General features: G+C 42.4%; 1 protein-coding gene across 1 annotated transcript; it reads right to left on the reverse strand.

The window, feature by feature from the left end:
• Window positions 1-33,611: 33,611 nt before the first annotated feature.
• Window positions 33,612-100,768, reverse strand: LOC117386890 (inactive ubiquitin carboxyl-terminal hydrolase 54-like). Its single transcript, XM_055229844.1, has 22 exons — window positions 100,735-100,768; window positions 100,571-100,689; window positions 93,106-93,198; window positions 87,597-87,731; window positions 85,523-85,636; window positions 84,297-84,379; window positions 76,744-76,746; window positions 74,797-74,902; window positions 72,193-72,339; window positions 66,437-66,586; window positions 63,354-63,543; window positions 61,277-61,460; window positions 60,470-60,496; window positions 59,077-59,262; window positions 57,388-57,729; window positions 56,418-56,569; window positions 55,387-55,545; window positions 46,074-46,221; window positions 39,062-39,717; window positions 36,853-36,971; window positions 36,071-36,202; window positions 33,612-33,770 (listed from the first exon to the last, which is right to left on the reverse strand). Exons 1-22 carry the CDS (start codon window positions 100,766-100,768, stop codon window positions 33,684-33,686), a joined length of 3,366 nt encoding a protein of 1,121 aa, XP_055085819.1. The 3' UTR covers window positions 33,612-33,683.
• Window positions 100,769-103,350: the final 2,582 nt, after the last annotated feature.

Genomic DNA, 103,350 nt, shown 5'->3' on the forward strand with positions numbered 1-103,350 from the left:
GAAGATGTATTTCCAGGACTTTGAGATGGACTTGTTAACACCATGATCGCCGCTGATGCTTTGACACTTCCATCACACGTCGTTGGGGCTGTAGGTCAAAGAGGAGTGAGGCTGAACAGTGTGAGAGTTTGAGCCTCTGGAATCACGTTGGTTCTCAAGCTGTGGTGTCGGTTAACGCAAGTACATGAATCTATACTTGAGTTCAAATTAAAGGCGCTGTGTCAGATTTTTTTTACAAAACACAACTCTCAGAGACCAAAGCTGCATCGTGCTGTCGGTAAAGCTAACAACAACTAGCATGCTGTGCACTTTCTGATTTGACAATATTAGGCTTTATAATTATATGCAGACAGCGCACAATGGACTTTTTTTTTTTTTTGTGATTAAAGTTCACAGTGGACTTATTTTGACATGAAGAGACTCATTTCAAAGACATGGAAACAAATTGGGTACAGGGGCTTTAAGGTTTGTTTTAGTTGTGAAATGTTTCTGGGTTGAGAATATTAGAAAGGTGAAATTCATAAATAATCTTGGTTTAGTTCTGGTTTAAATCTGGTTGAGTCCTGGTTTGCTTCTGTCTGAGTCCTGATTAAGTCCTGGTTGAGTCCTGATTAAGTCCTGGTTTAGACCTGGTTGAGTCCTGATTAAGACCTGGTTGAGTCCTGGTTGAGTCCTGCTTGAGTTCTGGTTTTAGTCCTGGTTTAGGTCTGGTTGAGTCCTGGTTGAGTCCTGGTTGAGTTCTGGTTTTAGTCCTGGTTTAGGTCTGGTTGAGTCCTGGTTGAGTCCTGGTTGAGTCCTGGTTGAGTCCTGCTTTAGTCCTGGTTTTAGTCCTGGTTTAGGTCTGGTTGAGTCCTGGTGGAGTCCTGGTTTACTTCAGGTTGAGTCCTGATTGAGTCCTGATTTAGTCCTTCTTTAGTTATGGTTTAGTCCTGGTTTAGTCCTGGTTTAGTCCTGGTTTAGGTCTGGTTGAGTTCTGGTTGAGTCCTGGTTTTAGTCCTGGTTTAGTTCTGGTTGAATTACAAAAACATGATGCCAAATGCTCTTAAATATTAATTGAATTTGTTCAGTTATTTTCTTAGAATCAACAGCAAAAAAAGAGGAGAAAAAAAAAAGCAAAGTAAAATTATATTAATTTGACAAGCGCTTGACCAGATTTGGAGAGTTTTTATTCATAACTTCCAGCTGCTTTTAAAAGTGAAATTCTGCCATCCCTAGCAACCCACAGACCAGGAGCTTCTGAGTTATGAATGGAACATGAGTTTCTTTATAATATCCTTCCAAGAAATCATCCAGGACGGAGGCTCCCTCAAGGAACAAAGCCAGACCTGAGACTACAGGAGCAGAAGGAGGTCAGACCCGAGACGACAGGAGCAGAAGGAGGTCAGATTTAACATAGATTATAACTACAGCAGACAAACGCACAACAGTTCATCTTTAACAAAAGTTGGATAAAATAATCATCTCCAAACTTTATAAAGTGATGGACCTGAGTGACCGGATCTGAACCAGCCTGGTCCATAATTCTGAGTGTTTTGTGCAGAATGAAATGTCACAGTTTAAATGTCTCCTCCTCAGAGATCTGGACTCTCTGTTTAAGCTCCGCCCCCTGGTTCAGACCATAATGATTTTTCACTGGAGGAACTTTCACTGTATCTGGATCTGACATGAACACTTCAGCTTCATTTCACCTCCACTTTATCAACTGTGGAGGAGGAGATGGACCAGTAGTAGTAGCAGTAGTAGTAGTAGTAGGACTTTGTAGTAGTCGGCATATACTTGAAGCTGTAGTGTCAGAATTGGTATCAGAACTGAAAGAGCTGGATCAGTGCTTCTTTATGTGACACAGTTTGTGGTTAAACATGTTTTTAAAGGTAACGGTCTCTAAAACAAAGCCCAAATCAGCTGTGAAGTTTCTAAAGTTCGTTTGTCTAATCTCTCTCGAACGAACTTAATTTCCATGGAAACAAGCAGCAATAAACAGCAGGGACAGCTGAATCAACTTTACTTTATCAAAGCTGGAGTTGAACTTGCAATCTTTAAGTTTGTGCGCCTATAACGCCCACTCCAAATACCTCATATATGTTTATTTATATGTTTATTTGTATGTTTCATTTTTACAGCTATAGGAACTGTTCTGTCACCCCAGGCCGCAGTTAACAATCTGTCCGTGTTAGAATGTTAGCGTGTTAGCGTGTTAGCATTTCATCCTCTGTAGATTCAAACGGACGCACTGCTCCAGGCACCACACGCCCAAGTCAAGACGCTCTTCTCTGCTCTGAAAATAACGTTTGAATTTACAAGAGCATATATTTACAGATTGTGTATGTATGTAGCTGGAGCAGTTTTTGCTGTTTTGATGTCATGTGTGCTCTTAAACCCTCATCTTAAAGCGTCCGTACTTGGTTTTTACTCTTATAAATGTGGAAAAAAAACAGAAGTAGTTCATTTTCAACAGTTTGCACTAGTCCAAAGTCAATCCCCATTTTTTTAACACATTCCTAGCATCCTAATTATTCACCATAATGATTTTACAACTTTTAAAATGCTTTATAATTAGATGCAGACAGCACTCAGCAGTCTCATTTTGACCCTTAGAGCTGCTTTTACAATAAACGCCTGTACTGAGGCAAGACACATCAAGTTTTGATCATGTTAAAATGTGCTTTTGATTCAGGATAGGACTCACATGTTCATACTACAGCAGCAGTGTTCTGGATGTACTGCAGCTGTCAGTGAGCAGGCCGCTACAGTAGTCTAACCTGCTGGAGACAAATGCATGGATAAGTCTCAGACAGTTTAGCTTTGATTTTTTTTTACATGTTTAGACGGTAAAAAGCTGCACATGTTTGATTTGGATGTTAAAGTTCAAGTCTGAGTCCATTATAACCCCTAGATTTTCAGCCTGATTTGAAGGTTTTAGAGAAACTGGAGGTGACTGCTGACACTTTCTCTATGTTTCTCTATGAAAGTTGTTTCACATCCACACACTGATCTGTTGGATGCAGTGGCAGAGTGAATCCACTGGTCCATATTCACCTGCTGCCAGCGAGACATAGATCTGAGTTGTGGTAGGACACATTATTGCTGTGTGTTAACTGACCTAACGGCAGCATGTAGAGATTGAACAACAGGGGTCCCAGGATTGACCCCTGGGGCACCCCACAGGTCAGGTTATCTGAGACACAGTTTCCAGTTTCAACAGTAGTAGTAGTAATTGTAGTAATAATAATAATAGCAGTTGTAGTAGTTGTTATAGAAATAGTTGTAGTAGTAGTTGTTGTAATAGTAGTAGTAGTAGTAGTAGTCGTTGCCATTGTCGTAGTTGTAGTATAGTATATTGTAGTGATTTATTCCTCCAGTTACACTCAAACCCAAAGCAGGTGCCGTCGCAGTAGTTTGTAAGTTCAATACTCCTGTGTAGTGCACTTAACCTAAAGTCTCTTTCATCGATTCTCCTCTTATCAATATTTCAAAATGGCTTCTTAAAAAGGTGAGTCCTTGAATCCAGTGGCCTTGATTCAGGTCTAATGCTTCCCCTAAAGATTTTTTGACTCGTTATTGACTAAAGGGAACCGCAAGTCCAGCACTGACCAGAGGAGATCGTTCTGACCCGCTCTGCCCCTCAGACTCACAGGACAAGGCAGAGATGCTGCTCTGAAACGGTGTAGAGTTTAATCGCACAGTTTCAGATGAAGCGAATAGACTGATTTAACTCTTTCCCTGTCCCCATGGCGATGTTTTTGCTTTGCCTTGATTGTTCTACTGTGTTGCATTAACCGAGTGACAGAAATATATATATTATCAATAAAAAACATATATAATTGGATAGATGCCATACTATGGGACATTCCAGTTTCATGGTGCACACGTGTCCTGCTTTTTTGCCAGTTTGATCCAGTTTTAGTCCTGATGTAGACCTGGTTTCGCTCTTTTCTAGTCCTGGTTTAGTTCTCAGTTAGTGTTATGATACTAAAATCTCAAACTCCATTTCGATACTAAGGAATAGACTCAATACCGATTCCGATTCCACAATGATAATAAAAAGACTGCCTCTTTCTGGGATAGTGCAGTTGTTTCCTTATAGTTCTCACATCTCTGCCTAATTTTTTCTACAGTTGAGTGCCTGGGATAGTGTCAAATAGTTTGTTTCCCATGATTCATAGTAGTGATGGTTCTTTCAGCTCTTTTATGGGATCCGAATTTCAAAGAACCGTTCAAAAGACAGATTCTTTTTATATTTATTTTATATTTATATGACAAAAACCAATGTGAGAACTCATTTTATCAACAAACTGATCACAGAGAGACACGGCCAAAGCTCAGACGTGTTTAAACTGTTTCAAACTGAGAGTGGGACTGAGTTATGCAGAGTCTGACTAAAACATGAACTGCAATAATAATAATTTAAAATCTAACTGTTATTATGATGTCAGCTATGTTTTTCTTGTGCATAAATGTCTCACTCGTGTCGGCTCCTCTGCTTCTGTGACGATTCTTGTGCTGGTTCGGGTTTAATCAGTGTAAAAACACATAAAAACTAGAAAGAAAAAGATTTGATTCTTTGACAAAATGAGATCACATTAAAGAACCGTTCAAAAGAGCCGTAGAGTCGTAACTAATGACAATGCTCCTGATTGGATGAAGGTGACCCAGTAGTTTTTGTATTTGTTATTACACAAGAAAACGCCATGTAAAATGAGTAGATTGTCGATTATATTTAGTCATTTACTTTTAAATTTTTAGTCTGATATTTTTGAATAACCGCAAGTTGGTACAGAGAAGTGGGCGGGGATAGGAAATAGGTGAAAACTGGAATTTTCTGAGCTCTCAAGCCTTGAACGCAGGATAATACAGGACTCTCAAACATGAATCAATGAAAATACAACATTGACATAGCACTAGAACGCTTTACATATGTCCCCTTTAAACGAATGGCTCTTTCCATTGTAGAGACGTGATCCCAGCCTATTCAAATGCAAACACTTCTATTGGCCTGAGATGTTTGCGAACCTGGACCACCATAAACCAATCTTCATAATTTATACTAGTGCTTATAAAAACATGCATAGTGAAAAGAGTCATTTGCATACATATAGTCTTACGTCTACCTTATAAAGTGGCACAGTGGGAGAAACCATCAAGGACAGGAAGTGCACGTGGATTTGTGGACAGCAGCAGCACATGTAATATTCATAGATTCATAGATGCATGTTTTTGTGTTTATTATCAGTGGTTTTAAAGGCACAGTATTTGATTTTTACACTACTTAATTACAGAAACAGTGAAGAAACAGGTGTGTTAGCTTCAGTGCAGTTAGCTCCTCCCTTCAGACAGATATAAGGCAGTGTCCAGCTGTAATCTGACCAGAACAATGAGCAGCCAAACGTCTTCACTCAGTAGAAATGTCCTTTTACTACGGCGCATACCTGGCCGACAGAGGGTTTACGCAGACGTCCTAATCAGATTATGAGAAAGACATGAGATTATAATATTTATAATGAATAAATGGGTTACCTTGAAGTGTTCATTTGTAGACGTCCTGGAGAGCGTTTAAGGACCAACTGTGGCACTAGTGAATTTATAATACAGAATCTATCAATGTTACACGACACTTCAGCCAGTTGGAATCATAGACTTTTGCTGCAGTGACTTCGGCTCCATCGACTCTGACTTCAGTTCACTTTTTATGTAAAAACTGTGGTCCCGCTCTCTGTAACTGCTGCTGTCAGACTCGTCATTTTGGTCTTAAAATCTTTGTATTAACCCGCTCTACATGATCCTGGGGTATTATTTCACTTTTGTGTCTGTAAATCAAGACATAAACGTTAATAACAGACGAGTGAGGTGATTTCTTTGACTGAGGTTGCTCCTATGTGGAATGTTCTAACGTCATTGTGTTGGCGTTCTCAGCGTCTATAATTGCCTTTGTTTCACTGTCTGATGTGGGTGTTACAGATGTGTGTGGAGTACATGATGGCAGCTGTGCATTAATTTAATTACGGCTCTGCAAATATGTGAAGTAAGATATACTGTATGGAATTCTGTAGCAAAGAAAACAAGGCAAATAACTCTATTTTTCTATGTTTTATTTTCAAATCCAAGTTGCTTTGTCGAAAAATATTTAGAACATTTGTACAGGAACTTTTTTTCTTTACTGTATAATTTCATATAGTGTACTTCATATATTTGATGTCTTCTGTGTGTAAATAAAATGTAGAAAGTGTTAAAAAATGTAAAAAAAAAAAAAAAAAAAAAAAAAGGCTCTAGGTTGGTAGTTTAAACCAGGAGTAAACACAACCAAAACACTTACACTGTTTATTCAATTACAGGTTTTTTTATTACCTTAAAAACATGTATTCTTACTATGAACAGACTCGCCTCTCCTCAGATCTCACCGGGAACTTCGCCTCGTGGCTTCACCTGCTTGTCTCCATGGAGATGGTTAAGCTGAATGCCATATTGTGGATCTCCATGGCGACAAACAGAACATAATTTACCTTTAATTATGTGAGAACAGCCTGTGAATGTTGACTGAAAATGCAGGAGATATTGTTGGCACAGAATGGCAGCCACAAATCTGTCAGTTAGCCCCAGGACAGCTGTGGCTAAGCTTCACGTGGAGTTTGAATGTATTTCAGTCCACTGTCGGCTTTTGTAAATGCATCAAAGTCATTTTGTTCTGATTTATTTGATTGAAAAGTTGAAGGAACTGTTGGAATCAGACGAGGTGATTTATTTCTTTTTTTCTGTGTTGGCGTAGCAACCTTCAGGTGAGTAAAGCTTCAAGAATGCTCAGATCCAATACTATTCCTTTGGAGGCTGTGTTCTGTTGTCTTTCTATTGTGCACCAGTGGTAAGTTGATTAAGGCAAGACAAGTTTATTTGTTGGTCAAGGCAAGACAAGTTTATTTGTTGGTCAAGGCAAGACAAGTTTATTTGTATAGAACAATTGGTTCACAAAGTAATTCAAAGTGCTTTACAGAATAAGAAATACATTAAAATCACAATACAACAAATCAAAATATAAATAGTCACCATAAAATGAACATTAAAGGAGAAAAGTGCAGAATAAAACCCTTTCAGTCACATGCACAGATAAACAGAACCGTTTGGAGCCTGAATTTAAACATTGTCAAAGTAGAGGCCTGTCTCACATCTTCAGGTTTTAGCTGCACAGAACTCAAAGGCTAATACCCAATGTTTAGTCCTGGTTTAGTCCTGGTTTAGTCCTGGTTTAGTCCTGGTTTAGTCCTGGTTTAGTCCTCAGAGTGTGAGATGGTTCATGTGGCTCTAACATGTGGGAGATGTTCTCTGGTGCTGGTCCATGGAGAGACTTGTTCACACAGAGCTGCTTTAAAGTCTATTCTCTGAGCCACAGGAGCCAGAGACCTGAGCCACAGGACACATGAGTGAAGTACTTCCTGGTTCTAGTCAGGACCCGAGCAGCAGTGTTCTGGATGTTCTGCAGCTGTCAGTGAGCAGACCGTTACAGTCGTCTAACCTACTGGAGACAAATGCATGGATAAGTCTCTCCAAGTCTGGTTTTGACAGTAAACCTTTGATTTTGACATGTTTTTAGATGGTAAAACGCAGCAGATGTTATTGATTTGATGCGGCTGTTAAAGTTCAGAAATATCAATATGTAAAATTTCCAGCAAAAATGCAGTTTTTGGATACAGTTTTGGAAATACATCATTTATATTTTACACATATAATAGTCCTATTGTGGTTGTGTCTCTATAGTTCTCATCTCTAACCCCTGAGAATCATTATGTTACACATTTTTTAAATTTTTTAGACCATATTCATCTAAAACGACTTAATAAAAGAAACAAGTCCACTGACTTCTGCATTAGAAAACTGGGGAGCTGACGTCGCCGTAAACGTCATCACAACAAAGCACCACATGCTGTTGGCGCCCCCTATGGATAACTGCACATCACACTAGCGAACAGCCCATTTTTTAAATTTGTACCAAAATGACTACGTGATGCTGCCAAATCTTACAAGTATCACCGATTAAGAAAATAAAACTGGAGAAGGAAATGCGTACGTCACAGTGGGCGTGTACACGTGGAGGTGAAAATGGGGGTAGATCTACAAAATGGCGTCTTGAAAATAGTCGATTAAAGATTACTCAAACATGAATCACTCCAAATACATTTTCAGAGGCTGGATGGGAAGTCCAGTTTACAGAATAGGTCTGATTTAATTGTTAGGTCAGTTCAAACTGTGTTGGAGCGAAGATAATGATCAACCATCTTCTTTCGAGACAGACTTTTACTTCATTTTTTTTTTCCTCTTGTGCTGTAACAAAATGATGTTGCCTTAGTCTGCTTCTTCATATTCTGTGCTATCGTACTGGTATCAGTATCGACGACTACAGTAAGGACAAGTGCCAGTCTCAGAACAACACTAATAATAATATTAAAATGTCAATGTCTGTAGCCCTCTAGTATTATTTTAAAGTGAGGTTTTGGCTCGAGTCTTCGAACACTTCACTCTTGTGATGACATAGAGTGCTTCTGCTCCCTGGGGTGAACATTTCGTCTCTATTGGACCTTTTTATTGCATGTCAGTCTGTGTAAAATCAAACATAATGGCTCTTTAAGGCTGGACGGGTATAATTTCAGCCGTGTCCTCCAAAACGAGTGAGGGCACATGCATTTTAAAGCTCTATAGTAACACACGATTGGTCCTCTTCCAATGTGGCTGTCTAAGGACTGTCAAAGGCAAAAGTCTGCTTCAGCTGAGATAAAAAGTTAGCAACATCACCACTGGAGCCTGGTTTGATAAAAAATGTATGTAATCAGCCAATTGGAAACACATCATATTGTTGAATAAATTAATTAAAGGGCCTGTACACATAGTCTGTATAAAGAAGTGGATTAAGTGAGTGTGACGTCACCCACAGCGTTCGACTCCAGTCAAATCAAGCTCATCGAGGCTAGAGCAGTTATAGGGGTCAATTTTGTGAATTTGAAGAGCCAATCCGGACGAGACTGATGAAGGTAACGCCCCTTCCCCCTGCACTGCTGGCTTTGCACAGAGTGACTGCGCAAACCTGTTGCTAACACTATGGGAGCGACCTTAAGGAAAGAAAGTGAAAAAAAGTGCCTGATTTGTCTATTATTAATGTTCATATCTTGATTTACAGACACAATAGTGAAATAAAAAACCCAGGATCATGTAGAGCGGGTTAATACGAACATTTAAAGACCAGAATGATGAGTCTGACAGCAGCAGTTACAGAGAGGTGACGATTTTTCAATGTAAAGTCAATTGGATTTGATGGAACAGGAAGCACACCCACAATTCCTTCCTATTTGTAGCGGGGCAGCTAGCGCGTTAGCTATGTCCACTTATATATACAGTCTATGCCTGTAGCCAGATTTTTGTCCATGTATTTGAGCAAAATGTGTCTTTCCCCAGTGTAGATGTTTTGTTAAAGCAGCTCTTGAGGTCAAAATATGTGTGTGCTGTGTTCACATTGCCTGCAGTAAGTCAGACCTGTTCCCAGTGCATGTTGGACTCCGCCAGGGCTGCCCTTTGTCACCGGTTCTGTTCATTATATTTATGGACAGAATTTCTAGGCGCAGCCAGGGGCCGGAGGGGGTCTGGTTTGGGAACCACAGGATTTCATCTCTGCTGTTTGCAGATGATGTTGTCCTGATGGCTTCTTCGAGCCAGGACCTGCAGCACTGGGGCGGTTTGCAGCCGGGTGTGAAGCAGCTGGGATGAGAATCAGCTCCTCCAAATCCGAGGCCATGGTTCTCGACCGGAAAAGGGTGGCTTACCCTCTCCGGGTGGGTGATAGTCTCTGCCGCAAGTGGAGGAGTTCAAGTATCTTGGGGCCTTGTTCACGAGTGAGGGAAGGATGGAGCGGGAGATTGACAGGCGGATCGGTGCAGCGTCTGCAGTGATGCAGTCGCTGTATGGCCCCAGATAAGCGGAAGAAAGATGGATGGATGTCTGCACCTAATTATAAAAAAATTTTCTTGTCAGAGAATCGGGAAGTTCACAATTAGCATGCTAGTTGTCCATCCAGCCATGCATTCACTCAGAATTCCCACGCCCCAGACACTTCCTCCAGCTCTTCCGGTGGGACCCCAAGGCGCTCCCAGGCCAGCTGAGAGACATAGTCCCTCCAGCGTGTCCATGCTTATTGTTTTAAGCATTCATGTGCTGTCAAACTCATCATGGTGAATCATTAGGATCCTTTGCATGCATAAGGTAAATGAGGAATAACTTTGCACCACTGTAAACTGTTAAGCATGAACTAGTTTTGTTTTAAAACAGTAAAAATCAGGCACAGCGACTTTAAATCCCAAACATCAGCGCAGTTACCTTTTTACTGATCTCTTCAAAATACTTTGTACGGCCTATTCCCTTGGCTTATGCTTTAGAGCTCTTTTTAGTGACTACAAAAATATCAAGATTCACTGTCCTTTCTACTACACAGATAAGAGACTTCCACCTTGTCTCCAGTGACCTTTCAGTAGTGCGTAACCATGACAACTACTCAACCGCCAAAAAAGTTCTTTAACATCGGTTAGAAACAAACCAGTCCTGCACCTGTATATGAGTGTGTTTTTCTTGTTCTTCTTGGGCTCTTTTAACCTGTGACTGCGTTTTTATTGTAAAAAGTCTGTTTTCTTCACAATATCTCAGGTGTGTCAAACCACAGACCGTACAAAGAGTGGACTGAGTGAGTGTGACGTCACCCACAGCGTTCGGCTCCAGTCAAACGAAGCTCATCGAGGCTAGAGCAGTTATAGGGGCCAATTTGGAGCAGAGGTCCATATTAGGAATTTTGACCACGAGTATCATTGCAACCAAAGAGCCAAAGAGCCGGAGCGAGGCTGTTGAAGGTAACGCCTCTTTCCGAACGCAACGCTGGTTTAGTAGGGAGCGAGCACGTAACGTAACGCTGCGAATCAAACCTGTTGCTAACGCTAACGGGAGCGACCTTGGGGAAAGAAGGACCTGATTTGTCTGTTATTTCGATTGCTGCTTAAGGCTGGATGGTTTAATTTCAGCGCTGTCCTCCATAAGAGAGTGAGGCCACATGCATTTCACAGCTCTATTAAGAATAAATGTCATAAGTGGCACTTTCTAAATCTCCACTTAGAGAAATAAAACTGATGAATAGGCCGAGTTCCAGTGCGGCCGTATACGACTCTCAAAGGCAAAACGTCTGTTCAGCTCAGATAAAAAGATTTCAGATTTCAACATCACCACTTGAGCCTGGTTTGATAACAACTTCTAATAAGCCAATTACATCCTTATACCGATGAATAGACTCCATGGAGCTGGATAGCCTCATTTCAATTATATCACACTGCGGAACTTTCCCCATGGAGACAGCGATGAACACACCTGGTGTGTTTCTTGGAAAGTGACGAGCAGGTGCTGAAGACCAAAATAAAAAGAGATCTGGCCTTTTATATAAATTGTGATTACATCATGAGAGCAGGACTTCACAAGAGCTTCACAACGTGCGTGTTCCTTATGTGAGTGGATTGTTGTCTACTGTTCCTATTCATTTCTTTGGGTAATTGGGGGTAATTTGTGTAATAGGCCGGACCCTTTGTCTCCCCCTGGTGCAAACTATAAACCTGGTTCCACCTCTACATTTTACTAAACCACACTTCCGGTATCACGTTTTTGGATTTTGGATTAAGTTTCGCCCACAGAATGTTTATATAAATGGACCTAGCCAACCTGTTAGCCAACCGCATTCCAAACAGGAAGTGATCATGGGCGTGCTTCCGACTCTGGCTCCAATTCACGTTCTATTGAAAAACTGTGGCCCCCCCTCTCTGTAACTGCTACTAAAATGTTCGTATTAACCCGCTCCACATGATCCTGGGGTTTTTATTTCACTGTTGTGTCTGTAAATCAAGATATGAATATTAATGAGAGAAATCAGGCACCTTCTTTCCAAGAGGTCCTCTCCCGGTTTGATTGACAGCGTTGCTATGATACTATAACTGCTCTAGCCTCGATGAGCTTCATTTGATAATCTTGTGTGAAATACTCCGTTGAAGGCTTTAAAACAGCTTTGTGGTCCTGTTGAACTTATTTGCTGTCAAGGTCAGGAGCCCCATGCAAAAAAATACAAAAACTGAGTGTGTGCTGCCTCTAATGGCCGCTGCAGTTTATAGTACTACATGACATCACACACGACTGTCCTGATTACAGCCAGGTGTTTCTGATTACAAACACCTGGCTGCAGGGGCGGAGTTTGAAGTGTGGATACTTGTTAGACCCATCACACTGTTCCTTATATGTCCAGACCCCGCCCCTCCTCCACCCTCACTCTCCCCTGTACACCTCCAGACCCCGCCCCTCCTCCACCCTCACTCTCCCCAGTACACCTCCAGACCCCGCCTCTCCTCCACCCTCACTCTCTTGTTTAGTCCTCCAGGTACTGCAGCTCTATTTGTAATGTATTTGTGGACGGACTTTAGGTTTTTAATCCCAGTTTCCCACTTTAAGCACAAGCTCTGCACTCTGTGCCCTCTGCTGCTCCCTGTAGTTCAGATCAGTGTTTAGTGGCACTTTAAACAAGATTTATAGAGATTTGAAGCTACAAAACAGTATAATCTCCAAACAATAGAGGTCATTTGGTTTCGGTTTACTGTTATTACTTCCAGGTCGTCACGCTCAAAACAAGGTTAAGACGTTTTTGTCCCATTTAAAAGGCTTTGACAGTTTAACGACTGTATCTGTTTAACCTTCATTGTAATGTGGAACAAATATGGATAATGGGCTACTGTTTCTGTCTCTGCTCACAAACAAAGCTGCTTTGAATATTTGACCTTACAGCAAAGTTTAAAAAGTCTTCAAAGCTATGCCATTCTCCCCATTTTGGACATTTGCAATCAGGATTTGAGCTAATGTCATACGGTGGAACATTCCAAAGCAATAACATCTCCATGGAGACGGGCAGGTGGCTAATCCCCAACAGTAAAATAGAGCACCAAGGTATGCTGGGTCTGATATTTTCCATCTTAAAAATGTGAAAAACAGAAGTAGTTTGGAGCGGTCCAGATTTACTGCCCACTTACCTCATGTGTTCCCAGTGTTTTCATTATTTACCATCATGAGTTTATAAGCATGTTTCTGGCATCAGAGCAGAGTTTACCGTCAAGAGATTAAAACACAGACAGCCAGCAGCAAAAGAGACTTGAACAACAACCTGTTTTGAACCATCTTGTTTAAAAGCATCATGGATCTATTAAAATAACTGTACAGGGTCTTGCTGCTTCGAGCTGTCTTGAGTTGAACTCGTGGCCACTCATTGGTACTACAACGAGAAAATCCCTCCTGCTCAGAAAGTATTTTTCTCATAGAGCGAAATATAATCACAAACTGCTCAAGTTCGGCTGACAGGCCCTGACAGGGCACCTTCAGCTTTCACTATGGTCCAATTTAATGGCGATTTTTACTTATTTTCAGATCAAAAACTTTTTCTCAGCTCAAAATCTGTCTGTTCTCTTCAAAAACTCTTTTTAATCGCTTTTTTTATGCTCTGTGTGCTCTAGATAATCTCAAGCTCTGATTGGTTAGAGCGGTCACGTGGAACGACATGAACAAGCTTGTGAGCGATATGAACGAGCCACAGGTTTAGAGCATGTTCAGAAGCTCCTGGAAGCACAAACATTACCATTTACCATTTATTATTTGTAATTTATTTATTATAAACCCTTTCCTCCTTCGCGGCTGCTCTCCTCCAAAGTCTCATGGGGGGAGCAACAGCAAATGGTCCATGGACAGGGCAGGGTGTACCTAGACCAGGGGTCGCCAACACGGTGCCCGTGGGCACCACGTCGCCCCGAGGACTACACGGGTGGCCCGCAGAAATCAATGAGCTGCATCTAAAATTAAATTTTATTCTGTTGCTATTTTTTCACCCTTGGATTTATAAACATTTAAAAATTACAATGTCTTAAAAATATGTTCATTATGCACAAAGTTTAGAAAAGTTAAGGTGAACTCTGACCTATTCAGTTCAAAGGTCAGTATTGTGCGTGTGACAAAACCAGTGCCCAGCCAGGGAGCGCTGTGAAGATACGCACTGAATGCAGTTTATGACCCCAAAAACATGGCAGAAAAATGATCACTTTCACAACAAATTTTATGACTGTAAAAGAAACCTGCGTGTGTCTCATCTGAGGGACGACTGAGGTGACAGCAAAGCGGCACAATGTGGAGGGACACTTCACTATGTGTCACAATAGCTCCATGCTAAGTACTCACAGAGACACGCACTATGGGCAGAAAAGGCCCTGAGCTAAAGGCAGCTTTGGGTAAACAAGTCTTTTTTCACGAGACCAGAGAAAAAGTCACAAAAAGCTTATTCAGAAGAGCGTATCACACTGTAGCCCTTCATATGACTCAGTGCACATGAAGTAGCTCTCAGCTTCAAAAAGGTCGCTGACCCCTGACCTAGACGCTAAAGGCTAAACTAGCGACATGTGGCACTGAGCACGGGCCACTGACTTCACTGGGCGGCCATGTTTAGGCTGGAGGATCCTTATTGTGCAGGCTTGAGGCTGACGGTTCAATTCTCAATCAGTCAGTGTTTCGTTGCTTTGAAGGTGCCATTGACAAACTGTTGTGGATGTGACGTAGCACAGACCAGCTCCTGTGTTCACCTCACATAAAAACACCAATGGAGCAGATGGAAATGCAACACAAAGGATTGAAATGGCACTGTGGGGGATAAGACTTCATCTGGCAACACAGCACGGCGTGAAAAACAGCACGAGAATCAGATCAGGAGGTCAAAATACAATGTTCAAGAGAGCGAAGTCATGGTTATAAACATTCAAACGAAAACAAACTGTTTGAAGCACAACGCAGATTTGGTCCGTAAAGGTTGAGCACCAGATAAGCCACCGTGGCCCTGCGTGTGACCCCAGCACTGATGCATTATGGGTAAAAGCTCATTCATAAAAGAGTGGAGTGTACCCCGCCAGCCTCAGACAAATGACTCATGCTTTTGATACCGTTTAATCAAATGACGAAATGAGCTACGTCAGATAGCAGATTAGCGCTGTGGAACAAAGGGGGTGGTTTGTGTGTTTAGATGCCACATTTGATTCGCAATTATTAGAAAGTATTTTTAATTTATTTGTTAATGTTTACTAAAATAAAAGTATTACAATTTGATAAATACGTCAAACATTAAACATGCACGACATAACTTTTTTTGATAAACGGTTAGCCACTTGTTGGTTTCCATGGAGATGTTGCTTTGCCTCCTTCAGTGTGGCATTAAATATACAGGCCAATTTATCGCCACGGAGACAAACAGGTAATGCCACCGGGACAAGTTACAGATCAGGTCTGCGAAGAGGCGACCCCACTCACAGTACAAATGCATTTTTAAAGTTATTTCAGAGCACTAAAAGCACTGTTAGTGAAAGTAAAGTAATAACATCTCCATGGAAACAAGCAGGTTCCCTCCAATAGAAAAAGTTCACAATGCTTCTTTAAATGTTGTCTGAGTTTGAGAACACTACAAAATATCTGTTTGGGATTAAACTTCTCAACTTGGGCTGCCTTTTCCCTCCATTTCTCTGTTCACTTCAGCTCATTCTGTCATATCCTCCACCAAAAAAGTTGCGCAATGTAGCTTTAAATATTAAATGGCCCATATTACACCATTCTCTGATCTCTGTTCTAATGTTTTCTCATCACAAACAGACCTGGAGTTGTGTTTTGTTTCATTCACACATGTTTAACACACAAATCCTGCATATTCAGGCTGAGTTCTTCTCTCAGAACACTCAAAACACTCTGTTCCACCTTGTGATGTCATCATGTGGTAATACAGGAAGTGCTCTATTGTGTTTTTAAACTCCATACACCTTCACTATAATCATTTGGATGATTTCAGCTCTGGGATTGCCAATCTCTACTGAACTAAAGGTAAAAGGAGCTGTTAACGTGAAAACTACCACTTCATGACATCACAAGGTGGAACAGAGCATTTTGAGCTTTGGAGATGTAGACAGACTAACAGGAGGAGGTAACAGCATTAGAACAGTCCATTTTGTTTAATATGGGTTTAAAATACTCAAATCTTCCCTTTCCTCTTCCCTTTTCCTCTCTCCACCTCTGTCTGTGTTGACATTAAATGCAAATGTCTCTGTATTCGCCAGTGGCAACGTTTGATTGGATCAATCTCACGTTGGATTATTAATACTCTGTCCGTGTGTGTCTTTGTGTGTGTGTCCGCAGGTGTCCTGTGGAGTGGCAGGATACAGCTAAGCCCCGGGCCGAAAGAAGAAAACGACACAAGAAAAGAGGCGGTAAGGCAAGTTTATTTGTATAGTGCAATTCGTGCACGAGTACAAGTCATTCAAGGTGTTTTACAGAATACGAAAGACATTGAAATTGCAATACAACAAATCAAAACATAAATAATCATCATAAAATGAACATTAAAAGCAAAGAGGCAGAATAGTTCAGTCCTGGTTTAGTCCTGGTTTAGTCCCAGTTTAGGGCGGGTCCCTGAAGTCCTCAGAGTGTGAGATGGTCCATGTGGCTCTAACATGTGGGAGATGTACTTTGGTGCTGGTCCATGGAGAGACTTGTTTACAAGCCGAACTTTTGATTTTTGACATGTTTTTTAGATGGTAAAAAGCTGCAGATGTTTGATTTGATGGAGTTAAAGTTCAAGTCTGAGTCCATTATTACCTCTAGATTTCTAGCCTGATTCAAATGTTTTAAAGAGAGAGACTGGAGGTGACTGCTGAGACTTTCTCTATGTTTCTGTGGACCAAAGATGATCACTTCAGTCTTGTCTGAGTTTAGCTGGAGAAAGTTGTTTTTTATCCACACACTGATCTGTTGGATGCAGTGCCAGAGTGAATCCACTGGTCCAGATTCACCTGCTGCCAGTGAGACATAGATCTAAGTGTCATCTGCAGAGTTGTTGTAGGACAGATTATTGCTGCATATTAACTGGCCTAATGACAGAATGTAGAGATTGAACAATAGGGGTCCCAGGATTCAGGCGGATGTCATGTTGAGCAGTCTCAGTGCTGCGGTGGGGTCTAAAATCTGAGTGAAAAACTCCATAGGAGATGTTCATTTGGAGACAACAAGCTGTTGGTAAACTACTTTTTAACAGACTCGGTAATTATTCAATACTGTTGCATCAAGACTGCTCTTCTTTAGGAGAGGCTTGATAACTGCAGTTTTCAAAGCTCTTGGGAATGTTCCAGATTGAAGTGACATGTTAACTATGCACGTGAGTGATGACAGCAAACTGTTGAGCACAGACTCAACAGTTTGCTGTCAGAAGTTTAGTGGGTAACACATGGAGGCAGCATGTACATGAACTCAGACTGGTGACAATCTCTGGGACAGTTTTGTCAGTTACAGGTGCAAAGTGAGTCAGCTCTAAGTGTCTAGGTGGGGCCTGGGGTGTTATTCGTGTAATGGAATTTTTTCATGGCATTTTTAATGCCCTGAACCTTGTCATTAAAGAATACTGCAAACTCATTGCACTTAAATGTGGAAATGAGTTCTAACGGCAGCTGAGTTGAAGCGTTGGTTAATCTGTTTACTGTTGCAAACAGGACACTAGGAGGTAGGAGATAAGGAGACATGATTGTAATTGTATAGCACCCAGGATGAGCCATATTGATTGGGATCTATCGTATGAACTGTTTAAGGCCCACCCCTCTGTCCTTAAGCCTGTTTGATTGGTGGCTACTCTATAGATACAGCAGCTTTGACCAAGAAATAATTCTCCCATAATGTCCCATGTATTTTTGTGAATTCAAATCATGCTTCAAGTTTTTTTTGTTTAAATCAGACTTATTCTTCAAACTGTTCTTTTCAGATCTTTAACCACGTTCTAGTTGTTTCTTCTCATTGAGCCTCTGAAGTTGTGTTTGGAGTGATTCATGTTTGAGTAATCTTTAATCGACTATTTTCAAGACGCCATTTTGTCGATCCACTCACACGCCCACTGTGATGTACGCACTTCCTTCTCCAGTTTTATTTTCTTAATTGGTGATACTCATAGGATTCGGCAGCATTGCGTAGTCATTTTGGTACAAATGTAAAATAAATGGGCTACTCGCTAGTTTGATGTGCAGTTATCCATAGGGGGCACTGACAGCATGCAGTGCTCTGTTGTGACGTTTACAGCGGCGTCAGGTCCATTTGGCACAGCAGTTTTCTAACACAGGCTTGTGAACTAAGTTAGTGTGACGTCACCCACAGCATTCAGCTCCAGTCAAATGAAGCACATCGAGGCTAGAGCCGTTATAGAGGCCAATTTAAAGCTGAGTTCTATATTTAAAATTGTGACCCTGAGTATCATAGCAACCAAAGAGCCAATCCGGATTGAGGCTGTTGATAGAAACGCCCCTTCCCGCCTGCAGCGCTGGTTTAGCAGGGAGCAGGCACTTAGTAACACTGTCAATCTGTTGCTAACGTGTCTGATTTATCTGTTATTAATGTTAATTTCTTGATTCACAGACACAATAGTGAAATTAAACCCCAGGATCAAGTAGAGCGGATTAATACGAACATTTTAAGACCAAAATGACGAGTCTGACAGCAGCAGTTACAGAGAGAGGAGCCACAGTTGAAGCGTGCATGATCACTTATTTAAAACATGGCAGCTAGCAGGTTAGCTATGTCCATTTATACATACAGTCTATGGTTGTTTAGATGAATATAGTGATTTAAAATGTGCATATCATAACATAATGATCCACCGGTGTCATAGATGTCACTATAGAGCGACACAAGCATAATGGGGCTGATTTAAAGGTTCTAAATAGAAAGATCACACTATAGCTCAGATGAGTCTCCATGGAGATAGATGAGTTTATGCTATTACACAGTGGGTGACGCTCGTATTGGGGATGTAATGAGAAAGAAAAAAACATACAGGTATTGAAACCGATACGACGCCATCTTTGATTCATCTCCAGGTCTTATTATACTTCCATTATACACACTGACGCAAACCTGGAACAGCTGTTTATGTAACCTCAACATTTGGCCTGGTTTGGTCCTGATGTAGACTGGGACTGTGTCTGAATGTCTGTGCCAGCCTCTGACCCCTTCCACAGCCCCTGACCACTGACCCCTCGTTCACTCCACAGCCCCTGACCCCTCATTTATTCCTCAACCCCTGACCCCTCGTTCACTCCACAGCCCCTGACTCCTGACCTCTCACTCACTCCACAGCCCCTGACCACAGATCCCTCACTCACTACACAGCCCCTGACCACACACAGCTCACTACACTCAGGTCATGTGACTCAGGTCATGTGACTCTGGGTGAGGGTGAAAAAAAGTCTAGTCTAAACTCTGATAAATGTTGATTTGTGTCATAAATAATAATCAGATTGGACCGGCACACGTCTTTATGGACTAATAATAATCAAACAAGTTTACGTCAAACTGGATCTCACATAAACAGATTGGAGTATTCAGCTTTTTGTCTGAGATGTGGAAATTATAACTTGAGCTAAAGAGGCTAATGCTAACAGGTTTACACAGTAACGGTTTATTTAAAGTGTTTTATTCATAATCAGGATCCTCAGTGAGATAAACCAGTGCTTCTGTCTGCTTCATTCAGTCATGTTGTGTCCAGTTAAAGACCTGTCTCTGTCCACTGGAGTTTTTCCAACTCTCCCAATGCATTGTGGTCTATATTGACCTGTTGAGTGACCAGCGCTGGACACTACTTTTCAAGGTGTGGCAAATTTTGAGTGCACTACTTCTTCACTCAATGGACTTCAGACATTCAGACACCACTAAAAATGGCGTGACCCATAAATAGCGCCCCCTGGATGGAAGAGAGTGGACTTTCGGACACAGACTTGATTTGGTCCTGTTCTAGTCCTGGTTTGGTCTGGGCCAGGTTTAGTCCCAGTCCTGATGTAGTCTGTGCGCAGCCTGACACTTTAATGTAGCTGTCCTCTGATTGGCTGGAGGCTGTCATGAGACTGACACAAAGCAATGAATTCTGGGTAAATGAATTCTGGGTAAAATGGCCGACAGCATCTGACACCTCACTCACGTCAGAAGAAGATGTATAACTTTGGTCTCACAGGGGACAGTTTGAACATTAGGAGGAAAAAAAACACAAAAACAAAACCAGAAATCAATCAAAGAAGATGAAAAAATCACAATTTAAAAGAAATAACACTAATTTTGTGTGTTATGGAGAAATACCATAGTCTGTATAAAGAAATGAACTAAGTGAGTGTGACGTCACCACAGCGTTCAGCTCACCTACGAGTATCATAGCAACCAAAGAGCCAATCCGGTGCGAGGCTGTTAAAGTTAAAGCCCCTTCCCGCTGGTTTGGCAGGAAGTGAGCGCTTAGCAATCAAACCTGTTGCTAACGCTGCCAGGAGTGACCTCAGAGAAAGAAGACGCCTGATTTGTGTGTTATTAATGTTCATATCTTGATTTACAGACACAAAAGTGAAAGAAAAACACCAGGATCATGTAGAGCGGATGGACGGAGAGAGAGAGAGGATGATGGATGGAGAGAGACAAATGAAAGAGGAAGAGACTGGGAGAAAAACAAATGGAGGGAAAGAGAAGGGTCTAGCCTAAAGGAAGATGAGAGCGTTTAGAAAAAGTGAAAAATCTGTGCTCCAAGACACACACACACACAAACGTATACAGTATTACAGACTGTATATATAAATGGACATAGCTAACCTGCTAGCCGCCGCGTTCCAAATAGGAAGTGATCATGGGCGCGCTTCCGGTTCCATTGACTCTGGCTTCAATTCACTTTCTATTGAAAAACTGTGCCCCTCTCTCTGTAACTGCTGCTGTCAGACTCGTCATTTTGGTCTTAAAATGTTCGTATTAATCCGCTCTACATGATCCTGGGGTTTTTATTTCACTATTGTGTCTGTAGATTAAGATATGAACATTAATAACAGACAAATCAGGCGCCTTCATACCTCCGCTTTAACTCTACAGAGAGCGTAGTCGTTGTCATCTCAAACTGTGGGAGAGTGAGGAGACTGAAGATATTAATTAGACTGAGGCCTGGTCCATTACAGTGATAGATTAGAGCTTAATGTTCCTGTATGGGCCCAGTACTCTTCTCCTCCACCTCTTCCTTCTCCTCTTCCTCCTCCTCCTCCTCCTCTTCCTCCACCTCCTCCTGTTCCTCCTCTTCCTCACACTAGAATAGAGACGCCGTTAAGAGGTTTTAAAGACACTGATTTTATTTAGAATTTATTCATTTTAAACAGTTTCCAAATGTACTCCTCACTCACTTTATGCATTCAGAGCATCCCAATGATTCACCATGATGAGTTTATAAGCACTGTGTAACTTTTCTGGCAGTAAACGTATCTATTTCCATGGAGAAAACCAGGTGACGCCATCAGGCCAAGTTACAGTACATGTCAGATCTGTGGAGACGGGTCCCTGTTTTTAATGTTGTTTTGTTTTTGTTTTTTGTTTTTTTACCCATACATCCATTTTCTTCTGCTCATCTCGGGAGCAGCAGTCTTCCCTCACCCCAGACACTTCCTCCAGCTCCACCGTTGGGACCCCAAGGCGCTCCCAGGCCAGACGAGAGATGTACATCCTCAACGAAAACACGTGAAAGTGAATAAATGCAGGATGGACTGTTTCAATGCTAATCCAGACTAAGCAATAACATCATGGAGTTCAACAGGCGAAGTTACAGGTCAGATCAGTGGAGAGGCGAGTTCACGGACAGTTAGAATGTTGATCAAGCAATACGTAAATAGAAATAAAAATGCCTGTTTTGAAATAATGCAGAATGAAGAGCGTTAATGCTACGCTGTGGAACGTTCCAGACACAGTTATAACATGTAAAGAAGCAGGTAGTGGACTCTTTCACCAGAAAAGTTACACAGTGCCCCTTTAACTTTCCACAACGCAAAAATGTCCCGTAATGTTTTATTTTATCATCATCCACCAATACATCTGTTTTCTTTAAAGGTTTTGTTTCATTCACACATGTTTAACACACAAACCCTACATATTTAGGCTGAGTTTTTCTCTCAAACTGAAAACACTCTGTTCCACCTTGTGAAGAATTTCCGATCTCTACTGAACTAAAGGTAAAAGGAGCTGTTAACTTGAAAACTACCACTTCATGACATCACAAGGTGGAACAAAGCGTTTTGAGCTTTGGAGATGTAGACAGATTAATAAAGTGTTACGCAAACATGTGTGAATGAAACAAAACACAACTCCAGGTCTGTTTTTGATGAGTTAACAGCATTATAACATGACTTAAAGCTGCACAAGAGTCAATTTTGTGTAATACAGGAGCTTTAATATCAAATGTCTCCACGGCGACCAAACCGATCTGACATGTAAAACAATCTGAGAAAAGCCTTTTGTTCAACGCCTTTTTGAGTAATATCCATTCAGAGCTTCATGTGAGTCAATGAACGGCAGACGGAGACGCTTTGTGATGAACGAGAGTCGGATGAATGGACAGAGGGGCATGTCCGAGTTGCCATGACGACAGGTATCTGGAGTGATGTCATTCATATTTTGTACATAGCTTCAGACGTTGTGTAGTGTCCAGAGTCCTGAGATTATAAATTGTTCTTTTTGTGAGTGTTTAGTATCTTCAGGTTCTGCCTTAAACTCACCCTGAATATTTGAAGTACACAACTACCACAGATATGTACTTTATTAGACCAAATGTACTTGTACTTCACTGCAGTAGTATTTGCAGTACTGTACTCATTTTTTCCATGTGTTTGAGCAAAACATTTCTCTTTGTCTGTTCCGTCTCTTTCCTCTCTTTCTCTGCCCCTCCTTTCTCTCTATCAGTTCCCTCTCTCCCCCTTTCTCTCTCTCTGTTCCCTCACTCTCTCATCCCTCACTCTTTATCTCCTCTTTCTCTGTTCCCTCTCTCTGCCCCTTCCCTCCTTCTCTCTTTCTCCGTTCCCCCTTTCTCTCTCTCTCTGCCCCATCTCTCTCTCTCTCTCTGTCCCTCACCCTCTTCATCTCTTCTCTTTTCTGTTCCCTCTCTCTCTGCTCCTTCCCCCCTTCTCTCTTTCTCTGTTCCCCCTCTCTCTCTCTCTCTCTGCCCCTATCTCTCTCTCTCTCTCTCTGTCCCTCACCCTCTTCATCTCTTCTCTTTTCTGTTCCCTCTCTCTGTTTGTCCCCTCCCCTCTCTTTCTCTTTACTCATCTCTTCTCCTTCTCTCCCTCTTCTTCTCTCATTCCTTTGGACCACTACAAACTGTTCTAGTAAATCAGGTACAACTTTTAAGTGTAGTGAAAAGTACTTCTACAATTGCTACTACAAGTCCTACTACAAGTACTACTACAAGTAGTACTACAATTGCTACTACATTGGGGACAGTACAGGCGATAGTCCCAGAAGTGAAAGTATTTACTGTATTACAGCAAATAGTTTTGCCTTCAGTTATTAAGAGCAAAGCCTTTTTTATTCAGGCTCCTATTCCCGCCTTCTTCTTCTCTATCCCTCCTCTGTATGTGTGTCTCTCTCTAACTGTATCTCTTTCTCTCTCTGTCTCTGCCTCTCTCTCATCTTCCTTTCTATCCCTCCACTGTCTCTCTCTCTCTCTCTCCTCCTTGACTCTCTCTCTCTCTCTCTGTCTCTCTCTCTAACTGTATCTCTCATCCTCCTCTCCATCTCCCCTCTATCTGTCTGTCTCTCTCTTTCTTTCTCTTTCATCTTCCTCTCTCTCTCTCTCTCATCTTCCTCTCTCTTCCTCCATAAATATTGTGATTTAAAATGTGTAAATTATAACATAATGATCCACAGGGGTCAGAGATGAGAACTATAGAGACACAAGCACAGTAGGGCTGATTTAAAGATGTATGTAACTTTTTCTTGCTGGAATGTTCCACAGTATGGCATTAAACTTCTAAACACCTTGTAAATCATGCAAACCTTTAGTGAGCGGTCTCCTCTCCGCAGATCTGACCTGGTAATTGGACTCATGCCATCCTCTGCTTGTTTCTGTGGAACTGAATAAGTTTAATGCCTCATTGTTGAACATTCTACGCAACAACGCAACAACATCTCCATGGAAACAAAGCAGGTGGTTGACCCTCCGTTAGAAAAGTTACACAGTGCACCTTTAATTCCTCCTCAGATGTGTAAACAGCGTGTGAATCGTGTCTGTATAGTGTTTGATTCATGGTAAACACTTTCATTCATCCCGTTAGCCACTTGACACAGTTTCCATTATTAGCTCGATTAGCTTAACGTGCTAATTATAGCCACTTAGCATTCGATGTGTTTGAGCCTCCAACAAAAATTAAATCGTGGCTCAACTTGATGAAACAAAAGCTCCAAAAATAGCTCCGAATGATTCCGAGCTCCGTCACGTTGGGATGCAGTTGGAGTTTAAAAATACTCCTGTTTGCTATTCTCACCCGTGGTCTCCCCGAGCCCCCCGCTCTGTCCCCCGCTTCTCCTCCCGCTCTTCCTCCCGCTCTCCTCTTCATCGCAGCCTATTTTTAGCTCGGCGTGACTCTCGGTCGTGAGCGTCTGTCTGACACGAGCGCACGTGCAGACCGCCGCACGTGCTGCAGCCGGTCGCCGTGACGATGGTGGTGCCGCCGTAACCCGGGGTAACTGCCTGAATGGGAAGTGAGGGGCGGAGAGAGAGAGGAGAGACAGAGAGGATGTGAATGATGGGAGGAAGTGTACAAGTTATGAATTAAAATGGCAGGTTTTCATGTCAACTTGAATATTACTCTTTTTTGGGAGGTTTTTGGGGTTTTTTGGAAGTACTTTTGGCCATGTTAGTTACACTACACGTTCTGTCACATTGCAGCTGATTACATCAATATTACCAGAGGAGTGAAGCTAACTAGAGGCACTGCTCTGTCTGAAGCTCTGTTAGACTTTAATCTGAGTTTTGTTTTAACACAATCTGACCATAAAGAACTGAATTGCCTGAACTACAACAGATGAGCTGATTTGTGCTGTTAAACAAGTCTGTCGCAAATAACAGTACAGTCACAAGCTCCTAGCATTAGCCAACAGTTTTTTCTCCTAAACAGGACCATGAGCTCTCAGATTGATCACAGGCTCCTGAAAATGTGCTGTTTAAATCGACGAGTCTGACAGCAGCAGTTACAGAGAGAGGGGCCACAGTTTTTACATAGAAAGTGAATTGGAGTCAGAGTCGATGGAGCCGGAAGCGTGCTCATGCTCTCGCGGCGGCTAGTGTGTTAACTATGTCCATTTATATATACAGTCTATGGCCTAAACTTGTGAGCATTGTGTCACCATGGTAACTGCTCAACATTCGACCATAGCCATACATGTTGGACTTATGCCTCATTAATAATGCAGTTTTGGACGCTCAAAGACGCTTCAACATTAACAGTATAATTCACTGACTCCAAACCCCCATGATGCACTGCTCCACACTGTGTTAAAAACATTATGTCATTCAACGTCCAGCTCCATATTTTTGTCACATCTTCTGTTTTTATTAGATCTCTAAGTGTTTTTTTTTTTTTTATCAAGTTACACTAAAACTAATAAATACTTATAGATCCTGGCGGTTTAAACCAGCTCTATTGTGCTTGTGTCTCTATAGTTCTCATGTCTGACCCCTGTGGATCATTATGTTATAATTTACACATTTTAAATCACAATATTCATCTAAAACGACTTAATAAAGGAAACAAATCCGCTGACGTCCGCATTAGAAAACTGCAGTGTCCAGTGGGAGCTGATGTCGCCGGAAACGTCATCACAACGAAGCACCGCATGCTGTTGGCGCCCCCTATGGGTAGCTGCACATCAGTGTAGTTTTTTTATTTGTACCAAAATGACGACGCAACGCTGCCGAATCCTACGAGTATCACCAATTTTAAAAAATAAAACTGGAGAAGGAAGTGCGTACGTCACAGTGGGCATGTACGTTGAAAATAAGTAATGCCATACTGTGGAATACAAAAGCAATCACATTTCCATGGAGACCAGCAGGTTGCAGACCCTTCAGCAGAAAAGTTCATGTTAAACAGTTTGCAGTGGTCCAAAATTACCCCTCTCCTCACTTACCTTATGCATTCAGAACGCCCTAATGATTCACCATGATGAGTTTATAAGCTCTTTACTCAACTCTCAGGGACCAGAGGGGAGTTTTGCCGTTATGGTACTGCTAACAACAACTACCATGCTAACTATGCACTCACTGATCCTCAAACAATAAAATGTTTAAAGGCCCATATGACACTATTCCCTGATCTCTGTTCTAATGTTTCCTCATCACAAACAGACCTGGAGTTGTGTTTTGTTTCATTCACACATGTTTAACACACAAACCCTGCATATTTAGGCCGAGTTCTTCTCTCAAACTGAAAACACTCTGTTCCACCTTGTGATGTCATCATGTGGTGATACAGGAAGTGCTCCACTGTATTTTTAAACTCCACACACCTTCTCCAGAATCACTTGGATCATTTCAGTCCTGGAATTGTCAATCTCTACTGAACTAAAGGTAAAAGGAGCTGTTAACTTGAAAACTACCACTTCATGACATCACAAGGTGGAACAGAGCATTTTGAGCTTTGGAGATGTAGACAGACTAATAATAAAGTGTTACTCAAACATGTGTGAATGAAACAAAACACAACTCCAGGTCTGTTTTTGAGGAGGTAACAACATTAAAACATGACTTAAAGCTTCAAGAGTCAGTTTTGTGTATTGTGGGACCTTTAAGATGGAGACAGCACATGGTGGACTTATTTTGACCTCAAGAGCCGCTTATACAAGTTTAGCTCAAGTACACGAGGGGAAATTGTTTACAGGGCCTTTATAAAGTCCTTTCTCTGATCTGGACCAGTGGCTCGGCTCTGGGACCTGGAGGCTGTGGAGTCCGGCTGGTTTTGGGCTCCGCGTGTTCCTCAGTGTTTAATCCCGTCACTGTTCATCTGCCTGTGTAAAAACTCTCAGGTCCACTTCACTCTGAGGACGACACTCGAGAGACTCAGACCTGTTAAAACTGTTATAAATGGACGGAATGGGAGCGTGATGCTGGTCTCACTGTCCTGTCTCACTGTCCTGTCTTACTGATTGTCATGAACGCTGTGGACGCACATTGGAGAAAAATACTGTAGTCCAGGGTGCTCGTTGCGGTGCCTTTGTTTTCCTGGTTCCTTCATCGGAGGCGACCGTTGGCAGCGGCGTGTCTGGGTCCAGGACTAGCCTTTAGCCTTTAGCCTTTATGCTAGCCTCCAGGTGCACCCAGCATAATGAAGTTGCCGCTTGTTTGTAGCTGATGTCTTTCTCCTTCTTCTGGATAATGATGTTGTTGCATCACTGGAGCCGAGTCTCTGATTGGTCAATGCAGCAAAATTTCAGCTTTTTTAACTCTGGCGTCTGATGCTTTGGACAAACAGAGCTGTGTCAACGATTCACACTGTGCTGATGGGTTGCGCTGACGGGACACACTGACCGGACACACTGAGGGGACGTGCTGAGGGGACACACTGAGGGGACGCGCTGACGGGACACACTGAGGGGACGTGCTGACACTCGCAGGACGGACTAGATGTGCATCCACCATAGACTCCATGTAAACTCCAGGCCTCTGATGCCCTGGTCTGAAGGTCAGGTCCACTGCAAACTGTTTAAAATGAGCTTGATCTGTTTTTCACATTTGTAAAAAAAAAACTGGCAAAAAACAGGCCTAAAAATCTCACTGGACACAGAATCTGTGTAAAGTCGAGTTTATTCTTAAAATGACACAGATCAAACTGAAATAGAAAAACTGGAAGAAATAGAAATAAGTCCAGACAACTATTAATCCTGAACTGTAGTAGCAGTAGTAGTAGTAGTAGTAGTAGTAGTAGTAGTAGTAGTAGTAGTAGCAGTAGCAGTAGCAGTAGTAGCAGTATATATATATATATATATATATATATATATATATATATATATATATATATATATATATATATATATATATAAAATGGTCAGTAGTCATACATAATGGTCTAGTGGTTAAACTCCTCGTCTCTCACAGATCTGACCTCTGACCTCATTGATGAACCATGACAGAAAAGTTGGACAATAGACTCAGAGACTCTAACTTTTGTAGAAAATGAAATGGATTTATCATCTTCCTTTCTCCACCTCCTCCTCCTCTGCCCCCTCTACCTACTCTTCCTCCTCCGCTCCCTCCGCTTCCTCCATGTCCTCTGCCTCCTTTCTCCTTCTCCTCTGCCTCCTCTCTCTTCCTCCTTTTTCCCCTCTCCTCCTTCTCTTCCTCCTCTCTCTCTTCTATCCCCGTCCTCCTCTGCCTCCTCTCTCCTCCACCTCCTGCCTTTTCCTCTTTCTCCTCTCTCCTACTCCTCTTCCTCCTCTATCGTTTTCCTCCTCTTTCGTCCTCTTTCCTCCTCTTCTTCTTTTTTCCTCCACCTCCTCCTCTGTCTCCTCTTCCTCCTCGTCTCTCCCTGTTTTGTCAGAAACTCTTTGAAATAACAGGAAATCATCATTGTCGACAATAACACATCGTCTCTATGGAAACAATGAAAAACTGTATTTAGGCCCACGTGCGTGAAATCCACTGACGTAAACACAGAGTAGGACTGAGCTGTAGGAATCACAGGTGCGTGGAAGACTGGCGCCATCTGGTGGTGAGAATAGGAATGACACACAAACACGTAGACATAATTTGACAGTGTATTTTTGTGTTTTATTGATTATTATTATTATTTTGGCATGAAAAATCTAAAAAGCAAATTCACAAATGTTGAACCTGATCATTTTTATAAGCGACTGGACCCAGAACGTTGTGATGTCATCTGAAACACAGCGACAGGACAGATAATTATCTTTATCACATTTTGCCTAAATTAAACATTACCCTGTTGGCTACACTGCATAACTTTTCTGACGCTTGTTTACATAGAGATGTTATTGCTTTTCCTGGAACATTTCACAATATGGCATTAAATCTAAGCTTAATCTAGCATTGATTAAATTGCATGGTATTTTTGACGGCTGATTTGTCTGTTATTAATGTTCATATCTTGATTTACAGACACAATAGTGAAATAAAAAACCCAGAATCGTGTAGAGCGGGTTAATATGAACATTTTAAGACCAAAATGACAACGTAAATTGAATCGCAGTCAAAGTGGATAAAGCCGGAAGCGCGCACATGCTCACTTCCTGTTTGGAGATTAGCATGTTAGCTACATCCATTTACATATACAGTCTGTGGTTATACTATAAGTCTGAAACACGCAGAACCAAAACTCCTATGAAATAACCACACACAGACACATAGCAGTGGTTACGCCCCCTGTGGGAGTGCATTGGTAATAACTTTATTGCAAAAATACAGGTTCCCTCTTTCCCCGAGCAACACCAGCCCCATCACTGACACTTGAGTCCACACACAGCGTAAAGGCCCTCACACAAGAACCTCATGCCACGTTCTCCGCAGAACATCTTCAGATCCTTTCCGTCGTCGCTCCTCCGTCGCTCCATTGGTTTGTTGCTAAAGTTCAACGAGCAGCTTTCACAAAACCGTTCCATTTTCTCGTTTTTCGCCTGGTGTGTGGTCCAACTTGGGTCTCGTCAAATGAGGGATGTTTTGCATAGCGGACTCATGCGCTACATTTGGCTACATTCTCCCACATTCAAAATCGACAAAAATAAAAATAGAAAATAAAACTGTCTGAATCTGAGTTTAAGTACAAGTGCCCACCTTTGGTTTCATCTCCGTCATTTACACATTGGCCGATGATCGTAAATATTTAAAGCATGTGAATCTAAAAGTCAAAATGCTACTTGGTAAAAGGTCAAAGGGAGGTCAGCAATGATTGACATCTCTGGAGGTTTAGCTGAAAATATACCATTGGAATACATAGTTATACAAAGCGTAGCAGACAGGGGGCGCTGTTCACACTTTATGGAGTTTCAGTTTTGGAGTGGAATAAAACGTGTTTATGATAAGTGCCACTAGAGGTCACCTGAGGCCTAAGTAAAAAGCCCTAGTCTAAACCCGGTCTCGGTACAACGCTGCGTCGGGTTTTCAGAGTGGAGTCATCGCAGAGACTGGTTTTAGTTCTTAAATCTTTAGCGTGTCCGTAGAAATGCTATTGCTTTGCCTGGAATGTTCCACAGTATGGCATTAAACTTGTCTACACAACCAGTCAAAGGTTAGACGCACATCAGCTCATTCAGTGTTTATTTTTCAGATTTTTTTTTACTATTTTGTACATGTTTTATACACACAGAAATGTATAAAGTAAGAAATATGTAGTGTAATATTATGTAGTAAAGGGAAAAACTACACACATATTTCCATATTTGTTACGTCATATATTTGATGTTTTCTGTGTGTATATAACAGGTAAGAAGTAGTAAAAAAAAAAAAAAATTAAAAAAACACTGAATGAACTTTTGACTGGTAGCGTATCTACAAGAAGACGTGCCAAATTACAGGTCAGATCTGCGGAGCAACAACCCTGCTCATATTACACTGAATAAACACAAGATAGATCTTTTGTTTTTGTCTTTTTTTGAACACTCTGCAGTCGCCATTTGAACATTTTTGTCAAGATTAGATGTGCTAAAATAGGGCATAAGTCTTTAGGGGAGCTATGAGGGAGCACTGGCCATTCTAAGAGGCTGGGGCCCCCTCTAGCCCCCTAAAGTCCCCCTCGAGCCCCCCACTGGCGCCGCCCCTGACTAGAGTTGTTACAATACAGTACTACAATTATTTTTAAATTATACGTGTTGAAATGAGTAACTAATTTTGATATTAATTTTAGTATTAATTAGCATCAGCGTTAGCAGAGTGAGATAAGCTGGTAGAGTTTTTTTCCTACCCACAAGTCTCTGCTCTGATCCACTCGGAAACTCCAAACTAATTCTCAATGCCACCGCTTTCGAAAAAGTGCACTTCAATCTCGAGCCTCGTTTTTTTGCAAAGCGCACTTGAGTCGTCTAAAGCCGATATAAATAAATAAAATAAAAACTACATTCGCTCACCATGACGACGCTTTGCTCTCCCATAATGCAACACAAATCTGATCAAATATAGAAACTAGAGAAAAACCAAGGAAGCTCTTTATAATCTCCCAATAGAAACGGGAGAGCTGTCGAGTAGATTCGGCGAGCAGTTGGTAAGGAAAAGGGAATGTCACTGCCCAATTTGCGTCACCTAGCATACACGATTTGTGTCAGTCATGCTAGCCTGTTAGCTTGACAGTCTCTGTATTGTTTCACTCACTTGAAATGGTTTAACAATGTGTTTGTTGATAAGATTGGACCTGCTGTAGCTCCAAAAGAAATTACATCTTAATCTGAGGTTTTTGTGTAAGCCAACTGGTCAGTTTGTTCAGGTTTGTTAGCGTTAGCATGTATTTATTTCATAATTTTAGCATTAGCAATTTTAGTCTCATTTTTAAATGGTTTGTACCCATTTTTTTCCAATTACTTGAGCCAAATATGTCTTGCCCCAGTACAGATAAGTGTTTTATTGTCCAATAATCAGGAAGTCTGGAAGGAAGTTACCATGCTAGTTGTTGTTAGCATTATCATGAAAAGAGCTTATAAACTCATCACTCTGAGTAATGAGGATGCTTTGAATGCATAAGGTAAATGAGGAGTAAATTCGAACCACTGCAAACAGTTTAAAATGAACTAGTCCTGTTTTTTTTATATGTTTAAGATGTAAAAATCAGATACAGCACCTTTAACTGTACTGAAAGTGTAGAACAGATCAGTCAATATTAGCTGTATTTGTATGTTAGCATGTGCACATTGGGTAGTGACAAGGAACAAGGGAACAAGGAAAGGAGACTCCGGCTAGACACTTGTGAAGTGTACTCCACTCCTATTTGAAATGCAGACATGAGGAAGTACCACTTTAAAGTTTAGCAATATTCAGTAATTAACAACATTCCATTAGGTCTTATTATTAACATACACGTTTCATACATGAGTTTCTGTACAGTTGAGACAGTTCAGTTCTTGGGCGGGTTTAACTTTGCGCGCACACGAAAAAAAAATCCCAAAATTTGAAATAAATTCTCAAAAATATGGCTGTCCATCTTGAAACAGTTCAGCTACGTGTGCGTCCAATAGGAAATGCCCGTGAAGAGAGAAGAGGAAGAGGCGTGGCTACTTAAGGGCCCTCCCCCCTTTTAGCTGAGGGTCCAATGAGGGGCGGGGACAGGTCCAGGACACGCCCACCGTGTTTGTGACCCTCCGGGGGGAGAGAGAGCAACAGTCCTGGGACGTTTAAGAGGGGTGACTGCATAGACAGAGTATTGGGGACAAAGGGGGAGGGGCTAAAGCAGGTGTGCGTGTGAGCGTGCATGTGTGTGTGTGTGTGTGTTCAGCAGGTGCACTGGCCCCTACAGGCAAAGTGTGGTAACTACAAGATCTTAAATTAAATTAGATTAAGAATTGGGAATTGTGAGAGGCAAAAAGGAAAATAAAAAATTAGGAAGTAATGTAGTGAGGTGCACTGACAACTAGTGGTAAATTAGAGTAACTACAGCGAAGGTCTATGATAACAATGAATGGACAAAATGGATATTAAAACAGACATTTTCTGAAAACAAATTGCATTCACTGAAGTAGCATTTATGAAGGTGTTAGGAAGTAAGTCCCGTATTTTCCAGACTATAAGTGTCACTTTTTTCATAGTTTGTCCGGGGGTGTGACTTATACTCAGATGCGACTTATATGTGAAATTATTAAAATCACATCTTCGTTATCGTCTCACTGACAACTGCACGAGGGCATTCTAGGCTTTTGCACCAGTATCTACTACTCCCGTACCACTGAAGATTTAAAATTACAACATTATGGTAATTTAAAAGACATCTGTGAAAGACTGAACAAAAATGCCCCCTAAAAGAAAATCATATTCCGCTGAGTTTGAGTTTATTAGTTATCTGATTAACTATTGATATCTTATGTAAACATACCAGACACATACTCAATTTGTCATCTATGTGTTATCTTAGTGTGCTCTACTGCTATTCAGCCTCTCTATTTTATTGTTATTATGACTTGCCTTTAAAGATAAAATATCTGTTCTTGGTCTTGGATTTTGTAAAATATTCCCCAAAATTTCCCCCCAAAAATGTTTTTTTCTTCATTATTATGCATTTTTTTGGCTGGTGCGACATAGTCCAGAAAATACTGTAAGTAATAGTGTAGTAGTAGTAGTAGTAGTAAAGTGCACTGACCACTAGTGGCAGATTGAAGTAATTACAGCAAAGGTCTATGATAAAAAATATACTACTAAATGGACAGATTGAGTATTAAAAATAGACACAATTAGATTCACTGAAGTAATCGATTTATGAAGGTGGGAGAAGTGAGGGAGTGGATCATGTGCAGTCAAAACATTGTGGTCATACTGAAATGATCATCGGGACAAGATTTGCAAAAAACATAGCAGCATAATTATAAAAAAATGAGAAAGAGAGATGGTATCAGAGATTAGGATGCAAATATGGATTTTAGGAATTAAGAAATGTTGGGAAAAATATTTGTAGTTCCAACACTTTGCTTTGGACTAGTGGCTGACGTTTGTGGCGCTGTCTGGGACGTCCTGTGTTGGGATAGGGCCATGGTGTTGTTGAGAGGACAGTCCCACCAGCAGAGGGCAGAGGAGAGGGGAGAGTCTGCGGGGCATCTGGAGTACATCAGTGGAACAGCGCAGGACTCTGGTCTGAGGACAGTTTGACTCCAGTGAGACAAAGCCAGAAGCTCCCCGTGCTGCCCGTCACCTCCTGCAGCACACAGAGAGAAAGAGATTTTTTTGTAATAGAAGACTTTTAAAAAGACTGTTCATCACAAAAGTATACAGGCTCAAACAGTGCACTGTCGGCAAACAAACTTGTACTTATTTACATTGGTTTGACAGTAAAAAGACACGTCCTGTGCAGATCAGGCAGTGGCATATCTGCTGGACATATGCTGCTGTTTTTCCACAGCTTTGACATCTGCCAGATCTGTAACATTTCACTTTTAGTTCAGAGCAGGGATTACAAATCAGGAAGTGGCTCTTTGCAAATAGGAGCTTAGCCTAGTTTAGCATTAGCTCCATGTTAAATGCCCGTCTTTTGGCTGGTGTGATCTAAAAAGCAAAGCACGTGGATAAGGGAGGAGGAGACTGATAAACATGAATATCACAGCATTTTTTACATTATTTTGATTATGTTTTCCAGAAAATACTTTACCAATGCAACAGGACTGAGCTAAAATGTGTCTGTATTTGTCCTGGATGAGTTTAAGAACTAATGTGACTTCTATGGGGTATTTTACTTTGATGGGGTATTAAAGAGGAGGTATTTGACTTCTAGGGGGTATTTTACTTTGATGGGGTATTAAAGAGGAGGTATTTGACTTCTAGGGGGTATTTTATTTCTAGGGGGTATTTACTTCTATGAGGTATTAAAGAGGGGTATTTTATTTCTATGAGGCATTAAAGAGGAGGTATTTGGCTTCTATGGGGTATTAAAGAGGGGTATTTTATTTCTATGGGGTATTGAGGAGGTATTTGACTTCTATGAGGCATTAAAGAGGAGGTATTTGGCTTCTATGGGGTATTAAAGAGGGGTATTTTACTTCTATGGGGTATTAACTGTAACACTCACATATTTAGATCACCATGTTTCCTTTTATTGTTTTGAAAACACAGTATTAACATGTTTTATAAGTTTCACTTTTGTTTTTGGCGCTCTGAGTCTCCCCTCGCTTTGCGCTCTGAAGCAGGAGTGATTTAGCACAGAGAGCAAACACAACACAGTCAGCGTTAATCAAACTACTGCACATCACTTCACTAATTACCTACATCTCCAAATTCTACCTATGAATATTCAAATCTGAGAGTAGGACGGAGCCGTTTTAGCATTTTGAATATTTTCTGTTTTTCTATCGTTTACCTGTGAAGAGGAGGAGTGAAGTGGTGATGAAGAGGAGGTAAAGGTGAAGAAGGTGAGATGTTGGTGGGATTTTTTTGAGCTCAGAGCAGAGGGAGCGGGCAAGACGAGGCACTGACATCAGCCTGCTTGACCTTAAGGAGAGGAGACAGGGAGGTGGGAGTGAAGGAGGGGAGGAAAGAGTGAAGGAGGGAGGAGAGGGCCAAGAAGACAGTGAGAAAACAGTGAAGGAGGCAGAGAAGGGAGGAGGGAGGAGACAGCAAAGGAGGGAGGAAGTAGAGAGTAAGGGAGGGGAGAAAAGAGTGAATTAGAGAGTGAGAAAAGAGCTAAGAAGTCAGGAAAAGAAGGAAGGATACAGCAAAGGAGGAAGGAGATGACAGTGAAGAAGTGAGGAGAAAGAGAAGGAAGGAGAAGAGAGTGAAGGAGGGAGGAGACAGTAAAGGAGGGAGCAGATGGACAGACAGCAGGAGAGAAAAGCACAGGGAGAAAATGGGTAAAGTGCAAATAATGACACTTAAATATTAGACGAATGTCGAGTAAGAAACATGGAAATATGTGAAGAAAAAACTTAACTCACTAAACACTGTGCCACAAACTAAAAAACTCCTAATTCACAAATCTTTATATGAATGTTGTTTCTTTGTACTTTTTCTGTATTAGAGTAGTTTTTTTTTGCATGAGCGCCCCCTGCAGGTGTAGTGTTGTGAGTGCAGTTTGGGTCAGATACAGAGAGGAACTAAAAGTAAATCTATTTATCTATTGAATTATAAACATTCTCTCACTAAGAAATCAAGACTTTTTGGGTCCTCTTGTATCTGGGGTGTATTATGTGCTGATAAAAACATTTACATTTCAAAAGTCCACCTCCATCATCCTAAATGTTCCAAAACATGTCCTGAACATTCAAAAACACGTTCTGAAAATTCAAAAGACGGCTTGAATGTTCAAAAACACGTCCTGAACATTCAAAAACACATTCTGAAAATAAAAAAACACGTTCTGAAATTTAAAACACATATCCTGAAAAAAACAAACAAAAAAAAACCCACATCCTAAACATTCAAACCCGTTTGTGTGGAAAGTTCTAGTTCTGTGTTCATCTAAGTGCACTTCACACTCTCCTCCACCGGGGGGTAGTAAACACTCACAAAGCTGCGTGTGGCGGTGAGTCTGTGACGCCGGGAAGAGACCACTGTCCCGCTCAGGCTGCGTCCGATTCTCCGCAGGCTCTCACTGTCCTCAGGCCCCGCCCCCAACGCCCGATCTCGAAACACCATTGGCTGAGAGGGAGAAACAGAGCTGTCAATCAAAAATATGGACCTGAGAACTGACAAGAGGGATGAGAGAAGGATGAAAGAGGGGTAGAAGGGGAGAAAGGAGGATGAGAGGGAAGAGGAGGAGAGAGAGGGATGAGCGGAAGATGAGAGGGAGAAACAGCTGTCAATCAAAAGTATAGACTTGAGAACTGATGAGTAGCACAACATGAGAAGGATGAGAGAGAGTGAGGGGAAGAGGGGAATGAGAGAGAGGGATAAGCGAGAGAGGAGGATGACAGGGTTGTGAGGGGGGGTGAGAGAGGGAGGGGGATGAGAGAGAGAGGGGAAGTGGGGGAGAGAGGAACATGAGTAGTGGAGGGAAAGGGGCATGAGAGAGGGAGGAAGAGGGAGAGAGGAAGGTGAGGGGGAAGAGAAGGGGTGTAGGGGGAAAGAGGGGGAAGTGTGGGAGAGAGAAGGAAAGAGGGGCAGGGAAGGGAGGAGGAGAAGAGAATGCGAGAGAGCCACCAAATGAAAGAGGGTTTTGAAGAGTACTCTCAGTACATGTGTGCAGTTACTTCAGTTACTTCAGTGGAGTTGTACCTTGTTGAGGTAGGTGGGGGTGTTCAGGTGTGAGTACCTTGTTGAGGTAGGTGGGGGTGTTCAGGTGTGAGTACCTTGTTGAGGTAGGTGGGGGTGCCGGTGCAGTACATGGTCCTCTCCATGTCTGCGTTTGGGGTCTTTGAACGAGCCGGGCCCCCCACTCGAGAAATCAGCCTCTCTGATGGACTGCACACTGCGACACACAAAGGGGGTATTTACTACTACAACAACATATTAACATGTTTTATAACTTTCACTTTCATTTTTGGCGCTCTGAGTCTCCCCTCCCTTTGCTCTCTGTGCTAAGTCACTCCCCCTTCAGAGCGCTATCACAGCACAATCAGCTGTATCCCACAAATGAAACGACTGCACATCACATCAGGTTTGTCAAGTTGCTGTGTAGATTTGAATCATGTTTTTGTGTATTTATGGAGCGTGTGGGAGCATGGGAGCTTTGTACAGACTCGGACTGCTCACTGTAAGGCCCAGAAGAGATCGCTAGATTACTCAAACACGCATGGATGATGTGTAAAACCTCTGCAGGCATATTTTTGATGAGGGAACAGCGTTGGAACATGGGAGAAAGTTCTAAAAGTCCATTTTGCATAATTCCACCCCTTTAAATGCCCTTCAAAGTGTTTTTTTTTCTTTTTTGACAGAATAATTCCAGTGTGGCCCACCCCTCGAGTTATTAATCACACCGACTGAATGAAATATGGAAATGCAAGAGGCAGTTTTTCACACTTGTTCCATTTGAGCCGATGCAGACGTAGGCTCCATCTGAAATCACCCGAGTCTCACTTATCTTTGGAAACTGAGCCAAGAATTCATTACAAAGTTCAGCGAGTTCATGAAGAGAAACACAAGGGGGCGCCGTCTCCAGGGGGCGCTCAGTAAACAGTGAGTCACATAATTTTACATTTGAGAACTTTGGTGTTTCCTATAGACTTTAATCAATTATGTAGAAATGTTTTTAATTAGCTAAAATTAAGTTCATTCTAGTCTAAATTAAAGCTGTACTATGTGACTTTTCACGTCTAGGGGAGATGAGCACGCAACGCTACGAGACCGAGTCACGAGTGAGTTCTGTGGAGATGTCACCCCACTCAGAGTAAGAATGTATGCTTTTCTTCTTAATAATGAATGCAAGATAGATACGTTTAAAGCTATACTGCGGAACATTACATGGAACATATATGTGCGTGTAGGCTGCCGCTAGAAATTATTATAAACCTGTTTATTTTCAGTAATAATCATAAATTTAAAAAGAAATGCCACTTGACGAAGGACAAATATATTTATGGCTTTCAGCTTTCTGTTTATAGGCGCCATTTTGAGGACTTTTACCTTTCTAAAGATACATTTATGGTTTATTTCTATGGCAAAGGTGCACATTTTTCACCACTGAAACCACAGAAGGAAGTTCGAAAGTTCTTAAGCAGAAATCAGTCATGGCCGAAGTCGATTAGTATCCAGAGAAACCTATGACCGATAAGATCTGCTGATATTTTTGAGCCGATTTTGATGATTTTCCCCAAATTCTATTGTTTAAATTCACTCCAAACTCACCTCAGTCCTATACAAGAGCTGTGTCACGTTTGTGCAGCTGTCTCTCTGTATTAAAGTGTTAATTTAAAGCTGTGTGGTTTTTTACGCAGCAGATCGACCAAAACTAAACATCGGCCTGTGCTGAAGATTTAAGGCCGATATCCCATACGCTAAAAAGGCCACATATCGATATATCGATGTAACTCTCTCTAGTCTTAAGTGGCCCCGTACTTTAGGAATAACTAATATTATATAACGCATTATTACATTTATTTTCATCAATTGTGCCCATAGACTGTATACATAAATGGACATAGCTAACCTGCTAGCTGCCACGTTCCAAACAGGAAGTGATCATGGGCGCACTTCCGGCTCCACTGACTCGTCATTTTGGTCTAAAAATGTTCGTATTAACTCGCTCTACATGATCCTGTTTTTTTAATTTCGCTATTATGTCTGTAAATCAAGATATAAACATTAATAACAGACAAATCAGACGCCTTCTTTCCCGCTAGCGTTAGCAACAGGTTTGAGTGACAGTGTTGCTAAGCGCCCGCTCCCCCTGAACCAGCGGTGCGGGAGGGAAGAAGTGTTACCTTCAACAGCCTGGATCTGGATTGGCTCTTTGTTTGCTATGATAATATTGATCAACCACTTTACCATACAGTCTACAGTTCTGTTACCGGGTAAACTAGTGAAATACTTAAGTTGTAGTAGTCTGTAGTGGGACTGTACCTGTCCTCCCAGCCTGCAGACTGGCCTGGTACAGCGAGTCCAGTTCTGTTAGCTCCGCTTCCTCGCCGTGTGCCTGCCCAGGTGCATGCTGGGAGCTGTAGTGCGCGGGGGAGGACTGACAGCTGTAGACGAGCGACTGCGAGGACCGAATGGAGTGACAGCGATCCGGGGGCGTGTCGTACGGCGTTACCACGGCATCGGGACGGTCCAAACTCCACGACGACCAGTGCCGCGTGGGGGAGTGCGGGCGCGGCGGCTGCCACATTGGATTTGACTGCGGTCTGGGTGTTTCTACGGGGGGCGGGGGCGCTGGGGGCCGGGTCTGCGGAGTCGTATCCCAAAGGCGAAGGGGGAGGGAGGGGAGAGAGATGGCCAAGTGTTTCCCCAGAGGCCGCACGCTCACCCCTCCGGCCTGGAGCAACTCACCCAACCTCACCCCTGTCCCTGGATCTCCTCCCTCCCCCAGAACTCCCCCAGCGCAGCCAGCCTGAGGGGAGCAGGGGTGGCTGGCATAAAAAGGAGGGCGATAGGGTGGTGGGGGAGGAGGAGGAGGGGGCGGGTCCGAGGTGAATGTTGCGTCCTGATTCGCCGATCCCTGGGCCTCTTCTTCGTCCTGATTGGGCGTCAGCAGTACTTGGACCGGGCCAGGTTGTTCACTATGAAAGACACATACAAACGCAAGATAGAAAAAAAAGAAAAAAGGAGGGAAGGGGAGGAGAGAGAGAGAGAAAGAGAGATGGGGAGGGGTTGTCAGTCAGCACAAGGAAAGAAAAATCCCACTGACGTCAGGTGAGTTACTGCATTGGAGGAAGGTCAAAGGAAGCCAAGGATGTACAAGCAAAAAAACAGCAGCTAGCGCTCTTTATGTAGCATTATGCAAGCTAGCGCACTTTATGTAGCCTTTTGCAAGCTAGCGAACTTTATGTAGCCTTATGCAAGCTAGCGCACTTTATGTAGCCTTATGCAAGCTAGCGCACTTTATGTAGCCTTTTGCAAGCTAGCGCCTCAGTACAATGACTATGGGCCCATGCTGCAAATACACAAGCAAAGTCACTTCACACAAATCCCAACTCATCCTGTTTTTCAGATGGAATCACAACATTCACTGCTTCTGTGTGATGTAACAGACAAATGGTGTTGTTCATATGATTTTTGTGATATAGAGAGTTTGAGGGTTTTGTTATACCCGAAAGGCACCAATCGCTGGGTTTGAGATGACAACAACATTGTATATATTAGAGATATTCTGTTTAATGAAGCTGGGCAAGTTGAAATGACCATTGTTCATCTGCAGATTTTTGTTGTGATATAGAAAGTTTATAAAACTGTAGTAACTAATGGTCGGATTTTAGATATATGTAGAATGTCATGATTTTTTTCCTATACATTACATGGGATTTTTTTTATTTTTTTATAGGAGTTTGCATTAATAGTCGCACAAATCCCACATTAACATGCGGGCTAAACTTGGACTAGACCAGGACTAACACTGGGCCAAAACAGGAACAAAACAGGGACAAAAGAGGACCAAAACAGGGCCAAAATGAGGCCAAGACAGGGCCAAAATGAGGCCAAGACAGGGCCAAAAGAGGACCAAAACAGGGCCAAAATGAGGCCAAAACAGGGCCAAAATGAGGCCAAAACAGGGCCAAAATGAGGCCAAAACAGGGCCAAAAGAGGACCAAAACGGAGCCAAAACGGGACCAAAACAGAATTATATCAGGACTAGAACCCGATCTAACCAGAACCGAACCAAGGCTAGTAATATGTAGAACCAAATTCTACATATTAATAACATTTTTTTTTTCCTGATCCCATATTACATGTTGTGATGTCATCTGAAATCCCATTTTTAAATTATTTTCCAATTCAGCTTCTTGTTTATAGGCGCTATTTTGAGTACTTTCCATCATTCAAAAAAAATCTTGTATTTTGTTTTAAATCGCTAATTTCTACGGCAACGGTGCTAATTCCCATGATTACAGATACATTTGGGTCGCTCCACACATTGTTCACTGCGATTTATTTTTTATTTTACGCACTCAGGTTTTGATTCGCCATCCAGCCCCCCCCCCCTCCATCCCCCATGTGAACTCTCCTGTCTCTTTCAAGCCTTAGTAATTACCCAGCAGGCCTTGCAGCAGCAGGCTATAAATCAGAGCTCGTGTTGATCAATAGAGGAGAGGAGGGAGGTAGTAAAAGAGGCTGAGCGAGCAGCTTTACCACCTCCGCTCTGCACAACGACGACGCCTGGGACGGTCACACGGCGAGGGGGGTGGAGCTTAGAACAGCTGTGGTCAGATCCGACTGGGACCGGAGCAGGAGCGCGAGTCAGGGGCTGTTTTAGCGGCCGCCACGTCAGCCATTATCCCTGTGTTACGCACAACTGAGTCATGTGAGCGTTAAGTCGTGTTCTAATGCTCTTACCTCCTCAAAAACAGACCTGGAGTTGTGTTTTGTTTCATTCACATGTTTGAGTAACACTTTATTATTAGTCTGTCTACATCTCCAAAGCTCAAAACGCTCTGTTCCACCTTGTGATGTCATGAAGTGGTAGTTTATTTTAGCGTGAACTGACATTTTTAGCTTTACTCTTCACTGCTCTAGAAAAACCTTAATAACCAATACAAAGTCCATCTATTCTATCATTCTGTCTACCTTTATGTCCATCCATCATTCTTTCCATCTTTTTGCATTTCTTTCTATCTCTTTCATTCATTCTTTTTTATATCCCTATTTTTTCTGTTTCATCTTTCTCTATATACTGTTCTGTCTATCTCTATCCATTTATTATTTTCTATTATCTTTCTTTCCATCTATCGTTCTGTTTCTGTATTTATTTCTGTCTTTCGTTTGTTCTTTATTTTCCAGACCTGGAGTTGTGTTTTGTTTCACACACACAAACCCTGCACATTTAGGCGGAGTTCTTCTCTCAAACTGAAAAGAGTCTATTACCACTTCATGACATCACAAGGTGGAACAGAGCATTTTGAGCTTTGGAGATGTAACAGACTAATAATAAAGTGTTACTCAAACATGTGTGAATGAAACAAAACACAACTCCAGGTCTGTTTTTGAGGAGGTAACAAGATTATAACATGGATTAAAGCTACAAGAGTCAGTTTTGTGAAATATGAGCTTTAAAGGTCACGTCACAGTGAAACAGCCGCGCTCAGATACGGTGGACATTTTGAGGACGATCACCTTCACCCTTCTCATTTTCTCTTTTTAGTCCAACTGTTTTTTAATTATAGTCGTTCGTGTTTGGATAATTATTTCGAGCTCATAAAGTTTCATATATTTATTAAGAGGTTTGATAAATGCATGTGTCAGGGAGGTTAGCTCAGTGTGCTATTTTTGGAATTAAATCAAATTAACACACGGTTAAGCTAACACACGGTTAAGCTAACACACGGTTAAGCTAACACACGGTTAAGCTAACACACGGTTAAGCTAACACACGGTTAAGCTAACACACGGTTAAGCTAACACACGGTTAAGCTAACAGGACGATAAAGTGAAGTAAATCTGATGTTTGAGTTTGTTCTGATGAGACTGTTCTAACACACACTCACTCATGTTTGTATTACTGTGTGGGGACAGGTCATTGTTTTTATGGGCGTCTATCTCTCTGTCTCCCCCTCTCTCTTTGTCTCTGTCTCCCCCTCTTGCTTTGTCTCCCCCTCTCTCCTTGTCTGTTTCCCCCCTCTCTTTGTCTCTGCCTCTCTCTCTATCTCTGCCTGTCTCCCCCTCTCCGTCTCTGCATCTCTCTCTCTGTCTCCCCCTCTCTCTGTCTCTGCCTGTCTCCCCCTCTCTTTGTCTCTGTGTCTCTCTGTCTCTCTCTCTGTCTCCCCTCTCTCTGTCTCTGCCTGTCTCCCCCTCTCTCTTTGTATCTGCATCTCTCTCTGTCTCCCCCTCTCTCTTTGTCTCTGTGTCTCTCTGTCTCTGCCTGTCTCCCCCTCTCTTTGTCTCTGCATCTCTCTGTCTCCCCCTCTCTCTTTGTCTCTGTGTCTCTCCATTTCCCCCTCGCTCTGTGTCTCTCTCCGTCTCCCCCTCTCTTTGTTTCTGTCTCCGCCTGTCTCCCCGTCTCTCTGTCTCCCCCTCTCTTTGTCTCTGCGTCTGTTTTTCTCCCTCGCTCTTTGTCTCTGCCTCTCCCCCTGTCTCCCCATCTCTGTCCGTCTCCCCCTCTCTCTTTGCCTCTGTGTCTCTCTCTTTGTCTCCCCCTCTCTCTGTCTTGCCCTCTCTCTCTGTCTGTCTCCCCCTCTCCCTTCATCTCTCCCTGTCTGTCCCTCTCTCCTCCCTCTCTTTTTCTCTGGTGACTCCGCACACAGACAGATGACAGATATGTTCTGTTTGCTCTTTCAGCTCAGCACTTCTTCTCCTCTGCTGACACAGACACCCTCTTTCCAACTTTCTTTCTATTCATCTTTCTGTCTCTATTTCTGTCTTTTCTATCCATCTTTCCTCCTTTGTATCTCTTTTGTTCTCCATCTATCTTTGTTTTATAACTATTTATCCCTGGAATTCTAACTCCATGTCTAACTTTCTCTTTCTCTCATTCTATCTACCTTTCTGCATTTTTTTCCATATCTCTAATTTTTCTGTCTTTCTTTCATTCTTTATTTTGTCTCTATGCATCAAACTATTTTTCTTTCCCTCCTCCTTTCGATCTCTTGTTCTTTCCATCTTCCATCCCCCTCACACAACACAGAACACGACTGGACTTTGACCATCGCAACCCCACACCACACACGAGCCACGGACGAGCCACACACGAGCCACGGACGAGCCACAGAGACAAACTACGGTGTCATACATGGACAAAAAGCTCAAAGACAAAACATCAGACACAGAAACAGAGCCGCTCTCAAAAGTGAAACACAAAAATGAAACAGCCACATAGAGATTTAGAGCTAGCAGAGCCACATATGTTTGCTAATGTGCTAATGCGCTAATGCTAATGTTTTCTAAATGATTGTTTGTTCTGCCTAAACCAGCAGAGTTCAGTTTTGAGGGAGTTTCTTGCATTTAGTGAGTAAAAAGTAAAAGTTTAGTTTAATTAAATACTTTTATTATTTAAATTATAAAATAAACTCGTTCTGTCAGAAACACAGTCGATCATTTCCGCTGTAATGTGTCTGAGGTTTTTGTTGAGTCATGTTAAAATCACTAAATCCTGACAGAGCAGACAATGGACAGGGAGCTGAGGGGGGGTCAGAGGTCAGACAGTGCACAGGGAGCTGCAGGTGGATCAGGGGTCAGAGGTCAGACAGTGCACAGGGAGCTGCAGGTCAATGTTAAAACTTCACCAGACGACACTGTTGTGTTTACAAAGGGACAGCTTTGTGTGTCGGGGCTAATGCTAATTTCAAGAGCCTAATAAATATTTAAATATGCCACTGACTGAAATAATCTTCACCTAAAAATAACTCGGTCATCCTTAGAACAAATTTTAACTGTGTTATGTTACATTTAACATTTTAGAAGTTAGCATTAGCATTAGCATCTCCCTGTTCACTGCCTGATCTGTCAGGATTTAGTGATTTTAGCAGCAAAAACCTCAGACATGACTTTACAGCGGACATGGTCGCTCTGACCGTCAGAAGGCACCGCCACTTGCTTGACTCCATGGAGATGTTACTGCATTGCCCGGAATGTTCCACAGCACAACATTAAACTCATCCATCTTGTATTTGTTCAGTTACAGGTGATGTGTTGCACTTGCTGTGAACGGCTTGTTGCGATGGACGTACACATTTAATACCAGTCTGTGGAACATTCCAGGTAAAGGAGTAATATGGAAACAAGCAGGTGGTGAACCCTCACACCAGAAAAGTTACACAGAGCAACTTTAATGGTCTTTGTGATGAGTTTAAAAGAAAAGTGACTCAGAGCCTTAAACCCTGAGAGAAAAGAGCCGAATGTGACAAAATATCGTCACTGTGTCATTTTAATGATCTGATCATGAAACTCATTAAAACTCAACACTCGGTTTATCCCCAGAGACTTTCACACGTTGAAGGTCACAGCGGATCAGGGCTGTCACAAACGTGTAAATATGTACATACTAAAACTAGTATTGAAACCAGAGACTCAAATCAACAAGTATCGATACTGGAAAAGTCATGTAAACAATAGAGATGCACCGATCCAGCTTTTTCAGTTCGGATACTGATACTTTGGCTTTAAGTGTCTCAGGGACAGGAGCAAGAGAAGAGGTGAAAAAATTTAGCAATAGAGAGGAGGAGAGAGGGAGGGAGGAGAGAGAAAGAGGAGGAAAGAGGGAGGAGAAAGGGAGAGAAAGAAAGAAGGAGAAGAGAGGGAAGGAGGAGAGAGAAAGAAGGGAGGGGAGGGAGGAGAAAGAAAGAAAGGAGAGAGAAAGAGGAGGAAAGACGGATGAGAAAGACTGAACCAATATCTTGATATTCGATATATGAAATAAAATAAAAAAATCAATATCAGGGCCGATATCTGATCCTAGTGTGATATTATTATTATTATTATTATTAATTGTATTGTCAAACTATAATTGTAATATTCAAGTTCGTGGAGCAGCAGGTTAAGTTTATTAATTATAATTTGGTTTTGTTCATCAGCTCCTGTTATATGCAACATTTTGAGGATTTTTTCCCCCCCACATTCAAAACATAATATTCAGTTTTAAATCATTAATCGCTATGGCAACGGCCCTACTTTATCCCCATTCTGAAAAGCATGAATTAAAAAAAAAAAAAAAAAAAAAAAAAATTCCTTGTATAGCTTTTCTGACTGCGTATGTGTGAGCAAACAGCACAAAACAACAGCGTTTGAAGCAGCCACAGGTAAACACACAGATATGGGTGGTACTTTTGGACAGCCAGCACCCGAGGGACCCACAAGGGGGAGGGACCCACAAGGGGGCGGGACCCTCGGGGGGCGGGTCCTGGTGTGCGCCCGTGACATCACAAAGTATGGGTTGCGCTGTGGGTTACACTTACATGGGACAAAAATAGGAGGGACAGTATTCGGGTACCTGCGAGGACACTGTGGACGGGCGCTTCCTGTCTCCCGTCCCGCCTCCTGATCCTGCCTGCGTTTGATTGGACCGCCACTGCTCCTCATGCACGCAGCTACTGCCAATCCACTATGAGCGTTAGCCTCATGCAGGGGTCTGAGCACGGCTGGGGGCGTTAACGTCGAAAGAACGGAGGAGAGAGAAGACAGGAAGAGTGAGAAGAGGATAAACAGATATATTAAAAAGAAAAAGAGAAATAAACGTGGTTATGTCGGGGTCATGCTCTGCGTTTAAGTACAGATTAGTAAAAATCTGAGTTGTCTGTGAGTTGCAAAGATGGAGTTTAAGATCAGAAGTGACTAACGTTTAAACTACATAATCACTAAAGCAGGATTGATACTTTGCAGCGGATGTCATCACCTTTCCCTGGGGGTGTGACGCTAACTGGAGGCACTGCTCTGTCTGAAGATGTTACTCAAGTTAGACTTTAATCTGAGCTTTATTTTAACACAATCTGATCATAAAAAAAGCTGATTTATCAGAACTACAACAGGCGAGCTGATGTGTGCTGTTAAACAAGTCCTTCTCAAATATTACAGTCACAAGCTAGCATAGCATTAGCCAACAGTTTTTCAGTTAATCACAAAATCAAACTTCTAAACACGTCCACGGCCATAAACATACATGTAGAACACCCCCAGTGCGATGTCACTGCAAAGTATCAACTCTGATATGTATTTATGTGGAAAAAAGTGAGTCATATTTGAAGGGAATCAACAAGAATCTCAAAGTTCAGCCCAAGACTTTTGTTCCTTTCACACTTCCTCAAACTGGAAAGAGTTTTTACATGATCCTATAATAAAATCAGTAACAGAGACTGAAGCTGTGGAATTTCAGAGCTTCAGTCGCTGCGTCTTAGTCAAACAAAATGTCAACTAATCGTTTTATTTATATAATGATTTATACAACAGCAGTCAGAAGTGAGTGAGCCCAAGTGTTTTTTATCTGTAAAAAGTCAAATTAAACTCATGATTCACAAGTTTAATCTGTCTTTACATAAATGCAGTTTCCTAGTTCTTTTTTCTGCATAAATAGTAGTTTTTTGCACCAGCTCCCCCTGCAGGTGAGTCTGGTGAGTGCAGTTTGGGTCAGATACGTAATACCAGGGGCGGTGACAGGACGGGGGCTTAAGGGGGCCACAGCCTCCCCTAGAATGAGAGGAAGGGAGAGAGAAAGAAAGATGAGAGGAGGAAAGAGGGAGGAGAGAGGGAGATGAGGAGAGAGACAGGACACAGGGAGGGAGGAGGAGAGAGGGAGGAAAGGAGGAGAGGGAATGAGAGGAGGAGAGCAAGAGTTAGAGAGGAAGGGGAGGAAAGAGGGACAGGAGGACATAGGGAGGGAGGAGGAGAGAGAAAGAGGGGGAGGAGGGAGGAGAGAGGGAGTAGAGGGAGGAGAGAGAGGGAGGAAAGGAGGAGAGTGATGAAAGGTAGGGGAGAGAAAGGAGAGAGGGAGGACAGAAGGAAAGGTGGAGAGGGGGAAGAAAGAAGCGAGAAAGATGAGTGGAGAAGAGAGGGAGGAAAGAGGGAGAGGAGAGTAGGAGATGGGGAGGGAGAAGGAGAGAGAAAGAGGGGAGGAGAGGTAGAGAAGGAGAGAGGGGCTAGAGAAGACCTTTTAATCCAAGATCTCATGATTGTCGCTGTATAAAAACTGGCTGCATTGGACTGGAAATGGCTGCACTAACCAGAAGCTTTTGGTTATTTTGCTTCAGAAAAATGAACATATCTGAAGAACATGTAAAACTGTGGCACTTTAAACATTTATAATTAACCTGCTCCTGTTTTTAATGTTTTAAATGGACCTGTGTTATTTGGGTTGTTTGATTTTGTTTGTATTTGATCTCATTACACTCTCCATGTAGAAACTATCCAGACACAGGGAGAACATGCAAACTCCACACAGAAAGGCCCTGCACTACGGGGAGTCGAACCCAGGACGTTCTTGCTGTGAGGCTAAAGTGCTAACCGCTGCACCACACAAACACATCTCGAGTTTGATCTGCTTTAGAAGAATGGTTGTATTTGTTGGAGTTGGAGCCGTGACTCATCACTGGTATAACTGCAGTGGTACTTACACTGTTGGACTGGACTGCAGTGTGTGGGAGGCTAGAGACGAGTATGAGCCCAAACAGAAGGAGACTGGACCAGGACGGAGCCAATCTGAAAACTTTCCATCTCCTCAACTTTAAATTATTTCATTTTAAAGCTCCTACATCACGCAAACTGACTTTTGTAGATTTAATCTGTGTTCTAATGCTGTTACCTCCTCAAAAACACACCTGGAGTTGTGTTTTGTTTCATTCACACATGTTTGAGTAACACTTTATTATTAGTCTGTCTACATCTCCAAAGCTCAAAATGCTCTGTTCCACCTTGTGATGTCATGAAGTGGTAGTTTAAGTTAACAGCTCCTTTTACCTTTAGTTCAGTAGAGATCAGCAGTTCCAGGGCTGAAATGATCCAAATGATTCTAGTGAAGGTGTGTGGAGTTTAAAAACACAGTGGAGCACTTCCTGTATCACCACCTGACATCACAAGGTGGAACAGAGTGTTTTGAGCTTTGGAGATGTAGACAAACCAATAAAGTGTTTTCAGTTTGAGAGAAGACGTGTGAATGAAACAAAACACAACTCCAGGTCTGTTTGTGATGAGGAAACAACATTAGAACAGAGAATAGAGGAATATGGGAACTTTATTCATAAAAAATTAGCCAAGTTAATCTTTTTATTATCTGGGCCAATAGTGAATAAGTTTGTAGTCATTTGATTCTAACCTGTAGATCTGCGAAACTTATTAATAACAACAGACATGAGAATTGTACATGTGTTTTATGTGAAGCTCTGTGGTCTGTTTTAAATGAGCTGTAGAAAATAAACTTGACCTGAACAGAACGAGCTCCGTTAAACGGTGAACAGCCTGAACAATAATAAAGACATTCTGCTGGACTTTAAAATGACGTTCACATCTTCAGTCGTGCGCTGTGGTGAATGGGCCATAACGCGGCTAATGCTAACGGCTGTTTAATTAGAATTAGACAAACTCTAGAGTTGTGGAAATGACACTAATTTTACATAAATGTGAACAGCTACAAAGAGGAAATGACCTGAGCAAATACAGCTCATAGTCCAGATGTGTGTTTGATAGTAATAAGAGTAGCATGTTATAAACAAGCAAATAGCTTTACTGTTAGCCTCAACTTGTGACTAAAAGCCCACAGTTAAGAGCCTATTTTAAATGAAAGACTGGGAGAGGTGTAAATGCAAATAGAGGGATACTTGGATGTATTTTAATTGTGTGTAATCTGCCGGCGACAGCAAATGAAACGAGCTTTAGCGGAATGTGGTGTAAAGTGCCTCTTCTTTTATCAGATGAATGTGTTTGCACCTGGTCCCTGCTCAAATAAACCAAAAAATTAAACTTTAATTTCCAAATTTACAGTTTTAAAATGAAATGCAAATGAGTATTTATGTTTATACATGCCTCTACTTTGCAACTCTATGCTTCAAACATCTGTGTTATAAAAGTTAATATAAAGTATTAACTCATTAACAACTCAAAAAAAACAAAACAAAAAAAAAGTCAATAGTTTGGTGTCATTACAGAACATCTTAAAGTGCAGATTACTGTTCTTACTAAAACACAGTTCAGTTCATTATATTTAAGATTTTACCAAATCTTAAATTTGCCCAGTTTGACCATTTTTTAGGTTTCAGATTTTACTTCCTGGCTGTAATTCATGACATCACACTAAAGAATTTCATAACTGTTGCCTAGCAACCATGTGGTACACTGGTCCCAAACTCTCCTAATGTCACAGAGATTATGATCTGATAAATACAAATATCAGAAAACACAGTTGTATCAGAAAAATGTGCTTCCTGTGTAAAGAAAGAGAATTGTATAAAATTCTCCCTGTGTGATGTCATCAATGTGGGACTCTCCAGTGCAGTATAGTAATAATATAAGTTTAATAATTCCAGTAATTTTCAACATATTTTCAACTTTTCTTCACAAACTGTTTCTTAATCAGGGTAAAACTCATTTATATTTACAGCAGGTATAATTCCAACAAATTCAGTAAAAATGTGAGAATCATAAAAACCCGTCATACGCACTTTAATTAGCCTTAATAAACATGAACAAGACTTAATTAATAATGAAGAAAGATGTTATTAAGAACGATTCAGGCTTAGTACGTACTTCATTATAATTAAGCGTCAGTGGTTAGAGCAGTGCCCCCTGACGTGAAGGTCAGAGGGTCGATTCCCGCTCAGGCCAAGTTCTGTTGTTTTGTCCTTGGGCAAGACACCATGTCCACTATGAATGATCACCAGTTACAGCAGTTTAACTCTATACAAATACTAGCACTCGTTTATCGTTTAAGTACAGGGCTTGTTCTGTTCACTCTGTGGTTTTCCAAAGTTTTTTTTTTATGAATTAAGCCTTTGTTCATGCTTTACTTCAGATATCTAAATTAATATAAATGTTGCCAGTATTTCACACCAGAATAATGATAATAACAGATTGAATGGAGTTAGTCAGTTACAAAAAACAAGATGGAGGACGCCAACAGAGCAGTCCAGATTAGCTAAAGCGTGAACTGCTCCGCCGGTGCCTTCATTGGCTGTAACTTTGTGCAAAAATGGAGACAAATAGTTATGATCCCTCGACATGGGATGTGGGAAACAGAAATAGTATTACATAAGACCTCCGATAGTGGAGCCATCTGCTCTCGGCGCCCTCTGCTTTTCAAGGTTGGCTTTGCGTCGCAGGCAGAACGCAGAACGCTATAATCCCTGATATAGATTCAGTTAGAGCTGAGCGAGAGGGAAGTCCTGTTCATGCCCAGGTCTGAAAAGGTTTAAATACGCAAATATCATGATGGAGGGAGGAAGAGGAGGATGGGGAGGGAGAGGAGGATGAGGAGGGAGGGGAGGGAGACGTGTACTGCAAAGTCATGGTGCAGGGGAATATATAGAAAAGCATGGGAAGACACAAAGGAGGAGGGGAGGAGAGAGAGAATGAGAGGGAGGAGAAGAGGGAGGGAGAGAGGGAGGAGAAGAGAGAGGGAGAAAGAATGAGAGGGAGGGAGGCGGAGAAGCGATAGAATCAAAATCACAATCTGAGTTGGCACAATTCTCAGATCGCAAAGACCGCAGCTATTTACACAGTAGAATGTCCTCTGTGAAGAACACTGGGGGTGTTCCACATACATGTCTATGGCAGAACGTTCAGCAGTTACCGCGGTGATACTATGCACTTGCTAGCAAAACACTGAATGAAAAAAAAACCCAGACCTACCCAGACACAGGGAAAACATGTAAACAAAAAGGCCCTGAGAGTCGAACCCAGGAGCTTCTCGCGCTGGCGATAAACTTTAAACTCAAGAAAAAATACATTTTCAGGAGTCTGTGATCAATCCGAGCGTTCGTGGTCCTGTTTAGGAGTTTGATTTTCAACAAAAACGTGAGAGTGACTAACTGAAACACTGCTGGTTAATGCTAATGCTAGCTAGCGTGTGACTGTAATGTTATTTGAAAGGGACTTGTTTAACACAGAAATCAGTTCACTTGCTGTACTGTAACTATGTCAGCTCTTTCTGCTCATATTGTGTTAAAATAAAGCTCAGATTGAAGTCTAATAGAGCATCAGACAGAGCAGTGCCTACAGTTAGCATCACTCCCAAGGGAAAGTTGATGACATCAGCTGCAACATAGACAAATCGTGTTTTACCTGTAGTTTAGACCTACAAACATGTTCTAAAAGCAGCTAGTTATATAAATCCATTGTTTTCTCGTTCTTTTTCTGTATTAAAGTAGTTTTTTGCATGAGCGCCCTCTGCAGGTGAGTCTTGTGAGTGCAGTTTGGTTCAGATACAAAGACGGGGAGTAGTTTTGAGAGCTTTAGCCACGCCCCCTTTTTAACTGACCAATCAGATCGGCAACAAGAATTTAGTCATTACAGCCCTGCCACAGTCATATAATGCACATTTTTATGCCAGATGCCCTCCCTCACACAGCCAGCTCTGTTTATCAAAGAACAGGCATAACGTTAAAGATAGAGTCTGTAAATGAGTACTAGTATTTGTATAGAGACTACAGAAGGAATACATTGCAATTTAAGCTTCAAACTGCACAAAATCAGAGAGAAAAATATAAAATCAGCTCTTGTGGTGAGACTTTAACTTCAACTTGTGATGGGAAACACAGAACAAACACTAAAATAAGCATAAAGCTGTTTTTAATCCTATGTTTGGTCTTTACGTTTAATTTAAATGTGGCTCAGTGTAAAAGTATTCCAAGTATCACAACACAGTGCTCTGACTAGAATACATTACAAAATACATTTTAATTTGGGTCTTCAAATACAAGAAATCTTCCCGTCACTGTGCATATGAACATTCTGACACTTGATCACAATGAGGACCAAATGCAGGACTTGGACTGACAGATGAGGGACCATAGTCTGTATAAGGAAGTGGACTAAGTGCGTGTGACGTCCCCACAGCGTTCAGCTTCAGTCAAATGAAGCTCATCGAGGCTAGAGCAGTTATAGCGGACAATCTGGAGCCAAAGTCCATGTTTGGAATTCCGACCACGAGTATCATGGCAACCAAAGATCCAATCCAGAGCGAGGCTGTTGAAGGTAACGCCCCTTCCTGCCTGTTCTGCTGGTTTAGTTTAGCAACGTTGTCAATCAAACCTGTTGCTAACACTAGCGGGAGTGACCTTGGGGAAAAAAGTTGCCTGATTTGTCTGTTATTAATGTTCATATCTTGATTTACAGACACAATAGTGAAATAAAAGCTCCAGGATCATGTAGATCAAAATGATGGAACATCCTCGCTCTGGATTGGTTCTTTGGTTGCCATGATACTCAGTCAGAATTCCAAATATGGAAATCTGCTCCAAATTCCCCGCTATAACTGCTCTAGCCTCGATGAGCTTCATTCGACTGGAGCTGAACGCTGTGGGTGACGTTGCACTGAGTCACTTCTTTACACAGACTATGATGTAAACAAAGGCCAAAGCGCGTCTAATTTACACAACAGTTTTTATTTTATTTGACCAAAAAAAAAGACTTTTTATTTTCTTAACCCTTTAAGGACTGAGCACACTATAGACCAGTATAGCTCGCCTAGACTTTTATTATTTTTAGCCATAAAAATCACGTTAAAGGAGGTATCAAGTATCAAGAAGTACTGCATTTTTTCAAACAACTACCTATATTTTACATATCCATCTGTATTTTTCCTTTGACACGTCGAATAACTGAAAATCCTTCATCTACGCAGATTACCAGTAAAATACAGTAATGACAGTAAAATATTTAAAGAGCCTCATGCCTCTGCTTTGAGATGCCGTTTGAATTTACAGGAAGTACAGTTGGTTGCGGAGTTACGCTAATGGAAAGTCCGCAATCGCGCTCTATCGGCGACCATAACATCCAACGATATAGGGTTAAAGTAATTTTTAAACCGTATTGTACTGCATTTTTGTTGGGATGTTGTGTATTAATCACATAGAAACATTCCTTTATACAACTCAGCGATACTTCCTTTACTTTTCATCATAACTTTTCTAAATATTTACCACAACCAAACATAATAACAATAAAAACCCTGTCAGATGCACTAAAACCGTCCAAATCCAGCCCAATAATAAAACTCATGTCCAGTCTCCAATTGCAAAGTCACAGATCTGCAGCGTTTTGATGTTTTCTGAGCGAAACGTGATCTGGAAACTCAAACCGTTTTGCTAAATAAACAAAAGCTCCGATGACCTCAGACTGTACTGGAAGCCACCTCTGCTCGTGTCATTGTGGGAGCAGCCGAACGGGAACAAAACCATCTGTGTCTCCTCAGAACAGAACACCACTGCACACTTTGTATCGTCTATGATGTAAAAACAGGCCCAGGTGTCTACTAACAAAGATAACAAACGCTCCAACCATCTGTGAGGAAACATTTTAAAGAGAAGGTTTGTGTTCAGATCAAAGCAAATCATTAAAATGGAAATGAAGATTAGAGTATCAATAAAAACACAGTAATATTTATCCATGTCATGGTTTTTAAAAACTGGAAGAAATGAATCATGAGTTCTGCATTAACTAAACAGACTGAAGCAAGAAAGAGCAAACAATAATGGAATAATAGCTATTTTTAGGCACAGCATAAAATAAACTATAACACTTCTAATGAATAAAATAAAATAAAAAATAAAAATAATAAATAATAAAATAAAATTGGAAAAAAAGCATTAAAATAAAACAATAATAAAATAAAATTAAAAATAACATAATAAAAATAAAATGACATTGAAAATAAAAACAAAAACATAAAATAAAAATAATTAAATTGAATATAAAAATAATAAAGTAAAAAATAATAATAATAAAATCAAATAATAAATAACAAAATTACCTAAAAATGAAAATTAAAATAATACAATAAAAATAAATAAACTAAAGATTGAAACATATGAGGCATTACACAGGTGAGCTCCCCCTCTCCACTGATATAAGAAAATTCAAACATCCTTCACTTGACTCATTGCCCGACACAGAACATTTTTGTTATGAAAGAGCAGCTCAGCTCCGTCTACAGTGTCCTGCTGTGAGAAACAATGACACATGTGAAATGAGAAAGGGTTTAATCCTGTTTAAAAGGAAGAACACAACAGTTCAGTGAGAATCAGAGCCCCTCACTTAAACAATGTAGGATGTAACTTTCATTTGTGCACGTGACTAAATTATTTTTTTTCTTTCCCTTTGTTATTTTTTACAATATTATTTGACCTGCCATGTATGTGCATTAGAATTGTGTACTGTATATTAGTTTTTATATATATACACTTCTAGTGCTGCTGTCAGACTCATAATTTTGGTCTTAAAATGTTCGTATTAACCCGCTTTACATCATCCTCGGCCTCACTCCTGATTGGCTCTATGGTTGCCAAGATACTCGTGGTCGTAATTCCAAATTGACTGGAGTCGAACGCTGTGGGTGACGTCACACTCGCTTAGTCCATTTCTTTATACAGTCTGTGATATATACTCATCTTTTGTCAGTGGGGTCATTTTTTGGTTTGTATAAAATGTAAAAAAAACAAAAAAATACAAACATTGACACATTTACACAACATTTCTGATACCTATTGATCCTGAGCAGCTAATACAAAAATATAAATCCCACTGTGTGTCTATATTCCCATATTTCACCATCGTTTGTGCAGTATATAAAAACTAAAGGTTCGTGTGTGTCGGCTGTGTTTTACCCTGGTGCTGTAGCTGGTCCAGATCCAGGTACTTGCTGGGTTTAGGGTTGAATCCTCGAGCGGCTTCTCTCTCTGCTTCTCTGCGTCTCTGCGTCTCCTGCTGTCTCGCCCGCCTCACTACCTCCTCCTGCAGCTCGTCCAGCTCACTGCGCCCGGGGCCTGACACAGTAACACAGATGAAGCTCCTCTGGGTTTTAAAGAAGAACTATTGTGTTTGTGTCTCTATAGTTCTCATCTCTGACACTTGTGGATCATTATGTTATAATTTACACATTTTAAATCACAATATTCATCCAAAACGACACTACAGCGGAGCCAGGACGAACTGTGAAATACACGTGAGTCACTATTAATTAATTAAACAAGACAGAAATGTGAGAAAATGTTAATGCCTGTGTGAGAAAAGTGTATAAAGTGTGTGGTGAGGGGTTTTACAGCAAAAAACATACAGAATAATTGTAAAAAATAAAACTGATAACTTCACAGATTTCGCCTATTGCGGGTTACTTTTAGAATGTAACCCCTGCGATAAACGAGAGACCGCTGTATTGATACTTTGCAACTGATGTCAGCATTTCCTGGAGGTATGAGGCTAACTGGAGGCACTGCTCTGTCTGAAGATCTCTTAGACTTTAACATTCATTTTAACACAATCTGAAAGAGCTGGTTTAGTTGGCGCTTTAACAGGTGAGCTGATTATTCTTGTTAAACATGTCTCTCACAAGCTAGCATTAGCATTAGCCAACAGTTTTTCAGTCACTCATCTTTTTGTGTAAAATCAAACTCCTAAACAGGACCATGAACGCTCAGATTGACCACAGGCTCATGAAAATTTACTGTTTAAATCACTTTTGGATTTATTTTTGAGTTTTCAGACAATCTTAAAACTTTTTCGGCAGTGTTTGCTAATGTGTACACTGTGTCACCATGGAAACCACTGAACATTTCACCATAAAGATACACGTAGAACCCCCCTCAGCGTGACGTCACTGCAAAGTATCAGTTTTTAATGGTCAGTGGTCAGTCTGTACCTGTGTTGGTGGCGTCCCGAGGCGTCTCTTGTAAAATGGCGCCGCTGCTTTTGGACTTTGGCACTGATCTCCACGAAGGTCCAGACATCAGGGCGCGCTTCTGTTGACCCACCTCCCTGTCAGGACAAACGCAAGAACGAGTCATTTCTGCTCTCTCAAATAAACACCACATTTGTTTTAAGAATAACTATAATAATAATACTTTTTTTTATATGCGTCTAAAGAATTTGTAACCTTAAAACCAGACAGAGTTGTACATCATGATGAAGACTTAAATCTGATTGGTCGAAACACCCCAACAGCGGAACAAGCCGAGACATCAAACTGGACTAAATACGTTCATCCCATGAAAGTATAATCAAAATGTGGAAAGTGAACCCAAGATGGCGTCGTGCTGTTTTCAGTGGCCTGAGCTCATTGGCTCATGGGCCCATTACTTCCTCAATACAGACTAGCTTCTCCCACCGTGTGACGTCAGAATCAGAGCGATAGCAGCTAGAGCGGAGGTAGCGAGGGGTCAGACGCTTTGAGGATTTAAAATTTTGAATGTTCATGTTGGGAAAATAGAGAATAATCCTGCAAAACTAGACCTTTGTGAAAGCTGGATGCCCTGTCAAAACACGAAGAGTTTGAATTCACAGAAAATGCATTGTGTTCTATGGTCAGGTCAGAGGTCAGGTACGCCAACTCTAACCCTCCGTTATACTGTGCTCTATGGGAGAATTTTGTCTGAGGCCCAGCTGCAGTACCTGGAGCGGCCTCTAGTCAATCTCGCCCCAGGACAGAGACTCATGTCTGTTTCAGTTCACAATGCTGCGATTGGTCTGTGACTGTTCTAAACCTCCCAGGACTGTCTCACTTCCTCAGGTTTCCTCAGTTAAACGCTCGTTAAAACAGTTCCACATTACTTTAGCTTTAAAGTCGATGAATAAAAACACCATAGAGTTGACGTAGCTGCTCGCTGTCTCACCTGTCGGGGCTGGTGCTGTTCCTCTCACTGCTCTCGTAGCCGCTCTCCATCCTCTGTATGAGCCGTGGTTGGTGTTCCGCTCCTCGGGGCAGGGGCGGAGCGGCCGGGGGTCCCATGGCCTCCTCCCTGCCCTCTGCCTCTGCCGCCCCCTGCTGCAGAGGAGGAGGAGGGGGAGGAGCAGGGCCGGGCGCGGGGAAGGAGTCCTGGAGCTCTGGAGGTAGAGGGGGCACCGGCGGAGCGCTGTAGCCCACGCACGAGGCCTTCTGTCGGGTGAAGATGCTGTCGATGTTCAGGGCCTCTCTCCGGGGCCTCCAGGTCGGCCGGTAACGACTTCCAGAAGAACTGCACAAATTCAGAGTTTTATCTTTAAGTAACTGTTTTGGCAGATTTATACCGGGTTCTAATTTAAAGTGTAACTAAATCTCTACTGAACTAAAAGTAAAAGGAGCTGTTAACTTGAAAACTACCACTTCATGACATCACAAGGTGGAACAGAGCATTTTAAACTTTGAGTAACACTTTATTATTAGTCTGTCTATATCTCCAAACATGTGTGAATGAAACAAAACACAACTCCAGGTCTGTTTTTGAGGGGTAACAGCATTATAAAATGACTTCAAGCTACAAGAGTCAGTTTGTGTCATATAGGACCTTTAAGGTGTGTCACATGTCTCTGAGCTCTCAGCTGTTTGGTCCGTTTTGCTTTACACCAAAAGAGGAAATGCTTTCAAGCAATGTCCCATCTCATCACTGACCAGTTTAGTCTAGGTTTAGTCCTGGTTTAGGCCTAGTTTAGTTCTGGTTTATTCATGGCGAGTCCAAATTAGTCCTGGTTTAGCCCTTGTTTAGTCCAGATTTAGTCCTGGTTTAGACCTGGTCAGCTCGAGATTAGCTTTGGTCTAATCCTAGTTTAGTCCCGGTTTAGATCTGGTGTGGACTTGGTTTGTTCGTTATAAATACAGTCTTTGGTTTTAGGGGCCCAGTATTGAACCCTCTTTGTGTTAATTTATATTAGAGGGGGGCCCAAGTGAGGCCCCCAAATTTCTGTTGACGGAGTGTGTTAGTGTGTGTTTAAGATTAGCAATGAAGTAGCAGCATTGCAGTTTAAAGCTCATATGGCATTGTGTTTTGTTTTTTTTAGGTTAATGTGGGAATGGAACAACTAACCCACTGGTAATTGGGCACAAATATACCAATAATATTAAGTAACTACACTATTTCAGTTATCAATCATTTAAACTACTAATAACATATTGATCGTGATTCTTGTCTCATTAAAAGCAAATTAAAACAGCTTTAAATATGAATTTCCAGAACTTAAACAATATAAACTTTTAATATAACTTTTAATTTAATCAATCATTTAATTCAATCATCACAAGATAATAGCTCTTATCTATTATCTTGTTATTGCTTGTTACCTTTTTCCTGCTGTTCTTTAACTGTGTGGTTTAATACTGGAATTTCCCCACTGTGGGACTAATAATTTTATCTTATTTAACAAAAATAAAACTCAAAACTCTTCCTTCTAAACACTTTACTGACAGAACGGGCTGTAGACCTCGACTATATATTATATTCATCTAAAACGACGTAATAAAAGAAACAAAGCCGCAAAATGGCGTATTGAAAATAACATAAGACTCATTAGCATTAACAAAAGTACTGTATATCTGTGCACTGCAGTACCTGGACTTGCTCTCGCTGCTGGTGCTGTCATCCTCCCAGTGCGGCCCCCCGACCCCTCCCTCACAGCCCCCGACTCCAGACGACGAAGAGGAGGAGAGCGGGCGAGAGGAAGAGGAGGAGGAGAGTGGATGAGAAGAAGAGGAGGAGGAGAGCGGGCGAGAGGAAGAGGAGGAGGAGGTGTTTGGTCTCCGTGACGACAGCAGGTACACCGCGGTCTCTTTGTACTCGCCCAGAGGAGGAGAGGGAGGCCGTGCCGGACCCTCCACCGCTGAGCCTGTAGGGGGCAGAGCAGAGGCTGTGAGGGCTCAAGTACTTTGGATATGTTTTACTTCTAGTTTTGGATATGTTTTACTTCTAATTCGTTGTAGTTGCAGTATCTTAGCAGTTAGAGTGTGGTTCTTCTTGTTTGGAGCAGTGCATATTGTTGTTGTGTCACTGGGCAAGACACTTTACTAATGTGTGAATGCAGCAGTAGTTTAACATCACCAAGTATGAGCTGAAAAATGCACACTGACAGAGAGACCCTTTCACGGAGCGTTCACACAATCACCACATCTAAACTGGTTCAAAACTGAGACTGAATCTGGAACTAGGCCTGGACTAGGCCTGGACTAGACCAGGACTAGACCTGGACTAGACCAGGACTAGACATGGACTAGACCTGGACTAGACCTGGACTAGACCAAGGTATGAAAGTACTGAATTCATTTCCTCAGGTGCAGCTCCACATTACTGTAACACTCCACCATTTTAAAAACAAATATGTACAGAGGGAGAGACTGCAGAGGGGCTTTTATTTATCCCAATGGGGGTAATTAGGCAGAGGGCAGAAGAGGAGGAGGAGGAAGAAGAAGAAGGAAGAGGAGGGTAAAGAGGAGGGAGAAGAAGAGGGGGTAGAGGAGGAAGAGTAAAGTACAGAGGAGGATAGAAAGAAAGTAGAGGAGGGAGAAGAGGAAGAAGAGGAGGGAGAAGAGGAAGGTGCAGAAGAGGGGGAAGAGGAGGATGAAGTGCTGTATAAAGTTGTAGTTTTGCTTGTTCACCATGTGCTGCAGTGTATTCCCGGGGCTCACTGCGGCCGCTGCTAAAGTGGTTACTGTAAATGAATGCAATAACTCTGCATTTGGGTTCAATGCAGCAAAACACACACAGCTGTCAGTGATAATACACTATATGATACACACACACACATACACACGTACACACAGCTGTCAGCGATAATACACTATATGACACACACACACACACCCCTACATACACATAGTTGTCAGTGATAATACACTATATGATACACACACACACCCCCACAAACACACGTACACACAGCTGTCAGCGACAATACACTATATGATACACACACACACACACACACACACACACACACACACGCACGCACGTACACACAGCTGTCAGCGATAATACACTATATTATACACACACACATAGTTGTCAGTGATAATACACTATATTATACACACACACACACATGCACACAGTTGTCAGTGATAATACACTATATTATACACTAATACACATACACATATACGCAGATATATACACACGCACACACACACCTGTCAGCGATAATACACATTATATACACACATTATATACACACACACTAATACACACACAGCTGTCAGCAAAAATGCACTATATTATACACTATTATACACACACACACACATTACAGATGTGTTTATTGCTAAAAAAGAAAAAAAGATGACATTAGATGACTTTTCCACAGCCCCTGATGCCAAACAAGATCGTGTAGCTCTGTTTGATTTAACTGAAGCTTTTGTTTCAGTGGTTCAGTGGAGTCGTCTTGAAGCGTCTGAAGCAGAGAGGATTTGAAAATGTTTCATGTGATTGGTTCCAAAATTCTCTTTAAGTCAAGGAGTGCCCCAAGGCTCAATTTTAGGCCCGCTACTTTTTACTATAGTTACTGGAGGTTCTGAGCGTTCACAAGAGGCCTGTCCATATACTCATATATGTGTTTGTGTAGTACAGGTGGAGTGCAGGTGGAGTACAGGTGGAGTACAGGTGGAGAAGAGGTGGAGCGCAGGTTGGATTACAGGCAGAGTACACAGTAGGCCTACCTCTGATATATATATGTGTTTGTGTACTCCAGGTGAAGTACAGGTGGAGCACAGGTGGATTACAGGTGGAGTACATGTGAGTAAAGGTGGAGTACACAATAGGCCTACCTCTGATGTCCGGTCCCTGCGTGGTAGTCCCAGTCTGGTAGTTACACACCACAGTGGCCTGAGAGTCGGTGGAGAGGTGGGACCCGGGGGAGTGGTGCGACGGGCGGGGGCGGGGTCTGTGACCGCTGCTGTCTGTGGAGGAGTCTGTGCGAGTGTCTGAGGAGATGGACGGCTCACGACCTGAAGAAGAATGAGATGAACAGAACGTGAGTGCATTTGGACGATTTATATACACTTTAAAGACACACAAAATAACTAATTATTTCATTACATGTCCATTACACTAAAGCCCTATCATGTAACTTTAGCAACAAAAATAAATAAATAAAAGCATGTTTTTTTCATTTTGGAAAAGTGTGTCTATAATCCTCCTCTGTCTGGCATAAAGTTAGTACGGTTTTAACTGCGTGTTTCCATGGAAACGTGCAGGTGACTGAACACCTCCAGAAAGATACATGGTGTTGCTTTAAAGTTCCACTACGTGATATTTCTAGAGGAGGGTTTGACTTGGTAGTCTTTATGAGGACACTACAGCTCTGCTTGGAGAGTTCCACAGTCAGGCATTAAACTTATCCATCTCCATGGAGACAAGGAGGAGGTGTGCCCTGGTCAGGAGGAGGCGCCTTCGCTCACAGTGAGAGACTGACATGTGGATATTTAACAGCGTCTTAAATGAATTTAAATGGCTTCTATTGACTCCAGCTCCTGATCTGCATAAACTTGACCAACAATTTGTTTAATACAGGCCAAAGACGAGGTCGATCGATCCAAAAGAGCTCAGTCCATCATTTAAACACGAAGGAACAGGAATTTCACATAAACAGCTCCATAACAGAAACTTAAAAACACCTCTGTAAGATCGACTTTAACAGGCCACAACAATGTTCTAGCCAGAATGTCCCCAAATCCTCCTTTTGATTTAAGTCATCCACATGTTTGACCTTTTCTTACTTAGAGACTAAACAAAGAGGCAACACCGACCCCCAGAATTTAAATAAAAGCAAACAATGCCACAACAAAACACTCTCCAGTTTTCAAACATCGTGAACTAAAGTGTCCCACTGAAACAATGAGCAGCAGAGTGAGCCACAGGTTAAAGGATCAACCTTCACTTTTCATACAGAAAAAAACTATAAATATTAAACTTGACTTTTTCGGGAGTTTTTTTCTCACTTGTTCCGTCTGTAGAATCGTGACAAAGAACCTTCATGTTTGCTGTGGACGTAACATTTACAGTGTGACCTTCACCCTCCACCTTAATGCGGTGGAGGGTTCAAAAGATCCCAGGTGCCATGTTGTCGAGGGATTCATGCCCTGGGTTAGGTCACTCATGGGTCACTCATGGGTCACTCAAGCCAAACAGGTCCTGGGACAGTCAGACAGAGAGAGGGGCAGAAGCTCTTTATGATGAGCACCACATCAAGGACAGTTACATCACCCTGGACCCATAGACCCCCACCCTGGAGTCACTGGCCCCCACCCTGGAGTCACGGTGGACCAGGACCAGCAACGTGCACTAGTGCAGTTTGAGCCGAGTGGGATGAGAATCAGTTCTTTCAAATCTGAGGCAATGGTTCTCCACAGTAAAAAGGTAGCGCCCTCTGCAGGTGGGTGGAGAGACCTGCCTTAAGTGGAGGCATTGAAGTATCTTGGGGTCTCTTCTCTGGGGAGGTGTTCACGTCCCACTGGGAGGAGTCCCCGGAGAAGACCCAGGACATACTAGAGGGACTATGTCTATTGGCTGACCTGGGAAAGTCTTGGGGTCAAACTGGAGGAGATGGATGAAGTGTCTGGGGTGAGGGAAGTCTGGGAGTCCCTGATTAAACTGTTGAAACTGGACTTCTGATCCAGGAAATGTTTCAGTATCGATGCTAAATATAATTAGCCCTGACTTGATTTTTTTAAATCGTTCTAAGTAGTTAAAGGAGTGAAGTCGTACCTTTTCTCACTCGTATATTCTAAACTCTCTACACAACTATGCCACTGCAGAGGACCTCCAGTTTTCAGAAAAGTCCTGTGTAAAAATAGCCGGTGCTGGAGTCTATAAATGTAGCATAGCGCCGTTAGCACTACCTGAGTCTTCACTGTCGTATCCGGCCTTGGTGCTGACGTGCAGCTCCAGATGAGGGTTAGGACTAAAACAGGGGCTGGGGCTGTCCTGCAGTACTACCGGGGTCCCACGGGGGTCAGCGTAGAGCAGCAGCAGAGGCTGGTAGTGGCCCTTTATACAGCGAGACACAACGTCCTTCCACTTGGGCCCAATCTGATGAGGAATGGAGGAAAGATATTTAGATGAATGGAACACACTGAGGAAATGATACAAGAAGTAATGAGGTTTTATAATTAACACAGAAAATATAAGGTCCAACAGTTTAAAGGAGCAATATCACACAAAACTGACTCTTGTAGCTTTAATCTGTGTTCTAATGTTGTTACCTCCTCAAAAACAGACCTGGAGTTGTGTTTTGTTTCATTCACACATGTTTGAGTAACACTTTATTATTAGTCTGTCTACATCTCCAAAGCTCAAAATGCTCTGTTCCACCTTGTGATGTCATGAAGTGGTAGTTTAAGTTAACAGCTACATTTTACCTTTAGTTCAGTAGAGATTTGCAATTCCAGAGCTGAAAATGATCTAAATGATTCTAGTGAAGGTGTATGGAGTTTAAAAACACAATGGAGCACTTCCTGTATTACCACGTGATGACATCACAAGGTGGAGCAGAGTGTTTTCATGCAGGGTTTGTGTGTTAAACATGTGTGAATGAAACAAAACACAACTCCAGGTCTGTTTGTTATGATGAAACAACATTAGAACAGAGATCAGAAAGGTCAAATAGCAAAATGTAAATAATTTTATGTTTAAATCACAAATGTGGATTCAGGGTTGCCAGATACGTGAGGTAATTTTATCCATTTCAATCAATACATAAAAATAAAAAGTCAGATTTTCTTTTTTTATTTTTACTTTGGCGTGTCAAAAGTATTGCAAATCTAATACTAATTGATACTAAAACAAATATCAAAACAAGACGCTCAAAAATCACATAAGTGGATAATACTGGACTGTTCCATTTTGTGTTGAAAATTACAATATTGTCAAAAAAAAAAACTGTTTAAAATGATTTGGGAAGCGAAATCAGAATCGAGAATTGAGTATCGAGTATTCTTTATTGTCATGGCAACACTATTTTGCAGACAGTAAACATTAGAAACATTAAGGCCAATTATCGGAGAGAAAACAGCGAGCTCCTGTATCGACTCTATAGAAACGTGTTAAAGTCAGACGCTGCAGAACAGGACAAGGTCACGTTTGCTCAGGCGGAGGGAGTTTTACAAGAAAAATAATAATAGGGCCGTTTATTAAAGCTACACTGCGTGACTTTTCTGCCAGAGAGCACGGTGTAAGTAGAGATGCCTCCAGGCTAATTTACAAGTCAGATCAGTGGAGAAGCGACGTCACTCACAAGGTATTCAAGGTATTTTTGGTCAATAAAAACACACAATAATAATAAAAATGGTGATAGGGTAGATTTATTTAAAGGTGCGCTGCGTAACTTTTCTGGCAGAGAGCACACTGTAAGTAGGTGACGCTAGCAGGGCAAGTTACAAGTCAGATCAGTGGAGAAGCGACCTCACTCACAAGGTATTCAAGGTATTTTTGGTGAATAAAAACACATAATAATTAATTAATTAATTAAAAATCAATAGATAAATAAATACGTAAATAGTAATAGGGTAGATTTATTTAAAGGTACACTGCGTGACTTTTCTGGCAGAGCGCATGCTGTAAGTAGGTGACGCTAGCAGGGCAAATTACAAGTCAGATCAGTGGAGAAGCGACCTCACTCACAATAAGAAGACCGGTTATTCAAGTAGCTAGAAATGCTACAAAGATTATATATTTTTGTATCTTTAATGTGAATTGCTGTAAATGAGCTCGCCTCTCCACAGATCTTAAACTTGACCAGGTGGCGTGTTTATCATTATGAATATTGACAAGTTTAATGCCATACTGCGGACTGTCCCGGGCAACGTGATAACATCTCCATGGAGACGAGCAGGTGGCAATCGCTCCACCAGAAATGTTACATAGTGCATCTTTACAGTTCGTTCCATAAGTGCTGATGTGCTGCTTTTGGAGATTTTTTTTAACCGAACGAATTAACCATTTTCGGTCAGTTTCAAACATAAATTGGCAGAGAAACCCACAAATCTGCCAGAATAATCGAAAATTAATGATAGAAATGTGAAAATATCGAGGTAAAAGACAGAAAATCCAAGTGTGAAAACGCAGAAATCTCTTAACATTTTGGTGCAGTTTAGCCATTTTTAAAAACAAAAATAAACATATTCAACTCTGTATTTATCAGCAGATTTTAAAATAAATAAATACTGGGACATATTTGGTTATTTTGTGTCGATATGATCAGATTTAAACCATTAAGATTTGAATTAATAACTCGTCTGACTCATTACAGACTCAAACTGATGACTTAAGTGTTTCATTCTGCTGTTTATTTCTTGCAGCTCATGATTTTGAACAATATTGTAGATTTAGGATAGTTTTGTTGTTAGTTTTTCGATATATCGAACTTCAAAATGTGTTATCATGACACGACTGGATACACTTTAGTACTAAAACGGGAATCTTCGGAGTCGTAACAGCTGTGTGAGGATATCTACGGACTTGCAAGTCAAATCTGCACACAGCGTACAAGCTAATGTAAACAAAACAAGATGGAAAACAGCTTTGAAACTATTAATGTCTATACAATTAGCCGCATTTAGCATCAATGACAATAACAGCGACTATACAACGCCGATGCAGGAGGAGGATCCTATAGACGCCCCTAAATGTCACATCTGCAAACAGCAAAGTAACTAGTTTTATTTTTACGCTGTGTATATTTTTGCATGATTAAATCGTGTAAAAATAGAGTTAGCATTGATATAAATACATATACATCCAAGGATAACTGCAATGCTGCAAACAGCCTCACTCAAAGTAACCTACATCTCCTGTCCCCAGGTACAAACACAGCACCGCAGCCGCTACTGTACTCTGCACCCCATTTCAAGTGTTACATCATCGTCCCGGCAACCGAAAACATCCCAGAATAAACAGGAATTAAAGCGGATGATGTGCGGCTTACCTCTTTAACGTGAGCGTCGTCAAAGTACATCCACTTCCGGAGCTTGGTTTGGAAGAAGAAGGTGGAATAGTGTTTGCCGTAGTAGCAAACCATTCCAACCAAGTACAGCTCCGCCTGACGCGCTCGCTCCTCCGTCACACGAAAGAACAGCTACGGGAGGAGAGAGGGAGAGGAGGAGGGAGGGGAGGAGAGGGAGGAGAGAGAGAGAGGGGGTACAAGCAGGAGAGACAGAGGAGCAAAAGAGAGGAAAGTGTGAGAGAGAAGATGAGATAGGAAGAGAGGACAGAGAGGAGCAGGAGAGAGGGATGAGTTATAAGCAGGAGAAAGAGAGAAGGGGGGGTGGAGGGAGAAGGGAGAGAGAGGAGGAGGGGGAGAGGTAGCAGAGAAAGGAGAGAGAGGGAGGGATGGAGGGAGCCAGAGAGGGGAAGAGGGATGAGTTATAAGTAGGAGGGAAGGGGGGAGGGAGGGGGGAGGGAGGGGGAAGGAGGGAGGGGAGAGGAGGGAGGGAAGGGGGGAGGGAGGGGGGAAGGGGGGAGGGAGGGAGGGAGGGGAGAAGAGGGAGGAGAGAAGGGGCGGGGGGGGGTTACAAACAGGAGAGACAGAGGAGCAAAAGAGAGGGAGGAGAGGGAGAGAGAGAGATGGAGGGTAGGAGGGGCAAGAGAGAGGGATGTGATAAAAGCAAGAGAGAGGAGGAAAAGAAAAGGAAGGAGAGAGAATGTGTGAGAAGATGGGATAGGAAGAGAGAACAGAGAGGAGCAGGATGGAGGGATGAGTTATAAGCAGGAGAGAGATGGGGTTACAAGCAGGAGAGAGAGAGGAGCAAAAGGGAGGGCAGAGAGGGAGGGATGTGTTAGAAGCAGAAGAGAAAGAGGAGCAAAAGAGGGAAGGAGGATAAAAGTGTGAGAGAGAAGTTGGGATAGGAAGAGAGGACAGAGGAGCAGGATGGAGGGATGAGTTATAGGCAGGACAGAGAAGAGCAAAAGAGGAAGGGAGAAGCAGGAGAGAGGGAGGAGTTATGAGCAGGAGAGAGAGAGCAAGAGGGAGGGGGAAGAGACGAGGGGAGTGTTAGAAGCAGAAGAGAAGAGCAAAAGAGGGATGGAGGAGGAAGATGGGATAGGAAGAGTGGACAGAGAGAAGCAGAAGCAAGGGATGAGTTATGAGCAGGAGAGAGAGAGACATAAAAAAGATTGGGAGGGAGAAGGTGAGAGAGAATGAGAGAGAAAGAAAGGGGTGAATTAGAAGCAGGAGCAAGAGGAGCGGAAGGGAGGGAGGAGTACGGATGAGAGAAAGGAAGGAGAAAGAGGGAGAAAGAGAAGAGAATAGGAAGGACATTGAGTCCAAAGAGAGAGAGGGAGTGAAAGATCAGAGGTAAAGACAGAAAAAATGAGAGAAAGACACAAGATAAAGACAGAGGAGAGGTGAAGGAGAGAGAGAAAGAGAGGAGGGAACGAAAGATGAATAATGTGTATAATGAATGTAAGTATAGGGCAAAAAGAAGAGAAAGAAGTGAGAGAGGGAGGGTGGATAAGGTAGAGTGAAGGAGAGATGGATAGATGTGTATTGTGCATAAATAATAAAGAGAGAAAGAGGGGTTTAGTTCACAGCAGTGGACAAAAGAAGGAGAGATGGAGAGAAAGAGATAAAGGGAGGAAAAATAAAAGAGAGAGAGGAGTTATTGTGACTATAGAGTCCGGCCGTATGCAGTCATCCTTCACTCTGCCGCACTCTGCTCCAGCACGAGCCCATCTCCTCCTCCTCCTCTCCTCGTTCTCCTCTCCTCTTCCTCCTCTGTTCCTCTCTTCTTCCTCCTCTCCCCTCTTCCTCTTCCTCCGCTCTCACACTCTCGTTCATACATTCATAGCAGCTGACACTTATAGATTTTATATTTACACAGTTGTATGGAGAGCGTCACACTCTTCTGTGTGTGAATGTGTGTATGTGTGCGTGTATATGTGTGGGGGTGTGCATGTATGTGTGTATGAGTATGTGTCTGTAAATGTGTGTGTATGTGCATGTATGTGTGTGAGTATGAGTGTGTAAATGTGTGTGTATGTGCATGTATGTGTGTGTGAGTACGAGTGTGTGTGTCTGAGTATGTGTGTCTGTGTATACGTGTGTGTATGTGCGTGTGTGAATGTGTGTAGGGGTGTATATGTGCGTGTGTGTGTATATATGTGTGTAATGTGTGTCTGTGTTTGTTCGTGTGTCTATGCGCGCATGTGTGTTTGTGTGTGTATGAGTGTGTGTATATATGTGTGTAATGTGTCTGTTTGTGTATCTATACATGTGTGTGTATGTTCGTGTGTCTATGCGTGTGTGTATGCATGTGTACATGTGTGTGCATGTTTGCATATTGCCAGTGTAGTTGCGTCATAGACAAAACTCCAGACTTCTACTGTGTCATTTTTAAACAAATATTAGTAACTCCTTCATGAAAACTCAAGTTGTGGTGACCAAGAAATACACAAAATTAACAATTCAGCTCACAGCTCCATCCAGTGGCACAAAACAGTAATGCACAATATGACAAGTATTGATTTAGCAGTTCACATTAATGCAGTGTGGACTCTGTCTGTGTGTGTTCTATCGATCCACATTATATCTGCCACACGCCGGACATTAACTGACCAGGAAACAGACCCACAGAGAGATGACCTTGGAAATACCACCGTGTGTTTGAATCATGGACATAGACGACCAAAGAGCCAATCAGGAGGGAGGCTGTTGAAGGTAACGCCCCTTCCCGCCCGCAACACTGGTTTAGCAGAGAGTGGGCACTTAGCAACGCTGTCAATCAAACCTGTTGCTAACACTATCTGTTATTAATGTTCATATCTTGATTTACAGACACAATAGTGAAATAAAAACTAAAATAAAATCAGGATCATATAGAGCGGGATAATATGAAGATTTTAAGACCAAAATTACGAGTCTGACAGCAGCCGGAAGCCCGCGCATGATCACTTCCTGTTTGGAACACGACGCTAGCAGTTTAGCTAAATCCATTTATATGAAAAGTCTATGTACACATTAGCTAAGTCTGCTTTAAAAATAGTTACTGAGCTGCTAAGAAGTAGTACCATTTGTGGTAGTAGTGTTTTTAGAAGTGAAGTACGTGTTTCTTTAAATATTTATGTTACTACGATGCTCACTCACTGATGTCATTATCAAGTCATCGAGCAGCAGGACGAGCGGCGGCCTGTGTATGAACCGTGTATGATGTGCGTGTGTTTTTAAGTTCACAGTTTGGAAGAAAACAGAACTTTGAGATACACATTTTCCACCAAATTGGCAAATAAATTGTAATAAACTTATTTTAAAACCATTGTCTCGTATGTGTCCATAGACTGTATATATAAATGGACAAAGCTAACCTGCTAGCCGCCGCACTACAAACAGGAAGTGATCATGAGTGCACTTCCGGCTCCATCAACTCGCTAACGTTAGCAACAGGTTGGATTGACAGCGTTGCTAAGCACCTGCTCACTGCTGAACCAGCGGTGCAGGCATGTTCAATATTGTCCTATACCTACCATCAACAGCCTCGATTCTGATTGGCTCTTTGGTTGCTATGATACTCATAGTCAGAATTCCAAATATATAGCGTGGCTCCAAAATTGCGGCTATAACTGCTCTAGCCTCGATGAGCTTCACTTGACAGTCTATGGGCAAAACCAATGTTAATTTATTATTACAAGAATTGAGTTAACTTTGCTTTGTCCCTTAAACTCGTGAAAAGTGCTTATAAACTCATCCCTGTGAATAATTAGAACATGCCACGAGACTGAGGTGTGAGTTTAGAGGGCTGTTACAAGGGTTGAAAATGGAGGGGTTTTTTTTACAGTGCAACATCTGTAAGAACCTACAGACAGGAATGGAGAGAGCGTGAGAGAAAGAGACGAGGCGGAGGAGGAGAAGGTTGTGTAGCACATCATCTTCATTGGCTCTGGTCCATTATTCATCAGAATCACTTGAGAATGGAGTCATTAAAATGCAACGACATTAGTCAGACATGACACAGAGCCCAACGACAGAACATGAAGAGGAAGAGGAAGAGAAAGAGGAGGGGAACAGGCGAGGAAGAGGGGAGGAGGAAGAGGAGGAGGAAGGGAGGAAGAAGAGGGGAAGAGGAGAGGAGGAAGATGAGGGGAACAGGGGAGGAAAAGGAGGGGAACGGGGAGGAAGAAGAGGGAGGGAACAAGGGAGGAAGAAGAGAGGAAGAATAGGAGGGGAAAAGGAGGGGAAGAGGAAGTGGAGGGGAAGAGAGGAGGGGAAGAGGAGGAAGAGAATTAGGAGAGGGAGAAGAGAGGAAGAGGAGTGGAAGATATGAAGAAGGGAAAGAGGAAGAGGAGGAGAAGAGGAAGCGGAGGGGAGAAGAGGAGGAAGAGGGGGGGAAAGAGGAGAGGAAGAGGAGCAGAAGAGATGAAGAGGAGGGGAACAGGAGAAAGGAGGGGAAGAAGAAAAATAGGAGGAAAGGAGAAAGGGGAGGGGAACAGGGGAGGAGAAAGGGGGGAGGAAAAGGGGAGGAAGAGCAGTGAAAGAGGGGAGGAAGAGGAGAGGTACAGGGGAGGAAGATGAGAGAAGGAATAGGGGAGGAAGAGAGGAGGAAAGGGAGAGAGAAAGAGAGACGGAGGGGGCTGAAACAGTGCAAACATGAGTAAAGAGAGGGAAATGAGATAAGGATGGATTGATAATGAGTTGAAAGAGTGAGAGAGAAGGACTGTGAGGAGAGAGATGGAGGGGGGGAGGGCTGAAAGAGTGAAAACATGAGTAAAGAGAGAGAGAGAAATTAGACAAGGATGGAGTGATAACAAGCTGGAAGAGAGAGGGAGGAGTGGGAGAAAGAGAGGAGAGATGATAGAGGACGGAGAGGGAGAATGAGAAAGGAAAGAGATGAGATGGAGAGGAGGGAGAGGGGCTGAAAGAGTGCAAGCAACATGAGTAAAACATGAGTAAAGAGAGCGAGAGATTGAGAGAGGGATGGATTGATAATGAATTTAGAGAGAGAGCGGAGGAGGACTGGGAGAGAGGTTTTACATGAGACTTTATGGCCCCCATGACCCCCCCGGAGCTGTGCGTTTGAGCATGTGCAGTAAAAAGACGCGCTTGTGTGTCCTTGGTCTGAACACAGCGGCGGCCATTTTGGAGACCTCCTAAAGCGTCTGTGAAGTTACTGAAGATGATGGTTTTATAGAGTTTACAGAGGCCGTTTGAAAGTCAAGTTTAACCCGACCAAAAGTGGAGTGTTTTCACGAGACCTGCAGAGCGAGTTTACTGTCAACGTAAAGCCACATGACGGATGACATCACCACATTCTATCGACCAATCAAATTTAACACAGACAAGGTGCAGTTAAAATTATTATGGTTCAAATGTAGGTTTTTTTTCAGCCATAAAACAGGAAGTGAAGGAAGCTCATCGAGGCCAGCGGTTATAGGGGAGCAGAGTTCACACCACAAGAACCATTTTAGTCCGGTCTCGTCCTGGTCTCGTCCTGGTCTCGTCCTGGTCTCGTCCTGGTCTCGTCCTGGTCTCGTCCTGGTCTCGTCCTGGTCTCGTCCTGGTCTCGTCCTGGTCTCGTCCTGGTCTCGTCCTGGTCTCGTCCTGGTTTCGGTTCAGCCCCGGTTCAGTCCTGGTTTCGGTTCAGCCCCGGTTCAGGTTCCGCCCCGGTTCACTCTCTATATGACCCATCTCGTTACATAATCCTCATAATTTGCATTTTTCTCTGTTTGTCCTGAATGTCTTGCCGTACTCACATCTCCCAGACGTAAGCACGTTCCCAGGCTGTGAATGACGTCTTCTGCCAGATCCGAATGATCCGAATCCCAAACCAAACCGATGGACACGATCTCCGGCGAATTCATGAGGACCCGCCGGATCCGCAGCACCTCTCCACAGTTACTCTGAAAGGGACGAAACAGGAAGTACAAATCAGGTAGGAGCAGACAGGTTTATTCATGTTATGATCCGAGATGAGACGCAGACGGTAAAAAATACAAAAACATATTCGTCCCTGAAGTTCACACACGAGACAGAACATAAATCTACAAACACCTCCAGTTTATGACAATTTATGAAAACGAAAAGGAAGGAAAAAAATAAATATACTTTTTGTACAGAAATATATAAATGGTCAAAATAAATCCATTGTGAGATATCTGATTGTAAGGTGTTTATTGACCGATAATCTGGAAGCGCGCTGTTAACATGCTAGTTGTTGTTACCATTACTCCGCTCTGGTCTCAGAGCTGTGAAAAGTGCTTATAAACTCATCATGGTGAGTAGTTAGGGTGGTCTGAATGCATAAGGCAAGTGAGGAATTTTTTATGTTTTTTTTAAACATGGACGTCCAAATATCGGTTCAAACAATATTCTGGTTGGACATGAAGTGATGTAATAATTCACACACCCCCCCCCCACACACACACACATACAGCGACTCCACTTCTCATAAAAGCCGTTACAGATGTGACTCCCAGAAGGCGTCAGGTGAGGATCACAAAAACTATGGAGAGACCAAAGGAACGAGAAGAAGAGAAGAACCAGGATGTAGAGGTTTAAAGCTGCGGAAATGATCAAATGGAAAGAGAGAGAGAGAGAGAGAGAGAGAGAGAGAGAGGAATAGTGTGTCCCAAGAGGCTAGTGTGTAGCTGAGAAGGAGAGAGGAAGAGATAGGAGAAAGAAGAAAGAGAAGACAGACAGAGGGAGAAAGAAAGAGGGGACAGAAGTACGTATAAGAGAGATAGTGGGATGAGGAGAAGAGTGTCCCAAGAAGCTAGTGTGCCAGCTCAGTGTGTGATCAGTGCTTCTTTCTTTGACCCAACACAGAGAGAAAGAGAAAAGGAGAGAGAAAGTGAGGGGGGAGAAGAGAGATAGAGGGAGAAAGAAGGAGAGAGAGAGGGAGAGACAGAAGGAAGCAAGAGAGAGGGGAAGAGAGAAGAGAGGGAGGAGCAAGATATAGGAGTAAGAGAGAAGAGAGACAGGGAGGGTTCTCTCTCTGTTCTCTCTCCTCTTTTCTCTCTCCCTCCTCTCTCCTCTTTTCTCCCTCCCTTCTCCGTCCTCTCACACTCCCTTCTCCGTCCGTTCACACTCCCTTCTCCGTCCGTTCACACTCTCCTCTCTCCGTCCGTTCACACTCTCCTCTCTCCGTCCGTTCACACTCTCCTCTCTCCGTCCGTTCACACTCTCCTCTCTCCGTCCGTTCACACTCTCCTCTCTCCGTCCGTTCACACTCTCCTCTCTCCGTCCGTTCACACTCTCCTCTCTCCGTCCGTTCACACTCTCCTCTCTCCGTCCGTTCACACTCTCTCTGTTCTCTCTCCTCTCCTCCCTCTATTCTCTCTCTCCTCTCCCCGTTGTCCTCCTCGATGAGCTGGCAGATAAACAGGTCCTGTAGCCGCTGTGACCCAGATGCCCCGTCTCGATCCGGGTGCCTCCAGTCAAAGCTCTGATGGAGGTCAGTGAGAGGGGGACAGCTGCCGGAGCGTGCCCACAGAGGAGCCTCTTTGTGCGGGCGTTTTGGCTGCGAGACGTGGGCGCCCGGGGGCAGAGCTGGAGCTATTCACAGGCAGGATTCTCCCATGAGGCAAAGCGACAACAACAATAATAATAATAAAAATAATAATAGTGTAAAAATGCTCCCTGCTTCAGACCTGACGGCTTCTCCTTCACACTGTTTTTTTTTTTAACAAAAGCAGAGAATTCTAAGGCCAGATACAGTTTTATTGAAGGACGTCCAGGGACTTTGGAGTTAATCGAGGTCCGACAGAGAGAAAAGAAAAGTGGACAATAGTTTTGAGCAGAGCAGTGGTCAGGGTTTAGTGAATCTGAACCAAAAGTTAAACTCCACAAGTCGATGATGCAGTGAAACGGCTCGTGTGCGGTTTAGGAATGAAGGAAAAATAATCACATTCTAACATTTTATTTTCTCGTATTCATAACCCCAAGGATTTTTAATGAATGTTCCACAGTATGGCATTAAACTTGATGATCTTAGGGTATTATCCTACAGCTACTACTACCACCACTACTACTACCACCATGACTGCTACTACTGCTACTACCACTACCACAACTACTACTACTGCTACTGCTACCACTACTATCACACAACTACTACTACTACCGTTGCTGCTACTACTACCACTGCTACCACCACACAACTACTACTACAACTACTACTGCTACTACTATTACTATCACTTCAGTGCACAGATCTGACCTGTAACTTAGCCCGGTGGCCACAAAAGTTCCATTGTGTAACTTTAAATGTCCTGACTCACTTGGTCCTGGTTTAGTTTTGTTTTCGGCTTCAGCAGAACACCCCCAAACTCCCCATCGCCATGGAGACAGAGACTTACGGGACAGTTCCTGAGGTCGCCCATGTTGGATGCATTTCGGAGCAGCTCCCCAAACATGTCCGGAGTCGGCTTGTCTCTGCACTCCAACATCCTCACCGCCTGGTTACTATGGAGACAGAGGGGACGGAGGGAGGAGAAGAGGGAGGAGAGAGAAGAGAGAGAGGGGAGAGTACAAGAGAGACGAGAGAGAGAGAGCGGAGACAGATGGGACAAAGGGAGGAGAGGACAACAGTGAGGAGAGAGGAGAGGGGGACAAGAGGGCGGACAGAGAGAACAAGAGGGAGGAGACAGGACAAGAGGGAGGAGAGGGAGAGAGAGAGGACAAGAATACAGAGGGAGGAGAGAGACAGAGGACAGAGAAAGGACAAAAGGGAGGAGAGAGTGAGACGACAGAGAGCGAGAAGAGAGGAGACAAAAGACAAGTGGACAGAGAGAGGAGAGAGAGGACAGAGACAGGAGAAGAGTGAGAGAGGACAGAGGGAAGAGAGACAAGACAGGGCAGAGAGGAGAGAGATAACAGAGAGAGAGAGATAGGACAGAGAGATAGAGAAAGGACAGAGAGAGAAGACAGAGGATAGAGAAAAAAGGAGAGGACAACAAATTATTATCATTCTTATCTTATAAGGGAAAAAACTCAAACTGCTGCACATCACAGAACCAGAACCTGCTGCTTATGAACAGAATGTATCTAATGATAAACATCGATACGATACTGGGATCAGATATCGACTGTCACTGTGTCTCTGTGTCATTTTGGTCGATAAAGTTTCCTGTAAATCGTCTTATTATCAATATGGCCCAAAATGCCTCATAATAAACTTACACTTGTATTTTTACAAAGCTGTTTTCTAATTACATCACGTCTGGATCATTTTACCTCATGCTCTTTGTGTTTAATGGACATAAATGTTGTTTTCAGCCACGACACTGAGGTCAGACATCGGCAAATACTTAAAGCCAAACTTATCGATATATCGGTATCGAAACAGAAAAACCTGGATCAGTGCTTCCCTTATTATAATAAAACGATATTGTAGATAATTGAAATGGCTCATTCAGTTGATCAATAATCCGAGAAAACTTGAGCTATTAGTTTTGGAAAAGTTATGTAACTTTTCTGGGAGAGGGTACGCCACCTGCTGGCCTCCATGGAAATCATATTGCTTGGTCAAGAATGTTCAACAGTATGGTGTTAAACTAAGCCAAGTTACAGGTCAGATCTGTGGAGAAGTGACCCCAACACACGGTACAAATGTATTTGTTACTGAGAAATCCATAAAAAAATGCAACTGTAACAGATGCATCAGTTTAATGCCACACTGAGGAACACTTAACGCAAAATCATCTCCTTAGTGACAAGCAGAAAAGTTACACAGTGGAGCTTTAACATAACATAAACATAAAAAATAGTCTGTTAAATGAGTTAAATATGTCGTCTCTGTGTCGCTCACTTTAATTATTTCATCTTGGAGGTAGAATAAATGTAGAACAGAAAGTCTGAAATACAGAGCATTTTACCGACAAAAATAGCGGAGAGATTATAAAAGGGTCTCCCCCAAACCTGACGCAGCCAGAGGAGCTTTAGCAGTGTCCTTGAGTATCTAACTCCATTTAGTCTAATTATGAACTTTGACCTCTGGAGTGGTGCCCGCCAAAAGAAAGGTTCCCCCCTGGGAGCGCCTTCACTTAAGTGGGGGAAGATTAATACTGACGCGCAAAGGAAACACCGTGAAAGCCAAAGCATTCAAGTCGATGAGGAGAAATAAACGGGAATTGTACAGAGCTGTTCACTTCTGTTTGTATCAGAATCACTTTTATAAAACTATACTTTATACAGTGACGGAAGAATACTGCAAAAATGTGTTTGTTTAGTTACAGAATACTGAATATCTGTATTAAAATGTATTTCGTAACCATAGACTGTATATGTAAATGGCCATAGCTAACCTGCTAGCCGCTATGTTCCAAACAGGAAGTGATCATGAGCGCGCTTACGGCTCCAATTCACTTTCTATGTAAAAAACGTCGCCCCTCTCTCTGTAGCTGCTGCTGTCAGACTCGTCATTTTGGTCTTATTACTGTTCATATCTTGAGTTAATGCAAACATTTTAAGAGACAAATCAGGCGCCATCTTTCCCCGAGGTCGTTCCCACTAGCGTCAGCAACAGGTTTGATTGACAGCACTAGTAAGTTCCCGCTCCCTGCTAAACCAATGGAACTGGGCTCCAAACTGGCCCGGGTGACGTTACTCAGTTCACTTCATGTAGCTGATTTTTGCAGCTCTGATCTTAATCTTCTACAAATAAAATGTTTATGGAAATGCCTCAGTCTGTTACATAAGAGTCATTGTCTGAGAGAACATTCATTTTCACACATCCACACGTGTGTTATGATCTGGTGTGTGCTCCCTGGGTACTTCCCTATGTGCTCAATGTCTGCTGCCCCGTCTGCTGCCCCGTCTGCTGCCCCGTCTGCTGCCCCGTCTGCTGCCCCGTCTGCTGCCCCGTCTGCTGCCCCGTCTGCTGCCCCGTCTGCTGCCCCGTCTGCTGCCCCGTCTGCTGCCCCGTCTGCTCCCCCGTCTGCTCCCCCGTCTGCTCCCCCGTCTGCTGCCCCGTCTGCTGCCCCGTCTGCTGCCCCGTCTGCTGCCCCGTCTGCTGCCCCGTCTGCTGCCCCGTCTGCTGCCCCGTCTGCACTTTCTACTTCTGTTCCCCTTTTTATCCCAGACCTTAACCTCAAATCCACAACTCTGAATATTTCTCGTTTGACACTGAAACGGAGCTTCAATGAAAATGATGTGAGTGAAAAACATCGAGCACAAGGACGAGAGCGTTGTTAGAGAGGCATGATGTAACATTTCTGGTGTCTCCGTGGAGATGGTATTGCTTTGCCTGGAAAGTATGAGAGAATGGCATTAACGTTTTCTCCATGGTGACAGTAGCTGCACTAGGTCAAGGTGCGGGTCAGATCTGTGGAGACACGACGTCACACTATAAGATTGGATTAAGAAGGTATTTTGATTGTAATAAAAACAGCTGTAATTGAACCCATTTTGATAGATATGATAAAGGCTGGAGAACTTTATTTTATTTTACTTTATATTTTATTTCATATTTATTTATTTTATAATTTATTTTTTATTTATTTGTAATTTTATTTTATAATTTATTTTTATTTTATTTTATTTCATTTTATTTTTTATTGTATTCAAACATTTGCAAAACGGCTGATTGCCTTGTTGATATTCTTTACATATAGTAATATAAACTCCACATAGTCAGGGCTTCCTCAGTCTGGGAATTGAACCAGGGACCTTCTTGCCATCAGGCGACCATACCACTGCGCCACAATACACCGGCATCCCTTTCACATCAGATGCCCTTCCCAACCCTGTCCAATCATCTGGGTTTAAAACACAAACTGTATTTTCTATTATTATCATCTCTATTTTCAAATCAACAGCATTTTTCCCGTTTACTTTGGCAACACTTTCACATCAGATGCCCTTCCTGACCCAGTCGTGTCCAAGAGAACAGACAGAAAACTTCCACAACATGAACCTGAGCTGTATTTTGTCCAGTTATTCTCAAAGCAACAACAGCATCTTTTTAACTTGACATTGCTTTTACATCAGATGCCCTTCCCGTTCCAATCCTCTAGAGACGTACAGTTTAAAATATTAGCTCTGTTTATTTGTTTTGTTTTTATAACACTGTAATAATAATAACACATGGGACATTCAGATCCTATTTTGAATGTGACAACAACAACAGCGGCTCTTTAAGTTGACATTGCTTTACATCAGATGCCCTTCCCGAGCCAATCCTCTACAGACGTACAACTTAAAATATTAGCTCGGTTTATTTGTGTAATTTCCTGTTTTAAATGCGACCGCAGCAGCGCCTCTATCAGTGTGTACACATTGTGCTTTGGTCTCCATGTTGCCCTCTGATTAGCTCACTGCTGTTGACTTCTGCATATTTGTTAGCGGCTAAAAATAGCTCGCTAACAGCCTGGTGCTAACAGCCTGGTGCTAACAGCGCATGGTGGCACTGCCGTTGTTTGTTTGTACTTTTGCCCCTCGCTCTTCGGTTCGGTGTTCCAGCTCTAAATGGGACACACACACACGATGCTTCTAGACGCCACAGAAAAAAGCAGAATCGATGCAAAACCAATGGGCAGGAATAAAGCGTTTGTTTAGTGGGTTTGTGAGCTCCACTGAGGGAAAATAGTGAAAAATGGCATTATTGTGGTAGCGGTGTTAAGTTTTTAAAGGGGAGAATTAGGCCGACATGGTTCACGGAGGGAGTTTACGTGAGCTTGTGTGTCCTGGTTATGAGTGTGACCCACAGACTGTGTAAAGAAGTGGACTAAGTGAGTGTGACGTTGGCAGTTATAGGGGCCAATTTGTTTCATTCTGCTGTTTATTTATCACCGCTCATGTTTTTAATGATATTGTGGATGATCTTTAGCATCATGACGTCAATGGCATGAATTAGTTTGTTATTCGTTACAGGCAAAAACCAACAAAATGAAGCTCATCGAGGCTAGAGCAGTTACAGGGGCCAATCTGTTACACATCTGGGATTCTGACCACAAGTATCATAGCAGCCAAAGAGCCAATCAGAAGTAAGATTGTTGAAGGTAATGCCTCTTCCTGCCTGCACCACTGGTTTAGCAGGGAGCAGACACTTAGCAACGCTGTCAGTTAAACCTGTTGCTAACGCTAGCAGGAGTAACCTCAGAGAAAGAAAGCGCCTGATTTGTCTGTTATTAATGTTCATATCTTGATTTACAGACATAATCGTGCCATAAAAACCCCAGGATCATGTAGAGCGGGTTAACATGAACATTTTAAGACCAAAATAACAACGGTTTTTCAATAGAAAGTGACTTGGAGCCAGAATCAAAGGAGCCAGAAGTGCCCCTATGATCACTTCCTATTTGGAACGTGGCGGCTAGCAGGTTAGCTATGTCCATTTATATATACAGTCTATGATCCAGACCAGGCGTATCCGTGATTGGCTAATCCACCTGTCAATCACGCCCATCTGAACTCAGTGACCAGACTCACATCTCTGTAAAGTATTGAAGTGATGTGTTTCCAGACCCCAGGCGAGCTCATTGTAGTAAAAGTCTGGTATAAAGTTCACAAATGATCTTTCACCCTTTTAAAACCATTTCAAATGTAAACATTTTACTAATTACCAAACTAACTTTTTATAATCTTGTATTTTACGTGTGGTGGCATTTTACATCTTGCCATAGGGACTGCAGTTGGAAACTAGCTGTATAGCTAATACTGGCGCATTTACAGAAATGTCGATTAATGTGCATTGTCCCTATTCAAATAAACTAATAAATAAATAAATAAATAAAATATCTGGAATCTACTAGAACTGTACATGTATTTTTATGATTATGAATACACACACGGCCATGTCTTTAGTTCTGTGCGTTGTGCCTCCTCCTGTGCTGCGCTCGGAGCCCCTCCCTCCCTGTGACACCGCTCTCACACTGTATGGATCTGTACGGGCCCCTGGGTGCGCTGCATTAAACTCCAGATTGATTACTTCCCTGCAGTTCTTCACTCCACTGACTTAAGAGGTGTGGGATTTTGGTGTTACATAACTGCACGGAAGACACACGAATGCCTCCCATGTATATGTGTGTGTGAGTGAGTATGAGGGTGTGTGTGTGTTGCTCTGTAAAAAGAACACAAGCGTTTAGAGATACAGAGCTGAGAAGTGAAATCGCAATAGTTCATAGGATGCCCTAACTCACAAAGGTATAAAAATGCTTTAAATATACACATTTTATAATATATATATATATATACATACACACACACGTATTATTAAAAGGTCCTATATTAGGCAAAATAAAAATACATTTTTTTTAGCTTTAATCCATGCTGTTACCTCCTCAAAAACAGACCTTGAGTTGTGTTTTGTTTCATTCACACATGTTTAAGTAACACTTTATTATCAGTCTGTCTACATCTCCAAAGCTCAAAATGCTCTGTTCCACCTTGTGATGTCATGAAGTGGTAATTTTCATGTGAACAGCTCCTTTTACCTTTGGTTCAGTAGAGATGTGGCAAATCCAGGGCTGAAATGATCCAAATGATTCTAGTGAAGGTGTGTGGAGTTTAAAAACACAGTGGAGCACTTCCTGTATTACCACTTCATGACATCACAAGGTGGAACAGAGTTTTTTTTGTTTGAGAGAAGAACTCGGCCTAAACATGCAGGGTTTGTGTGTTAAACATGTGTGAATGAAACAAAACAACTCCAGGTCTGTTTGTGATGAGGAAACAACATTAGAACATAGATCAGAGAATAGAGTCATATGGGAACTTTAAGTGACCTGACATTCAGCAATAACTAAAATATAACTAAAAACATGAATCTTTACTAGTTTGTGAGTAGAGTTCTTTGGAATTTGTTCACAATCTCTTAAGAACACTTCAAACTAGCATTAGCATTACCAACCTATTTTGGACATTTTTTTTAAAGAATCTTCAAACCATCAATGACTTCGAGCAGGAGTGTCCAAACTTTTCTCATTAAGAGCTACGTATAAAAACACAGACAAAGCTGAGGCCGATCGAGGGCCGTAGACTGCTCAATACGGTGAATACTTCAAATCTGCACGTTTATTACAAGTTAGACTGAACCACATGACCTTTTTTCAAGCTTACATCCTCAATGGGACACATTAAATATTTGAAGTAGATTTTCAGAGATGTACAAAGTAAAAAGTACTGTTTAACTCTATAGTGTCGGATGCTATCGCCGCCGATAGATTCGCGGTTACGGACATTCCATTACCTTAATTTTGCAACCAATTATGCTTCATGTAAATTCAAACAGCATCTCAAAACAGAGGCATGGGGCTTTTTAAATATCTTACTTATTTTACCAAAGATCACAAACTCATAAGCTGCAGATCTTCAGATATTCTTTAGTAAACATTCCAAAAAAATATGACCTGGCAAAATCAATGTCTTAGCTGCATAAACGCCTGACATTTTTTTATAGGAATGGCTGTAAAAAACATAACCCTAAGTACAATCTGCATAATCTTGTATAAATGTTGATTATTGTTCATATCTGTAATTTAAAGTGTTTCTGAGCTGACCAGATAGTTTTTTCATTGTTTGCTTGCATAAAAGTTACTCAAAAGTACATTCGTTTTTATATTTTTCTTCTACTTAACCTGGTATTACACACTTATTTGATGCATCAATGGAAAAATAAGGATGCATTTGTAAAATAGAGGTAATTGTGTGAAAAAGGACAAAAGTACAAGTTGATACCTCCTTTAACATGATTTTTTTGGCTAAAAAAAGAAAAAAGGCTAAGCGAGCTGTAATGGTCTATAACACGTGTCAAACTCAAGGCCCGGGGGCCAAATGCGGTCCGCCATGTCGTTTTATGTGGCCCGTGACAAGGTAAATTTAAATGTATGACTGTCTTAAAATGTCAGTTTATCAGGAGTTACGCAGTTACACAGACATATTTTTTATATCTTTGCAAATTTGAGACGAACCATTTTGCTGATGTGACCCTCAGTGAAATTGAGTTCGACACCCCTGGTCTATAATGCACTCAGTCCTTAAAGGGTTAAGGTAATATGGGCCCATTCACCTGGAAGCTTTCGGGCCAAGAAAAATTGGTCTGAGGGCCACCATTTTGTCCCCTGGGCCACAGTTTGGGCTTGCCTGTCTTTGAGCAGCAGTACAGCAATCGTCTTATTAACAGAATGTTATTAACGCTGTTGTTGTGTCCTTGGGCAAAACACTTCCTCTGCCTTTCCATGTAAAAGGATGTAATGATGTGAATGAAAAATGAGCTCCTCTAATCCACTTCCAGGGAAATTGGTCGTATCCCATAACAGCCTCAAAGCTCACACAGAGGGGTAGACTGGAGGGCTTTTACAGACTCCACATGGATTTAAATATAGTTTTTACAAAGCTGGTGTTGTGTTTGTATAGTGCAGTAGTTGTAGGGACAGTGCAGCTGCATATGTATGAGGAGGTGGAGGAGGTGGAGGAGACGAGGAGAAGAAGAGAACATGCTGTACTGTCTGTAGAGCGTTCAGACACTGCTCCAGGCGACTTACACTGTACTGTGTGCGAGTACCAGGGACTGTTTACATAAAAGGACATAGCTAACCCGCTAGCTGCAATGTTCCAAACAGGAAGTGATCATGGGCGCGCTTCTGGCTCCATCAACTCTGGCTCCAATTCACTTTCTATTGAAAAACTGTGGTCCCTCTCTCTGTAACTGCTGCTGTCAGACTCGTCATTTTGGTCTTAAAATGTTCGTATTAACCCGCTCTACGTGATCCTGGAGTTTTTTATTTCACTATTGTGTCTGTAAATCAAGATATGAACATTAATAACAGACAAATTGCGCTCAGAATGCCAAATATGTAACAAATTGGCTCCTGTAACTGCTCTAGACTTGATGAGCTTCATTTTGTTGGTTTAGGCTGGTAACAAATAAACTTCATGCCACTGACGTCATGAACCTAAAGATCATCCACAATATCATTAAAAAGATGAGCTGCAATAAATAAACAGCAGAATGAAACACACTGACAAGAACGAACCCAACCCCTGATGTCTGGTCTTGGTTCAGCCCTGGTCTAGACTGGATTTACACCTGGTTTAGTCCAAGGTTTAGTCCTGGTTTAGTCCTGGTTTAGTCCAAGGTTTAGTCCAAGGTTTAGTCCAAGGTTTAGTCCAAGGTTTAGTCCAAGGTTTAGTCCAAGGTTTAGTCCAAGGTTTAGTCCAAGGTTTAGTCCAAGGTTTAGTCCAAGGTTTAGTCCAAGGTTTAGTCCAAGGTTTAGTCCAAGGTTTAGTCCAAGGTTTAGTCCAAGATTAGTCCTCGTTTAGTCCAAGATTAGTCCTCGTTTAGTCCAAGATTAGTCCTCGTTTAGTCTAAGATTAGTCCTCGTTTAGTCCAAGATTAGTCCTGGTTTAGTGCTGGTTTAATCCATGATTAGTCCTGGTTTAGTCCATGATTAGTCCTGGTTTAGTCCATGATTAGTCCTCGTTTAGTCCAAGATTAGTCCTGGTTTAGTCCATGATTAGTCCTGGTTTAGTCCTGGTTTAGTCCAAAATTAGTTGCGTTAGTTTCGGTGTAGTTAGCTCCTCCCTTCAGACAGATATAAGGCAGTGTCCAGCACTGATCTGACCAGAACTGAAGAAACAGGTTGGATGAGCAGCGAAACGTCTTCACTCTTAAACTTTTTATCCAGTGACAGATTTGAATTTTTCTTTTACTACGGATCAGACCTGGACGACTGAGCGACACACAGACAACTCTCTATAGCTCAAAGCTTCTCATAATACAACAAAAAAAGTAAAAATAGTCCCACGAGTTCGAATAATAATCCCACATGATAAATACATAATTATCTCTCATGTGTTAAACGATAAGTTGATATAGTATTCACTGTGACATAGTACTGTGTCTGTGACTCGTACTCACCATAGAGACGTGGTGGAGATGTAGTGGACCATCTGGATGAACGGGAGCGGGTCTGAAGTGGCTCCACAGTTGGTACAAACGCACTGCAAAACAAAACAAGACTCATTAGTGTTTAAATCAGACCTTTTCTGTAAACTCTTCTTTTCAGATCTTTAACCATGTTTGAGTTGTTTCTTCTCATTGAGCCTCTGAAGTTGTATTTGGAGTGATTCACGTTTGATTTTAATCTTTAATCTATTCTTATGAAGATGCCATTTTGTTGATCTACCCGTTTTCACCTCCACCTGGACACGCCCACTGTGACGTACGCACTTCCTTCTCCAGTTTTATTTCCTTAATCGGTGATACTCGTAGGATTCAGCAGCGTCGTGTAGTCATTTTGGTACAAATTTTTTTTAAAGAGCTTGTTAGTGTGATGTGCAGCTGTCCATAGAGGGCGCCAACAGCATGCGGCGCTTTGTTGTGATGACGTTTACGACGACGTCAGCTCCCATTGGACACCACAGTTTTCTAATGTGGAAGTCAGTGGATTTGTTTCTTTTATTAAATCGTTTTAGATGAATATTGTGATTTAAAATGTGTAAATTAAAACAATGATCCACTGGTGTCAGAGATGAGAACCATAGAGAAACAAGCACAATTTAATATGACGTCACAACATTCTCAAATCCTTATAGTTTATAATTGAGCTGAAGATATTTTTCCCAAATCGTTTTGGCACAAACGTAACAAGGAGAAGGTTAAAAATAATAAAAGATAATAGAGGACATTGAATTAATTAAAATCTGAAATTGTATTTAAACATGAATGAATGAGACTTAACACAACATTAAAAGCTCCATCGTTGTTTATGTTTTTTTAGCCTGTACCTTCTTTCAAACAGGATCCGTGACACCTGCTCTGGGAGGATTTAAAACACTGGTGTAATCTCAACTTGTTAGACTCTACATTTGACTCTGCATAGACTTGGAAATTGATTCTGCTTTGAATTTTGCTGTACGCTGCCTTTATCCCGACTGTACAATAAAGAACGATTCCCGAGCCGTCTGTTCTTCAGAACAGAACAGAAACCGACAGAGAAACTTGGTGGCCAAAAAATAACGTTATGTCTGAGTTTTCTGTGACTATACAACACTGTTATAACATTTTGTAAGCAATGTAATATATTTGTATATTGTTCACACATATCCTGTACCTGAGTGTGTGTGTATGTGTGTGAGTCTCACCTGTTCAAAGAGCATCATGGCAAACTTCTGATGGGGGATGCAGTGTTTGGCGGTGCAGATGTCCTCTCTGCTCTCGGCGCTGATGTGGAAGTGGAGACGCATCAGCAGATTCTCCTACAGCACAAACAACAACACAAAAACATGAGCAGCGCCGTAAACTGTACACGAAAACATGTAAATATACAGAATAAACCACAGACTGTGTAAAGACGTGGACTAAGTGAGAGTGGCGTCACCCACAGCGTTCAGCTCCAGTCAAATCCCGCCTGTACCACTGGTTTAGCAGGGAGGGGGTGCTTAGTATAACTGTCAATCAAACCTGTTGGTAACGCTAGCTAGCTGGAGCGACTTTGGGGAAAGAAGGCGCCTGATTTGTCTGTTATTAATGTTCATATCTTGATCCTGCATTTTTTATTTCACTATTGTGTCTGTAAATCATGTAGAGCGGGTTAATACGAACATTTTAAGACCAAAATGATGAGTCTGACAGCAGCAGTTACAGAGAGAGGAGCCACAGATTTTCAATAGAAAGTCGGAGTTGGTGGAGCCGGAAGTGCACCCATGATCACTTCCTGTTTGGAACGTGGCGGCTAGCAGGTTAGCTATGTCCATTTATATAAACAGTCTATGGTATAAACCAAAACAGAGCAAGTTATGACACCATAAATAATTAGAAGTACATGGGCCGTGTGTGGGCTGTGTGTGTGTGGGAGTGTGGGGGTGTGTGTGTGTGTGTTATGCATGGGCTGTGTGCATGGGCCGTATGTGGGCCATGCGTGGGCTGGTCTAATCTGTGGCATTGAAGCTGCATCTATATTTCATAAGAGCTCTGGTGGATTCCCTGACTGAACACATTTACACCCAATCGATCAGAGAGCACCCATGGGCCCCACACAAACCCATGCTTACACGCACACACAGACGGGGGAGCAGGGCAACGGGGGGGCAGGGCAACAGGGGGGCAGGGCAACAGGGGGGCAGCGGAAGAGCACAATCTTGAGTTAAAACGGCTTAATCCCAGAAGCTTGTTTTGAGTTGAATTTTTTAGCTCTTTTTAAAGACAGCAAAAACATGTTCAAAAACAACACGTTTAAACTGCGACAGCACCAGATCAGGACTGGACCAGGACTAGACCAAATTCACATCAAGACTGGAAAAAACAAGATTAACAAAGTCTACATCAGGACAAAGCTGGGATCAATCCTGAATTTAACCAGGACTTAACCTGGACTAAATAAGGACTAAACTGGGATTAAACTGGGACCAAACCAGAACAAAAACAAGTCTACATCTGGACTAAACCAGGACCAAACCAGGACTGAAGAAATCAATTAACAATCTAGATGAACAAGTCTTTAGTCTGTTGTTGTTTTTTTTTGCAGTGACGAGAAAGAGAAAGAGGACAGGAGGAGGAGAGGAGGAAAAGTGGAGGAGAGGAAGAAAAGAGGAGAAGGAGGAGAGGAGGGATGGACAGAAAAGGAAAGGGGGGGGATTTTTAAGGGTGACCACTTGAATAGATTGAGTCTAATGTGCTGTATTGTGCATCAGGGCCTGTTCTAAACACACTATATATTTACATATTTATTAAAACGGCACAAGAAATGTGTCATATGGAGGAGACAAAGTCAAATCTACAGGGTCAAAGGTTCAAAAATGTTCGTATTAACCCGCTCTACATGATACTGGGTTTATTTATTTCTCTATTGTGTCTGTAAATCAAGATATGAACATTAATAACAGACAAATCAAACAGTTTTGCCCAGCGCCCGCTCCGTCCTGAACTCTCGGGAACAGTGGGATTGGCTCTGGATTGGCTCTTTGGTTGCTATGATACTCTCAGTCAGATATATATGGACATATATTGGAAATTACAAATATGGACGTCTGCTCCAAATTGGGCGCTGTAACTGCTGTAGCCTCGATGAGCTTCGTTTGGAGCTGAACGCTGTGGGTGACGTCACCTATGACTGGCTGTGGAGCGCTCCATTAAAAAGACCTTAAGAACTTAAAAAATTAACTGAATCCTCATGAATATTGCATCATTTGTCCCGATCAAGGTAAAAGCGCGACTCACGAAGCACTCAGCGGCGTCGTCCATGATGCCAAGCTGGAATCGCTGCTCGTCTTTGAAGGTTTTGGCCAAAGCCGAACGCAGGAGGTCAGAGGGCAAGACCCGCTCACTGCTGAACTGGAACTGAGCGAAGATACTCTGCAAACAAAAAGAAAAACACAACACAACGCTATTTAGAACTGTGCGAAGATACTCTGCATTGTGTTGCTGTTTTGTTTTGTTGTGTTTGCACTTTAGAACTGAGAAGACACAACAAAACAACACTCTTCAAACAGGTCTGAAAAAGCCCCACTATGAAACATTTCTGCGTGTGGGCTTCTTTGCTGTTTTTGCACTTTAATATTAGTTGTTCATGTTGTACGTCTTAAAAAAAAAGGATACACCACATAACTTTTTAGCCAGAAGTAGAGTAGAATAAAGGAGGAGTGGAGGAGAGAAGAAAGAAGAGAGGAGAGATGGACAGAAAAGGAGAAGAAGAGAGGAGGAGTAAGTGGAAGAGTGGAGGAATGGAGGAGATGTCATGTGGTGATACAGGAAGTGCTCCACTGTGTCTTTAAACTCCACACACCTTCACTAGAATCATCTGGATCATTTCAGTCCTGGAATGGCCAGTTTCTACTGAACTAAAGGTAAAAGGAGCTGTTAACTTGAAAACTACCACTTCATGACATCACAAGGTGGAACAGAGCATTTTGAGCTTTGGAGATGTGACAGACTAATAATAAAGTGTTACTCAAACATGTGTGAATGAAACAAAACACAACTCCAGGTGTGTGTTTGAGGAGGAAACAGCATTAGAACATGACTTAAACCTCACAAGAGTCAGTTTTGTGTGATATAGGAGCTTTAATGTGCCCAAATAAAGCACAATATCTTCCCGTTAAATCTGTGCCTCTTGTTTGTTGATCTTTTTAACCCACAGGCTCTAGATTCAGCACATAGAGTGGAATGGAGCCGTTTGGACCAGTCCTGACTCACAGACCTGAGCACAGACTCACAGCTCTGCCTCAGTATCACACAGCATCAATAATAAATGTGTTTAGTAAAGAGAGTTTCCTCGACAGAAAGACTCGATTTAAAAGGCCCACGGAGCAGCAAAATGGACAGGAGCGAGACAGAGACGGAGGTGAGACGGAGACGGGGTGAGACAGAGAGAGGTGAGAAGGAGACGGAGGTGAGAAGGAGACAGAGGTGAGACGGAGACGGAGGTGAGAGAGAAAGAGACGGAGGTGAGAGGGAGACGGAGGTGAGACAGAGACGGAGATGGAGGTCAGACGGAGGTGAGCCTGAGGTGAGACAGAGACGGGGGTCCTTGTCATCCCCGTGAGAAGGCGATGGGGTGAGAAGAAGATGGGGGTGAGACAGAGACAGAAACGAAGGTGAGATGGAGGTGATTCATAGATGCAGATGGAGGTGAGACAGAAACAGGGGTGAGACAGAGATGTGGGTGAGAAGGAGATGGGGGTGAGACGGAGACAGAGGTGAGACCGAGGGGAAATGGAGGTGAGACAGAGATGGGGATTAGACTGAGACGGGGCCAAGGAATCCTTTTTTTTTTTTTTTTTAATGGGAATTTTAAAGGTCCTATATGACACAAACTGACTCTTGTAGCTTTAATCCATGTTATGTTGTTTTCTCCTCAAAAACAGACCTGGAGTTGTGTTTTGTTTCATTCACATGTTTGACTTTATTATTGTAAAGCACCACCTTTACACATTTGATCAAATTAAGGTAAATGTGGATGTACCATTTCTCATCAGTTCTATAATAAAACGGAGCCTGATTATTTAAACACAAATGTAACTGCGGCTCCGTTTGGCCGACGCTCGACTGTTTTCACTGAAGATGCAGATTTTCAAAGTTTACACAACGTCTCAGCGGGAGAGCCATATGACACTCGACAGACGCCAACATACCTCCTGCTAGCTCTACGGGCCAGAGCACAGAGGGTTTTATTTTTATTATAGAGAAACTGAAGGAGACGTAAAGGGACAATATGAAACTTTTCTGATGGGAGAGTCACATGCTTGTTTCCATTTAGATGTTAACAATTTGCCTGGAATGTTCCACAGTATGGCATTAACTTATCTAGTTGTTATCATGAACTTATCATGTTCATGCAGACAAGCGGAAGATGCTGCGTAGTTTACAGGTCAAAACTGTGGAAAGGCGACCTCACTCAAAAGGAGGAGGAGGGAGTGAGGAAGAGTGAGGAGGACTGAGGCAGAGAGAAAAGGAGTGAGGAGGAGGGAGTGAGGAGGGTTGAGGGGGAAGTGAGGAGGAGGGAAAAGGAGGGAGTGAGGAGGAGTGAGGAGGCAGGAGGAGTGAGGAGGAGGGGGCGAGGAGAGATTGAGGAGGAGGAGGGAGAAGTGAAGAGGAGGAGGGAGGAGAAGGGAGAAGGAGGCAGGAGGAATGAGGGAGGAGGAGGGAGGAGGAGAGAGTGAGAAGATTGAGGAACAATGAGGAGGGAGTGAGGAGGAGGAAGAAGAAGGGAGGAGGAGTGAGGAGGATGCAGTGAGGAGAGAGTGAGGAGAGAGTGAGGAGAGAGTGAGGAGGAAGGGGGAGGAGGACTTTGCCGATGCAGCGAATAAAAATGATCAAATTTTTTTAAAATATAGATTTGAGATTCATGAGGACTTTGTTTCTCTGAACAGATAATGACAGATTTTCACAGAGCTTGGTCTGTTTATCCAGAGACACATTCAAACCAAAACCACTCAAACATCATTTCAAAGTTTACGGATTTAACTTTTATTATACGACACTGGCAGAAAGTATCGGACATAAAAACAAACATCTGCAGCTTTTTACCATCTAAAAACATGTCAAAAATCAAAGGAATACTGTCAAAACCAGACTTGGAGAGACTTATCCTGCATTTGTCTCCAGTAGGTTACACGACTGTAACGTCCTGATCACAACCTTATGGACACTTTCTATGTACAATGAGTCTGACAGCAGCAGATACAGAGAGAGGAGCTGCAGTTTTTACATAGAAAGTGAATTGGAGCCAGAGTCGTCACAGACAGAAGTGCGCCCATGATCACTTCCTGTTTGGAACGCAGCGAATAGCAGGTTAGCTCTGTCCATTTATATAAACAGTCTAAGATAATATTACAATGAAATACGAGACCAGAAAAGTTACACAGTGAAGCTTCAATGAATAATTAGTTGTGTTGTTTTCCCAAAGTGTTGAACAAAGTGCAGTCTGTTCAGAAACAAGGGCCCCAGTGGCTCAGGGCTGTGTGTGTGCCTGTGTGTGTGTGCCTATGTGTGTGTGTGCCTGTGTGTGTGTGTGTCTGCCTATATGTGTGTGTGCCTGTGTGTGTGTGTGTCTGCCTATATGTGTGTGCCTGTGTGTGTGTGTGTGTGTGCCTGTGTGCGTCTACCTATATGTGTGTGCCTGTGTGTGGGTGTGCCTGTGTGTGTGTGTGTGTGTGCCTGTGTGCGTCTACCTATATGTGTGTGCCTGTGTGTGGGTGTGCCTGTGTGTGTGTGTGTGTGTGCCTGTGTGCGTCTACCTATATGTGTGTGCCTGTGTGTGGGTGTGCCTGTGTGTGTGTGTGTGTGTGCCTGTGTGCGTCTACCTATATGTGTGTGCCTGTGTGTGTTTGCATATATGTGCGTCTGTGTATCTGCGTGTGTGTCTGCGTATATATGTGTGCATGTGTGTGTGCATGTTTGAGTGTGTATGTGCATGTATGTGAGTGTGTGTCTGCGCATATGTGTATGTACGTGTGTGTGAGTGTGTACACGTGTGCGTGTGTGAGTCCCTTGCAGCAATGCACCAAGGAAAGCGGAGGGGGGTAAGCCTTAAAAGAGAGAGAGGAGGAGGGAAGAGAGAGGGACGGAGAGAGGGGAGAAGGGTATAGGTTGAAAGAAATGAGTGAGAGAACATGGGAGAGAAGAGGGGGTAACCCTGAATAAGAGGGAGGGAGAGGGGGAGAGAGAAAAGAGAGGGAGGACAAAAAGGATGGGGGATAAGTTTGAAACAGAGAGAGTGGAGAGAAAGGGTAAAGAATGGAGGTAGAGAAGGGGAGTAGGCCTGAAAGAGAGAGAAGAAGAGAGGTAGACCCTGTAAACAAAGAATAGGTGTGTGAGAGAGAGGGGGATGGAGAGGAGGAGCGAGGAAAAAGGACCTTAAAGAGAGAAAAAAGAGGGAAGAGAGGGGGAGAAAACGAGGAGGAAAGAGATCAATTAAATGGCTAGAAGCAGTGGAGGTGTGTTCCTGATCCAAACCCATTATTCTCTCCCTCCAAAATTCCCTGCTCATCGAGTGTCAGTGACTTCCTGCGGGGGGCGCCGCATCCCCCTCAGGTCCAAAATGGCCGCTGTTTGTTTTGAATGGAAAAGAGTTCAGTTTGTTCTCAGGTTTATTTCTGTGCGAAAAAGAAGATGACATGCTCAGTACAGGCCACACACTCTTTCATCACCTCTCTCCCTCTCTCTCACTCCATTTCTCTTTCATCTCTCATCCTCTTTTCTGTCCCTCTCCTCCTCCTCTCCCTCTCCTCTAACCCTTTCCTTATTCACTCCTTCCCTTATATTCTAACTCCTCTCTCTTTTTCCTCTCCTCCCTCCGCTCTTTCTCTACTCTGTCCCTCTCTCTCTCTCTCTCTCCCTCTCTCTCTCAGCGTGGGTTTTTGCTTTGCTCAGCTCTTTTTGTCGGCCAATTAATTACAGAAGAGCTCCAGAGACAGAAACACACTTACACACATACATACACACACATACACACACACAGAGGTCAGAGGTCATCAAATATTTGCAGATTTTCCAGGAGAGATCGTGCACTTTTACATTTGAACAACTTTAGGTCTTTTAAAAGCAGAGAAAACTGCCTTTACTCTGTTCAATTTGAATGAATAAAATACTCACCCTGACCCCGTGACCTTAACCCCCAACACTCTAAACCCCTAAACCCGTAGCCCTGCAATGTTCCACTATATGGCATTATTCTCTTTTGTTCTTTTAAGATTATATTTTAAACTACAAACACCAGGACACAAGTGCATACAGAAACAAGAAGAAAACTGAATTTCCTTCATAACGATTTTAAAGACTTAACCCAGAACTAAACCAGGTCTAAACCAAAGACTAAACCAGGTCTAGCTCAAGGACTAAACCTGGGACCCTAACCCCGGACCTGGTCTGGGTTCTGGTCTGTGAAATCATCATGTGGTAATACAGGAAGTGCTCCACTGTGTTTTTAAACTCCACACACCTTCACTAGAATCATTTGGATCATTTTCAGCCCTGGAATGTCCAATCTCTACTGAACTAAAGGTAAAAGGAGCTGTAAACTTGAAAACTACCACTTCATGACATCACAAGGTGGAACAGAGCATTTTGAGCTTTGGAGATGTAGACAGACTGATAATAAAGTGTTACTCAAACATGTGTGAATGAAACAAAACACAACTCCAGCCCCATTTTTCAGTCGACCAATCGATCGGCAGCACGTCTTTACTCACTACAGCACTAGAGCGGTGGTTGATTAAAGTGAAAGTACCTTGAGGGCGCAGAAGATACAGGAGTCCTCCATGCATTTGTGAGTGGTCAGCTGTCGAAAGCTCCTCCTGAAGATGTCCAGATGCCACAGAACCTGCACACACCACACAACACTGTTAGCAACACCACGACCGTTAGCGACACAGCAACGTTAGCAACAAAGGACCAAGACTGTTAGCGGGACCCAAGCCCCGGGGCCTAAACATGGCCGCTCATTGAAAAAAGGGACTAAACCGGGACTAAAAGATGGACAACAGACGGACAACAGACGGACTTTGAGCTGAGCAAATCTAATTTATCATCTGAAAATAATTTAAAAAATCGCCACCTTTGTGAAAGCTGTCAGTCGTTGAGTGGCCACTAGTCCAACTCGAGACAGTTCTCAGCAGCAGGACCCTGTAGTTATTTTAACATCCATTATAGGCTATAAGAATACATATATAAAAAACAAACTATCCCTTCAAAAAGCTGAGAAGAGTGGGGTATAGCTTTGCATCTATTAGGGATGCACCGATACTACTTTTTCTTAAATGAATACAAGTACTTAATTTTGAGTACTTGAGCCACAGCATAACAGTGAGTATTGTCTTTTACCACGGCCAGTTTCACCATTATAGACGTGTTATGGCTCTTTTAAAAGCTCTGAACCCTGTTTGTCAGTTATAGTAAGTTACAGTACATACACAAGCAAATACTCGCCAGAGCCACTTAGCAAAGTTAGCATGCTACCATTGTCAACACTGTGCTGATATCTGCTGTGAACTATAAAAACCTTTAGAGTCCTAAATATTTGCACAGTTCATGTGCTTTTTTTTATGTCACCTGGTGCGGCTCCTCAGAGGAGAATTATGAGCTTCAAATAAGATGCACCACAGATACAGTGGTATCGGCTCTTGGTATCAGCAGCCCATTGCGAATATAAGTACAAGTACTGACACCTGCTATCGAACTGATACTGCATCGGTGCATCCCTACTATCCATTCATCTCTCCATCCGTCCATCCATCTGTCCATGACTAAACTGCATCTCCTCCTTTGTCTCTTTCCCTCTACAGTTTATTTGTTGTAACAAACAGAATCTATTTCACTGCAGGAGCAGAAACACCACACGACAAAAGCAACAAACATGACACGACAAAAGCAACAAACATGACACGACAAAAGCAACAGAAACATCACAAGACAAAAGCAACAGAAAGCAGTACTTTAGTATTACAATGATTTTATTTATTGCTGTATTGTGTCTGATCAGGGTTGGTGCACACAACATTGAACTTATTAAAAAAAAAAAAAAAAATCATCTGTATCTGATTATGAAGCATTTTATTGTCCGAAAAGAGCGTTAGCATGCTAGTCGTTGTTAGCTGAAACAGTAAAAATCAGGTACAGCGCCTTTTACTGTTTAATACAACTTTATTTTTAGACCTGAACAAAACCCAGATGCATCGAGACATGGTTCTATATGTAACCCAAACAGACACCGCCGCAGGGCCCGCCGGGAGGAGGCCCTGGGGACGCCTGGGACTCAAAGGCTGGGACTGGCCTGGGAATGGTCCGGGGGCTGCCCTGAGGAGAGGAAGTGTCTGGGGAGGGGGAAACCAGGGCATGTCTGACATCTGTGTGACCCGATGCTGTATATATGAAGGTCTTCAAACAGGACGCGGTCACGTAACTGTATTAAAGAGCTTTTTAAAGATCTTTTTACAACTAAACCCAACAATTTAAAAGCAAATGTGACGAGACTGCTGGTTTAACTGAGGCTAGGGCTCCATCTTTTCAGTTCTAATACCGATTCTGATAAGATAGCATTTAGCTCAACCAAACTTCAAACATTCTGGGATATTCTGGGATTTTCTGGGCCAAATACAACCAGTAAATTGTTTTATTACATCAGTTTATCTGTCCAACCCTGTATTTCTGTATAAAGAAGTGAACTAAGTGAGTGTGACATCACCACAGCGTTCGGCTCCAGTCAAATGAAGCTAATCGAGGCTAGAGCAGTTATAACGGACAATTTGGAGACAATTTCCATACTTGGAATCATGACCACGAGTATCATAGCAACCAAAGAGCCAATCCAGAGCGAGGCCGTTGACGGTTATGCCCCTTTCCACCCGCACCACTTGATTGACAGTGTTGCTAAGCGCCCACTCCCTGCTAAACCAACCTGTTGCCAACGCTAGCAGGAGCAACTTCGGGGAAAGAAGGCGCCCGATTTGTCATATTCATATCTTAATTTACAGACACAATAGTGAAATAAATAAAACACAGGATCATGTAGAGCGGGTTAATACGAACATTTTAAGACCAAAATGACAAGTCTGACAGCAGCAGTTACAGAGAGAGGGACCACAGTTTTTCAATAGAAAGTGAAATGAGCCAAAGTCAATGGAGCCGGAATGTAGCGGCTACAGGTTAGCCATGTAAATTTATATATACAGTCTGTGGTAGGAGCCTAGTCTCCCCTAAAACTTATTTCTTGAACCACTACTACTTTGAACGTCTATGAGGAATAATATTTTGTAAAACTTTCACTCAACTCTGAGATGAACCATTACAACGTCCTCCAGAAAAACATACATCCTTGCATCTCCACAAACCTGAACTATCAAAGCAAACACACTCCAACAGCTCAAATAAATACATCTCGTTCATTTGACAGCATAGCCAACCCACAGTTAGCGTCTTATTGTTTCTTTGTGAACACAATTAGCTCGGTTTAAGTTATTCAAAGCCTTTTTCTAATTAGCACGTCGTCACTGCAGCGCTCCCCTACAGCTCTGGAACCACTTTATTTCTACTTTTGTTTACGCAGTGGAGATGCTGAGTTCACACTTCTTTCGCAGTATAAAGCCTCATTAAAAACCTACATCTACATAACCACAGGAGTCTGCAGGTCTGCGGCTCTACTGCAGCAGCGGGGAGCTAAGTGTCTTGCTCAAGGGCTCCCGTGGGATTAGGAAAAGATTGATTTGAAAAGCAAACTTTGGGAATCATTTTAAGAGGGAAAATGGGATAGTGAGTTGCATAAATAGTAATAAAAAGAAGTTTTGATTACAGCACAAACCACTGTGACATATGGACCCGAGGGGATTGAACTCGCAGTCGTAAAGATGGTGGTTATAATCCTCATCATGGAGAAGGATGTGGACAAAAATATAGAAAACTCCATAAAAAAAACATTACACTTATTTTTCTATTCTTATTTTGGCTGCTACATTTAAACTGGATGCCCTTCCTGGTTGTCACACATTACTGTAACTGGATAGACGAAGGGGATTAAGTGTCTTGCCCAAGGACACAACAAAACAAACACTCTTGGAGCTTTAATCCATGTTCTCATGCCGTTTCCTCCTCATAAACAGACCTGGAGTTGTGTTTTGTTTCATTCACACATGTTTGAGTAACACTTTATTATTAGTCTGTCTACATCTCCAAAGCTCAAAATGCTCTGTTCCACCTTGTGATGTCATGTCATTTAGTTCCATAGAGATTGGCAAGTCCAGAGCTGAAATCCTCCTAATGATTCTTGTGAAGGTGTGTGGAGTTTAAAAACACAATGGAGCACTTCCTGTAGCAGCACATGATGACATCACAAGGTAGAACAGAGTGTTTTCAGTTTGAGAGAAAAACTCAGCCTAAATATGCAGGGTTTGTGTGTTAAACATGTGTGAATGAAAAAACAAAACAAAAAAACAACACAACTCCAGGTCTGATTGTGACGAGGAAAGTGATTCAAAGTAAATTGCATTCGTGAATCAAAGGGTTTCAGAGTGATGAGATTTAGCACCGTTTCCATAGCAACTACCAATTCAAAACTAAATATTATGTCTTCTGAAAGGTCAAAAGTCCTAAAAATGTTACATGCAAACAGAAAGTTGTGTACAGTGGTCGATACGTTCCAAAAATAACCCGCAATAGGCAAAATCAAAGTAGTCATTTTTTACAATTATTCTTTATGTTTTTTGCTGTAAAACCTCTCACCACACACTTTATACACTTTTCTCAGACAGACATTAACATTTTGTCACATTTCTCTCTTGTTTAAACACAAGGTTTAAACCTTCGTCGGCGCAGAACGTTTCATTGACAAGAAAACTTGCAAACATACAGCACTTCAGAGTCACACTGCGATCCAACGTTTATGTAAATTTGTCTGAACACATTCTGTACTGGACAGGAGACACGGCACGGAGGAGACTGATGGACAATGGTCTACAGTCCCTCAGCCAATCAGGACGCAGAACACAATGCACGCTCATACACTGTAAAAGAGCAGGTAAAATTGCACTAAAAGAAATCCGTGAAACAGCGAGACCACGAAAGGTGAACCACGATATAGTGAGGAACAACTGTACATGAAACTAGTGTCCTGCAGACTCTACAACTAGCATAGCCTAGCCCACAGCTAACGCTAACAGCTAACTCCATACTATGCAGAACACACACACTTTTAGCACTTCAGACAAACAAGAAGCTAAACACCAGGACTTTAGCAACGCTCCTCTTCCTCCTCCCTCTTCCTCCTCCCCCTCTTTAGTTGACGCATGTGTTCGGACATGTGTAACCTTGAAGTAGCCTAATTCTCTCTCTCTCTTTCGCTCCTCTCTTCTTTTTCATTCAGCTGTTTTTTTCTTTCACAAATGAACCTTGTGTCCTTCACACTACACCTGCCCCACACTACAGCGCACACTACAGCGCACACTACAGCGCACACTACAGCGCACACTACAGCGCACACTACACACAGACTACAGCACACACACTACACACAGACTACAGCACATACACACTACACACCACACAGACTACAGCACACACTATAGCACAAACTCTGCAACACACACTACACAGACTACAGCACATACACACACAGACTACAGCACATAGCACACACACAGACTACAGCACACACACACACTACACACAGACTACAGCACACACACACACTACACACAGACTACAGCACACACACACTACAGCACACACACACTACACAGACTACAGCACACACACACACTACAGCACATACACACTACACACAGACTACAGCACACACAGACTACAGCACACACAGACTACAGCACACACTATAGCACAAACTCTGCAACACACACACTAGACCAAAAACACCAACACACACACACTACAGCAAACACACATTACAGCACACACACTCACACACTACAGCGCACACACACTACAGCACAAACTCTGCAACACACACACTACAACACAAATACTACAGCGCGCACACTACACCGCACACACACTACAACGCACACACACAAACAGCACACACACACACACTACAGCACACACTACAGCACACACACTACAGCACACACACCCCAGCACACACACACTACAGCACACACACACCTTGTTGGAGCTGGTGTACTTCTCAATGCGTGTACAGTCCTCGTCTCTTTCATACTGAACGCTCCTCATCCCTCCTTAGTTTTAGATGCGATTTTGAGCATTAGCGAGCTGTGTTAGCGCTATGGGTTTGGAGCTAGGAGATAAATGTGTGTGGGGTTTTGTTTTTGTGCCAGTTGGAAATCTTGGGAGGAGAGAGGGAGAGATAGATGGAGGGAAAGAGAGAGGGAGGGAGGGAGGGAGGGATGCAGCAGTAGCAGTGAGCATCTATAGACTTTATAGTATAGAGGTCGGAGAGAAAGGGCGATTGAAGATAACAATAGTTTTGAATGTAAAACAGACCAGCACAGATGTTTCCATGGCACTATGCAACAACAACAAGGTATTTAAAGCTCCACTATGTAACTTTTCTAGTGCATGGGCCGCCGCCTGCTGTAGGATTACAGATTGACCTATGACCTACAGAAGTGTGAGAAGCACCTATTCATTGCTGCCATGGCAACAAACTCAAGTAGTCGTGGTAGTACTGTTTGGATCACATGACCACTGTTAATATAAATGGACATAGGTGACCTGCTAACCGCTACGTTCCAAACAGGAAGTGATCATGGGCGCACTTCCTGCTCCATCGATTCTGGCTGAACATTAATAACAGACAAATCTTTTCCCGAGGTTTCTTCCGCTAGCGTTAGCAACAGGTTTGATTGACAGTGTTGCTAAGCTAAACCACCGGTACAGGCAGGAAGAGGCGTTAGCTTCAACAGCCTCACTGCGAATTGGCTGTTTGGTTGCTATGATACTCGCGGTCAGAATTCCAAATATAAACTCTGCTCCAAATTGGCCCCTATAACTGCTCGATGAGATTCTTCAGACTCAACGCTCTGACCCCAGGACCCCACAGGGACTAACAATCCGCCGTCCCCGCTCGTACGTGCACACTACAGATCGGCTTGACTAGTTTCGACTCAACACGCTCACGCTCTGATCTTTTATCTTTAGACCCCAGGCTCGTGCTCATTTGCATATTCTATATTCAAATGAGTCTGTTTAACTCGGTGGATGAATATTCATAAACCACATTTTGCTTTGGTCGTCAGTGATGTCACGTCCAGATATGGGTCAGTGAACATACAGACAGTGTTAAAGCTGTACTACGCAACATTTCTGGTAGAGGAGGCGCCACTTCTCCAGGAATGAATGTTTCACACTATGGTTTTAAACTCATCCGTCTCCACAGCGACAAGCAGGGTGAAGTTCCAGGTCCGGTCTGCGGAGAGGTGACCCCGTTTACAGAAACAATGCACGTTTTCCGAGGTATTTTGAGTTTGTGCAAAGTTAGATTGGATTAATGTCATACTGTGGAACATTTCAGGCAAAGCATTAACATCTACATGGCGACAAAGCAGAAAAGTTACATAATGCATCTTTAACTGAAGCTGTAGGACATTGTAAATCCAACCCAAACATAAGTAAAATACTGTCTCCATGGATACGTTATCGCTTTGCCTGGAAAGTTTCACGTTATGGTATTAAACTTATCCATCTCCACGGTAACAAGCAGGTAATGTCACTAGACCGAGTTACAGGTCAGATCTGTGGAGAGGCAACTTGGTTCACAGTAAAAATGCATATTTTCTGAGGTATTTTGAGCTTGTAATGAAATAAATGCGATGTTAGAGTGTTTAATGTCATACTGTGGAACATTTCAGGCAAAGTAATAACATCTCCATGGAGACAAGCAGAAAAGTTACATAATCCAACTTAAATGACACTGTAGAAAATTGTAAATACAACCCAAACATAAATAAAATACTGTCTCCATGGAAATGTTATCGCTTTGCCTGGAAAGTGTCACGGTATGGTATTAAACTTATGTATCTCCATGGTAACAAGCAGGTAACGTCACTAGATTAAATTACAAGTCAGATCTGTGGAGAGGCAACCCCCATGTTATAGGAATCAAAACAGCTGTAAACGATTAAATGCAAGACAAACACGTTTAACGCCATAACATCTCCAAAGGGGAAAAGTTACGTAGTGAAGCTTTAAAATCAGACTTTGCAGTACTCCGTGTGTTCGGTCGTCACCTGTAAGGCGCTGTTCAGGAAGCAGCTGTTTTGTCCGGGCTCGTTACTTAACCCTTTACTCGGAGCGATGGAGTTCATATTTCTGGGAGTGACCAGTCCGTGTATCCCTCCGCCGCCTCCTCCCACGGGCGAAGCTCCACTCATGCCCCCTCCGCTACCTCCGCCGCCCGACGCAAAGTAGTTCCTCTTCCACGACATCACTACCTGGACGCCCTGCCTGATTGGTCGAGGCAGGGAAGGGGCGGGGCTACGGACGGGACAGTGGGTTCTATGTTACTCCCATGAGATTGAATGAAGGAGAAAGACTGGAAAGGCAAAGTGAAGGAAAGTGTAGGAAGTCTTGGAAGTTTAAAACGGCAGTTGGGAAAGTTCTTTGGGGATTTGGCACCCATACAAGTCCAGCCGTGGTTTAGCGTTAAAAATCCGTCTGCTTAGTTCTTCTCTGAGCTTGTTGGATTAGGACTTTTAAAAAGGCATAAGTAGAAGATGGATAATGATCACAAATCCCACGAGATGTAGTAAGAGTCGGCCATTTTGACTCCACCTACAAAACAAAGAGAAAAGAACAAAATTACTACAAGAAATCATCATCAACACATCAGACATTTAAAAACTACCACCTCATGACATCACAAGGTGGAACAGAGCATTTTGAGCTTTGGAGATGTAGACAGACTAATAGTGTTACTCAAACATGTGTGAATGAAACAAAACACAACTCCAGGTCTGTTTTTGAGGAGGGAACATTAGAACATGGATTAAAGCTACAAGAAAAGCTATACTTGTTTCCATGGTGATGTTCTTGTTTTGCCTGTAATGTTCTACACTATGGCATTAAACTTTTATATCTCCATAGAAACAAGCAGGTCACCACCAGGTCAAGTTACGAATCAGATCAGTTCGACTGCAAAGAGTTTTTTTAGTAGCCGAGTTTAATGCCATACCCTGAAACATTCCGGGCAAAGGGACAATGGCATGAAGACAAGAAGGATGTGGATGCAAAAAGTTACACAGCGTAGCTTTAAGTAAATCAGCCGTGTGCTTCATGATTTCAGTCACATCGTTGTTTGTGGATTACACAAGGTCAAATTTGAGATGTTGGAAACTCACATAAAAAAAGAAACAATTTTTATTTATTTTTGTTTCTTTACTTAGACCAGTTTAAGGTGTGTGGATTATTTATTCTGATTTATTTATTTTATTTTATTTATTTTTTACTTGGACCAGTTTAAGGTGTGTGGATTATTTATTCTGATTTATTTATTTTAATGATCAAAGCAAAAGAGACGTTCAGTTTGTGTTTCCTAAAGTCGAGAGAAAATGAGCAGCGGATTTTGTAAAGAGGCTCCAACACAGAACAGATTTAAAGAGAGAAAGAGGGATGGAGGAGAGAAAGAGAGGAAGAGGGGAGAGAAAGAGGGATGGAGGAGAGAAAGAGAGAGGGAGAGGAGAGAAAGAGGGCGGAAGAGGGGAGAGAAAGAGGGCGGAAGAGGGGAGAGAAAGGCAGAGGAAGGGAAGAGAGAGAGGGAGGGAAAGAGGAAGGAGAGAAAGAGGGAAAGGGAGGAGAGAGAGGGAGGAAGGGAGAGAGGGAGGAGAGAGAGAGAGGGAGAGAAAGAAAGAGGCACACTGCACACAGTACAGATTTAAAGAGGGTTTAGAGGAGAGAAGAGAGAGGGAGGGGGACAGAGAGGGGGAGAGAGGGAGGAAGCAAGAGAGAGAAAGGGAGGAAGAGGCACACACAGCACATAGTACAGATTGAGAGAGTATAGAGGAGAGAAAGAGAGGGAGGGAGGGAGAGAAAGGGATTGAGTGAGGGAGAGAGAGTGGGAGGGAAAGAGGGAGTGAGAGAAAGGGAGGGAGAGGCACAACACAGTACAGATTTAAAGAGAGTTTAGAGGAGAAACAGAGGAAGGGAGAGAGTGTTTAGAGGAGAGATAGAGAAGAAGGGAGAGAGAGACAACACAGCACAGATTTAAAGAGTTTAGAGGAAAGATAGAGAGGGAGGGAGAGAGAAAGAGACCACACAGCACAGATTTAAAAAGAGTTTACAGGAGAGACAGAAGAGGGGAAAGAGTGTAGAGGAGGGAGAGAGAGGGGAGGGAGAGAGTGTTGAGAGGAGAGAGAGAGGATATGGAGTGAGAATGAGGAAGAGAGAGTATATAGGAGATGAACATGAGGAAGAGTGAAAACACAGAAGAGAAGGAAGAGAGACAGAGAGAGAGAGAGAAAGAGAGATAACGAGAGAGGCTTTGGGACAAATCTCTTCATTCATTTCATAATCACCTCTTTGGGGCTTTATGGGGAGCTTATGGTGCTGTCTGAGCGCTAGCCCGAGCGCTAGCCCGAGCGCTAGCTAAATTAGGAAGTACCCATTAACATGCTAGTTGGTGAATCAGAATCAATGACTAATTTTATTGTTGATCGTAAAACTAAAAAATTCTTAAAAACTCAGGTATAAGGTAAATGAAGAATAACTTTGGACACTGCGAACTGTTTAAAATGAACTATTTCTGTGTTTTGTTTTGTTTTTTAAATCCATCCCTTTAAGACGTTTCTGTCGTTAGTGTGAGGTCAGAGCTGCAGAGGACGGGGTCGCACAGATGCAGATGTACATAGGTATAGCTCTATCCTCGTTACTTTAAAGTTGCTGTTAGCCCCGCCCCTCAAACAGCTGTACACTCTCCCATTGGTTTAAAGCTGCTCTATGTCCAGTATATTGTGAGCGTTTCTCCGCAGTCCCCCCTCCTCTCCTCGCTCTTTCCCTTTAGACCTCCTGTTTC

Source organism: Periophthalmus magnuspinnatus, chromosome 19 (genome assembly GCF_009829125.3).
Source record: "Periophthalmus magnuspinnatus isolate fPerMag1 chromosome 19, fPerMag1.2.pri, whole genome shotgun sequence".
Taxonomy (NCBI): Eukaryota; Metazoa; Chordata; class Actinopteri; order Gobiiformes; family Gobiidae; genus Periophthalmus; species Periophthalmus magnuspinnatus.

Bases quoted from the DNA above. Each gene is read 5' to 3' on its own strand.
- LOC117386890 (XM_055229844.1), bottom strand. From the start codon at position 100,768: ATGTCGTGGAAGAGGAACTACTTTGCGTCGGGCG. The intron at 66,587-72,192 runs GTGAGTACGGCA...CTCCTCCCGTAG, and splicing joins CGTGCTTACGTCTGGGAGAT to CTGTTCTTTCGTGTGACGGA. The intron at 60,497-61,276 runs GCCTATTGTGTA...TGTATAATATAG, and splicing joins GGACCGGACATCAGAGGTAG to TGTATTATCGCTGACAGCTG.